Raw genomic sequence first — 144,179 nt, 5'->3', positions numbered from 1 at the left:
TTAAGATTAAGAAGAATAAGCTAAAGTTAATATTGTGTTCTTTATATATTTTGCTTTATTTAATTTTTCTAGTTAATCATTGGAATTTAAATGCGTGTTATATATAATGATTTAATTTATATTTTAAATTTCTTTGCATAGTTACATTCAGGACTTTGGTATATTATTCAAGTTAATACCCTCAATTCGTTTTAAATTCACTTTTCTTTAGATGTTACACAATAGCATTTTAGTTTTCCAGTGAACCCAGTAATCATAAAGGGAGCATTGGAAACAGCTGCCAGGTGTGTTGAATAGAAGAGTAGGACCTGAGACCCTAGAGAGTCAGAATGGAGTGTGAGAACCATGGCTTTGCTGATTTAAAGCTATGGGAAGGGGGTGCCAATGTGTTGGAAGGGAGCACGGGAATTGTGGTCCTGGGCCATCTGAATGGAACACGGCAGCCAGGGTCCCAGTGAGTCAGAGGAGGTTGTGGGATCTGAGATCCTAGCAAAGGAGAAGGGAGCACAAGAAACATAAACCAGATAAATCAGGTGCCAAGCCACCAGAATTTCTGAATAGCCAGATAGACATTACTGAAGGTTCAACTTTTGTTTAATTTAAAGAAACTTAATTGGAATCTGTCTGCTTCTGAAATCAAAGGCATGAAAAACACTTGTTAAAAAACCTCTCAGAATTTGATGGCAATGTCAGTATCCACCTCAGCCTTGCATCCTGCCAGAATTGACTCAGTAGTCAGAAAGTAGAATGAGCAATTCTGGTTGGCAGTGTTCAGCCAATCAGTGGAACCAACACGGTAGCCAGTGGAACAAAGCTAGGAAACACTTCTTACAAGAAATTTGGAACTTTCTTCCATAAACACTAATTGATGTAAGATCAATTGTGATTTGTAGATCTGAGATTGATAGATTTTTGTTTAATAAAACTTGTAAGGGATAATTGGAAAGCTGACTATATGGACTTAGGTCACTGATAAACTCTAAACACATAGAATAACAAGACAGGCTTGAGGGACTAAAGGGTGTATTTTTATTCCTACATCCCCATGTTCCTGTTTGCATTTCACAGCACAATATAAAGCGAATCTGGATCATAATCGAAATGTCAAACATGAAAATGAGTCTAGAACAGCACTTCTCAACCTGGAGTCCACCGACCCCATGTGTTATGCCAAAAAAAAGTTGGCAGCCCCTGGTCTAGAAGAAATGTTCATCCTTATGAAGTTTGAGTAAGGTGGGGAAATCTGATTCTAAATCAGAAGATCATTACAAAATTTAAAATTTGAAGATCAAAATTTTATAGGTCTAGATAAGGCCAACCTATAAAGATACTTGCTAATTTGAAAAGCTGAATATGTTCTTTCACAGATCAATTAAATACATATCACAAGAAAATACCAGCATACGGAGTACACCCTGCGAGCTCGAAAGCTGCATTCTTCAAGATGGCATGGGGCCAGCACAGAATCATAGCAGTTAGCCTAACACCTTACAGCACCAGCGAGCCAGATGTAATTCCACAGCCGTCTGTAAGGAGTTTGAACATTCTCGCTGTGACCACGTGGGTTTCTTCCTGGTGCTCCAGTTTCCTCACACATTCCAGACACGTATGGGCTATTAGGTTAATTGGTCACATGGATGTAATTGGATGACGTGGACTTGTTGGGCTGGAAAGGCCTGTTACCATGCTGTATCTCTAAAATTTAAAAAAAAGATGTAAGATATTTTAATGTAATATAAATAAGATTTGCAAACACACCAGTAACTTAACTTGAAAATACCAAGTTTTCTCTGAAATGAATTATTCTGCGAGAACAATGCATTCAAGGCTCAGTAAAAACAAGAGACTTAACCAAACAGAATCTACAGAAACAAATGATCTGTTGGATTGTGCAGACCAATAATCAATGTGTGATGAACATCCACTTTGCTGGCCAGAAAAATCTAAAAAACTTCCAGCAATGGACTATACAGGATTTCCTACCTTTTAGTCTTTAGATCGCTGTGTCATTTACAAAATTATTGCACAACAGTGACAAACACTTGTTTTGTATAATTGTAATATAGTCCATCTACTTGGTTAGGCATTTAATCCATTCTTCATCACATCTATTGGAAAACTTCGGAAGTGCTCTCTGCAAAGTATTTCCTGCTCAAGTTGCACTGGAAAATCTCCACAAACCTGGTAAATATACCTAAACTTAGGCATTGATTTTAGAAATTTCTATACAAATTCCGATAAACACCTTGCAGGTAACTTTCTGATGGCTCAGTACTGATTATGTATTCCCTCCCAAGCAGGAAATCCACAATGTAACAGGGATAAGGAATCAGGTCTAAAGAGCAAAAGTATAGAGGATTGAAATGAATATGGACCCACTGTTAGGACTCTTTCAGCTAAAGCAATTCAGCTTATCAGCAAATAGCAACAGCAATTTTCCCGCTTCTTATGCAGTGAGAATTATTCTGACGAAGGGTCTCGGCCCAAAACGTCGACAGTGTTTCTCCCTATAGATGCTGCCTGGCCTGCTGTGTTCCACCAGCATTTTGTGTGAGTTGCTTGAATTTCCAGCATCTGCAGATTTCCTCATGCTTGCGAGGATTATTCTGTTTTATCTGAGTTAATACAGCTACCCAGTGCCAACTAGAACAATCTCCTAGTTCCCATTACCTGATGAAATTCTTCTAGTTCCATTAGCTAGCCGAGCTAATTGCTTAAGTGGTCCCTTGGAGTTTTATAGGCCCAGGTAGAAAAAGGTCATTATAAAATGTACTAATATTTTAAAGACAAGCAAATTAGCAAAATGAAGAAAGAATTGAGTGCAAAACTTAACCACAAATATCCAATGTTTCTGTTGTGCTATTTTGTTATATTATTTTTCCTACTGTATGTACACATATTTTATACAACCTGTTATACCTGTGAGCTATAAGTACTGGATAAAATACACCTCTATCAGCATATTCAATTCTTGTTTCTGAATTTCACCTTTTACAGTTTGTTTTCCTCACTACTTAATTATCTGCTATACTCCAGTAATTCTACCACAAATCATTTCATGTTCTTAATGTACGGTGAGACTATGAAACTATTTGGCTGTTCCATTCGTTTCCTATAGCATGCGGCAAGTTTTGCTCCAGCCACAACTAATTTTCATAATTGCTGTTATATTCCTAAAACAACATCTACTTCTGAAATGTTTACGCTAAGAGTAATGTTTGACCTATTTCTGAAAGATCTTTTCCCCTAAAATTTAGCAACTTCATAAATTTCCCTCTGTAGCTACTGTGACCAAAGCTGTTTGAACTCTGGGACATTATTAACTATGAAGTTAATGCCTAACTTTCTGCATCAGGTAGCTCTCTGATGTAGTGACAACCTGCATTTATTTCCAGGCTTATATAGATGCTTCCTCAGGTTTTGATCCCTCTGAAGGTTTCATTAACATTTGCACTATTTATAGCTCCTAATTTACTTGTGAGACCTTGCACAGAAAGAAAAAAATGGCGGAATAACGTGTTGCTTAAAAGGAATATTTCAGTCACTGTCACAAGACACAATGTATGAGCATAACTCATAGAAGACAATCACTGTGATTGAATGCTGTAGTATCCTCATTTTCTCAAGTCCTAAATAGTATGTCACTACTGAGTGTTTATTTGTCTTTCTCCCAATCACCATATATATCAGGTACAAACAAGTGAAAATCTACAGATGCTGGAAATCCGAGCAACACACACAAAATGCTGGAGGAACTCAGCAGGCCAGGCAGCATCTATGGAAAAGGGTAAACAGCCGAAACAGTGAGTTGACATCATGAGTATTATGGAAATATGCACCAGTGACTATTTTATTAGGTCCGATACCGAATAAAGTGGCCACTGAGCGTATATTCACAGTCTTCTGCTGCTGTGGCTGTTGGCCAGAAAGAACTGCAGTCTACAAATCGGTGAACTTGAATGAATCAAGGACAGTGGAAGCAGAAAGACCAATTGCCTTTGTTCTTGACATGAGGAGGAGATGAGATGGAGGCTGCCATTTTATGAAGAGTTCTCCGTTTTGAGCTAAAGACAGCTTGGCTTGATCACTGTTTTAAAGTCAACACAATGATTCCCTGCTGAACTAGGAATCATTTCCAAATAAGAAGCTATTTGTGAGGTGTTCTTTGGCTGGATATAACATGTAGGTTTTTGACTGTTGGGGGTCTGAATCTGTTCTGCATGATCCAAGCTGTTTGCTGATTGAGAACAATGAGTCATAAATTATCGATTGTCATTTGCTGGGAAGAGGGCAACAAATGGATGTGGGCCTGGAGCAGAGATAATAAAAATATGTTAAAGGTCAGACATATAACCTGTAGCCAATGACACTGAAATGTAACATTTGAATTGGTAAGAAATGAATATAAAAGCACATGCTTCAAGTGTGCTGGCAGTTTTAATTCTGTAGGAAACCAACTATTGTGGATGGACAGGAAAACTTAGTGTTCACACAGGTGTCAGTTGTGTAAGTTCATGCGTTCTTCCATTGAGACAATAAAGATATTTATCAGTAAATACAGATCCTCTCTGTGCTTCACAGGTCATTATTACAAAGGGTGATTCCTGTAACAAGACCATCCACTTTCAACATGTTGTGCATTCAGAGATGCTCTTCCGCACACCACTGAGGTAATGTGTAGTTATTGAGTTACTGTCTCCTTCTTATCAGTTTGAACCAGTCAGGCCATTCACCTCTGACCTCTTTCATTAACAGGACATTTTCACCCTCAGAACCACCACTGAGTGGATTTTTTTTACACCATTCTCTGTAAACTCTCAGGACCATGTGCGTGAAAGTCCTTGGAGATCAGCAGTTTCTTTTCTTTTTACAATATTTTTATTCAGAAGAAAAAACAAGATTTACAGAGTGCAACACATAGATACATCTCAACATAAATTATGTACATTCATATATTGTAATAAAATTCATCAAAATGTTATAGCAGAACACATAAAGGTAAACCACTCTGTAATCAAAAATTTAAAGATAGGTCATACTTCATAAAAGAAATTTTTTATATAAAAAAAGTCAACCCCTTACCAACTACCAAAGAAAAAAGCTGATGGATGATAATGGATAATTAGAAAAAAAACCATATTCGCTTAAGAAGAGAAGATAGAAATATACATAAAAGTCTGTGCACTGTTAAGCTTTATAAATTGGAAAAGTAATTTAGGAAAGGTCCCCAGATATCATAAAAAGATTGTTTCGAATTTAATACTGAGCAGCGGATCTTCTCTAAATTTAAATAAGACATAATATCACGTAGCCATTGAAGATGTGTAGGAGGGGTAGACCTCTTCCATTTAAGCAAGATTGCTCTCCTTGCTAAAAGAGAGGTAAAAACTAAAACCTGTAGGTTAGGGGTATTTAAAGTTATATCTTCATTTGCAATAATACCAAACAAGGCAGTAAGGGGATTTGGGTCAAATTGGACCCTTAAAAAGTTGTGAGAAGGTATGAAATACTTTCCGCCAAAACTTTTCAATTTTAGGGCAAAACCAAAACATATGAATTAAAGAGGCATCAGCAGAGTTGCATTTATTACAAAGTGGAGAAACGTTCAGATAAAAACTGGACAGCTTCTGTTTAGAAATGTAAGCTCTATGAACCACTTTAAATTGTAGAAGAGAATGACGAGCACAGAAAGATGATTTATTAACCTGTTTAAGAATTTTATTCCATCTTTCATCAGAAATCTGACAATTTAGGTCATCCTCCCAAGCTTTTTTTATTTTATCTAAAAAGTCTTGTCTAGAATCAATCAACAAGTTATAGATACCGGTAATAGAACCATTAACAAAAGGTTTTAAATTTAAAAGATGGTCCAGTAAATTTTTATCAGGACCTATAGGAAAAGTAGTTAATTGGATCACACTCTTCTTTTTCAACAAATAAAACAACAGATAACATAATTGTTAAGCAAACTTTAAGGATCTGGTCTCAATTTAGAAAATTTTTTGGTTTAGCGAATTTTTCATTATCATCTCCCATTCTCCTTAATTTTTTTTTATCCCTTCCATGACTGACAAAGTCTTTAAGGATTGGTATGAACTAGGTATTAAGTGTTTTTGGGACCTGTTTAATTCAGGATCTCTTGCTTCATTTGACCAATTGTCAACTAAATTTCCACTGCCAAAAACACATTTTTACAGATACCTTCAAATTAGAGATTTCTTTCGTTTCTAATTAACTACTTTTCCTATAGGTCCTGATCAGCAGTTTCTGAGATATTCAAACCACTCCACCTGACGCCAACGATAATTCCATGTGCAAAGTCAATTAAGTCACATTTCTTCCCCATTCTGATGTTTGGTCTAAGCAATGTCTAAACCTCTCAACCATGGATGCATGCCTTTGTGCATTGAGTTGCTGCCACATGTTGGCACATTAGATATTTGCAATAATGAGCAGGTGTACAGGTGAACCTAATAAACTTCTACAAATGTACCATGGAGAGCACTCTGATTGGTTGCATTATTGTCTGGTATGGGGTGGGGGGTACTACTTCACAAGATCAAAGTAAGATGCAGAATCTTGTAAAATTAGTCAGCTCAATCATGGGTACTGGCCTCCACCGTATCCAAGACATCTTTAAGGAGTGATGCCTTAGGAAGGTGGTACCCATCATTAAGAACCCCATCATCCAGGACATTCCCTCATCACACTGTGACCATCGGGAAGGAGGTACAGAAGCCCAAAAGCACACACCCAGCAATTCAGGAACAGCTTCTTCTCCTCTGCCATCCAATTTCTAAATGGACATTGAAACCATGAACACTAACTCACTACATTTTTTATTTCTGTTTTTTTTTCATGTTTCGCATCAAAATCCAATAGTCCCAAGATATAATAAAATTTTCAATTTTCTCACTAATTTATTGCAGAATATTTTAATGACAAGCCCAGGCCACCTAAAAGTTACTCTGTTTTGGCCAAAATTAGTGTCTAATTGATATAGCCCTTAAAAAAAAACAAAGTTTAATTAAATATTGAGTAAGTATTGAGTTTTTTCAACCCCATAAAAACACCATAAGAAATATGAAAAAGGAAGACTTTATTTCTTTTTATTGACTGGTACCAGAAACAATATATTCAGGAGAAATAAATTCAGATATGGTTTTTGTGTTTGCTTTTCTTTTAGATGCATTATCCCTTTACTTTATTGCCTGAAGCATTTCCATAAGAAACATGATCGCACATGAAACTATCAATTTACATTATGTTTTACTATCCTCTGCCCTGACCTAAAGTTCTCATATATTTTTATAAAGCTGGAAATATGTTCAGTAATTGTAAGATTGACTGATCTTGTTCATATTTTAGCACCATATGAATACCTACCCTGAAGAAATTGTGTGGATCAATATATTCAAGTAAATTTGTTGAGTTCCACTGAGAATATTTCCACCAGTCACTGCCAACATTGTATTTTTAGCTTTCTGCTATTGCCATTAACCACAGTAAGTTCAGTGGCTTTCTGCAGTTCAAAAATAGTTTGTTTTTACTGTAAATACTATAATCTGGTGGCACTATATAATTAGCAGATAAGAAGAAATGGCTGGAGATGGAAACTGAACTTTGAAACTGCAGTGATGCATTTGCATTCAATCAGGAATTCCATAACGTTCATCAAACAAGAGCACACATACATGTATGAGAATGTACACAGAAAGATGGACAGAATGCCCTTGGAGACATGTGGATACTGAATTAGAATTCTGAGGACGCTGCTGCCAATCTTCTTTCAGAATTTGGTGGCCGCATTGCACTCTCCGAAGTACAGAGAGGAGGTATGAATCAAGTAGCCCTCAATGTGTCAGTGCAGAAACAGAACAGTGCAAATACCTGAAAAGTTTGGCATGGTTTCTGAGAATTGTCAACCACATGTTGTACATTCAGAGAATGCTAGCTGCTGCGATTCAGGAAGTGCCTCACGAATTTGGTTTGGCTCCCAACCCCGAGCCATCAATGCTGATAGCTTACCTCACTCGGGCAGTTCTCTCTCCTGAAACAACCAGAAGATAAAGTATCTTTCCTTGAGTAGGAAACTTTGGTGTCTCTCCTATTGCTGCACAGTAACCTCTGAAAAATGCCATATATCAGTTTGTCTATGAAGATTCTCAGTCATCCAGCTCATTATATGTCAAGCAGTAATAAATCAAAGCAACTGGACTTGCTGTGTTGTCTAGAAGACATTTCGTCACTCATCTGGTTTCATCAAACAGACAGTTTGAAAGAAGGGTAAAAGAAACCATCCTTGTCAAACTGGGAACCCATCCCTGAACTGAGTGATGTCACCACCTATCAGCTATCTACAATGCAGTCCTAACATCTCTACCCTGGTGTCTCCAAAACAGTTCACACCTCCATTCATGCAAAGCTAAGACTAATGACCCTCTCAACAGCCTCTATGACCCTTAACAACCCTCAATGTGATCGTTATACCTTTAAGCAACTCACAGAGTTTATAAGCTGGAAAACTACCCACCATGGATGAGAACTGAAGAAGCCTCTCAGATGGGTGACGAAACGTCTTCTCGACAACACATCAAGTCCAGTTGCCTTGATTTACTACTGCTCGACATACGTCAGTTGGTGCTAGAAAGTTTGGGGTGACATGACTTTGGCAAGTATAAGCAAGGATGTGAAGTTGCAGAGCTGCTTACAGAAGGTTACATACCTTCAGCCCTTAAGTACTTTGCTCGACAGATGGAAACAGGAATCCTGAGGGAGGAAGGATGAAAGAGGTCACTCCATGAACACTCTTAGGGAACTGATCCCTTTTCCCTTCCTCCAATGTTATTCCCAGAGCCCTAATTTACAGCTTCTGCTCATACAGTACATCCAGCAATTTCACCACAGAGCCTTCCATTGTCAGAGGGTATGAAATGGAGAAATGATAGTCCACTTCACCCAGAGATAAAAGGAAGTAACCACCCGAAGTAATAACAAACATGGTGTTGTGCAGCAGAGTGTTGAGGGAGAAGACAACCCCTATACATGTGAAGATAAACTCATGAGATTGAGGCACATTTGATCCCACCCCAAACCACAGTTTGTGTGAATGCTGTGTCATTTGCTACTCTGTTATAAATTAATGCCATGAAATAACAGACAGTATACTGCATATGATTAAAGGAATTACATTTATGAATCTTAACTAAAGGGTTAGTAAAGAATAACAAAAAGAAAAGAGCCCATTCTAATTAAACAGTCAAATGTGCAAAAGTTGGAGCTCATCTTGAACTTCTCTGTCACTCATATGCTGGGCCCTCGATCAATGTGAAAGAACACACCACCTTCTGAATGTCACTCACAATCCATCTCGAACAAACGGGTCTCCCACTGGATCGTACTATACAACCGGTCCTCCTCAGCGTCTTCTCTCTCTTCATCTCCTCTCGAACAAAAAAAAACCAAGCCCAACCTCATTGTCCCTCACCGAGAAAACATTCCACTAATTGGATGGCACATATTCCACATCATCTCTTATCTTCAACAATAGCCCAAACAGGCTGAAGGCAGAACAGCAGAGCTGCTAAATGAAATTTCTACAGCATAAAACTAAAGATGTGAGCCCAGGCATTGCAGATGTTTCCCTGTCAACAGCAGCAGGGAGGGGAGCTCCATTAAAAAAAAATGACTCCATCTGACTGGCAAATGTGTTTTGTTGAAGTGAAAAAATTGACCCAATCTTTTCTTATAATCTTTCTAACAATTATTAAAAATGGGCATCATCACTGCATGTGCACCTCATAGGTTAAACAACTGACAGGGGTTGGAATACCGTGTCACTGAAAATGCCCATTTGAATTTCCAGAGTTACAAAATAGAGATTGTTGAACATTCTTAAAAGTTTTTTTTTTACAGGCTTGATATCTGGCTAAATCAGATTTATGGACAGGGCTTGTCTCTAATTTATCTCTGAATCAGAAGTTTGTGTGTCCAATTGTTTCTCTAGAGATCTGAATTGATAATTGAGGTTCACACTTCGGTGCAGCTCTAAGAGACCACTACAAAGAGGCAGCGGTGACTTTTTAGAAGAAGTGTTAATCTGAGGATCAACTACCCTGGTGTAGAAGTAAAACAAAATCAGCAACACTAATCAAGGAATAGTTTCATATTACATTTCCTAATGACACAGAAGCAGACCATTCCGCTCATCAACTTGGTGCTGCCTCACAGATGAAATCCATTTTCCCTGCAATATTCTGGTCAAAATTCTTTTAGTAATAGAGTCAAAGGAAAGTACAGCTGAGAAACAGTCCCTTTGGCCCCTCTAGTTCATGCTAAGTCATTTAAACATCCTAGTCCCATTGACCTGCACCCAGACAATAGCCCTCTATGTACCTATCCAAACATCTCTTAAGCATTGAAATTGAGCTTGCATGCACCACTTGCACAGGCAGCTCATTCCACACTCCCACAATCCCCTCAGTGAATAAGTTTCCCCTCGTGTTCTTCGTAACATGGATTGGAAAACAAGTCTTATGAGGCAAGGTTAGCAGAGCTGGGACTTGTCTCTTTGGAGCGTAGAAGGATGAGAGGGGACTTGATAGAGGTCTACAAGATCATGAGAGGCATGGATAGGGTGAATAGCCAGTACCTGTTTCCCAGGGCATGAATAGCAAACACCAGAGGGCATATGAACAAAGTTAAGGGAAGGAAGTTTAGGGGAGACATCAGGGGTCAGTTTTTTACACAGAGGGTTGTGGGTGCCTGGAATGACTTGCCAGGGATGGTGGTGGAGGCTAAAACATTAGGGGTATTTAAGAGCCTCTTGGACTGGCACATGGATGAAAGAAAAATAGAGGGTTACAGGGTAGTGTGGGTTTAGTACTTTTTTTTAAGGAATATATGGATCGGCACAACATCAAGGGCCAAAGGGCCTATACTGTGCTATAGTATTCTAGTGTTCTTAACCTTTTCACCTTTCACTCTTAACCCATAACCTCTGGTTGTAGTCTCACCCAACATTAGTAGAGTAGGCCTCCTTACAGTTACCCTATATATTCCCCTCATAATTTTGTATACCTCTATCAAATCTCCCCTCAGTCTTCTATATTCCAAGGAATAAAGTGCTAACCTATTCGGTCTTTCATTATAACTCAGGTCTACCAATCCTAGCAACATCCTTGTAAATTTTCTCTGTACTCTTTCAACCTTATTTACATCCTTCCTGTAAGTAGGTGACTAAAACTTCAATAATACTCCAAATTAGGCTTCACCGACATCGTATACAACTTTAACATAACATCCCATCTCCTGTGCTCAATACTTTGATTTATGGAGTTCTATGTGCCAAAAGCTTTCTTTACAACCCTATCTACCTGTGCTGCCACATGTATTTCCAGATCCCTTTGTTCTACCACCCTCTTCAGTACCATTCACTGTGTAAGACCTACCTTGGTTGGTCCTACCAAACTACAACACCTCGCACTTGTCTGCATTAAATGCAATCTTCCATTTTTTAGCCCACTTTTCCAGTTGGTCCAGATGCCACTGAAAGTTCTGATAATCTTCCTCACTGCAAAAATAAATCCATTTAAGATCTCACCCATCACTTGCGGGTCCACGTGGATTACCATTCTGATCTTCCAGAGGTCAATTATTGTCCCTTGCAATCCTTTAACATATCTGTGGAATCACTTAGGATTCTCCTTCACATTGTCTACCTCATGACAACCACATTCCTTCTTTTAGCCCTCCTGATTCCTGTCTCAGGTTTTCCCTTGTATCTTTTATACTCCATAAGTATCTCATTTGTTCCTACCTGCTGATACCTGCTATGCACCTCCCTTTTTTTCCCCAACCAGAGCCTCAATATCTCTTGAAAAGCAAGCTTTTCTAAACCTGTTATATTTACCTTTTATTCTGACAGGCATATACAAACTTTGTACTCTTGACTTTCATTTTTGAAGGCCTCCCACTTACCGTATACGTTTGCCAGAAAACAGCCTGTCCCAATTCACACTCGTCAGATTCTTTCTGAATCTATCAAAATTGGCCTGTCTCAACCAGAGACCAGACCTATCTCTTTCCATATCTACTTTGAGACTAATGGCATTATGATCATCAGATGCAAATTGTTCCATTAAACAAACTTCTGTCACCTGCCCTGTCTCATTCCCTAATAGCAGATCAAGTATCACATATTCTCTTGATGGGACTTCTAGGAAACTTCCCTGAACACATTTGACAAACTCTTTCCAATTTAGTCCTTTTACAGTATGTTTGAAAGTTAAAGTCAGCAATCTCTTTACAAATTTGCTCCTCTAAATCCTGCAAACTGTTGGGTGATTTGTAATATAGCCTATTAATGTGGTCATGCCTTTCTTATTCTTCATTTCCACCCATAAAGCCGCACTAGATGAGTTTTCCAGTCTGTCCTGACTTTGCACTGCCGTGACATTTTCTCTGACTCATAATGCTGCTCCTCCCCTTTTAATCCCTGCTGCATCTAAACCAACGGAACCCTGGAATATTGAACTGCCATTCCTTTCCCCTCCTGCAAACATCTTAATAACAGCTCCAATATCATAATTACATATGATCTGTGCCCTGATCTCATCTATCTTTCTTCCAAAACTTCTTACATTGAAATATACACAGCTCAGAACAGTGCTCAACCTTTTGCTTCCTGACTTTGTCTGAAGTCTTAACAACATGTGTTTACAAAACCTCTCCACTATCTGTTCTGACACTCTAGTCCCCATCCCCCTGCAACTCTAGTTGGTTAATGGCTATTTTTAATGAACCTTAAACTGTATAATAATCTGTCATAGGTACTTAAACCTGAATTATTGATTCTATTTCTATTCCCATGAATGTGGCCTACTACTGTTTCTCCAGAATTTTCTGTTTTTATTATCATCAGGCCATTTATTTCATGGCTGTAATGGAAGGTTCTAATATACAGATTAGAAGTGTATTTTCCTGGTTTAGTAACTATCCCTTTAAAAATAATTTATTGAGTTTGAGATGCTTTGAGACATCCTGGAGGTGCAGAGTAAAAAAGTATTTCAATCTATTGGGAATGTGAGAATAAAGGGAGCAGGTTTTATGTTTTTCCTGCTCTGTTTTACATTCTCATGTGAAGATAATTCAGCTCATTGTGCCTGTTCTGGCTTTTTGTTAATGCAGATTTATCCTACTGACTTGCTTTCTACCCTTGCCCAAAATCATTATTCACTAAGTAGTACTTAATTTCTTCCTAAAATGGCATTCTAATGGACTGATCTGACGCAGAAGCCGACCATTGGTCTGTGGTGCTGTTCCTGTTCTTTGAGAGAGCTATCCATTAATCACACAACTCTAGCCTCCCTTCTTGTAAATGATTTAAATGTTTCCTTCTCAAGTTTCCAAAAAGAACACTTGAGGAAGTAACTCCTAAATCTAAATCTACCTCGCTTTCTGACAATGCTTCCAAATCTGAACAATCTATACTCTCTCAGCAATCAAAGTGGCCACTGACTTTTCTGTCACTGGAATCTCTCTCCTCTACTTACTTCCGGAGAGAAGGGGAGCACAGCGACTATGTATTTTATTTAGAGATACAACACGCTAACATGCCTTCTGACCCAACGAGCCCACCTGTCATGAGACCAATAACCTATTAACTCTTACATCTTTGGAAAGTGGGAGGAAACTATAGCACCCAAAGGAAACCCACACAGTCACAGACGGAACATATAAACTTCTTGCAGACAGTGCCCGAATTGAACTCAGATCACGGGCACTGTTATAACGTTATGCTAACTGCTACGCTACCTTGACGTCACTACCTTGCTTTTGGGGATCTGAATTTGAATCTATCAAAATCCAAGCACAAGAGGAAATCAGTGGGTCAGACACTTTCTTTATTTTATTTGATTTAGAGATACAGCACAGTAACTGGGCCTTTTGGCCCATGGAGTCCGCACACCGCCCAATTACTCCCATGTGACTAATTAAAGCCAAAGATATAGGAGCAGAATTAGGCCATTTGGCCCATCGCGTTACTATTAACCTGTATGTCTTTGGAATATGGGAGGAAACCCATTCAGACATTAGAAGAACTTACAAATTCTTTACAGACGGTCGCAGAACCGAAGTCAGGTCGCTGGAGCTGTAATAGCAACTCACTAATTGTTATGCCATTGTGCTGCCCAAGATTCATCTTGGTTGATAATCAATCCCGTTATACCACAATTATGTTATTGGATTATAAACTCAAGGGCATTGAGAGAATCCAAAAACGTGAATTGGAATTCCACAATAGCAGCTGGGGAAATTAAATATGGTTAATTAAGTAAACCTGAAATTAAAAAGCTGGTATCAGTAATGGTGGCAGTGAAACTTACAGATTGTCATAAAAATCCATCTGGTTCTGTAATATCCACGAGGGAAGAAGCAGTGCCATGAATACCTGCTCTGACTCTAGGTGCATCGCAGTGTGGTTGACTTTTAAATCTTCTCTGGCATCAAGTTCAAGTTTATTGTCATTCTACCAAAAACATGTATACTGCCAAGTGAGACAATGTTCCTCTGGATCAAGGTGCATAACACAGAACATATAATTCACACACATAACACATAAGGTATTATTACCACAAATAAATTAACAAGTAGTAAGATGCATATACAATACAGGTTAAAAGGTAAACAGTATAATGCTACTGACGCTTCAACCGTAATGAGACCTGCACTGTAGCAGTGAGTTCAGTAATCTTATTCCCTGGAGGAAGAAGCTGTTTCCCATCCTAACAGTTCCTGTCCTAGTGCTATGACACCTCTTGCCCTATGGTGGGGGGTCAAAGGGTTTGCTAGATGGATGGGAGTGATTGATGACCATGCTAAGGCCCTTGCGTATGCACCGCTCCTGATAAATACCTCTAGTGGATGGAAGAAAGCCCCCAGTGATCCTCTCAATCCTTGCAATTCCTGTCCAGACAGTGATGCAACTGGTCAGAACACTCTTGATGGTGATCCAGTAAAAGTTGGTTAAAATGGTGGCAGTGGGGGTGGGAGAGGGGGAGAGGAGCCTCTCTTGCCTCAGTCTCTTCAGGAACTGGAGACGCTGCTGTGCTTTCTTGCCAAAACAGGTGGTGTTGAAAGACCGGGTGAGATTGTCCATTGTGTACACTCCCAGAAACTTGGTGCTTCTAACACCCTCCATGGCAGAGACATGTATGTGCAGTGAGGAGCAGTCAGCCTGCACCTTCCAAAATGATGCGGCAAGGCAGAGGTCACAAGTAATTCTGGATGGTCAATAAGTGCTGGACTTGCCAGAAATGCCCATATCCTATTGTTGTCATTGTGATCGTTGGTGCATGGCCAAGTGCTTAAGGCGTTCGTCCAGTTATCTGAAGGTCACTAGTTTGAGCCTTGGCTGAGGCTGCGTGTGTGTCCTTGAGCAAGGCACTTAACCACACATTGCTCTGCGACGACACCGGTGCCAAGCTGTATGGGTCCTAATGCCCTTCCCTTGGACAACATCGGTGGTGTGGAGAGGGGATACTTGCAGCTTGGGCAACTGCTGGTCTTCCACAAAAAAAACCTTGCCCAGGCTTGCGCCCTGGAAACTTTCCAAGCTGCAAATCCGTGGTCTATCGAGACTAACGGAGGCCTAGACACAATTGTGATCACAGTCACCAGAGAAACACTGAAGCTGGTGATATAGAAGTCTTTGTTCATCACAACAAGCTGAAATCATTCTGGAGATGCTCTTGCTAGAGGCTCACAAACCCAAAGGTACATCACATTTATATACCCGTAAGATCAAAGGTAACAGTAGGTGATTCAATACAATTTCAACAGATACATCAACATTGTTTATTTCAGTACTTTCAGTTGACTATGTTCCTTCAAGATACATAATGGAAGCAGATTGTAATTCATAAAAGTTCTCTGAAGATCCAAACGCCATTTGGGAAAAAACTATCACAAGTATTCTAAAAATTTTAGATGACAGAGAGCCAGAAACCCAAACTTAATGTTGTCAGAGCTGTTTCTGAGTTCCCAAATATGGTAAGTACACAAAAACTATTGATCTCCTATACTGTACTTGTGACCATGTTTGATATGCTAAGACAATAAGACCATAAGATCATAAGTCATAGGAGCAGTATTAGACCATTCAGCCCATCGAGTTTGCTCTGCCATTTCATCATGGCTGATCCCAGATCCCATCCAATACCATACACGTGTCCTCTCACCATATCCCTTGATACCCTGACCAAACAGGAATCTATCAACTTCTGCTTTAAATATACCAACAGACTTGGCCTTCACCACAGTCTGTGGCAAAGCATTCCGCAGATTCACCACTCTTTGGCTAAAAAAAATTTCCTCCAATTACTTCTGTTCTAAAAGGTCACTCTCAATTTGGAGGCTGTGCCCTCTAGTTCAGGATACCCCCACCCGAGGAAACTTCCTCTAATCCACTTCATCAAATCCTTTCAACATTTGGTACGTCTCAATGAGATCCCCACCCATTCTTCTAATTTCCACTGAGTACAGGCCCAAAGCTGCCAAGTGCTCCTCATAGGTTAAACCCTTCATACCCGGAATCATCCTCATGAACCTCCTCTGGATTTTCTCCAATAACAATAAATCCTTTCTGAAATAAGGGGCCCAAAATTGTTGACAATACTCCAAGAGCGGCCTGAATAGTGTCTTTTAAAGCTTCTGCATTATCTCCTTGCTTTTATATTCTATTCCCCTTGAAATAAATGTCAACATTGTATTTGCCTTCTTTACCATAGACTCAACCTGTGAATTAACCTTCTGGGAGTCTTGCATGAGGAATCCTAAGTACCTTTGCATGTCTGATATTTGAATTTTCTTGCCATTTAGATAACAGTCTGCACTATTGTTCCTTTTACCAAAATACATTATCATGCATTTCCCAACACTGTATTCCATCTGCCACATTTTTGCCCATTCTTCCTGTTTGTCCAAGTCCTGCTGCAATTGCATTGCTTCCTCAGCACTACCTACCCATCCACCTATCTTTGAATAATCCACAAACTTTGCCACAAAGCCATCAATTCCACTATCTAAATCACTGAAAAACAATGTGAAAAGTAGTGGTCCAATACTGCCCTCTGAGGAAAAGCATTAGGCACTGGCAGCCAAGCAGAAAAGGCCTCCTTCATTCCCACACACTGCTTCCTGCCTGTCAGCCAGTCCTCTACCCATGCCAGTATCTTTCCTGTAGCACCATAGGATTTTATGTTGTTAAGCGATCTCACATGAGGCACTTTAATAAATGCCTTACGAAAACCTAAGTAAATGACATCCAGTACCTCTCGTTTGTCCACCCTGCTTGTTAGTTCCTCGAAGAATTCTAGAAGATTTGTCAGGAAAGATTTCCCTTCACAGAATCCATCCTGACTTTGACTTATTTTATCATTAGTCTCCAAGGACCCCGAAACCTCGTCCTTAATAATGGACTCCAACAATTTCCCAACCACTGAGGTTAGGCTAACTGGCCTATAATTTGCTTTTATTTGTCTTCCTCCCATCTTAAAGAGTAGAGTAACATTTGCAATTTTACAGTCTACTGCTTCTATACCAGAATAAAGTGATTCTTGAAAGATCATGACCAATGCATTTGTTATCTCTTCAGCAACCTCTCTCAGGATTCTGGGATGTAGTCTATCTGGTCCAGGTGACTTATCCACCTTAAGACCTTTCAGTTTGCCTGGCATTTTTTCCTTTGTAATAGCAATGACACTCACTCCTGCTCCCTGACACTCACAGACTTCTGGCATACAGCTTGTGTCTTCCAGAGTAAAGACTGAAGCAAAGTACTTATTAAGTTTATCTGCCGTCTCTTTGTCTCTATTACTTCCTCACCAGCATCATTTTCCAGGGCCCAGAATCAACACTAACCTCTCTTTTATTCTTCATATAACTGAAAAAACCTTTTAGTATATTGCTTCATATTATTGGCTAGTTTACCCTCATATTTTCTTTTCTTATAGCTTTTTTAGTTACCTTTTGTTGGATTTTAAAAACATCCCAATCATCCGACTTCCCACTCACTTATATGTCTTTTCCTTGACTGTTATGTAGTCCTTAACTTACCTTGTTAGCCACAGTTGCCTAGCCCTGCCATCTGAGAACTTCTTCTGTGGGACATATCTATCCTGCACCTTGTGAGCAATTCCTAGAAACTTCAGCCACCTCTGTTCTACCATCATCCCCACCAGTATCCCTCTCCAATCCACCTGGGCAAGCTCCTCTCTCATGCCTCTGTAATTCCCTTTATTCCATTGTGATACTGATACACGTGACTTATGCTTCTCCCTCTCAAATTGTAGTATGAATTCAATCATATTATGATCATTGCCTCCTAAGGGTTGATTTATGTTAAGCTGTCTAATAAAATCTGGGTTAGTACACAACACCCAGTCTAAGATAACCTTTCCCCTAGTAGACTTGAGCACAAGCTGCTCTAAAAAGCCATCTTGTAGGCATTCAACAAATTCCCTCTCTTGCGATCCACCATCAACTTGATTTTCCCAATCCCCTTGCATATTGAAGTCCTCCATTACAATTGGAGGCCTATATATGATACCCGTAATGGTTTTTTCACCCTTGCAGTTTCTTAACTCCACACACAAAGATTCGACATTCTCTGACCCTGTGTCACCTCTTCATAAAGATGTAATTCCATCTCTTACCAATAGAGCCAAGCAAGCTGCCTATGCCTGTCTTTTCAATACAAAGTATATTTTTTGATGTTGAACTCCCAACTTTGACGTTCTGCCACGATTCAGTGATGCCCACAATGTCATACTGAACGATCTCTAATTGCGACAAAATTCATCCACCATATTCCAAGTGATACACACGTTTAAGTACAACATCTTCAGTCCTGCATTCTTTGCCCTAACTGTCTGTCTGCTTTGCTAGCTTGTACAATGGGGCAAATAATTTAGCCATGTTTGATGCAATCCAATTAACACAACCCCATTGTCTTAACATTTAGCTATTGCATATGCAATCTCTTAGACTGCGGAGCAGCCTGTACTTCAATTTACACACAAAAAAAATTGAAGGCTAATTGCAAACTTCCTGGATTTCTTTACATTTACAATAAGAACTGCAGCTTTGTTCTTGTTGAAATAATATCTACTATATTCACATATTTCCAGAATACTCCCTAACACTATTAAGAAATAAAAAGCATCCTATAAACACTATGAACTCCTCAATAAAATTGCCCCTTATTCTTCTGTTGTATATGGAAAACAAACATTTCCTTACATGGCTTAATTACTTCTTTAGAACAAAGAATATTTTGAGGAAATTACAAGCAGGATAGACAACGGAGAATCAGTGGATATTGTGTACTTGGATTTTCAGAAGACCTTTGACAAGGTGCTGCACATGAGGCTGCTTAGCAAGATAAGGGCCCATGCTATTACTGGAAAGATAGTAACATGAATAGAACATTGGCTTATTGACAGAAAACGATCAATGGGAATAAAGGGAAACTTTTCTGTTGGCTGCAAATGACTAGTGGTGCTCCACGGGGGTCAGTGTTGGGCCACTTCTTCTTATGTTGTACTGTACGTCAGTGATTTGGATGATGGAATTGATTGCTTTTTGACCAAATTTATGGATAACATGAGTATAGGTGGAGGGGTCGGTAGCGTTGAGGAAGCAGAGGCTGTAGAACGACTTAGACAAGTTAGGAAAATGGGTAAAGAAGTGGCAGGTGGAATACAGTGTTGGGAAGTGCATCGTCATACATTTTGGTAGAAGGAATAAAAGTGTTGACATTTTTTAAACCGAAGAGAAAATTCAAAAATCCGAGGTGCAAGGCACTTGGGAATCCTCTTACAGGATTCCCTGAAAGTTAATCTGCAGGTTGAGTTGGTAGTGAGGAAGGCAGATGCAATGTTCACACTCATTTTGAGAGGACTAGAATATAAAAGCAAGGATGTTCTGGTAAGGCCTCATGTAGAATATTATGAGCAGTATTGGGCCCCTTATCTAAGTAAGGATGTATTGACGTTGGAGACGGTTCAATGGAGGTTCATGAAAGTAATTCCAGGAATGAAAGAATTATCATATGAGGAGCATTTGATGGCTCTGGGCCTGTTCTTGCTGTCATTTATAAGAATGAGGGGGGATGTTTTCTATAGTGGGGATTGGCTAGGACCAGAGGGCACAGCCTCAGAATAGAGGGGCATCTATTTAGAACAGAGATAATGAGAGATTTCTTTAGACAGAGGGTAGCAATTCTGTAGAATTCATTGTCACATGCAGCTGTTCATTGAGGGTATTTAAGGGGGAGGTTGATAGGTTCGGAATTAGTCAGGGCAGGAAAGGTTATGGGGAGAAAGCAGGAGAATGGGGTTGAGAAAAAAGTGGATCAGCCATGATGAAATGGCAGAGCGTACTCGATGGGTCAAATGGTCTAATTCTGCTCCTATGTTTTATGGTCTTATAGTCGAATATACAGTAACAGTACAGCACAGGAACAGAACCGTTGTCCCACAAAGAGTTTCCCATCAATGATACCAAATTAAACTGCACTTGTATATGGGCTATGTCCCACAATGCCTTGCCTATTGTCCCTGTCTAAATGCTTCTTTAATGTGTCTACAGCACAGAAACAGGCCTTTCAGCCCATCTAGTCTGTGCTCACCTGTTTCTCAGCTTAGTCTTAACGACACCAAGCCCGCATGCCTCCAAAACCATCTCATTCATATACTTGACCAAACTTCTCATAAATACTGCAATTAAACCTACATCCATCATTTCCACTGGAAGCTTGTTGCACACTCGCACCACACTCCAAGTGAAGAAGTTCTCCTCAGATTCCCTTTAATTATTTTACCTTACACCTTTAACCTATGACCTCTAGTTCTAGCCTCATTCAACCTCATGGGAAACATCCTGATTGCACTTACCCTGTCCATACCTCTCATAATTTTATTAACCTCCATCAAATCACATCTTGTTCTCCTATACTCGAGGAAATAAAGTACTAATCTATTCAACCATTCTTTATAACTCAAGTCCTCAAGTTCCAGCAACATCCTTGAAAATTTATTGATATTTTTCCTGTAGGTAGGTGCCCAGAACTGCACACAATACTCCAAACGCTCAGCACCGACTTATACAACTTCAACATAACGTCTCAACTGCTGTACTCAAAGCTCTGATTTAGAAATATAGACTAGCTGGATATGGACAATGGCAGGGTCTTTGATATACCGAAGGATCTTGGAGTGTGAGTTCATAGCTTGCCGAAAGTGCAGACAGCTGGTAAAAAGGGCATATGGCTTCATCTGTTGGCGTGCTGAATATAAAAACTGGGAAGCCATGTTGCAGCTGTGTGAAACTTTGGTTAAACCACATTCAGAGTATTGCGTGCACTTCTGGTCTCTGTATTACAGGAAAGATGTGGAGGATTTCAAGAGAGTGCCGTAGAGGTTCAGCAGAATATTACCTGGATTAGATAGTGTAAACTACACGGAGCAGTAGGCAAATATGGATTGCTTTATTTGGAGCATCGGAAACTGAGGGGAGATCTGATAGAAGAATGTATTGTATGTAAGTACGTTTGTATAATAAGAAACATAGATAAGGTAGAATGTCAGAGTCAAGTAATAGGGGACATTGCTGTGAGGTGAGGGAGGGAATTTTTAAAGGAGATTTACACAGAAATAGGGAGATGCTTGGAACATAGGGAATTGGCATAGATTTGATAAGCTAAGTGGCCTCTTCCTGTGTCATTATAAGATAAGGTACCACAGAACATAGAACAGTACAGCACAGGAACTGAACTTTCAGTCCAGAATGTTGTGTCAAATAACTATATTAGTTATCAAATGTTCATCTAAACTAATCCAATCTGCCTACATAATGTCCGTATCCTCCTTTTCTGGACATTTATGTGCCCATCTAAGATCTCTTTAATGCCTTTATGATATTTGCCTTCTCCACCACCCCAGGCAGCACTCTCCATACAAAAACTTGCCCCATACATCTCCATTGAACTTATCCCTCTCACCTTAAATGCATGCCCCCTGGTATTAGACATTTCAATCCTCAAAAAAAAGATACCAGTTGTTTTCAAATCACAAACCAGAGAAAATCTGCAGATGCTGGAAATCCGAGCAACACATACAAAATGTTGGAGGAATTCAGCAGGCCCGGCAGCATCTGTGGAAAAAGGTACAGTCAGCGTAGTACAGTCTGATCTCCCAGCGGCCACCCATTTTAATTCCACTTCCCATTCACATTCCGATATGTTAATCCATGGCCTCCTCTACCGTCATGATGAGGTCACACTCAGATTGGAAGAACACCACCTTATATTCCATCTGGGTGGCCTCCAACCTGATGGCATGAACATTGATATCTCAAACTTCCAGTAATGATTCCCACCCCACCTTCACCATTCCCCATCCCCTTTTCCCTCTTTCACTTTATCTCCTTGCCTGCCCATCTCCTCCCTCTGGTGCTCCTCCCCTCTTTCTTCCATGGCCTTCTGTTCTGTCCTATCAGACTCACCCTTGTCCAGCCCTGTATCTCTTTCACCAATCAACTTCCCAGCTCTTTACTTCATCCCTCCTCCTCCCCCTTTCACCAATCACTTTGTGTATCTCCCTCCCCTCCCCACCTTTTAAATCTACTCCTCATCTTTTTTTCTCCTGTCCTGCCGAAGGGTCTCAGCCCAAAATAATCGATTGTACTTTCTTCCATAGATGCTGCCTGGTCCACTGAGTTCCTCCAGTATTTTGTGTGTGTTGACCAGTTGTCTTCACTGCCTATTTACTTCATAATCTTATAAACCTCTATCGGATCTCCCCTCAGCCTCCCCTGCTCCAGAGACAACAACCCAAGTATGTCCAACTTCCTGTTATAGCTCAAGCTATTTAGACGTTTAGCATTCTGGTAAATTTCTTCTGCATCCTTCCCAAAGCCCTGATATCTTTCCTAGAAAGGAGCGACCAGAACTGATTGCAATACTATAGATGTGGTCTAAGCAGAGTTTTATAAAGCTGTAACATTACTTTCCAGTTGTTGAACTCAATACGTTGTTTAATAAAGGCAAGCCTTTACACACTATCAACCTGTCTAACCACTTTCAGGGAGTTATGGAGTTAAACTACAAAGTCCCTCTGTACATCAACACTGTTAAGGAGCCTGCCGCTAACTTTGCACTGTTCCTCTACATTTGATCTCTGAAACTGCTATACTTCACATTTGGTCAGGTTAAACTCCATCTGCCATTTCTACATCCATATATGCAACTGAGCTACATTCCATTGTATCCTTTACCAGTCTCCTACGCTGCCCACAACGCCAATTATCTTTGTATCATCTGCATACTTGCTAACCCATCCATTTACATTCTCATGCAGGTCATTTATATATATCATAAACAGCAGAAGTTCCAGTAAATATCCCTGTTGAACACCACTAGTCACAAATCTCCAGCCAGTAAAAGCACTATTGATCACTACCATCTGCCTTCTATGGACAAGCAAATTATGAATCTAACTGGCCAATTCACCTTGGATCCCTTGCATCTTAATCTTCTGGATGAACCTCCCATAAGGGACATTGCTAAAATCCATATTAAAATCCATGTAGACAACATCCACAGCTCTATTTTCATGAATACTCTTCCTCACCTCCTTGAAAACCTCAATCAAGTTAGTGGGATATGACTTGCCCCACACAAGCTATGTCCCTAATTTAGACTACTTACTTACTTACTTACTTACTTACTGCCAGTTATGCCTAGTGGCACATAGGGCAGCAACAGAGGTCCTCCACTCCTGTTTGTTCTGGGCTAGCTTCTGAATGGTACCCCAGTTGTAGTTCATGGTCTTCAGCTCTCCCTCGACAGTTCAACGCCAGGTATTCTTGGGTCTTCCTCTTTTCCTCTTTCCTTGTGTCAATTGTGTCAATTGCCAGTGAAGGGCTATGCGTGTGGTGTTATCAGATTCCCTTCTAAGCACATGCCCAATCCAGCCATCGCTTTCTCATGAGGAGGGTTTCAATGCTCTCTTGATGGCATTGAGCAACTAGTTCGTCATTTGAGATGATGTTAGAGATGTCTTTCCAAATGATAACAAGTGTTTACTCTCCCTAAAAATTCTTTCCAGTAACGTTCCTACCACAGAAGTGCCTCAAAAGTCTATGTTTTCCATATTTCCATTCTTGAGTAATGTAAGAACTTTAGCTACTTGCCAGTCTTTCAGGACTTCACCTGTGGCTAGAGAGGACATGAAAATATTGTTCAAGGCCCTAGCAATCTCATCTCATGCCTCTCTCAATTACGAGGAATATCCAATTAGACTCTGATGACCTATCTACCTTAACATTCTTCAATAAACCCCACAACCATTATCTTGAAATGCCCTAACAAATTAGTATAATCAACACTGATCTCCCTATCGTCTGCATCATTCCCTTTGGCAAATACACAGAACTCAATTAGGGTTTCCCCAACATCCTCCACCATCAAGCACATGTTCATTCCTTTATCCTTGGGTGGTCTTACCTGATCCCTTGTTATCCTCTTGCTCTTGATTTATGTATAAATGCCTTGGGATTCTCTTTATCGGGGACTTTTCATAGTCTCCCTTGGCTTTCCTTTTTTGAGTTCTTTTCTGCCTTCTTTACAGTCCTCAAGGGCTCTGTTTGAATTTGGTTCCTAAACCTTACATACATCTCATTTTCCTTCTTGTCTACATTTTCTAAGGTTCCATTACTTCACCATCCTTGTCCTTCCTTCTTACTGAAACATACTTGACCTGTACTCTTTGCAGTTGGTTTTCAAAACCTGTCACATGTCAGATACAAAGTTGCCCAAAAGCAGCTGTTCCCAATTGACACATGAAACTCTGTGGACACTGGAAATCCCAAGCAACACACACAAAATGCTGGAGGAACTCACCAGCTCTGGCAGCTTCTATGAAAATGAATAAGTAGTCAATGTTTTGGGCCGACACCCTTCTTCAGGACTGAAAAAGAACGGGGAAGACGCCAGAATAAATAGGTGGAGCAAGGGGAAGGAGGCTAGTTAAAAGGTGGGAAAGGTAAAGAGCTGTAGAAGAAGGAATCTAATAGGAGAGGAAAGAAGATCATAGGAGAAAGTGAAGGAAGAGGGGCCCAGTGGGAAGTGATAGGCAAGTGGGAAGAAGTGAAAGGCCAGAGTGGTGAATAAAAGAAGGGGGAGGGGAGAGAAAAAGTACTGGAAGGAGAAATCGATGTTCATGTCACCAGGTTGGAGGCTACCAGATGGAATATAAGGTGTTGCTCCTCCACCCTGAGGGTGGACTCATCTTAGCACAAGAAGAGGCCAAGAACCGATATATCAAAGCGGGAATGGGAATGGGGATTAAAATGTTTGGCCAATGGAAAGCTCTCCTTTTGGCAGATGGAGCAGAGGTGCTTGTAGAAGCAGTGCCCCAATCTACGACGGGTCTCACCAGTTTAGAGGAGTCTTCTTCCCAGATGAATGAGAATGGAAATGTTGATTGGACAGAGGAAAGTTTCAAAAGAAAGAGCACCATCTCTTTCCACCTCTGTTCCTGTTTGATAAGTTTCCATTACTTGCTATGTAGTCTGAAAAGTTTGTCTTTGGGGGAAATGTATTGTTTACTTGAATGCACCCATGCTAGTTCTATGTTTTGTGTTTTGAAATGGCTAAATAACAGATAGATTTTTATGTCGCATTCAGGTCCTATTCCCAATTCCTATAGAAAACCTGCCATATACGAATAGGGAAATCTTCTAACATTTTTATATAAATTTCTGATTGATGTTGATTAAGCATAATTTAATTTGATAAAGATCCAATTAAAACGAAGAACTAATTATTCTGAAAAATGATACCCGTAGCTGCAAATATTAGAATTTCTTCAGAAATATAGCGTCTGTACTTAAACCTAAGACTGACAAAGCAGAATAACTCTTTCAGTGATTTACAGAGCAACACATTTGTGTAATTAGCCACTAATTGCACCTAAAATGATAATGTAGAAAGGGACTATTAGTTTCTGTAGACTGCTGCATTGTGCCAAATTCATCAATGCACTTTCTTGCTAATGTATTGCTTAATGAAAGCTGGAAATATAAACAGCTGTGCACTGTACTGATGGTTTTCCTATTAGCATATTTACTTTGACAAAAAAAAGAGTTTTGATTCTGTTTGCCAAGAATCTGGAGGCAAAAATAACTTATTTTAAGCTGACTGCCATTCAGTTATGGGACATATCAGTAACATCTGATGCTGTTTTTCATATAGAATGTGAAAACCAAAATGGAAGCATTGTATGATCAATTATTCATTTACAAATTGTGGATGTCTCTGACAAAGCATTTAATGTTCATCCCAAACTGAACTTACAGGCCTTCAATGCCATTTTAGGGAGTAAGTAGGAGTCAACCACATGTAATTCAAAAAGGGTTGGAGCACAGTTTTATTTCCTGACAGACATTAAATATTAATCCAGTAGATTTGTTGACAGTATCACTGATACTAATTTTTTCATTCCAAATGTATTTAATGCTTTGAACTTAAATGTAATATCTTGAACTTTAAGGTAATACTATCATATGATTGAGCAAATGGATTGGAATCTCACGGCTTGGTCCTTGGACTCAGACATGTGAGCTTAAATCCAGTTTTTCCTGCTGGAGATTTAAATTCTTTTACATCCTGCACAATGAAGGCAAAAGAAATAAAGTAAACAATTATAAGATACTCCATCTAGTGTCATCAATGGGAAACTTTCAGATAAGAAGCATATTGCGGGCGGCTATCTTGATAATGACTTCTGTTGGCACAGTAGAATGGATTCATTGGCAAATTAAAAGTCAAAATGGTGGCTCGTAGAGGATTCGGAAATGCCTAAGCATACAGAGTCTTCGTTAATGAAGTTTTCCAGTCTGGAGAGTAATATTTAGTGGAAGCCTCAAAGTCTAGTAATAGAGCATTGCTTTTTTTTATACTTTCTTGGGCCACTGATTGAAGTCACTACTAAGAAACTACACATAGCTATCATTTTCTTGTGCCTGTGAGAAAGGCCAAAGCTTACCCTAGGCGTGCTTTGATCGAACATCAAAATCTCAGTGGCAATTAGGCCCTGACCAACTTCAGCAGAAGGCAAAGCTGCAGGCTAAAATTGGCCTTTAAGTTGTCAAATCTCACTGAGGCAGCAACAATTAAAAATGTGCTATATTGAAATACATGATTAAAGTAAACACCAATTAAAAGTATTTGATAAAATAAAGTTAATTAAAGCATATAACTTACATAGAAATAATTAGAAATATCAAACTAAAGTATTTTTAATCATTTTTAATAAATCCCATTCCACATTATCACAATCTGCATACGGAAACCCCACTGAGATCAATAGAGTCTCTGGCAGAAGTAGTTCTCCAAGAAACTGGAACCGGAGATGTTTTCCTCACACTGAACAAGATCAGGAGGAGATTTGAGAGAGTTATTCAAATCTATCTCGAATGTTTTGAATAAAATAAGCTGAAATTGTTCAAGTTGCCGGGGTCAAGGGGGTGGGGAGGGGAGGCGTTTTTCCGAGGGCACAGATGTGAGGTGGTTTGGTAAAAGAATCAAAGGTGACAGGAGAAAAATAAATTACCCAACGAGTTGTGTTTGGAAATCACTGCTAAAAAGTGTGATTGAAGTAGATTCAACAGTAACTTTCAAAAAGGAATGGATAAGCCACTGTAAAGGTGGGAAAAATACAGCACTCTGAGAAAAAAAATAGGAGTAAAATTAATTGGACATCACTTGCAAAGATCATTGAAGGCAAGAGAAGCTTAATGGCCTCCTTCTGTGCAATATTATTACACAATTCCCTGAATCTGTCTAGTTGCATATTTGCTCCCGTGTGTTTATCCAGCTTCTCGTAAATTTGACCATGCCTTTGTCTCATTTTCTTTGGCCGATAATATCATAAGTATTGTAGATAGAATGAATACTTGTTGTATAATGAATCTGTGGATTTAGGAATGATGCTGCTTTTTTGAAAATGACATAAAAACCTATTTTACAATTGTACAAGCATCACCTATTATTTGCTGAATACAGCAAAATATTGTTCCTATTCAAATTATCCCATGCATCTCACCAACTGTAACTTCTTGCTCTTTGCAAATTATTTCTTCCTTTATCAATTATGATACACAATGACAAAAATATGACCCATTTCCATATGTTCATAGTTCTGGGAGATAAATACAAGCCATTCAACTTCACTGAAATCATTGCAATATAGGCCCACGGTACACTTTAATCTCAGGCCACAGTGGGATTCTGCAATGATAAATTCTCTATTAGGTTTTTCCATATTTTAATGAACTTTAATACATTTCCAAATTAACTGAATGTAAAATGTGGGTGTTAACAAGATATGTGACTTGTTGGTTTCTGAAAAAGATTATGAGTCAGCCTCTTCCTGTGAACTCAGGGTTAATGAGTCCACGGTTATTGTGTTCTATTAATTGTGTTTTGCCTTATTGTAGTGTTTTTTTTGGTGCTGCATCACATCCAGTGTAATAATTACTTCGTTCTCCTTTACACTTGTGTACTTGATATGACATTAAGCAATCTTGAATCTTGAATTTCATTCCCCTTTATCAGTTATTTCAATCATTTTGTTCTTTACACTCGCATACTGATGAATGACAATAAGCAATCTTGAATCTTGAACTTAGTGACCATTTTCAACTACGTACTTTGCTTTCATCTGCATCTTCTTTATCTTCTGATCTTTTGAACTATATGTTTTGAGCAATATAATTTTCATGTATTCTCAAATATGGAAAGGATTTTATGACTTCTTACTACTGTTTTAGATTTGATAACATGCAGACAAAACACTCTTTTTTTGTCAATTCTTAGCCATAACTAGTTACTCTTCTTTCTGCTCTGTATCGTATAATGTGAACAAAGAGATAGAACAAATCAACTTTACATTTAGTAAAAGGTGAGATTTCTCTAATGTCTGTACACTGCCATCTATTGTCTATAACCTGCTGCTCTTTTTTTCAGTGAATTTCCACTGTAAAACAAAACTTAGTTATGAAGTTCCTGATTGTCAGCAAGAACAATTTATGGAAAAGGGTGATTGTCAGAGTGATTTGCATTCAAAGCCAGTAATAAAGAGAAGTACACGTGAGTTGACGTAAAGGGTTAAAGCTATGTGAAGTTGTTAGGAGGATAGAGGTCATGTTCGAGCATAGTATTTTGTAGTGATCTACATCATACAATCTTTGATAGTTTTTTGTAATATTTAATGCTTATATTGCTTTTATTTACATTATTTTGGTTAAGCAGTTTGCTGAGTATTAATAAATGTTTTAAAGATTTCAGTGTTGCGTGCTCGGTGGGTCTTGGCTAGTTTAACCTACAGGATGGATTCAGGCAGAATTCAGAATATGTACGTGTTAACTATCTGTCTAAAGAGGTTGTGTGGGCTGTGAGTGAGATTGTTATGTTCCACTGTTATGTTTTCTTGCTCCCAAAACTCATCGAAAGACAAGAAGTGAGCCAGGAGATGCAGATACATTTTGCTTTTAGTGAGGTGCACACTTATGACACGGTGGTGTAATGACATATGCCATTCATGTACTTTTACATATAACCCATAATGTATTATGTAAACAACAGAGAAATCAATATACCATGCATCACAACTATATACCAGTATACTATATAATACAACTACCATACAGACATTCATAGCATAGTAAGCTTTAAATTGTCCTTCTAGGCCTAAAGATTTCATTGCTGTGGAGGATTTCTTACTCTTGTGAGGTCATGTCTTTTCTGACCAGGGTGCTGGGGTGGCGGGGGGGAGGTCACTCTGCCTGACAGGTGAGACTTGTGGCTGTAAAACAATCTCAGGTTCTGGGGGCTCCTCGGTGTCGGCTGTACGAGTTGACTTTGGAACTGCAGGAAGGGGTTCTGCCAGCTCTGAATTCCTTTCTTCTGGATGTGTTGATGTCCCAAACAGTGCATGGCTCGATCTGCTGATCTATCCCAGGCCACCAGACAAAGTTTCAAGCCAATACTTCCATTTTGACCATGCCTAGATGACAGGCATGTGGCTCCTAAAACATTTTAGTTCTCAGCATGGATGATGCAACAACTGTCAATCCCCACATTAGACAACCTCTGTCAAGAGCAGATTCATCCCAGTTCTGGTAAAAATGGGGGGAAAATGAAGTTTTTGCTACATATTCTGGAAGTTTAGAAAAAACAATTCTTCAAGTGGCATCTTCCAAATAGGCACTCGTTTCAGTTTTTCTACATCTCCTACTTATTCTTTTTATTTTAATTTTGTTTTTGAAACAGTTGGAGCCCATGTCTTACAGTCTGTAGTTCAATCGAGTGAGCTAGCACTCTGCCGTCCCCGAGAAAACTCCAGGAAAGAAATGCGAGCACAAGCTACCACGAGGAGAAGCTCAGAGATGAGATGAGGGGCCATAATCGACTACATTTCTCACTGATTAAAGCATCAAAGAAGATTGAAACATCAAGGCAAATGTGGAGGAGAGCGTGCAGATTTTGGAAAGGCCGTTGGTTCGTGTCTCTGCCCTCAGAGAAGCTGTTGGCTTGAATCTCTTCCCACAGAGAGGCTGGTTCCTGTCACTACCCTCAGAGAGGCTGCGAAGTCCTGGTGCTCTTGGAGATGTTTTCATATTTCTGAAATTTATGGATTGGACTGTAGTTCATATTGGCCTCCTTCAGTTTTTAATTTTATGCTTTTTTCATGTCCTCACCCATTCTTTCTTGTTGCCGATTGGCGCGCTGAGGGTTGGGTGATCTGTTAGGGTTTGTGTGAGTGAGTTTGGGGTTTGCGAGTTTTTCTTTTCATGCAGAGGGAAGGATATCTTTCTTTCAACTACTTCTATGATTTTCTGTATTTTATGGCTATCTGGAGAAGACAAATCTCAGAGCTGTATTCTGCCTATGTACTTTGATAACAAAATGAACATTTGAACATTCCAGCCATTTTGAGTGGCCATGTAGACCTGATACAGTGTGGGTCATTTCTGCTTTCCCTTTGGGTCATCTCTGCATTTGATTTACATTAAGGAAAATACATCAAAAGGAGTGTCCTCTTTTGTAAATTTTTCAGCTATTTCCTTTTCCAAGGGTAAATGGGGCAATCCATCAGGATTTCAATGATTAGTTGTCCTCTTAAATTGGATCTTGTAATTGTGTCCTCCAAGAAATACACTCCACCTCCGCATTCATGCTGCTGCTGTTGATGGAACAACCTCCTGTAGATTGAAAATGGACACTAATGGTTGATGATCAGTAATGGGGGTAAACACTCTCCCATACAAGTACTAGTTGAAATATTTTACACACCAAACCAGACTCAAGGCCTCCCTGCCAATCTGTGTGTAACTTTTCTCTGCAGTGGTAAGGGAGCGTGATGCAAAGGCTACGACAGGTTCATTTCCATCACTCATAACATGTGACGTAAATGCATCTAAGCCATAAGGCAAGGCGTTACAGGTATGTTTCATTGGATGATATGGCTCATGCTGTGTGAGTACAGTATCTAATGTCACCACTCCCTTTGCCTTTTGGAAAGTCACCACATGCTGTTTTGTCCATTGCCATTTCTTCTCAATCTGCAGTGAAGTGTTCAATGAGTGGAACACTTTAAACAGGTTTGGCAGGAACTTAAGACCATAAGATATAGGAGCAGAAGTAGGCCATTTGGCCCATGAAGTCTGCTCCACCACTCAATCATGGGCTGATCCAATTCTTCCAGTCATCCCCATTCCCCTGCTTTCACCTCATACCCTTTGATGACCTGGCTAATCAAATAACCTATATATCTCTGCCTTAAATACACCCAATGACTTGGTCTCCACAGGCACTCGTGGCAACTAATTCCACAGATTTACCACCCTCTGACTAAAGTAATTTCTCCGCATCTCAGTTCTAAAAGGACGTCCTTCAATCCTAATGTGGTGCCCTCTTGTCCTAGAATCCCCTACCATGGGAAATAACTTTGCCATATCTAATCTGTTCAGGCCTTTGTAACAGTAAATGACAAATCCCAAAAAGGACTACAACTGTGAAATGTCTTTGGCCAAGGGACACCCACCACTGGTTGAATATCTTTAGCACACTTGTGTAATCCCTGTACCTCAATGGTGTGACCACAGTAAGTACTGTTTCGTTGAAAGAATTCACACATATTGCATTATGCTCTGAGCCCATAATCTTCTAAACGTTTTAACACTGTCTTAAGATTTTGGAGATGTTCCTTGTCATTATTACTTGCAACAATGATGTCATCCACGTAACTCTGAGTGCCTGGACAGCCTTGCAGCACCTGGTCCATTACTTTCTACCTGGGTGCAGGTTCAGATGTTACTCCAAAAAGAAACCTATTATGGCAAAAAAGCCCTTTGTGAGTGTTTAGAGTAAAAAAAAAACATTTTGAACTCTTCTTTCATCTCCATCTATGGGTAGGCCTCAGCTAAGTCCAATTTGCAGAAGTGTTTTCCTGGGCCTGGGCAGAGGGTATTGATCTACTTTCAGTACTGGGTTGATGGTGACCTTAAAATCACCACAGCTCCTGAGTGGCTCATTTTTCTTGGCTACTGGGACCACTGGTGTTGCCCATGGACGTCACTCAACCTTGGAAAGAATTCCTCCAGCCTCCATGAAATATAGCTCACTGACTACTTTATGGGCCTTGTAAAACTTGAGTGTGGCATTTTGATTTAACACTATTTTACCCTTGATATGTTTAAGTTTTACAATGCCATCCTTGAACACTGCTGTGCTATCATCTAGTACCTTTCTTAATTTTCTTTCGGTTCACTCTATTACAGGGGATGTGGCGTGCAAATTGTAGCTGGATTTCCAATCACGTTGTAGTTGTCTCAGCCAATCACAGCCCCACAATGCTGGCTCTCCTGTTTTTACCAAATACAAGCCCATTGTGGCTTGTTGGATGTTGTATTTCACTGTAACAAATGCCATTCCTACAGGAATTATCTTTTCTCCAGTATAAGTTCTTAGTTGGGTATCTGCAGGCTTCAGTTCAGTATTATTGAAATGCCATTCAAACTCATGTTGTGAAATAACTGAAACAGCCAATTCAGAGTCCAATTCAATTTCAATTAATTTGCTGTTCACTTCTGGGATAAGTCAAATTGCTTGTTTCTTGTCAGTTCTCACATTGTAAGTCTCAGGGCTAACCAGTGCTGTGTCATTCTCATCATTATCAGATGTTTCATCAACAACATGCGGATTAGTGCCCTTTTAGAAATGGTTACTTCTTATCTTTTTCTCTTCCCTGTGCAGTCCATTTATTTTTGTCTGCCCAACATGCTCTTTGTATGTGTCCAACTTCGTTGCATTTTCTGCAAGTTTTGCCTTTAGATCTGCATTGTTATGGTGTGCGTGAGCTCCTGCAACAACAATAATACAGTTTGTTTGGCCAGGCCTGTTTCTGTTTAAATTTTACAATTTTATTCAAGCTCACGTTCATTCCTGACTGCACCTTAGTTGCATCTCTGGCTGTAGTTTCCATTGATACAGTGATTTCAACTATTATTTTAAATGTAAGTTGTGTTTCAGTTAGGAGTCATTTTTTGAATACTTTCTTGTGAGATTCCACAAACTAAACAATCTCTCAGTGCTTCATAAAGCCCATTACTGAACTGCCAATGCTCAAACAATCTCTTCAATTCAGCCACATTGGTCTGAAATAGACTCCTTTTCCTTTTAATTCCAGTTATGAAACCTAAAGCATTCTGCAATCAACAATGTTTTTGGTTCTAAATGTGACTGTGATACTTTCATGATATCAATAAAGCTCATTTCAGCTGGTTTGGTTGGAGAAGTCAAGCTTCTAAGCAAACTGTAAGCACCTCTACCTAATGCATTCAGCAAAACTGTCACTCACTTTACATTGACTATTTTGTTTGCTTTAAAATACTGCTCAATCCAATTATGTGTGGTGCAATTGACCGTGTCTATCTTTTCAATGTAGCCAGCCACTTCTGTTTTTTCTTTTTTTATTTATTATTATTATCACCTGGTACTCACTGTTAATGAATTCCAGCCATTTTTTTTTTTGCCTTTTTCTCTCTCTCACTTTTGGAAAGAAAGTGTGTTACGCTAATTTTTAAAACTCAAACATCTCACAGTGCTTCAACAGGTAGGTAATCATCTCAGGTTCATTTTAAAACTTACTCATTGCCACTGTTATATTTTGTAAATCCTGAAACTAATCAAACAAAAAACAAAGGAGGTGGGAGATGTGTCTCATTTTTACTTTAGTGAGGTGCACACTTATGACGTGATGGCATAATGACATATGCCATTCATGTACTTTTACGTATAACCCATAATGTATTATGTAAACAACCAAGAATTTTAATCAAACAATACATTTACAATATTACTCAAATATTAAATGCACAACAGCTACACATTCATAAATTAATGAACCAAATCTGATGGCAAAGCTAGTTTATTTCTTTTAGATTAATTCATTAACATTTGAAGAATAACTTCTCATAATATGAAAATGAAAACAGAAATTATCATGACCTCAACAGGTCAAACAGCATCTACAGAAAGATAAATAGATGTAATGTTTCACACTGAACTCTTCATCACAAATCTTGATGGTCTTTGATGAGAAACATAAACTCTGTTTCTTTTTCACAGATGCTACCTGCCCTGTTGCACGTTTACAGCATTTTCTGCGTTGAATTCAAGTTTTCAGCTTCTGCAGTTCTTGATGTTCATGTCAATGTGAATGGTCTGGCAGCCCATCATGCTGATATGCTAAAACTGTTCACTAAACATGGGCAATTTTTTTTCTAAAATCCAGCCACATATCTGGCATTAAATGGAATTCTTCTTAAGGAGATTTACTTCCAATCTGTCTAATGTTATTCTGTTGCCAGCAAGGAAATTTGCTGTTTGCTCTGCTAGTGTCTGGTGGAATGCATAATAAGCACATAAACTAAGGCGGAGGTAACAACTGTGTGACCTTTATTGAACCCAGCAATCCTCAGATAAATAGTAGTATCAGGAACAATAATATATTTGGTAATAATGGTACACTCAGTTCTTCAAGATAATCTTAGACTCGTTTACACCACAGACCCAGGGCCCTCGCCTGTTTGAAGATGCCAGTTAAGCTATTTCTCCAGTCTTTGGGGAAGCCCTTCAGAAATAAACATTTTCTGCTTGCAAAGTAAATACTGAGCATTCAATTCAACCCAATATGTGCACTTCAGAGTATGCTTCAATAGTCTTCAACAGTTTCAGCTGAATTAGTTTACAGGAATAAAAACACTCAGTGCGGTTTGTTGCTTTTAAGTCAAACTTCTCCCTTGAAACTATATGTCACTTAAGAAATATATGAACACCTTTGATCACCAATATATTCCAAAACAACACTGACACATAACATACCCCTCCCCAGTGGAATATTGTTGCATATCCCAAAACAAAGTGGATTTTATGGGAGAAAGAATCAGTGAGGCCTTTTCAAATCAATTTCTTACCTTGAACTTATTAGTCTATCACTTTATCACGCAATCTGATTTCTTCTCTCATCAATTGGATTAATATGATGAATGGCTGGAAGGTCCCTGTATTGACAGTCAATGTCAATGATATATTTTACTTATATTAAAAAGAAAATGACTGTACTAATTGAAAGCAATGCAGGCAAATAAAAATAAAACTATCAGATCAAGTTACTGGTGGTTCTGGACTTGGTTCCGTAAGCAGATTCAACGACAATCTCATAAACTCCTGTCAGAATTGATTTTTTAAAATACTGAACATCATTCTTGGCAGCATCTATGAACATTTGTCTCTGTAACCAATTGCTGAATTACACAGCAGCATTAAAGTTACAGAAGAGCCCAAAACCTATATAATGCTCATTCATACAACACTGTGCGAAGCAGCTAGGATGCCTAAGACATTGAAACAGTACTCTACATCCTTCTTAAAGGCAATTAAAGACAATAACTAAGGACAATCATTAAAATTGAATCTTTATTATTGACAATTTAAGCTTAGAATATTTGAAAACAGTAATATTCTCACATCCAACAATATCAGGGGTATTTCCAGAAAAAACCAATAAAAGGATAATTTTCCCATTGTTACTGATTTAGCAGCTCAACCTTCCAGAGAATCAGAAAGGAATTTGCATCATTTTATACAGGTTTTTTTTCCAAGTCCATTGAGCATTCTGGCAGCTAGAAGGGCAGGATATCAGCATCTCAGAAGCTCTTGAAGAGATTCTGCAGACTTAAGAGCAGCAGATTCTTTTTTTTTTACTTTTAGGAGACTTATTTTCTTAAGCTTAACTAAAAGAATATTTAATTCTGTCCTTTCAGATTTTTTATCAATGGAGCTCTCTGAGGAAAGTACCAATTCTGTAAAAAAAAATCCTCCAATTAGAGCTAACTTATGATTGGAGACATGAATTTTGAGTCTCCTTCCACTGTTGCTGCCTGACCTCTATTCTGTTTCTACTGCCATAGGTAAATTCAGTGGACTGTTCATTCTCAGCACAAATTACAGCAATAGAGCAAACTGTGCTGACAACAGGAAAATTGATATGCAAAGTCTGCAATAAAAGCAGCATTGAATGGAACGAAAGCAATGACAAGTAAAAAAAAGTCAGAACTATAACATATTATTCATTAAATTAAAACTGCAGAACAAATGCATACCTCAAATTATAAGTACTGCTTTACATGTACATTTCTGAATAAAATGGCTGACAGGCTCTTGGTGCCCATTTCGTAATGGCAACAGGAAACCCCCAAGTTGTTCACTAAGTCAAGAGCTGTGCTGCAAAACAGGGGATTTCAGACATGAAGTAAGTTAAGAAAATACTTGAAATTTCTCCACAGCTGAAAATGCATATGATCCAACACTGTCTTGTCAAAATGTTTGGATTAGGCCCAAGTACAGAGAGCGAGAGAGAAAGAGACACTCACTGAAGCGGGTCAACAATGCAGTGACTTTAATGAGAACTGTTGCAGAACTTAAAGGAATAGAAAAACAATAAACACTAGGCCAACAGGGCTATTAGCTAAAACTCTCAAATGGAAATTTAAATGACAACACTGTGGCTGGAAGCAGTAACTAAATACTAAGTGAATGCCGCTCTTTTATAGTGTCAGTCGAAATGGTAGTCCTCTTTCCTGGACAAGTACGAGGGTAAGCAAGCAGCGTAAATGTTGCAGTGTTTTTGGTCAAGTCTCGGCAAGACTAGAATGAAATGAAGGGAGTTAAATGCCACCATAATGAAACAGTAAATAGCTGGAACATGCATACCCATGTTCTGCAGCCCGTTTGCACAGGCACGTAGACTCTGTAGCAAAGTCTTTGGTTGTGACATGTTTAGGGAAACAGTATTTGTTTTGTGCATTTCCATTTACTGCGAACGTCTCACACAGCACTATTCTTTCATACACAGTGGCCAATGTCTTGTGTGCAATACTTAGACTCTGCCCTCATGGTTATGTACAAAGGTTTTTCCTCTGCTAGTTCTGTCTCTGATCTGCCATAATTCCAAGGATTTGACCACGATGCCACCATCTAGAAAGTAGGAAACAAAAGCAATTGTACCTATGGAGAGAGAACAGGAAAACAAGGAACGACAAGCTAGTTAGCCTGACAACCATTGTTGGGAAAATGTTGGAGTCCATTACCTTGGAAGTTATACAATGCTACTTCAGGAAAACCTAGTCAGTACTTTTGTGCCTGAAATCATACAAAAGGAGCCAAAGATTATCAGGGACATCAAAGGTAATCAAATTTGCAAATGTATTAGATCTTTTTTGGGGATCTCTCCATCAGAGGTATATACAGCAAATATAAATTTTCAAAATAATACTTGACAATGTGTCCAACAAAGTAATGCTGCCAAAGGAGAGAAGTTATGAGGCTAGGGGCAAGAACTAGAATGGAGATGGAAATACTTGCCTTGGCTGCATGCATCACTTACTGTACGTGAGTGCATGCTTGGATGAAAAGCCTTTCTTAGAATGAAGGGTTGAGAAATTTGAATGTGCCTACTGTGGAGAGGGGGTCACAAGGAGGATTTGTTTCCCTCAGCCAGAGAATCTAAAAGCAACAGGTATGATCTCCAAATTCAAGATTCAAGTTTATGTTCATTGAAACATGCAGTGAGATGTGGCATTTGCATTAACAACTAATGACCAATACACACGTGTGTGTGCTGGGGGCAATCTGCAAGTTTCACATACATTCTGGCACTGACATAGCATATGCACATTGTCTACTAAAGCAACTATGCTTTCCTTTATTCCTCCTGATTTCTTTAAGTTTTCCCTTGCATTTCTTACACTCCATAAGCACCTCATTTGTTCCTATCTGCCTATACCTGCAATAAACCTCCTTTTATTTTATTAATCAGGGCCTCAATGTCTCAAAGGTTCACTGCACCCTGTTATCTTTACCTTCTATTCTGACAGGCACATATAAGTTTTGTACTCTCAAGGCCTCCGTCGTACCAAGTACACTTTTGCCAGAAAACACAGTGACCCAATCCACAATTGCCAGGTCATCTCTGATGCCATCGAAATTGGCCTTTCTCCAAGTTAGAATCTCAACCTGTGGATCAGACCTGTCTTTTTCTATATTTACTTTGAAACTAATGGCACTGTGATCACTAGGTGCAAAGTGTTCCCTTACACAAAAACCTCTGTCACCTGACATGTCTCATTCACTAATAGCGGATTAAATATCGCACACTCTCTTGTTGGGACTTCAATGAAAACTCCCCTGAACACATTTGACAAATTCTATCCCAATAAGTCACAGTCAATATGTGGAAAGTTAAAATCACCTACAATAACAACCTTATGTTTTTTGCAATAGTAATGTTTCTCGCAAGAGTCTGCGATCTCTCTACAAATTTGTTCCTCTAAATCCTTCAGACTGTTAGGTGGTCTATAATATAGCCCTATTAAGGTGGTCATATCTTTCTTATTACTTATTTCCAACCGTAACGCCTCTCTTAGACGAGTTCTCCGTTCTGTCCTGACTGAGCACTGCCATGACATTTTCCTTAACTAGTAACGCCACCTCTCCTCCTTTAATACCTGCCACTCTGTCATGTCTGAAGCAACGGAAACCCAGAATATTGAGCTGCCAGTCCAGACCCTCCTGCAACCAAGTCTCACTAATGGCTACAACACCATGATTCCAGTTGTTGATCCATGCTGTGGGTTTATCTGCCTTTCCCCCGATACTTCTTGCATTGAAATATACACAGTTTAGGACATGCTCAACCTTGTGATTCCTAACTGTGAATGTGGTCTCTAGTTTAAACAACTCCTCCTACCCAGCTGGGCAGCACTAGCAAATTTTTCCACTAAGGATATTTGTCCCCTTCCAGTTCAGGTGCAAACCATTTTTTTCTATACAGGTTCCACCTTTCCTGGAAGAGAACCCAATGAGCCAAAAACCTTATGCCCTCCCTCCTACACCAACTCCTTAGCCATGTGTTAATCTGTAAAATCGTCCTATTTCTGGCCACGCTAGCACTCTTAAACTTTGGAATTTATAACTCAACTACCATTTCAGAGATTGGAACAAAGTTTCTAGATAATTCAAATTTCATGGCATTGTTTAGATCAGGCATTTTACATAAGCATTAGATAGATTTGACCCTTACGTCATGTAGCATTTTGATATCAAGCCAAAGATGTTAATTTAATCATTGATGATTAATCAAGTCTGCACTTATGAGTGTTATTGCATAGAGAAGCTAAACAGATTCAGTGAGCAATCTCAGGTCATTGGCATTCAAATTTAAAATTGGGAAGTAATACCTTCTTCCTTCATTATTTAATTTGAGTCAAAGCAATATTAGGTCCAAGCAGAGAGTGCCTTCACATCATTGTTAATGCTTGACAATGTCTGTCACCTCAGTCATATAAAGTAACTTGAGGATGCAATTCAATGCTCTATTTCTCCTTCTGGGAAAGGAATGTAGTGTCACTGTGAGATAATGTATCAAGCAGAGGGTGGAAAACTATCAACATAGTTTCTTTAAATGTTTATAAAGCACTGGTGAGGCCTCACTTGGACTATTCTGAGCAGTTTTGGGTCCCTTGTCGAAGAAAGGATAAGCTGACATTGGAGACGGTTCGAAGGAAGTTCACAAAAATGATTCTGGAAAGGCTTGTCATAAGAGGAGCATTTGATGGCTCTGTGCCTCTACTCCCTGGAATTCAGAAGAATGAGGGGTGACTTCATTGAAACATATCAAATGTTGAAATGCCTCAATAGATTGGATGAGGAGAGGATGTTCTCTATGGTGAGACCAGAGGACACAGCCTCAGAATAGAGGGACGCCCTTATGGAATGGAGATAGGGAGGAATTTCTTTAGCCAAAGAGTGGTGAATCTGTGGAATTTGTTGCCAATTGTGGCTGTAGAGACCAAGTCACTGGGTATATTTAAGGCAGAGGTTGATAGTTTAGTTCTTGATTAGTCAGGGCATGAGTGGAAAAGGCAGGAGACTGAGCTGAGAGGAAAAATGGATCATCCATGATGAAATGGTGGAGGAGACTTGACAGGCCAACTGGTCTAATTCTGCTCCTGTACATTATGGTCTTAAATTACCATAGAATCAAGCTTCTCCTTTATAGTTTTGTATCCAATCCTGCTATTGCTGTTTTCCCCTAATTGCCTTGCCTGTGTCCTTTGTTTTAAAGAAAACATTCCATTATTTCTGCTGCAAGATCTCAAAACGCAGGTGAAAGTTCAAGGCTGCATGACCTACATAACAGCCAATAATTTACTGATATATCAAAGGTTAATGACTGAATGTTGTCAGTTAGGAATGGAAAGTGACATTATACATTGAAATAGATCTGTAGAAATAATGAGTTTCAAAACTGCTTGTGCATTTTAATGCCTGTCAGATTTTAGAAAGCACTTACTGCTTTTCCATTCATATATACATTTACCATTTAGTTATATATTCAACAATATATGAGCTACCATTAGTCAATAAATGAAACACTTTGACCTGCAAAGTTAAACCTTCTGGAGATTATCATTCATATAACATGGCCTCAATAATTAAAACTTTTTAACGTCCCTAAAATAAGATAGATAGAAAGCTGAAGCTTCTTTCATTTTAACTATTTTCTGGCAAAATAAAAAGATTACATTATGTTGATGTTGCTTAGGACCTATAAATATTGTTCAGCATCAAAAACTGATGCTAAAGCTGAGAATAAAACAAATTCAAATTTCTGCCGATGATCATTGCTTAGGAAACCTCCTCTTCTGAGATATTTGTGGAAGAAAGGAAATACTGAAGGAAGAAAACCAAGTCACAATTGTTTACATCAAATGTAGACTACTTGCACTTGTGCATATACACATGAAGGTGTGGTTTCCTAAGAAACCCACCTTCCTCTATTTTGTTGGTTATGTGGTTTATATAATTCTAATGTTCCATGTGTAGGTGTTTGTATGAAACATTCGATCAGCAATTCTCTGGATAAAAAGTATGGGAATGTAGAGAGTGGTAGCTGCGTGGAATGAGCTTCCAGTAGAAGAGGTAGAGGCAGGTTAGGTATTGTCATTTAAAGTAAAAGTGGATAGGTATATGGACAGGAAAGGAATGGAAGGTTATGGGCTGAGTGCGGGCCAGTGGGACTCAGTGAGTGTAAGCATCAGAACGGACTAATAGGGCAGAGATGGCCTGTTCCCGTGCTGTAATTGTTAATATGTTTATATGGTTATATGCTGATTTGGGTATCCTTTGTTTACAAGCAATGGCACCATGTTAGGTCAACACAATGGCATCTAGACAATAAACAATAGACAGTAGGTGCAGGAGTAGGCCATTCGGCCCTTCTAGCCAGCACCACCATTCACTGTGATCATGGCTGATCATACACAATCAGTACCCCGCTCCTGCCCTCTCCCCATAACCCTTGACCCCGCTATCTATAAGAGCTCTATCTAGCTCTCTCTTGAATGCATCCAGAGACTTGGCCTCCACTACCTTCTGGGGCAGAGCATTCCACATATCCACCACTCTCTGGGTGAAAAAGTTTTTCCGCATCTCTGTTCTAAATGGCCTACCCCTTATTCTTAAACTGTGGCCTCTAGTTCTGGACTCACCCATCAGTGAGAACATGCTTCCTGCCTCCAGCGTGTCCAATCCCTTAATAATCTTATATGGTTCAATTAGATCCCCTCTCATCCTTCTAAATTCCAGTGTATACAAGCCCAGTCGCTCCAATCATTCAACATATGACAGTCCCGCCATTCCGGGAATTAACCTTGTGAACCTACGCAGCACTCCCTCAATAGCAAGAATGTCCTTCCTCAAATTTGGAGACCAAAACTGCACACAATACTCCAGGTGGGGTCTCACCAGGGCCCTGTACAGCTGCAGAAGGACCTCTTTACTCCTATACTCAATTCCTCTTGTTATAAAGGCCAGCAAGCCATTAGCTTTCTTCACTGCCTACTGTACCTGCATGCTTGCTTTCATTGACTGATGTACACGAACACCTAGATCTCTTTGTACTTCCCCTTTTCCTAACTTGACTCCATTTAGATAGTAATCTGCCTTCCTGTTCTTGCCACCAAAGTGGATAACCTCACATTTATCCACATTAAACTACATCTGCCATACATTTTCAGAAGGCATTTGATAAGGTCCCACATAGGAGATTGGTGGGTAAAATCAAAGCTCATGGCATCGGGGGGAAGGCATTGACATGGATAGAAAACTGGTTGGCAGATAGAAAGCAAAGAGTAGCGGTGAATGGGTGTTTCTCGGAATGGCAGGTGGTGACTAGTGGGGTGCCACAGGGCTCGGTATTGGGACCACAGCTGTTTACAATTTACGTCAACGATTTGGATGAAGGCATTGAAAATAAGATCAGCAAATTTGCTGATGATACTAAGCTGGGTGGCAGTGTGACATGTGATGAGGATGTTAGGAGAATTCAGGGTGACTTGGATAGGCTGGGTGAGTGGGCAGATACTAGGCAGATGACGTTTAATGTGAATAAGTGTGAGGTTATCCACTTTGAGAGTAAGAACAGGAAGGCAGATTATTATCTGAACGGTGTAGAGTTAGGTAAGGGAGAAATACGAAGAGATCTAGGAGTCCTTGTTCATCAGTCACTGAAGGTGAATGAGCAAGTGCAGCAGGCAGTGAAGAAGGCTAATGGAATGTTGGCCTTTATTACAAAGGGAATCGAATACAAGAGCAAGGAAATCCTCTTGCATTTGTACAGAGCCCTGGTGAGACCACACCTGGAGTATTGTGTACAGTTTTGGTCTCCAGGGTTAAGGAAGGACATCCTGGCTGTAGAGGAAGTGCAGCGTAGATTCACGAGGTTAATTCCTGGGATGTCTGGACTGTCTTACGCAGAGAGGTTAGAGAGACTGGGCTTGTACACGCTGGAGTTAAGGAGATTGAGAGGGATTCTGATTGAAACATATAAGATTATTAAGGGATTGGACAAGATAGAGGCAGGAAATATGTTCCAGATGCTGGGAGAGTCCAGTACCAGAGGGCATGGTTTGAGAATAAGAGGTAGGTCATTTAGGACAGAGTTAAGGAAAAACTTCTTCTCCCAGAGAGTTGTGGGGGTCTGGAATGCACTGCCTCAGAAGGTAGTGGAGGCCAATTCTCTGGATGCTTTCAAGAAGGAGCTAGATAGGTATCTTATGGATAGGGGAATCAAGGGATATGGGGACAAGGCAGGAACCGGGTATTGATAGTAGATGATCAGCCATGATCTCAAAATGGCAGTGCAGGCTCGAAGGGCCGAATGGTCTACTTCTGCACCTATTGTCTATTGTCTATTTGCCCACTCACCCAACCTGTCCAAGTCACCCTGCATTCTCATAACATCCTCCTGACATTTCACACTGCCACCCAGCTTTGTGTCATCGGCAAATTTGCTCATGTTACTTTTAATCCCTTCATCTAAATCATTAATGTATATTGTAAACAGCTGCAGTCCCAGCACTGAACCTTGCGGTACCCGACTGGTCACTGCCTGCCATTCCGAAAGGGACCCGTTAATCACTACTCTTTAGAAACATAGAAACATAGAATATAGGTGCAGGAGTAGGCCATTCGGCCCTTCGAGCCTGCACTGCCATTCAGTATGATCATGGCTGATCATCCAACTCAGAACCCTGTACCTGCCTTCTCTCCATACCCCCTGATCCCTTTAGCCACAAGGGCCTGTTTCCTGTCAGCCAGCCAATTTTCAATCCATGTCAGTACTCTGCCCCCAATACCATGTGCCCTAATTTTGCCCACTAATCTCCTATGTGGGACTTCATCAAAAGCTTTCTGGAAGTCCAGGTACACTACATCCACTGGCTCTCCCTTGTCCATTTTCATAGCTACATCCTCAACAAACTCCAGAAGATTAGTCAAGCATGATTTTCCCTTCATAAATCCATGCTGACTTGGACTGATCCTTCTACTGCTATACAAATGTGTCGTAATCTCCTCTTTTATAATTGACTCCAGTATCTTTCCCACCACTGATGTCAGGCTAACCAGTCTATAATTCCCTGTTTTCTCTTTCCCTCCTTTCTTGAAAAGTGGGACAACATTAGCCACCCTCCAATCAGCAGGAACTGTTCCTGAATCTATAGAACATTGGAAAATGATTACCAATGCGTCCACGATTTCTAGAGCCACCTCTTTAAGTACCCTGGGATGCAGACCATCAGGTCCCGGGGACTTATCAGTCTTCAGACTCAACAGCCTATCCAACACCATTTCTTGCCTAATATAAATTTCCTTCAGTTCATCCTTTACCCTAGTTCCTTTGGCCACTATTACATCTGGGAGATTGTTTGTGTCTTCCCTAGTGAAGACAGATCCAAAGTACCTGTTCAACTCATCTGCCATTTCCTTGTTCCCCATAATAAATTTACCCATTTCTGTCTTCAATGGCCCAATTTTGGTCTTAACTATTTTTTTGCTATTCACATACCTAAAGAAGCTTTTACTATCCTCCTTTATATTCGTACCTCATTTTTTCTTGGCGTGTTGCCTTTTTTGTTATCTTCTGTTGCTCTTTAAAAGCTTCCCAGTCCTCCGGTTTCCCACTCATCTTTGCTATGTTATACTTCTTCTCTTTTATTTTATTTTTTATTAAATTTTTCATTACAATCTGATTTAGTAGGGTACAGAAACAGTTGACAATCAACCATTCACTTCTACAACAGGGATAATGAGGATTGGAAGAATAAATGGGTAACTAATTTGAGTCATGTAATTATTACAGTGTCAGTCTCTTCCTGCATAATGACATTTATCAAAATCAGCTAAAATCAGCTGGAGGAATTTAGCAAGTCAAGCAGCATCTGGGGTGGGGGGGGGGTGGGAAGGGAATATTGATGCTTCAGGTTGAAACTTTAACATATACTAGTCGGAAGGTGAATTTCTACTGTTAAATTTTCTGAGTGACACAAAAATCACCCAGAAATTATTGATAATGGGTTATATTCTGAATAATATTTTATTTTCCAGTACAAAACTGAAAAATACATGAGCAATTGAATTTCCAGGCAACAGTAACATCAGTAAGAAATTTTTACTTGATTCAGTGTAGATTTGGTGCTGATTTATTTAGACCTGACCACACTGCTATTGTACATTGCCTACACTGAGTTGAATATTCAAGAAAATGCTTTTTCTTGTTATTTGACCTTGTTACAGGCAGAACAATTGACAGACAAGGGCAGTTTCATTCCTCTTGGATTCCAGTAAAATACATTGTAGATGTTATTGAATAAATACAAATAAAAATATTCAAACTGCAGGGCAAAAACTATTGACTAATTTCATTAAAGCCGATTTACAACACAGTGGTCTTCCCGCAAGATGACTAAAAGTGACTTAAACATAGTGAGAGATATCACCAGACAAAAATCAGTGACATAGTCAACTGAACAAAGGAAACATGAGAATCACAATGAGCCACCGTATTTATTACAATAAATAAATAACTTGAAGCTTTTTGCCTCAGCAGCTATCAATTCCATAAAAAAGCAAGCATTAGAACTTCTTCAGGAGAAATGCTCAGCATAATACAAATTTTTAGGCTGCCTAACTTTAAAAGTAAGCCAATAGCAGACAACACAAAGATCATTATTGATAATGTGCATAATGCTAGAGACAATGATTTTTGCTTTGGTCCTGTCTTTATCATTTATAACTCTGGACTGTTCCCATGTTTACAGCAAGGTTCAGCAAAATACAGAAAATTGATAATATGATAAGGGAACATTATACTGGTCATTTTCTTAGAAAATAAATTTCTGCAGAGAAATGATGCGCACCTTTTAAACTAATAAATAAAATGCCTTTATAAATTCCAATTATATACAGATAAGTTCCATTTTAAAAATTGTAGAGTTCCAATTTACCAAAGTATTAATTCTTCATGGTTAAGAAGCAATTTTTCAATCTGTATTAAAATATATCAATTCTCCAAAATATTAGTGTTGGTTGTACTTAGAGTCTTATATAAAGCTGCTGATATAAAAAATTCTAATCATTTTTGCATAAATATATTCTTTTTGTAAAAGGCAATTTGTATTTTTATAAGATCTTAAACTTGCAAATGCCCTTTGTCCTTTTGATGCAAATTGGTTGATAATGGATGAACGTGATAAAGATGTAAATTCATCAATTTTTCCACTTTTCTGTTGGAAATATTCCATGGATAATTATAATCCATGTGTAAAATTGTTTGGAAACATTATTTTTATGGCTTAAGTGGTAAATGTTCTGTTACGGAGAGCACCAGGCAGATTATACTTTTCTATTACAATTGAAATTTGACTTTTATCAAGCACTGACTACCTACTCTTGTGTGCTTTCAGCGGGCTGGTGAAGCTTGTAATTAAAAAGACAGCCTGTAATTACATATTTATTTTTCAAGTTGTTTTCCACACGCACAGTTGATGAGATGAAAATGCAGTTAAAAGCCTTTGTAGCATTTCACATAAAAAAAATACAAAGAGAAGAAGTGGAATATAATTTGAAGGTATATGTGGAAAAATAAGGGAGTGTGACCATTTGGAGAGTTCTTTGTATGAATCATGGAGTCATAGAATAAAACAACATAAACAGGCCTTTTGGCCCAACAAGAAAATGCTGGCCAGGAAATGCCCATTTTACACTAATTCTACACTAAACACATTTAATTCTCTGCATAGTCCAATGAATACCCTCAGACTCTACAAACCACCTACATTTTAGAGGCGATTTTCAATAGGAACTAAGCTACCAGCACTGACATCTTTTAGGATTTGGGAGGAAGCAGGAGGACTTGGTGGGGCAGGGAATCCTTGCAGACACATAACGATGCTGCAGGTCAGGTTGGTGGATCTACACCAGCTGTGTGTCAGTGCTGTCCCACTGCTCAATGCCTGAAATAGCATGGCTTCTTTTTTATGTCATATCATTCTGTGATTCAGGTACTAAGATTAAAAATCCAGCCATTTCTATTTTGATTGCATGCACTATTAACTTTTTCCAGTTATGATTACCAGTATGTTAACCCAAAACTAAAATAACAAACCTATTTTATTTGATTAATTTATATAGGCTGGATGGAGAGTGAGGTGTCTCCCAGTGGAGGTTGGTTGTAGGGGATTCGCAGCCTGTTCCTTAGCCAGAGAGAGCCTACAGCAATTTGGTCATCGAGGGAGAGAGGAAGAGGAGAGCCAACCGCAGTACCACCGATGCGGCAGAGAGGGCCTCAAGGTGGCTGTGGCTCAAAAGAGGGGAGCCAAGGAGTCATGTGTAGCTAGCCATCTGGACACAAGCTGGGGTCTGATCAGCCCCGGCTGGGTCATCTGGAGAAGGGTGTATGATGTTGAAAGACCCGAAACACCCGATGATTCTAGGTACATCACTGATGATGTGTCCAGAAGCATCAGTAGATGTATGCACACAGCATATTCAAACAAAAAATCACTGCCAATAAGGTAATCAAAACTGAACTCCATACGTGTCTGCATTGGGCTGTGTGTGGAACACAAATATATATGACTCTATGATGTAGCCCTTTGGCCCACCTTCTCTGTGCTGAATTATTAATCTGCCTAGCCTCATCAACCTACACCTGGACTATAGCTCTCCATACCCCTCCTATCCATGTACGTAAAAATTTTTTCCCTTAAATGTTGACATCAAATCTGCATCCACCACTTCCGCTGGTAGCTCATTACACACTCTCGCCACTCTCTGAGTGAAGAAGTTCTGCCTCATGTCCCCCTAAAACATTTCATCTTTTACTCATAACCCATGACCTCTAGTTTTGGTCTCACCCAGCCTCAACGGAAAAAGCCTGCTTGCATTAACCCTATCTATACCCTATGATTTTGTATACCTTTATCAAATCTCCCCTTATTCTTCGATGCTCTAGGGAATAAAATCCTAACCTATTCAACGTTTCCCTATAACTCAAGTCCTTAAATCCTGGCAAAATCCTTGAATTCTGCACTTCTTCAACTTTGTTTAAATCTTTCCTGTAGGTAGGTGACCAAAACTGCACACAATACTCCAAATTTGGCCTCACCAATGTCTTATACAACTTCAATATAACATCCTAATTCCTGTACTCAGTACTTTGATTTATGAAGGCCAATGTGTTAAAAGCTTTCTTTATGACCCTATCTATCACTGATGCCTCTTAGAAGGAATTAAGGATCAGTATTCCCAGATTGCTCTGTTCTACCGCATTCCTCAGTGCCCTACCACTCCCCAATTAATCCTACCCCAGTCTGTCCTCCCAAAGTGCAACACTTCATATTGGAGTGCATTAAATTCCATCTCCCATTTTTCTGTCCATTTATCCAGCAAGTCCAGATTCCACTGCAAGCTTTGCTAGTCTTCTTTGCTGTCCACTACACCTCAATCTTTGTGTCAGCTATAAATTTGCAGATCCAGTTTACCACATTATCATCCAGATCGTTGATAGAGATGACAAACAACAATGAACCTCTGAATGCATGCCTTTATTTGATAGGTAGTTGTACAGACACAACACTAGTATTAGTAACTGCTGGTGGAGTATAATCAATTGGGTGAAAGACACTCTCTAGTCTACCTGAAACTTGCTGGTCTTCCAACACATCAACATATCTGCAGAGGAATGCTGCCGACTGGCACATGCCAGGCTCCAGGAGTACATGCTGAACAGGAGTACACTGAAGCTTGTTTAGCCGGCGTACAGGTTCTGTATAGGAAACATCACCATATAGGCTCCTTCTGCTACTCACATGGAGCAGCAGAGTTGGGTGGGGAGGCCCCTCCAACATTGAAGTGGTGTATCTCTCTGGGGGCCACATGAATGGCAACAGTGCTATGGTTCTAAAAAACAAACTCATATTACTGAATGTTTCAACAATGAATGTAAGATTACACTGTGCATTCATCAGATAAGAAATCCAAAACTGCACAGAAAACTCAAGATACTGTCTCACCAAGGCATTGTACAATTGGAATAAGACATCTTTCCTCCTATATTTGAATTCTCTTGCAAAGAACAACATATCATTTGCCTTCTTAATCACCTACTGCACTTGCATGTTTACTTCCTTCAAATGGAGGTCAGGAGACCCTTTCCTCATAAATTCCTGTTCAGACAGGAATTTGCCTCTAATCTGCCCTTCAGCTTTGCCTCTAAGGTAAATAGTTTCACATTTACCACATCATACTGCATCTACTATGCATTTGACCACTCAGTCAACCAAATAACATTGGAACATCATGGTACCTTCCTCATAGATGTCACTCAGTTTGTGACAACTGTACACCTAGAGAAACTCCTTTTAACTCTGCCAACTGAAATATATGATTATGTATCATATTATAATTAGTATACATGAAAATTTGGCATGACATCTAAAACTTTGCAAACTTCTATAGATGTGTGGTGGATAGTATATTGACTGGTTGCATCACAGCCTGGATGGAAACACCAATGCCCTTGAATGGAAAGTCCTACAAAAGTAGCAGATACAGCCCAGTCCATCATGGGTAAAGCCTTTGCATCCATTGAGCAAATCTACACAGAGCACTGTGGCAGGAAAGCAGCATCTATCATCACGGACCCCTACCACCCAGGTCATGCTCTCTTCTTGCTGCTGCCATCAGGAAGAAGGTACAGGAGCCTCAGGACTCACAACATCAGGTTCAGTAACAGTTATTACCCCTCTACAAACATCATCTTGAACCAGTAGGGATAATTTCATTTGACTTCACTTGCCCTACCACTGAAATGTTCCCTCAACCTATGGACTCACTTTCAAGGACTCTTCAGCTCTGTTCTTGATACGTATTGTTTATTTATTTAATTGTTATTATTTTTTCTCTTTTCTCTTTGCACAGTTTGTTGTCTTTTGCTCATTGGTTGTTTATCCACCCTGTTGGGTGTGGTTTTTCATTGATTCTATTATGATGCTTGGATTTACTGAACATGCACATAAGAAAACAAATCTTAGGGTTGTACACAGTGACAAATATGCACTTCGATAATAAATTTACTTTGAACTATAATGAATCACTAGGATCTAAGCACTAAACCTTGTGGTGCCCAATAAGTCATTTCTTGTTACTCAGAAAGGATTAATTTATTCCTACTCTTTGTTTCCTATCTGCCAACCAGTCCTCTGTCCATTTAGGTATATTATCCCTAAACCCATGTGCTTTAATTTGTACACTAATCTCTTTTGTTGGATTTGTTAAAAACATTCAGTAAGTCCAAATACACAATATCCACTGGTTCTTTCCATTTATTTCATTACCTATATCCTCAAAAAATTCAAGTAAAATTTTCAAGTATTATTTTCCTTTGCAAATCCCTACCAACTTTGACGAACCCTGTCATTGTTTTCCATATGCTCTACTCTTAACATGTTTTATAATGGACTTTAGTATCTTATCTGCTACAGATGTCAGGTTAACTGATCTACAATTGAGACACAAGAGACTGTCAGTGCCACATTCTGGAGCAAAACAACTAATCTATGAACTAGTTATCTTTGTTCTACACTCTCAGTCCTGATGCATGGTCTTTGGCTGAAATGTGGCATCCTTTAGATGCTACAGATGCTGCTTAACCTGGTAAGTTCTTCCAGCAGTTTATTTCTCTGTCTACAATTCTCTATTTTCCTCTATTCATGCAGGAATATCCTTTCAGACCCAACTTTCAAAGCACCAGGTCCCCACTTAAGTTATTCATAATTATCAAATGCCAGCTCAGTTCCCAGCTCAGAAAAACAGTAATTCCTAATCTGATTCCCCACCCAACTTTCTCTTTGAATATTTTGCACATTGTGCATTTAGACAGCAAAGTAACATAAATTTTTTTACTCCTCATGTATGTGAAGGATGTAAGTAATAAAGTCAATTCAATTCAATTCAATTATTCAATCAGCTTCAATTATTTAACCACAGCCTAATTTCAGGTGTGGCACAGGTACCAATTTTAAGGTCAATGCACCTAAGAGAATCTCCAGGTCTTTGCACTAAAAAAAAACATTACTTACAACTATCAGTGATGCACATAGTATGAAAAATTAGCTACATATTACTGTCATGAAGTAAAACAAGCATCTGCTAAGATATTACATTTCATGTTATTTAACGCGACCAAGTATTCTGAATGTTCATAACAATAATGCCTCCTTGTGTAACTGGATCCTCAATTTCCTCACTTGCAGACCCCTGTCAGTTTGGATTGGCAACTCTGAATCTCCTCCACAATTACACCAGTTACACCACAAAGCTGTATGCTTAGACCCCTGTTCTACTTGCTTTATATTTATGACGATGAGGCTAAAGGCTGATTTATACTTGTGCGCCACATCTACGCCATAGGTACCGCATACCCTACACTGTACCTACGCTGTACCCTACGCCGTATGGTGTTGTGCACCTCCCCAAAAAACTCACTCACGCGTCACGGCAACGCAGACCGCGACAACTGTCATTGGTCCGCTTGGTAGCATTGCATTTCCTCCTACGCATTTCCAGTTGCTTCTTCTCCACCATGTCTGTACACCGATGTGAAATAAATGAACCAAATCATCAAATCTACCTGCCGACATGCGCAAATGTTTGAAATGCATTTTCTCGTCCATGTCTCTCACGAAGAAACTCAACACAGTGGCATAGAAACCCCACCGCCAACTAGCGTTTTGGCGCACACCAACACATGCTCGATATGGCGTAGACCAACACAGAAGTGAAAACCAGGGCTATGGCATAGGCTGCAGTGTAGCCCGATCAGACAAGTATAAATCAGCATTAAGTACAGCTCCAATGCCATAATTAAGTTTGCTGCCGACATATAGGAGGGAGTATTTAAGAGGGAGATTGAGAATCTAGTTGAATGGTTCCACAACAACAACCTTTCACTCAATGTCAGCAAAACCAAAGAACTGATTATTTACTATGGGTTAAAGAAACTGGAGGGACATGAGCCAGTCCCCATCAGGGGGTTAGAGGTGGAGAGAGTCAGCAACCTTAAATTCTTCAGCATTATCATTTCAGAGGATCTGTCCAGGATTCAGCATGTAACTACTGTTACAAAGAAGGCATGACAGCACCTCCACTTTCTTAGAAGTTGGCAAAGATTCAGCATGTCAGCTAAAGCCTTGACAAACTTCTATAGGTGTGCAGTGGAGAGTATATTGACTGATTGCATCACAGCCTAGTATGGAAACGCCAATACCTTTGAACAGGAAAAGCCTACAAAACGTGATGGATACAGCCCAGTCCAGCTCAGATAAAGCCCTCCCCACCACTGAGTACATCTACAAGGAATGCTGTCACAGGAAAGCAGCATCTATCATCAAAGACCCTTACCAGCCAGGTCAAGTTCTCTTCTCACTGCTGAAAGGAGTGAAAGGAGGTACAGGAGTCTCAACTGTCACCTCACTAAGTTTGAGAACAGCTATACCCCTCAGCCATCAGGCTTTTAAACCAGAGGGGATAACTTCAATCACCCCAACACTGAACTGATTCCACAACCTTTGGTCTCACTTTTAAGGACTCTACAACTCGTGTTCTCAATATTTGTTGATTTTTTTTCCTTCTTGTAAGGTTTGTTGTTTTTTGCACTTTGGTTGTTTGCCCACCTCTGTTGTGTGCGATTTTTCATTGATTCTATTGTATTTCTTTCTTTATGGTGAATGCCCACAATAAAATGAATCTTAAGGGGGTTTATGGTGATATGTACTTAGATAATAAAGTTACCTTCAACTAATAATCTCCAATTATATAACATTTTGAATGTAGTAAAATGTCCTAAGATGACAAAATTTTGTTCAAAAAAGTAGGCTTTGCTTTGAAGAAGAGGAAAAACTCAGAGTCATAGACATGGAGAAACAGAAAGGCCATTCAGCCCATCTGGTCTATGCTAACCTGTTGTCTGCCTAGTCCCATTGACCCATGCCTGATTCATAGCCCTCCCTACCCTTCCCTTCCATGTACTTAAGCAAACTTCTGAAAAAGATGGAACTGTTTACAAAAGAAATTCTTATGCTCAGATTCTAGGTAAATGAAGGCACAGTTGCTAATGAATGTGAATAAAACTAGTACATGACCTAACAAAGTCAGATAGATTCTGTATATAATTGGCAAGAAGTCAGATTAGAGATTAGATATCTCAAAGGTTTAGATTTAGAAGCAGTAGGTGGATTGTGTTTCATTGATATCAATAAACAAATCCGCATTAATTTATTGCCATGACTGACTTAATTAATTTTGCTAGGTTATGTACTAGTTTGGTTGGTGTAACAGTTAGGTTGAAATACATAGGTCAGTTCAAAGGTAAATGAACTTGATCATAGAATTGAATAATAATTCTCTAAATAATTCTTTCAATATAAAAGCTGACAATAAGAAAACATATTCTTTGATTAATATTGGTTACAGTAATTATAAATCTGAGTTTAATTTCAAGTTCAGCTGCAAAGCCTGTTTATCTATTTTATTAAAATTTCTTATTCACTATGTTTTGGACTAAGCTCATAATCTATGCTATGTACTAAACAGAATTTTTAATATGTTTTATGTTTTTGGCAAAATGATAAGCTGTTCATTGGAGTAACTAATTGTGTAATCAGTCCAGGACAACAAAGCCACTATCTATTGGTCAGCCTGTATTGAATTAACATTTACATAGATTTGTTTTAAGTGCCGTGTCTAATTGGTAGGACTAGTTCAACAGAGATATTGTTCAATGTTTTGTGGATTTTGGCAATGGGCCCCATTTGTCACAATTTCTGTTTATACAATTCACAAAGCAGCTAGCACTGATGCTATTGGTAATACTGCCCTGCAGATGGTGCAGTGGAGTTGCGTGAAGCACAGTAACATGCATGCAATATAATGCACAGTGGTGCTAGAATGTTTGAGAACCCTGCAGAATTTTCTCTATTTCTGCATAAATATGACCTAAAATATGATCAGATCTTCACGTAAATCCTGAAACTAGATAAAGCGAAACCAATTAAATAAATAACACAAAAAACATTATACTTGTTCATTCATTTATTGAGAAAAATGATCCAATGTTACATGTATTTTTTGGAAAAAGTATGTGATCCTTTGCTTTCTGTAACTGGTGTGACCCCCTTGTACAGTAATAACTTCAACCAAACATTTCTGATAACCGTTGATCAGTCCTGCACATCGGCCAGGAGAAATTTTGGGCCATTCCTCCTCACAAAACTGCTTCAACTCTGGGATGTTGGTAGGCTTCCTTGCATGAACTGCTTGCTTCAGGGCCTTCCACAACATTTGTATAGGATTATGGTCAGGGCTTTGACTCAGCCATTCCAGAATATGTATTTTCTTATTTTTAAACCATTCTGTTGTTGATTTACTCTTGTCTTTTGGATCATTGTCTTGTTGCATTATCCAATTTCTATGAAGCTTCAGGTGACATACCTCTACCCTGACATTCTCCTGTAAAATGTCTTGGTACAATTTTGAAATCATGATGCTCCTTCCACCATGCTTCACAGTTGGGATGAGGTTTCCAGTGTTGGTGTGAAGTGCCCTTTTCCCTCCAAACATATCAATGTGCATTTCTACCAAAAAGGTCAACTTTTGACCCATCTGTCCACAGAACATTGTCCCACAAACATTGTAGAATATCCAGGTGATCTTTTGCAAATATGAGATGTGCAGCAATATTTTTGTTTTGGAGAGCAGTGGTTTCCTTCATGGAGTCCTTCCATGAACACCATTCTTGTTCAGTGTTTCTCTTATAGTGGACACATGAACAGAGAATTTACCAAGTTCTAGAGATTTCTGCAGGTCTTTTGCTATAATCCTTGGGTTTTTTTCCACCTCCTTCAGCATTGCACGTTGTGCTCTTGGTGTGATCTTTGCAGGATGCCCACTCCTAGGGAGTAGCAACAGTACTGCGTTTCCTCCAATTGTGGTCAATTTCCCTTACTGTGGACTGATGAACACTTAGGTCTTTAGAAATGTTTTTGTAGGTTTTTCCAGTTTGATGCATCTCTACAACTCTTCTTCTCATGTCCTCTGAAAATTGTTTTGATCCAGGCATGGTGCACATAAACAGATCTTTCTTGAGAAGAGCAGGCTCTCTCAGTAACCTGACTTTGAGAGTCTTTTTTATAGGGCAGGACTCCTCTACAACCCTCACCTCCAATCTCATCTCATTGACTGGAACACATAACTCCAAATAGCTTTTGTAGAAGGCATTACCCAAGAGGATCACATGCTTTTTCCAACAAATTCATGTAACATTGGATCATTTTTCTCAGTAAATAAATGAACAAGTATAATATTTCTGTGTTATTTATTTGTTTTCCCTTTATCCAGATTTAGGACTTAGGAGAAGATCTGATCATATTTTAAGTCATACTTATGCAGAAGTAGGGAAAATTCTACAGGGTTCACAAATTTTCGAGCACCATTGTATACTTCAGAACATAAACATCTCGTAAGTAATAATGTCAAATTTATTTACTTTAATTTCAATAAAAACCTATTTTTATATCATGAAAGAATCATGAAAATGTTGTCAATTTGAACCATTTCAAAACATGCAACAATTCTCATCCTGGTGTGGAATAATTTAATGGTGAAATACTGAAGATGTCCATTATTAATCTAATATGTCTAGGATGTCTCTGAGCGGCTGCAGGACATTCTGGAATGGGAGGGTGAACAGCCAGTGGTCGTGGTGCACATAGGTACCAACGATATAGGTAAAAAATGGGATGAGGTCCTACAAGGTGAATTTAGGGAGTTAGGAGATAAACTAAAAAGTAAGACCACAAAGGTAATAATCTCTGGATTACTACCAGTGCCACATGCTAGTCAGAGTAGAAATAGGAGGATATTTCAGTTGAATACGTGGCTTGAAAAATGGTGCAAGGGGGAGGGATTCAAATTTCTGGGGCAGTGAAACCAGTTCTGGGGGAGGTGGGACCAGTATAAACAGGACGGTCAGCACCTGCACTGGACTGGAACCAATGTCCTAGGAGGAGCGTTTGCTACTGCTGTTCAGGAGGCTTTAAACTAAGGTGGCAGGGGGATGGGAACAAGTGCAGAGAGACAGAGGGGTGTAAAATGAGGGTAGACGCAAAAAGTAGTAAGGTGAAAAGTAAAAGTGGCAGGCAGGCAAATCCAGGGCGAAAAGCAAAAAGAGCCACTTTTCAACATAATTGTATAAGGGCTAAGAGTGTTGTAAAAACAAGCCTGAAGGCTTTGTGTGTCAATGCGAGGAGCATTCGTAACCAGGTGGATGAATTGAATGTGCAGATAGTTATTAATGAATATGATATAGTTGGGATCACAGAGACATGGCTCCAGGGTGACCAAGGATGGGAGCTCAACATCCAGGGATATTCAATATTCAGGAGGGATAGACAGGAAAGAAAAGGAGGTGGGGTAGCATTGCTGTTTAGAGAGGAGATTAACGCAATAGAAAGGAAGGACATTAGCCTGGAGGATGTGGAATCGATATGGGTAGAGCTGCATAACACTAAGGGGCAGAAAACGCTGGTGGGAGTTGTGTACAGGCCACCTAACAGTAGTAGTGAGGTTGGGGATGGCATTAAACAGGAAATTAGAAATGCGTGCAATAAAGGAACAGTAGTTATGATGGCTGACTTCAATCTACATATAGATTGGGTGAACCAAATTGGTAAGGGTGCTGAGGAAGAGGATTTCTTGGAATGTATGCAGGATGGTTTTCTGAACCAACATGTCGAAGAACCAACTAGACAGCAGGCCATTCTAGATTGGGTATTGAGCAACGAGGAAGGGTTAGTTAGCAATCTTGTCGTGCGAGGCCCCTTGGGTAAGAGTGATCATAATATGGTGGAATTCTTCATTAAGATGGACATAGTTAATTCAGAAACAAAGGTTCTGAACTTAAAGAAGGGTAACTTTAAAGGTATGAGACATGAATTAGCTAAGATAGACTGGCAAATGATAGTTAAAGGGTTGACGGTGGATATGCAATGGCAAGCATTTAAAGATCGCATGGATGAACTACAACAATTGTTCATCCCAGTTTGGCAAAAGAATAAACCAGGGGAGGTAGTGCACCCGTGGCTGACAAGGGAAATTAGGGACAGTATCAAGGCCAAAGAAGAAACATATAAATTAGCAAAATAAAGCGGCACACCTGAGGACTGGGAGAAATTCAGAGACCAGCAGAGGAGGACAAAGGGCTTAATTAGGAAAGGGAAAAAAGATTATGAGAGAAAGCTGGCAGGGAACATAAAAACTGACTGTAAAAGCTTTTATAGATACGTGAAAAGAAAAAGATTGGTCAAGACAAATGTAGGTCCTTTACAGTCAGAAACAGGTGAATTGATCAGAGGGAACAAAGACATGGCAGACCAATTGAATAACTACTTTGGTTCTGTCTTCACTAAGGAGGACATAAATAATCTTCCGGAAATAGTAAGGGACCGAGGGTCTAGTGAGATGGAGGAACTGAGGGAAATACATGTTAGTAGGGAAGTGGTGTTAGGTAAATTGAAGGGATTAAAGGCAGATAAATCCCCAAGGCCTGATGGTCTGCATCCCAGAGTGCTTAAGAAAGTAGCCCAAGAAATTGTGGATGCATTAGTGATAATTTTTCAAAACTCCTTAGATTCTGGATAAGTTCCTGAGGATTGGAGGGTGGCTAATGTAACCCCACTTTTTAAAAAAGGAGGGAGAGAGAAACCGGGGAATTATAAACCGGTTAGTCTGACATCGGTGGTGGGGAAAATGCTAGAGTCGGTTATCAAAGATGTGATAACAGCACATTTGGAAAGAGGTGAAATCATCAGACAAAATCAGCATGGATTTGTGAAAGGAAAATCATGTCTGACGAATCTTATAGAATTTTTTGAAGATGTAACTAGTAGAGTGGATAGGGGAGAGCCAGTGGATGTGGTATATTTAGATTTTCAAAAGGCTTTTGACAAGGTCCCACACAGGAGATTAGTGTGCAAACTTAAAGCACACGGTATTGGGGGTATGGTATTCATGTGGATAGAGAATTGGTTGGCAGACAGGAAGCAAAGAGTGGGAGTAAACGGGACCTTTTCAGAATGGCAGGCAGTGACTAGTGGGGTACCCCAAGGCTCAGTGCTGGAACCCCAGTTGTTTACAATATATATTAATGATTTAGACGAGGGAATTAAATGCAGCATCACCAAGTTTGCAGATGACACGAAGCTGGGCGGCAGTGTTAGCTGTGTGGAGGATGCTAAGAGGATGCAGGGTGACTTGGATAGGTTAGGTGAGTGGGAAAATTCATGGCAGATGCAATTTAATGTGGATAAATGTGAGGTTATCCACTTTGGTTGCAAGAACAGGAAAACAGATTATTATCTGAACGGTGGCCGATTAGGAAAAGGGGAGATGCAACGAGACCTGGGTGTCATTGTACACCAGTCATTGAAGGTGGGCATGCAGGTACAGCAGGCGATGAAAAAGGCAAATGGTATGTTGGCATTCATAGCAAAAGGATTTGAGTACAGGAGCAAGGAGGTTCTACTGCAGTTGTACAAGGCCTTGGTGAGACCGCACCTAGAATATTGTGTGCAGTTTTGGTCCCCTAATCTGAGGAAAGACATTCTTGCCATGGAGGGAGTACAGAGAAGGTTCACCAGATTGATTCCTGGGATGGCAGGACTTTCATATGAAGAAAGACTGGATCGACTAGACTTATACTCACTGGAATTTAGAAGATTGAGGGGGGATCTTATTGAAACATATAAAATTCTAAAGGGATTGGACAGGCTAGATGCAGGAAGATTGTTTCTGATGTTGGGGAAGTCCAGAACGAGGGGTCACAGTTTAAGGATAAAGGGGAAGCCTTTTAGGACCGAGATGAGGAAAAACTTCTTCACACAGAGAGTGGTGAATCTGTGGAATTCTCTGCCACAGGAAACAGTTGAGGCCGGTTCATTGGCTATATTTAAGAGGAAGTTAGATATGGCCCTTGTGGCTAAAGGTATGGAGAGAAAGCAGGTACAGGGTTCTGAGTTGGATGATCAGCCATGATCATACTGAATGGCGGTGCAGGCTCAAAGGGCCGAATGGCCTACTCCTGCACCTATTTTCTATGTTTCTATTAAACTAATTTTAATAGAGTCCGTTATTAAGGACTCCCATCACCCAAGGACATGCCTTCTTCTCATTGTTACTGTTAGGAAGGAGGCACAGAATCCTGAAGGAAGATGGTCAGCAATTCAGGAACAGCTTCTTTCCCTCTGCCATATGATTCCTAAATGAACGTTGAATTCATAAGTACTACTTCACATTTTTATATGCATATTATTTCTGTTTTGCACTATTTTTAATTTAACTATTTAATATACATATACCTACTGTAATCAATTTTTTTTCTATATGATCACATATTGCATTTTTACTGCTGCTGCTAATTTAACAAATTCCACAACACATGCTGATGATATTAAACCTGATTCTGTTAGGTAGATAAACACTTTATTGATCCCAATGGAAATTATAGTGTCACAGTAGCATTAGAAGTGCACAGATATACAAATATTAGAAGAGTAGTAAGAATTTTTTTTGTTATATAAGTGATGGTGGTATTGCTATGATTCTGCTGAATTGTGAAAAAAAGAACACAAAATGGTGGAAAGATTCAGTAGGTCCATCAACATCAGTGGAGAGGGAGGGAGAGCTAATGTTTCAGGATGATATTTTGACAAGAGTTTATTGATCTGAAATGTGGCTACCTTGCTTTATTCCACAACAGTTGTTGCTCAAACTGCTGCTTTTTAAAAGCACGTTTTGTTTAAACTTTGGGATAATTTACATCAATCAGGGTGTTCTCTGCCCTGAAAATCCTGATTGTCAAGTTTATATACCAAGTGTGCTATTGTGCTTCATTCTGAAACTAAAGTTCTTGAGTTATTAAATTACAAAGTTAAAGTTCATAATACTCCCCAGCTGTCAATAGATGTACTGTGGAGAGCATTCTGAATGGGGAGTGAGTGACTCACCACATGGTATGGAGGCACCAATACAGAAGATGGAGAAAGCTGCACAGGGCTGTAGACTCAGCCAGCTCCATCATGGGCACTGGTCTCCCCAACATCAATGACACCTTCAAAAGGCAATGCTTTAGGAAGCGGGCATTCATCATTGAGGACTGGCACCGCCTTCTCATTACTACATCGGAGACAAGGCTCCGGAACTGAAAATGTGCACTCAACCTTTTAGAAAGAGCTTTGAGATTTCGGAATGGTCGAGGAACCCATGAGCACGACCTCACTATTTTGCTCTCTATTTTTAATATTTATTTTCTAAATATTTCTCATTGTAACTAATAGTAATATTAGATGTATTGCATACAAAAACACAAAACAACAAATTTCATGGAATTACATGCGTGAACTTGAAGGCATTTTGAAAAATATACTTTATATAATTTGATAATTGAGCTCTGACCAATGAGCAATCTGGATATCCAGTTTGAGAGGAGGAGATTTCACTCAGGTCCACTGTCCAAGCAGAAGAAATCAGCGGATCACAACAGCATAACTGAGTTCTGATCAGCGACCAATTGGCATATGGGATTGATTAGCCAAAGCAAATTTAAGGCAAGCAGGGATAGGCATTGTAGCTATCATCTGAGTGAAAAGCATCTAAGTGGTGATCTTGAGGCCTTAGCCTCAAATAGGCTGACAAATGGCAGATGGAATTTAATGCAGGCAAGTGTGAGGTTTTGCACTTCGATAGGACCAACACCTTCAAAAGGCAATGCATCAGGAAGGGGGCAATCATCATTGAGGACCATCAATGATGTGTAGGTGGTACACAGTGAACGGCAGGGCACTGAGGAGTCTGTTAGAACAAAGGGATCTGGAAATATAGCTCCATTATTTATTGAAAGTGATGTCAGAGGTAGATAGGGTTATTAAGAAAGCTTGTAGCATATTGACCTTCATAAATCAATGTTCTGAGTACAGGAGATGGCATGAGCTGGGGTGTTATGTTGAAGTTGTATAAAACAGCAGGGAGGCCTAATTAAGAGTATTGTGTGCAGTCTTGGTCACTTAACTATGGGAAAGATGTAAACAAGGTTGAAAAAATACAGAGAAAATTTACACAGATGTTGTCAGGTCTGGAGGTCCTGAGTTATAAGGAAAGATTGAATAGGTTAGGACTGAATGCTTTAGAACATAGATGATTGAGAGAAGATTTGATAGAGGTATACAAAATTATGATGGGTATTGATAGGGTAAATGCAAGCAGGCTCTTTCCACTGAGCTTGAGTGGGACTACAATCAGAGGTCATGGGTTAAAAGTGAAAGGTGAGAAGTTTAAGGGTAATATGAGGGGAAACTTCTTCACTCATAGGGTTGTGAGAGTGTGAAATAAGCTGACAGCACAAGTGGTGCAAGCAAGCTTGATATCAATACTTAAGAGAAGTTTGGATAGGTACATGGATGATAGGGATATGGAGGGTTATGGTCCCCGATCAGGTCGATGGGAGAAGGCAGTTTAAATGTTTCAGCATGGACTAGATGGGCCAAAGGGCCTGTTCCTGTGCTGTATTTTTGTATGGCTGAATTAAAGTGAAAATGCAAATAGTCATTTTGATAAAAACTCCTAACTGTTATTCACCCGCCAATATTTTATCACTTATTCCTGGGAACTTAAATAATAAATAAAACCAAGTCAAGAAATGCTCACTTCTGCAGATTTTACATATTCATTAATTTGGTATTTTAAAAAACTGTATATAAAGAAAGGGGGGAGGAGGTAGGGGAGGAGGAGGAGAGGGTGGGAGGAGGGCGAGAGGGCAGGGGAGAAGGGGAAGGAGAGGGAGAGGGAGAGGGAGGGAAAGAGAGAGAGAAAATTTACGCATATATTTTTCATTAGTGGCTTGTGCCTGCAAGATGTAACGGCAGCAGTAATTCTTTTTATTGCCAATAAAACCACAGATGGCAAATGCACCATTTGATTATTTGTAACTCATGACATTCTGCAACTACCTTACATGAATAAAAGAAAATTTCTATGTGTGGAACAACTTCAATTTATGATTATGTTTTCCACTGTTAAGTTTTGGTTTAATTTAATAACATGGAGAGGGCGAAGTGGAAAAATTACAACAGGAGCTTTATGACCTGTTTCTGTGCTGTAATACTCAATGATTATGTGGTTTTTATATTACAGTGTTAATATGAAATGTTGACACAAAGGCAGTCTCTATTTTGTATTGCAAAGCTAGGTTCTGAAGTCACAATGATCCAATGTAATTGAAACCCAGGAGCATATTGTACCATCCAAACACAAATAAAAAAACATAAATTGTCTATGTTCACTGCAAGAAAAATAGTAACATTTAAGCTCAGTAGATGAGTTACATTTGAAAAAGTCTAACCTGTATAAAGTCTGATCAGTATTTTCATCTGCATCACCAGTTACTTTGCAGGTCATTCTGTCATCAAGGCACCAAGCAAACAAGTGCTGATTGAACTCAATGGCAAAAGAGTTAGACCATAAGACATAGGAGCAGAATTAGGCCTTCTGGCCCATCGAGTCTGCTCCATCGTTTCATCATGGCTGATATATTTGTCCTCTCAACCCCATTCTGCAGCTTTCTCCCTGTAGCTTTTCACACCTTGAATTATCAAGAATCTATCAGGCTCCACTTTAAATATACCCAATGAACTGACCTCCATAGCTACCTGTGGTAATGACTTCCACAGATTCACCATTTTCTGGCTAAAGATATCCATCCTCACCTCTACTCCAAATGGATGTCCCTCTATTCTGAGATTGTACCCTTTGGTCCTAGAGTTCCCCACTATAGGAAGCATCCGCTGCACATGCATTATACCTAGACCTTTCAACACTCAAGAGGTTTCAATGACATTCCCCCTGCCCCCATTCTTCTAAATTACAGTGAGTACTGCCTAGAACCATCCAACGCTCCTCATATGATAACCCTTTCATTCTCATGAACCTCCTCTAGATCCTCTTCAACGTCAGCACATCCTTTCTTAGATAAGAGGTCCAAAACTGCTCACAATACTCTAACTGAGACTCAGCAGTGCTTTATAAAGCCTCAGCATTACATCCTTTTTTTTATATTCCTCTTGTTCCTCTCTGTGCTTTGTGGCAGCAACCTTGCCGAATCTTTAGCATTTGTCTGTTTTTTTTTAATGAGGCCAAGTTGCCAAGTTGACTCTCAACCTAGCATGGATGGAGAGTGAGCAAGGAGCTGGCCAGATTCAAACCAGATTTGAATTCTGGTATGGATGCCACTACATCACCGGCTGCCTTTTTATATTTTCATCCTCTCAAAATGAATTTAACATTGCATTCACATTCCTTACCACAGACTCATCCTGCAAGTTAACCTTTAGGGAATCCTGCACAAGGACTCCCAAGTTCCTTTACACCTTGGATTTTTGAATTTCTGCTTGTTTATAAAATAGTCTAAACTTTTATTCTTTCTGCCAAAGTGTATGACCATACCCTTCCCAACACTGTATTCCATCTGCCTCTTCTTTGCCCATTCACCTAGTCACCGGCAGCTAACCAGAAAAGGCGCCCTTTACTCCCGCTCTTTGCCTCCTGCCAGTCAGCCAATGTTCGACCCATGCTAGTATACAACAGCAAGGGCTCTTACTTTGCTAAGCAACCTCATGTGCAGCACCTTGATGAAGGCTTTCTGAAAATCCAAGTACACAACATCACCAATTCTTATTTGTATATCTTGCTTATTATTTCCTCAATGAATTCCAACGGACTTGTCAGGCAAGATTTTCCCTTAAGGAAACCTTTGGCCTATTTTATCATGTGCCTCCAAGTACCCCAAAAACTCATATTTAACAATCAACTCCAACATCTTCCCAATCACTGAGGTCAGGCTAACTGGCCTACAATTTCCTTTCTTCTGCCTCCCTACCTTCTTGAAGAGTGGAGTGACATTTGCAATTTTCCAGTGCACTAGAACCATGCCAGAATATAGTGAATCTTGAAACATGGAAACATAGAAAATAGGTGCAGGAGTAGGCCATTTGGCCCTTCGAGCCTGCACCGCCATTCAGTATGACCATGGCTGATCATCCAACTCAGAACCCTGTACCTGCTTTCTCTCCATACCTTTAGCTACAAGGGCCATATCTAACTTCCTCTTAAATATAGCCAATGAACTGGCCTCAACTGTTTCCTGTGGCAGAGAATTCCACAGATTCACCACTCTCTGTGTGAAGAAGTTTTTCCTCATCTTGGTCCTAAAAGGCTTCCCCTTTATCCTTAAACTGTGACCCCTCGTTCTGGACTCCCCCAACATCGGAAACAATCTTCCTGCATCTAGCCTGTCCAATCCCTTTAGAATTTTATACGTTTCAATAAGATCCCCCCTCAATCTTCTAAATTCTAGTGAGTATAAGCCTAGTCGATCCAGTCTTTCTTCATATGAAAGTCCTGCCATCCCAGGAATCAATCTGGTGAACCTTCTCTGTACTCCCTCTATGGCAAGAATGTCTTTCCTCAGATTAGGGGACCAAAACTGCACACAATACTCTAGGTGTGGTCTCACCAAGGCCTTGTACAACTGCAGTAGAACCTCCCTGCTCCTGTACTCAAATCCTTTTGCTATGAATGCCAACATACCATTTGCCTTTTTCACTGCCTGCTGTACCTACATGCCCACCTTCAATGACTGATGTACAATGACACCCAGGTCTGGTTGCACCTCCCCTTTTCCTAATCGGCCACCATTCAGACAATAATCTGTTTTCCTGTTCTTGCAACCAAAGTGGATAACCTCACATTTATCCACATTAAATTGCATCTGCCATGAATTTTCCCACTCACCTAACCTATCCAAGTCACCCTGCATCCTCTTAGCATCCTCCTCACAGCTAACACCGCCGCCCAGCTTCATGTCATCCGCAAACTTGGAGATGCTGCATTTAATTCCCTCGTCTAAATCATTAATATATATTGTAAACAACTGGGGTCCCAGCAATGAGCCTTGCGGTACCCCACTAGTCACTGCCTGCCATTCTGAAAAGGTCCCGTTTACTCCTACTCTTTGCTTCCTGTCTACCAACCAATTCTCTATCCACATGAATACCATACCCCCAATACCGTGTGCTTTAAGTTTGCACACTAATCTCCTGTGTGGGACCTTGTCAAAAGCCTTTTGAAAATCTAAATATACCACATCCACTGGCTCTCCCCTATCCACTCTACTAGTTACATCTTCAAAAAATTCTATAAGATTCGTCAGACGTCAGATTCGAAAGATCATTACTCAATCTCTTCAGTTACCTCTTTCAGAACCCTGGAGTGCAGACCATCTGGTCCAGGTGACTCACCTACCTTCAGACCTTTCAGCTTCCCAAGCACCCTCTTCCTACTCATAGCAATTGCACTCGTTTCTGCGCTCTGACACTTCCAAATTTCCAACAAATTGTTGGCGTCTTCCACAGTGAAAACTAATGCAAAATTCTTATTCAGTTCATCCTCCATTTTCTTCTCCTCCATTACTACCTCTCCAGCATCATTTCCCAGTGGTCTGGTATCTATTCTTGCTTCTCTTTTACTCTTTATATATCTTTTAAAAACTTTTGTTAACCTCTTTGATATTATTGGCTAGCTTTCGTTCACATTTCATTTTTCCCTCCTTATGGCATTTTTAGTTGCCTTTGGTTGGTTTTTGTAAGCTTCACAATCCTCGAACTTCCCACTAATTTTTTGTCTATTATATGCCCACTATTTTGTTTTATTTTGTTGGATTTAACATTCCTTGTCATCCATGGTTGTGTCATCCTGCTCCGAGATTACCTCTTCTTTGGGATGTTTCTATCCTGCATCTTCCAAACTGCTCGCAGAAAGTCCAGCTATTACTGCTCTGTTGTCATCACTACTCGTGTCCCCTTCCAATCAACTTTGGCCTGTTACTCTCTCATGTCTCTATAATTCTCTTTACTACACTGTAATACTGATACATCTAACTTTAACTTCTCCCTCTCATATTGCAGGGTGACATTGATTATATTATGATCACTGCCTCCTATTGATTCCTTTACCTTAGGCTCCTAATCAACTCTGGTTCATAATACCACACCAAATTCAGAATTTCCTTTCCCTTAGTGGATTCAACTACAAGCTGCTCTAAAAATCCATCTTGTAGACGTTCTACAAATTTTCTCTCTTGGGATCCAGCACCAACCCAATTTTTCCAATCTACTTGTATATTGAAATCCCCCATGAGTTTCATAACATTGCCCTTTTGATATGCCTTTTCTATCTCTTGTTGTAATTTATCACCCACGTCCTGGCTACTGTTCAGAGGCCTGTATTTAATTCCCACATGGTGTTTTTCACCCTTGCAGTGTCTTAACTCTACCCACAAGGATTCTACAACTTCTGATCCTGCGTCACCTCTTTTGTGATTTTTGAGGACTCCTGTTGAGGTGGTGACTAAAGCTACAAGGAGATTGAAGCTGGTAGCTGCAATTATTCAGAATGATAAGCAACCATTCTCTTTGAGGCACTCTCCATTGCATCTTTCCAAACTGGAAGTATGTATAGTTTTTATACTCTTTAAGAACAAAAATAACAGCTAATTCAATGGAATTTCAATAGCTCCAATAATATTGTTCACTTCAATATTTTGATGAATGGTATGGCAAATATGCCTGTGTGGTAAGTGATGAATTCGATTAGATTAGATTAGATTCAACTTTATTGTCATTGTGCTGAGTACAGATACAAAGCCAATGAAATGCAGTTAGCAATGCAAATGCAAAGAATAGTGTTATTTACAAATTAACTGCGAATAAAAAGTAAGTGCTATAGCACACAAATATAAAAGTACTGAGACAGTACAATATGGGTGCAATACTGCTTAGCGCTGTGATGTGAGGTTCAGCAGGGTCACAGCCTCAGGGAAGAAGCTCTTCCTGTGCCTGCTGGTGTGGGAGTGGAGGCTCCTGTAGTGCCTACCGGATGGGAGGAGAATAAAAGGTCCATGATGCCAAATATGCCCATGTGGCAAGTGATAAGTCAGGTCTGGAACTTCCTTTGATCTCTAAAACAATGAGGTGAAATAACTTAACTGAAAATGTCTAATACTTGGTTTGATGTAGGCTGATTAATGTAGTCCCATTGCCATACATTGTCTAATGTATTCAAGAATATCTCGTCAGATTGAAAACAAAATCTGTTGAGTGTCCTCTAGCTGTGAGCCAGCTCCATTTGTTTTCAAAGCTGTTCTTTCAATTTCAAAACTGATCACTGCTTGTAGCTTAATCAGTTTTTTTAAAGAACTGGTACTTGTCTCTATTAATGCCCCGGCATTCCGAATAATCCCTGAAGCTTTTCCTCTGTCTATCAATCCCTGAAAGCACTCAGTAAACTGTGCAGTGACAAAGCAATCATTAAAAATGTACACGAAAGCTCATGCGGGGGAAAAAAGAGGCAATATCAAGGCAGCTAAAAGCCAGGCAAATTGCCATATAGCCTAAATAATGTTACCTTGAAATTAACTTTTGCTGTGTTTGTATCAAGGAAAATTTACATCTTTAATAAATTCTGCAGAGATCGGTATACTGTGGAAAATTTCACAGATCCTCTGCTGCACATATGTGCGGATATGAGGAATTAACAGCTTGTTAATCAACGTTGTTTAAAAGGCATTTACTCGCACAGGTTATCTTACAGTTTTTACAGGAAAAAAGCCAAAAATTATGTAAGAATACACCATGTATTTGCCTGTACCCTTTGGCATTTAGAAGAGGCCTTATTTTAAATCAGCTTTTTATCAAGTTCTAAATATTTCTGCTGATCTAACGAAGCCAGGCTTACAGTTACATATTAATATAATACATTTCCTCTGAAGTGCAATTAAATAAATTGAAAATCTGGCCTGTAACATAGAGAAGTCTGATATTCACTTATTACAATTACTTGTAAATTTTCAACTATTTTTACCCAACATTATTAAAAAAACGTTATAAAATCATCCCACATCCAGTACATTCCAAAAATTATATTGAATCAAATGGTCTATGCAAAAGCCATTCTCAATTTCCAATGAATTACGTATTAATGAAAGACGAAGTAACAGAACATTCTGGAAGCACAATTGCCACATTAACATTTATTTCTCTCACTTCAGAGAAATGGCAGTTGCTTAAAGCACTCATCATTTCATACAATAGTGATCAGCTGAATCAAATGCAAGTATATTTATTACACATACAGTGCTTTGAAAAAGTATTCAGCCCCCACAACTTATTTCACATTTTACTATCTCATTTTCTAAATTTAAGATATACTGAAGTATGAATTTTGGAGCTAATCTAAAATATTGTGCATTGTGTCAAATCAAATGAAAAATTCCAAAACCTATCAACCATTTACTAAAAATTAAAAAGCAAAATTGTGAGGCTGAAGATGTATTTATCCCCTATGAAATAACTACACTGACTTTCCTCATGAGCAATACTGTACAGTATATTACCTTATCAACTCACCAAATTTGTTGACATAGAAAATTGGTGGATCACCTGAATAAATGACCCCTCTCTCTGTAAGGTCTGACATCTGCAACAGACCAAACGAAAAATGAAGACAAAAGAGCATTCAAGACAAGTTAGGGAAATGGTTAATAGAGAAGCATAAATCCAGGGAGGGGTGTAAGACCACAGCAAAGGCACTGAACATACCTTGGACTCAATGCAGTCCATCGTGAAAAAGTGTAAAAAAATGTAAAAAATATGAAACCACAGCTACACTGCCTAGGTCAGGCCACCCCTCTAAACTCTGTCACCAGAACAGAAAGGCACTTGTAAGAGAGCCTACTGTAATGCCAACAGTCACTCTGAGTAAGCTGCCGAAATCAGAGCTGACAAATTTTAAGATTTTTTGGAGCATCTTTCAGTCCTATGCAGTAGTCGCTTCTCCCCCCCGCCCACCCTCCCCCAGACCAGAAGTGATGCAGCCTTGTCAGAATGCTCTCCATGGTATTTCTAAATAAGTTTCCCAGTATTTTAGTTGACAAACCGAATCTCCTCAAGCTCCTAATGTAATATAGCTGTTGTCTTGCCTTCCTTATAGTTGCATTGATATGTTGGGACCAGGTTCGATCCTCAGAGATCTTGACACCCAGGAACTTGAAATTGCTCACTCACTCCACTTCTGATCCCTCTGAGGACTGGTTTGTGTTCCTTCATCTTAGCCTTCCTGAAGTCCACATCAATTCTTTCACCTTACTGATAATTTGCAGCGACGCCACTTAACCAGCTGGTATATCTCGCTCCTCTACGCCCTCTCATCTCCATCTGAGATTCTGCCAACAATGATCAGCAAATTTATAGACAGCATTTGAGGTATGACTAGACACACAGTCTTGGGTGCAGACAGAGTAGAGCAGTGGGCTAAGCACACATCCCTGAGGTGCACCAGTATTAATTGTCATCGAGGGAGAGGTATTATTGCCAGTCCACACAGATTGTGATCTTCCAGTTAGGACATTGAGGATCCAATTGCAGAGGGTGGTACAGAGGCCCAGGTTCTATAGCTTATCAATTAGGTTTGTGGGAATAATGTTGTCAAACACTGAGCTATAGTCAACGAACAGTATCCTGACTAGGTGTTTGTATTGTCCAGGTAATCTAAGGCCGTGCGAAGAGCCATTGAGATTGCATCTGCCATAGATCTATTGTGGCAATAGGCAAATTGCAGTGGGTCCCGGTCCTTGCTGAGGCAAGAATTCATTCTAGCCATGACCAACCAAATCATTTCATCACTGTAGATGTGACTGCTACTGGGCGGATAGTCACTAAGGCAGCTCACAATACGCTTCTTAGACACTAGTATAATTGTTCCTTTTTGAGGCAGGTGGGTACTTCCAGACACAGCAGTGAGAGGTTGAAAATGCCCTTGAGTACTCCTGCCGGTTGGTTGGCACAAGTTTTCAGAGCCTTACTATGTACTCCATCACGGCCTGCTGTCTTGAGAGGGTTCACCCATTCACCCTCCTTAAAGACAGACTAACATTGGCCTCTAACACAGAAATCACAGGGTCACCAGATGTAGCAGGGAGCTTCACAACTGTAGTTATATTCTCCCTTTCAAAGTGGGCCTAGAAGGCACTGAGCTCATCTGATAGTGAAGCATCGCTGCCATTCATGCTGTTGGGTTTCTTGCTCCATCACATTGTGCAAAGCTACAAGAGACTTATCCAGAAAGACTACTGGCTGTAATTACCGCAGGAGGTAGTTCAACTGATTACTGAGCAAAGTGGGTGAATACTATTGGACTACTAACATTACAGTTTTTAGAATTTTTAGTTTTTCATGCTTACAATTTTCTGTTTATTGGGCTCTACTGTGGGGAAAAAAGGAGCATGTGATTCACAAATAAAAATTCTCTGTTAAATTGATCAAAATCCAATACTCATTCATGTGAAGGAAGGGTTGGGGGCTGAATACCTTCTCAAGGCACTGATGTACGATTGCATTCCTGATATTGGCAGCAATTTGAATTGGGTAGACCAGCATATTAAATCCAATGAAATTAATTTGTCACTGCAGAGGAATCTGTTTAGGATCAGTATTGAATTGAATTGTCTTTATTTCTTACAGCCTTAAAATACATGAGGAACAAAAACCTTTATGTTTCGTCTCTGTCTAAATGTACAATGTGCAATCATAGTGATTTATAATAATTTATAATAAATAGAACAGTCAGTGTAACATAGAAATACGCTCAAATCAGGGTAAGTTAATCAGTCTGATGGCCTGGTGGAAGAAGCTGTCAACACCCGAGGGGAAAATCAATGGAGAACTAACAGACAGGAAAACCGTGAGCTCCAATGTTGTGCATTAGACTGTTTCATGAGAATAGGCCCTTTTTCTTATTTATTTCTTTACTAACCTATAGTCAAATTAGGAATTATAAAGCTCTATCGTTTAATTGCATATTGTGTAGCTTGTTATTTTGTGGTACTGATTTGTAACAGGGAACATTACACAGCATCCACTCAAACAAGATTTCTCAAGTTAGGCCAGGCTGGAGGTTGTCTTCCCTAGATTAAGCTGCTGGCCGAACCTAAGGGTTACAATTGTGGGGGTATCGTTTGAGTATTGATTTTGTTGGATGCTGTGTGATTTCCCTGAGCATTGAACTAGTGGGGTAAATATTCGTACTCTGGATGAATTGTTAATTCGCCTGTTAAGTACTGTTAAAGTTGCGATTGTGGGCGGAGGTTTGATAAAATGGCTGGCACAGCTCTCATTTTAATGCAGACCAGCGCCAACGTAGCTGTGGCTGGGGTCAGAGATTTCAAAGACAGGGATCTTCCAGTTCAAATGAATGCCCCAGGGCATATCGCGAGCCCCTGCACCCTTCCGGCAGGTCATGGAGAAGACGATGGGGGATATGAACTTGCTTGAGGTATTGGTGTATCTGGGTGACCTCACAGTGTTTGGATTCACCTTGGAAGAACATGAAGTGAGGCTACTGAAGGTGCTGGGCCACCTGAAAGCTGAAGGGTTAAAACTTTCCCTGGACAGGTGTCAGTTCTGCAAAATGTCTGTTTGCAATGTTGGGCACATTGTCTCATGAGATGGAGCAACTACAGATCTGGCTAAGATAGCGGCAGTGACCACTTAGCCTAGACTGTGAGTACTCTGCGCTCATTCATCGGGTTCTGTGGTTACTATCACAGGTTCATGAAGGGCTACGCGGAAGTGAGTCACCTGTTGAACCAGCTTCTGTGCAGTTACCCTCCCTTGGGGAAGAAAGGGAGGTGGAAAAAGGACAGGAGGGTGGAGAGTATCTTTGCCCGTCGGAGCCCTTTGGACCGAGGTGGGATGTAAACTGTGAGAAGGCCTTTCAGTCGCTGAAGGAGCTGCTGACCCAGACGCCGATGCTGGCTTTTGCGGACCCCAGATTGCCATATGTACTGCACATGGATGCCAGCCGAGAGGGTTTAGGGGGCATCCTGTATCAGAATCAGGGCATCAGGTTGAGACCTGTTGTGTTTGTCATCTGGAGTCTGTTGCCCTCCGAGAAAAACTACCCCATGCACAAGTTGGAATTTCTGGTGTTGAAATGGGTAGTGGTGGATAAACTGAGTGACTACCTCTACAGGGCCAAGTTTGAGGTGCGGACAGACAATAACCCCCTAACTTGGCGAAACTGGATGCCACAGGCCATCGGTGGTTGGCGATGTTGTCTAAACTATGATTTCAGCCTGAAGTGCAGGCCAGGGAGCAGGAACATTGATACTGATTCTTCGTCTCGACAAGCGCATGAGGAACTGGTCAGGGATGAGGAGTGGGAGAGCGTTCCTGCCCCGGAGTGAAGGCCATGTGTCAGTTTGCCATCACCGTGAAGGCAGAGGGAAAGGAGGGGCAGGATCGATCGGGGGCTTCTGATGACGCCTTCCATAAGTTTACTGTAACCTGACTGCTCTGAAGAGAAATCAGCTGCCGGAATTGAGCTCGGGGGAAATGGCAGCTGCTCAGCATTGCCAGCTGGTTCTGCCCGAGAAGTATCGGAGAATTGCGTTGAAGTCACTTCATGATGATTCTGGACATTTGGGATTGGAAAAGACCTATGGATTGCTCAGAGAGCGGTTTTACTGGCTCCGAATGAAGTCGGAGGTCGAAGAATATTGCAGGTCATGCATTCGATGCATACGGCGGAAGACACTGCCTACGCGGGCAGCTCCTTTGTCCCACTTGCAGAATGTGGGGCCCCTGGACCTGGTGTGTATGGATTTTCTGTCCATAGAATCCAATGCCAGCAACATGGCAAATGTCTTAGTCATCACAGACCACTACACCAGATAAGCGCAGGCTTTTCCTACCAAGGACCAGAGGGTGTCCACGGTGGCCAAAGTGTTATGGGAGAAGTATTTCATTTATTATGGCTTCCCCAGGTGGATACATAGGGATCAGGGATGGGATTTTGAGAGCAGACTCATTCGTGAGTTAGGGCATGCTTGGAGTTGAGAAGTCGAGAAACACACCCTATCATCTACAGGGTGATCCCCAGCCCGAGAGCTTTAATCGGACCTTGTTAGACATGCTCAAGACCTTGGAGATCAGCAAGAAGAGCAGGTGGAGTCAACATATTGTACATATGGTATGCATATGCAGGTTACAACTGTACCTGAAATGAAGCTACCAGGTACCCACCATAAGATCTGATGTTTGGGCACAAGGTGAGGTTGCCCACTGACGTTTGTTTTGGGGCTGACAGGGGCGACTTACCACCAAAGACTTAACTGAAGTATGTGTCTGATATGAGAAGAGAGCTGAAAAGGGCTTATGAATTAGCTGGGGTTGGGGTCACAGCTGCCAAGCAGAATCAAGGAAATAAGAGGAAGTATGATCAAAAGGTAAGGTTCTCCCAACTCCTGCCGGGAGACCGAGTCCTCATAAGGAATTTGGGGCTACCAGGGAAGCACAAGTTGGCTGACCGTTGGGCGGTTACGCCTTATGTGGTGGAGAGTCAGATGCCAAACCTGCCAATTTTCCGGGTGAAACCAGAGAATGGAAATGGGGCTGTCTAGATTCTTCATTGGGACCACCCGCTGCCCCCGGGACAAGAGGTGCAGGTAGACACAGAGCTCGACCTGGAGCTGACACCTAGTAAGAAGGCTCTGCAGAAATGTGGGGCGACAGCGGGGCCAACGGCAGGAGAAGTTAAGCGGCCGCCAACCCTGAGAGGGATACTGATTCGGAGGATGAAGACCTGGATGTGTGGTATATGCCGCCTTTTGCTAACTCCCCATTGAGGAAGAGACTCCCAGCCCTACTCCTGTAGAGTCAGGTGAAATTGGAGGGGCTATCTGTGGACAGCCTGGGTTGCAGCGGGACCCTGCAAGGGATAAAGTAGGGCTTGGCCAGGGGACAGAGGGGTCCGAGTTGTCGGTGGGCATGAGTGATAGGACAGGGGAGGCCTCACCAGGTAGACCAGAAGTATCCCCAGTAGTGTTGGAACCTGAAGAGTTAGGTGAGGGGGGAACAGAGGTCTCAGAGAATTAGGAGTCCACCAGATAGGCTGGCCTATGTAGCACCAGGGGAGCAGAATGTGGCCCCTACTGTTTTGGGGAGCTATGTCACTGCCTTTTACACCTGAGTTGGACTTTGTGCTTTGCAGGAAGGGTTGGCGAATTATCTCAATATCATGAGAACATGACTAAATTTGGTGGGGAGAGAGTGTAACACGCTGTAATGTTTCATGCTAATGTATGCTTTCTCTGTAGCAGCAGTATTTGGATTATGACTAGAGATAACGGGAACTTTGGAATGTGCGGGGGCCAATGAGGGGAGATATTTTTCTTATGTGCCCAAGCGAAGGTTTCACGGTCTTTTGCTTGGCGGAAAAAGGAGAGAGAAGATGCCAGAATGGGGAAGTTGTAGTCTGCAGGACAGAGTGGACTTGGAATGGGGTCAGGAGTTGATGCTGGAGGGGAAAATCGATGGAGAACGGACAGGCAGGAAAACTGTGAGCTCCAACATTGCACATTAGTTTGTTTCATGAGAATGGGCCTTTTTTCTGTTTTGTTTCTTTACTAACCTATAGTCAAATTAAGAATTATAAAGCTCGATCATTTAATTGCATATTGTGTACTGTTTGTTATTTTGCAGTACTGATTTGTAATGGGAACATATCACGCAGCATCCAGCCAAACTTTTTCGTGTGGCCGGCCAGAGGCTGTCTTCCCCTAGATTAAACCGCTAGCTGAACCTAAGGGTTACACACATAAATATCTTTCTTCTCCAGATATGTAAGGACAGTTTGTAGACCAGTGGCTACTGTGTCATCTGTCGATCAGTTGTGTCAGTAGGCGAATTGTAGGGGGTCCAGTGTGAGTGGTAGCAAGCTGCAGATGTAGGCCTTGACCAGCATCTCAAAGCATTTGCTTACTATTGAGGTGAGTACGACAGGACACTAGTTGTTCAGGCATGTTACCTTGGTCTTTTTGGTACACGGACATTGGTGGATAATTTGAAGCAGGAGGGCACTCTACACTGGGAGAGGGAGAGATTAAAAATCTCTGTAAACGCACCTGCCAGTTGTGCTGTGCACGTCCTTAGTACTCGTCCTGGGATGCCGTCCAGTCCTGCAACCTTGCGACTGTCCACTCGCTGGAAACGTCTGTGTACCTCAGAGATGACCAGGTTGCAGGTTATAGCAGTGACCTCAGATGCTCAGACATCCAATCAAGCGTAATAGCAATTGAGCTCATCTAGGAGAGAGGCCGTGATGTTGGCCGCACCACTACGTTTGGTTTTTAAGTCTGCGATGGTATGCAACCCTCACCACAAGTCACGTGTGCTATTCGTAGTGCAGGAGTGATTAGCTCTACCTGGAATCAAGGTATGAAGGAATTAAACCTAAATATAGCTTTTATTCAATTTTAAATGATTTTTAAAATTTACAATAACCAGCTAACCTACTAACCGGTACGTCTTTGGAATGTGGGTGGAACCCCACACATTCACAGGGAGGACATACGTAAAACCCTTTATAGATGATTCCGGATTTGAACACCAAACTGTGACACTCCAAGCTGTAATAACGTCATGCTAACTCCTATGCGACCATGGTGCCCTTTTGAAAGGGCTTAATAATCCTTCATTCATTCATGCATTCAATTGGAATTGAGCACCCCAGTACTATCTGCCACAAGCGGGACTCCTGCAGGGCCAAACATCTCAATTCTGATTCCCATTCCCATTCTGATGTTCTGATCCATGGCCTCCTCTTAAGCCAAGGTGAGGCCACCCTCAGAGTGGAGAAACAACACCTTATACTCCATTTGGACACCTTCCAACTTGATAGCATGAATATTGATTTCTCCCTCAGGTGAACACATTTCCAAATCTCCCCCCCCCCCCTTTCTCTATTCCCTACTCTGACTTTCCTCTTCTTCTCACTGGCCTATTACTTCCCCTAGCATCTCCTCCTCCTTCCCTTACCTGTCTACTCTCCTCTCCTATCGGATTCTTTCTTCTCAAGCCCTTGACCTTTACCACCCATCTGGCTTCACCTATCACCTTCCAGCTAGGCTCTTTCCCCTTCCCTCCACTGTTTCATTCAGGCATCATTCCCCTTCTCTTTTCAGTCCTGATGAAGAGTCTTGGCCAGAAATGTTGACTCTTTTCCACAGATGCTTCCTGACAATGTTCCCTTGAAGGTGTGTACATGAACACAATCTTTTGCTACTAGCGCACAAAGGAATTTAAACTGCGCACGAAAGGTTGTCACCCTCTACCTCGTTGGCATGTTAAGTATATTTCACGATCGTACACAATCACATTTCCTTTTCCAGTTTCTGATACATATGGTGTTGACAACTTGAAGCTTGTGATGATTTGTCTGCAAATTTTGGAACTAGTTTATTTATACTGTTTTTATTGAAGAAATTATTCAGTGAGCACATGTTATCATTGGGCAAAAAAATTGCACATGATTTTTGTGCACACTTGTCATTTCAAATTAGAGGGTACATTGCTGCCTGATTTTGTGTCTTTTGAGTTGGATATCAAATTTATGAAAGCAGACTTCTATATCAGTACAACAGATATGAAACATAGAACATAGAAAACCTACAGCACAATACAGGCCCTTCGGCCCACAATGATGTGTCGAACATGCCCTTACCTTAGAAATAACTTAGGGTTATGCATAGCCCTCTATCTTTCCAAGCTCCATGTACCTATCCAGAAGTCTCTTAAGAGACCCTATCATATTCACCTCCACCACCGTCGCTGGCAGCCCATTCTGTGCCCTCACCACTCTCTGCGTAAAAAACTTACCTCTGACATCTCCTCTGTATGCTTCAATTGTTCAAAGACAAAATAGAGCAGATCCTGGAAGCCTGATTGATCAAGTCATTGATCTGAAACATAAATCAGTTTTTCTCGCTACAGATGCTATCCAACCTGCTGAAATATAAGTACTTCTATTACAATTAATAAAGCAAGCCCTCTCTCACAATTCTCTTTCAGGGCCTGTGGAAACTTTGGATGTTTCTTTCAAGTTACATTTACAATGCCAACGAAGAGCCTATGAAGTCAATGCAAATGATATTGTATAAAAACAGAATGTTAGGAGAACTCAGCAGATCAAGTAACATTTATGGAAGTAAAATATGTAATCATATTTCAGGTTAAAACCCTGCATAAGGACTGAGGGGGAATAGGAGAGATTGCAAGTATATAGCAATACAAAGGAGGGGTAGGATTGAGGCTGACAGGTGATAGGTGGAATAAGATGGGGTGTGATGGGTGGATGTAACCAAATGGGGGAAGAGGATGGGAGGGATGAGTTCAGGAAGAAACTAGGTGAATAGGTGATAGGTGTGTGGGAGGGAAACACTGGGAGTATGGACAATCTGAAAGTGCAAATTTCAAATTTGACTCATGCCATTGGATTGTAAGCTACCCAAGTGATATATGAGATACTATTCTTCCAGTTTGCTTTGACCTGCACAGTTCTTCCAGCTTTGTTCCTTTTTCCTAGCTTCCAGCATCTGCCGTCTCTTTTGTATTCATTTGAAATTACATTTGAATTACAGCAACAAGACATACATGTAATGTCATATAAAATGGAAAGAACAAATGTAGAGGGTTTATCTCAAAATGTCAGGACTACTTCTCAGACAAGGAAACATTAATAGATAAGGGTATCCTTGGAAACAAAATGATTCAAAATCACACAGTGACTAACGGTGAGCAGAGCATTAAACACAATGATGTGATAAAAGCCTCTGGCAAAATTCTACCAAAGAATGAGATCAGCATATGGCCAACTGCCACAGCTGTATTTTAAGTACACTTAATAAGTAATGAATACAAAAACAAACAGGGTCAAGTATGTCTCTAAGCTGTTACAAAAAATTTTCGATGTGGAGGGCAAACATGCAGTGCTTGTTGTACATGTTGATACAAAGAACAAGGGATGATGTCCTGTGGAATGAGTAGAGGAAATTAGGCAAGACAGTGAAATGTAGAACTGTGAGGGCAGTGATCTCCAGATTGACCTCGGGGCCACATGCTAGTGAGTCCAGGAATAAGAAGATCGGCCAGATGAATGCATGGCAGAATAGCTGGTGCAGGGGACAGAGATTAGGGTTCTTGGATCATTGGGATCTCTTTTGAGATACAAGCAAGCTGTTCAAGAGGAGGGGACCAATATCCTAGTTGTGTAATTTTCCTTTGCCACTGGCGAAGGTTTAAACAAGATTGGTGGGGTATGGTACACAGAGTGAAGTCAGTCAGAAGACAGGGGTACGTGCAACAACTAATGTTCGTAAGCTTAGTGATCAGGATAGATGTGCTTACAGCTAAAGACCAAATGGGACCACTACTTTAAAATGCATTCATTTCAATGCATGTAGCTTGACAGGTAAAGCAGATGAATTCAGGGTGTGGATTGAGTCTGGGATAACAGAAACATGATTGAACAGGACTGGCAGCTGAATGTTCCAAATTCCAGGTAAGAGAGGTGGGGTGTGGCCATTTTAATAAGAGATGGCATAGCAGCAATGCATAGGGAAGATACTCTTCAGGGATCATCTAACAGGGCTCTTTGGATAGAACTTAAAAATAAGAAGCGATTGATACCTTGGTGTGTAGGCCTCCGTTAGTCTTGGAAAGTTTCCAGGGCGCAAGCCTGGGCAAGGTTTTTTTTAAATGGAAGACCAGCAGTTGCCCAAGCTAAAAGTATCCCCTCTCCACACCACCAATGTTGTCCAAGGGAAGGGCATTAGGACCCATACAGCTTGGCACCAGTGTCGTCGCTGAGCAATGTGTGGTTAAGTGCCTTGCTCAAGGACACACACGCAGCCTCAGCCAAGGCTCGAACTAGCAACCTTCAGATCACTAGACAAACACCTTAACCACTTGGCCACGCACCAACACATACCTTGGTAAAACAATACAGTATAACAGACTTCCCCAAGAGTCAGCAAGATATTGAGGAAAAGCTGCATCGAGAAATTGCACATATTTCTAAGAATAGTAGGGTAGTGCTGGGGTGGGGGTAACTTCAATTTTCCTGGTATTCACTGGGCCACCCAGAGTGCAAATGGCCTGGATAGGGTGGAATTTATGCGGTACATTTAAGATGCTTCCTCACTCAATGTATAGAGGAATCTACTCAGGAAGGAGCAATACTGGACCTCCTCTCAGGGAATGAGGTGGGCCCAGTAACTGGGTTGTAGGTGGAGAACACTTTGGATCCAGTGACCACAATCCTATTGGCTTTAAAATAATTATGGAAAACAATAGAACAGGTCCTGAACTGAAGCAGAGCCAACTTTAAGGGAATTAGGCAGGATCCAGCTGGAGTTGACTGGGGAACTCGACACAAAAGCAAAGGAACAGTTGGCAAGTGGAAGAGTCCAGAGGTAGCTTGTTCCTGTTAGGGTGAATATAGAAATAACAAGTGGAGTGATAACAAGAGATATCAAAGCTCTGGTGAGGATAAAGAAAAAAGTGTGGGTACAAATGAATCTCTTGACGAATATTTAAAAAGTTTAAAAGCTGGCTTAAGACAAAGATCAGGAGCATATAAGGAGGGTATAAAGTGGATTGGGCAGGGAGGGTTAAAGATAATCCCAAGAGGTTCTTCAGTTATAACAGTAAAAAGATAAATAGGGAGAAACTCTTAAACACCATCAGGTCCACCTATGTGTGGAGCTACAGGAGATGTCTGAGATTTTTAATGTTTATTTCTTTTTGGTGTTTACTAAGGAGAGTATCATTGATGCCAAACAAATGGTGGTAAAAATAATGAGGGTTTGGAACATATGCACATCACAAGAAAGGGTATACTTAGGGTGGACAAATCCCCACAGCTTGACTAAGTGCACCACAGGACCTTATTGCAGACCTGGGAAGAAATCTTGTAGAGATTATCTTGTAGAGATAATTGCTTCATTACGAGCCTCTGGTGAAGTCCCAAAAGACTGAAGGGTAGCTAATGTTGCTCCACTATTCAAGAAGGGTAGCAAGGACAGGCCAAGGAACTACAGGCTGATGAGCTTGATGTCAATTGTAGGGAAGTTGCTGAAGGGAATTCTGAGGGACAGGATCTACCGTCACTTGGATAGTTAAGGCCTAATCAAGAATAGTCAGTCTGATTTTATTCATGGAGGTAATGTCTGTCAAATTTTTTGGAGGTTTTCAAAGAGATTACTGACACAATAGATGAAGGTAGGATCGGGGATGTCTATGTGGACTTTAATAAGGCTTTTTATAGTGTCCCATATGGCAGGCTGATCTGGAAGATGAGGTTGCATAAGATTCAGGAGCTAGCACAGTGTACTCAGATACATCACTCCATGCTTATCTGAGATATCTTAACCAGTTAGAGAGAAGGGCTAAGGAACAGCAAATGGATTAAAGCTTAGATAAGCATGAGGTGATGTAATTTGCACATTCAAATCAGGTCAGACCCTATACAATGAATGGCAATGACAAGTGTGGAACAGAAGAACCTGGGAGGACAAGTGCACAGTGTGTTGAAAGTTCCATAAGTAGACTGAGTGGTGAAGAAGACACTTAATTATCCGCATTCATCAGTCAGGGCATCTAGTTTAGGAGTAGGAACATTATGCTGCAATTACATTGTGTAAGTCAGTGAGACCACACTTTAAGTGTCATGTACAGTTTTTATCACCCTGTTATGGGAAAGAACTTGTCAAGCTGGAGTGGATGCAGACTGGACTTCAGTGCCTGAGTTACAGAGAGGTTGGCCATGTTGGATCTTTTTTCCTTGGAGTAGGACTATGAGAGGTGACCTCAAAGAAGTTTATAATGTCATGGATAGGGTGGCTGGTCAGTCTTTACCCCAGGGTTGAGGAATTCCAAAATAGAGGGCACACATGCAAGAGGGGAGAGATTTACGGGTGATTTGAGAGGTGACTTCTTCATACGGAGTACCTGGAATGACCTGCCAGAGAAGTGGTTGAGGTGGTACAATTGCATTTGGATAGGTACATGGAAGAAAGTGTTTGGAGGATTACGGGCTGAATGCAGGCAACTGCTGTAGTCAGCATGAATCAGTTGGGTCAAATTGCCTGTTCTCATGCTGTATTACTCTATAATTCCATGAACAAAACCAACGAGAACCTCTAACAAATATGGACCTGAAATGTTAACTGTTTCTCTTTCATGGACCTGTTGAGTATAGCCAGCATTTTCTTTTATTATTTCAGATTCCCACATCTGTAGGTATGTTTATTTTTGTTTTACTGGTTTGTCCACATCTGGGGTACTGTGTTCAATTGTGGGTGCTATACTTGTGGTGAACTACATATACCTGTCTGGACTGCTCCTGTGGCTCCTCCCACAGACCCCTGTATAAAGGCGATTGAGGCCTGGGTCCGGGCTCATTTCTCCAGGATGTAGTGTTGTTCATTCTTCCAGTCAATAAAAGCCGATATCTCGCTTCTTACGTCTCAGAGTGAGTTATTGATGGTGCATCAATACTTTAGGAAAGGTGTGAGGGCTTTAAAATAGGTTCATATGGGCTTTGATTGAAATGATTCTAGGAATGAGATAGAGTAGATTTGGAGAGGATGTTTCATATGGTGGGGAAGTCTATGACCAGAGCACGTAGCCTGAAAAATGAAAGACATCCATTCAGAATGGAGATGGAGGAATTTCTTTAGCTAAAGTGGTGAATCTGTGGAATCCATTTCCACAGGCAATGGGTCATTGGGTATAGGGTAATTAAGGCAGAAGATTGGGGCTGAGGGGGAAATGGATAGGCTATGATTAAATGGCAGAGCAGACTCAATAGGCCATACAGCCTAATTCTGCTCCTCTATCTTTTGATCTTGTGGTGGACTTGAGAAACTAGTTATTCTCCTTCTAAGCAGTGGACGTCTGGAGCTAAGACCCTTTATCAGAACTTGAAACAAAGGGGGCAGTAATCAGAATAAGAAGAAAGTTGGGTGGGTGAGGGGGATGAATTAAGAAGCTGGGAGGTGATCAGTAAAAGAGGTAAAGGGCTGAAGGAATTTAAAACAAGAGGACAATGGACCACGGAAGAAAAGGAAGCAGGAGGACCAGAGGGAGGTGATGGACAAGTGAGAGAAATGAAGGGGTAACCAGAATGGGGAATAGATAAAGAGAGAAGGGGGAAAGGGAAGTAATTATCAGAGGTTAAGAGAAATCGATGTTCAATGACTGTCAATGCCACTTCCAGTCCCTCTCCCTTACTCACTGACAACACTACTTTTCAAATGTCTGCCTGTCTCCACCTTGAATATATTTAATAACTCTACTCCAGAGTTCTCTCCAAAGTTATGCAATTCTTTGAAAGGAAACTTCATCTTGATCTCAAATAGATTACCTTACCAATGCCCCTCTAGGGGAACTATCTCGAGCATCCACTCTGTCAATTCCTCGCGGAATCCCATACTTCAGTAATATATCCTTCAAAATGATGGGCAAGGAGTGAGAAAGGGTAGAAAATGGAGAGAATGCAAGAGAGGGAAAGTGGCAAATTCTTGCCCATCGCTTTTGCCCCTTCCTCTCAGTTTTACTCCCTTTGAGCCCTCATCCCTATTCCCTTTCACCCTGACCCATTCCCTTCTCTCTCCTTTGCTTTTCTCTTCTTCATGACCTCCCATTCTTAAACCTTTCCCTAATGTTTCACAGAATTATTGAATGCCTTCTGGAAATCTAAAGAGGAGAGTAGGCAGAGGTGGAGTGAGGAGAGGTAGGTAAGGGATGGGATATAAGCTTTATATTAAGAAGAGGTGTGGAAGTGAAATGATGGAGGGACAGAAAGAAAGCGATAGAGAGAGGTAGTAGAAGTATTTTGTCCCTTTGAGGGCTTGTTCGTCGTATTCTCTCTGGTCACTGGTTTGGGGCGACACCTTCACATTGTTGTCTCTTTCATCCATGCCATTACCTTCTTCTCTAATTCCCATTTCCTACCTTTCTCTTAAATTATTTCTCAAAAGCAAAGCACTTTACCTTTGCAGTATTCTAAAATATTGTTATCCTACAATTGTTTCACAATGTATCAAATTAAATTTATATTTAGTTTTTTTTGGAGAATAGTACAATTACTCAAACACTTGATTATCTCAAGTTGTAAGTGTAATGTTAGGTTATGTTGTAATGTTACAATGTGATTGGTAACCAACAATCAACATCATGTTATTGCTGTCAGCATTAAGCACTGTACTGCTGAGGGAGTGCATGTCTTTCTTTCTCTCCCCCCCCCCCCCCCAAATTCAGGTTAAAATATGGTTTTCCTTTACTTTCTAGGATGAAGACCAACATTGATTACACATACTGGTGAATAATCACATTCATGACCTGCTGTAGCCCTCCACATGAAAGTACTGCCACAATGTTCCAGAATTTACACTCAGCAATGACGAAGGAAACGTTACCATGTAGCTGGTACAATGTTTTCAGTATAAGGGCTGTTCTGGAGCTGTGAGCATTCGAAGGGGCCTGTTGGCTATTTTTCAAAACTGATGATATGGTCAATATGTTGTTGGTAAAAGAATTACTTGGTTAGTAGCTTTCATTCTTGTAGAGATATTTTGTACCTCACAGTACAAGTCTTGATCAAGGGAGGTCACAGTGTTTTACAGTTCTAATTCATGTTTTCAAACTTAGCTTCAAATTCAAAATTAATTTATTATCAAAGTACATATATGTTACCATATACAAACCTGAGATACATTTTCTTGTGGATATACCCAGTAAATCTACAAGATAATAACCATAACAGAATCACTGAACAATTGCTCAAATAGTCATTCAACCAGAATGCATAAGACAACAGACTGTATAAATACAAAAGAAATAATAAATAAATAAGCAAGCAAGCAATAAAGATCAACAACATGAGATGAAGAATCCTTGAAAGTTAGTGCTTCGTTGTGGGAATATTTCAATGATGGGATAGTGAAGTTGAGTGAAGTTATCCCCTTTGGTTCAAGAGCCTGATGGTTGAGGGGTAATAACTGTTGCTGAAGCTGGTGGTGTGAGTCCTGAGGCTCCTGTACCTTCTTCCTAATGGCAGCAGTGAAAAGAGATGTATGTCCTGGCTGGTGGGGGTCCCTGATGATAGATGATAGCGTTTCATGTATATGTGCTCAGTGGCCGGGAGGACTTTACCCATGATGTACCATGCCAAATCCACTGCTTTTTGTAGGATTTTCCATTGAGCTTTTCGTAGCAGGCAGTGATACAGTCAGAAATATATTGTCCACTATAGATCTATTGAAGTTTGTCGAAGTTTTAGATGTCATGCCAAATCTGCACAAACTCCTAAGGAATTAAAGGCGCTGTCATGCTTTCTTACACTTACATGCTGGGCTCAGGACAGATCCCTCAAAATAATAACACCTAGGATTTTAAAGTTGCTAACCCTCTCCACCTCTGATTATCCTATGAGTTGCTAGTTTTCCTCTCCTGAATTCTTATGATCAGCTCCTTGGTCTTGCTGACATTGAGTAAGAGGTCATAGTTATGGCACTACTCAGCGAGATTTTCAGTCTCCCTCCAATATGCTAACCTATCACCTCCTTCGATTCAGCCTACAACAGTGGTGTACTCAGCAAACCTGAATATGGCATTGGAGCTAAGCTTAGCCATGAGTCATGTGTAGAGCCAGTCGAACAGAGAACTAAGCTCACAGCTTTGTGGTATACCTGTGCTGATGGAGATTATGGAGGAGATGTATTACCAATCCAAACCACTGAGGAAATCCAGGAACTATAAGAAGATATTGAGGCCAAGGTCTTGGAGCTTATGACTAATTTTGCGGGGATGATAGTAGTGAATGCTGAGCTGTGGTTGATAAAGAGCATCCTGATGTATGCATTTATTGATCAAATGTTCACAAAAAGATTGCAAATTGTAAATGATCTAAGTGACAGACTACTAGTTATGTTCTGCATCACAGCATCACTCAACTTTGTACCCAAATACATCAGTTCACAGTAGCCAACAGGTGGAGGAGCACGCTGTCTGATGCTCCAGATTCCAGCATCTGCATTCTCCTGAAACCAGTCATCCAAACGTCCCACAGCCTTCTCAAACTCAAAGCTGAGTTTGTTGCCATTTGCCCAAGTTCAAGTAAACAGGGAAGCAATGAAAAACTTACTACAGCAACATAACATCAAACAACTAGTATTACAAGAAAAATATTAATTATACTCAATTTCTACAAGAAAGAACACAATCATTTTTTTAGAACTGGTCCTTTGTCCTGTGATCTTGTGACCTTTTAACCTACTCTAAGACCAATCTAACCCTTCCTTCTAAAATAGCTCTATCATTCATGTACCCATCTTAAGAGTCTCTTAAGTATCCCTAATGTATCTGCCTAAACCACAACCCCTTGAGAACATTCCATGCAACAGATGGGTCTCAGACCAAAATATTGACTGTTCTCTTTTCCATAGATGTCGCCTGGTCTGCTGAGTTCCTCCAGCATTTTGTGTGTTGCTTGGATTTCCAGCACCTGCAGATGATCTCTTATGAGAACATTCCATACACTTATCACTCTCCGTATAAAACCTGCCCCTCACATCCACTGTATACATTCTTCCAATCACTTTAAACATCCTCTCTCGCATTAGCCATTGGCACCCTGGCAAAAGTATGCTGATTCCCCACTCTGTCATCAGCTTATACAAATAAAGTCCATTGTACTGCAACGTGGTCACAGTGTTGCTATACTGAGACAGAGATTAGAGTGTCTTGCAGAGTTTCTCCAGCATTTTGTGTGTGTTGCTCAAGATCTCCGCTATCTGCAGAATCTCTTGTGTTAGTGATTCGGGCTGGGCAAGTTGATGTATGAACCCAACGGTGAATGGGGAGCAGCTGCTCTTGAACCTGAGAATTGGACCGACCTCAGGCTCCTGTACCTCCTGTCCAATGGCAGCTGAAAGAAAATGACATGGGGAGGATGGTGGGGATATTTGATGGCTGACATGGGGAGGATGGTGGGGATATTTGATGGCTGACATGGGGAGGATGGTGGGGATATTTGATGGCAGATGTTGCACTCTCTAAGTACTGCCAAGGGTGGGTAGGGATGTGCCCGTGGTGTCCCCTACGTTACTGCGTTTTCGGATTCCCGTCTCCTGCCTGTGCGCGCTCCCCGACACAAACCGTGACGCGGCCCCTTTAAGGAGCTCGGCAGCGCGCACAGGGCGACGTCACTGAATCATGTCGACGGGCGGTGTCCGCCATCTTGGCGGGTTGCTGACAGTCCGCCGGCGCTGATCGATGTTTCCCTCCTCGCCATCGTCTTCCAAGCCAAATCGCCGGGAAGCACCCGCCCACCCAGCCGGCGGGAGCATCTGACGGCCATGGCGGGTAAGAACGGGTGCATGTCGAAGTCTCCGGTTTCCCCACTCTCTCCCCCTCGCCAGGCCTGCCGTCCCTGACAGCGTGTGTTTTTGCCTTTGCCAGGGATCGGAGTCGGCAGTAACAACGACCTGCAGTGGTGCTTCTCCCAGGTGAAAGGCGCCGTCGACGAGGACGTGGCGGAAGGTGAGTCTGCTTGTTAAAGAGGTCAGGCCTTACCTCTGGGGCGGGGTTGTCGCGCCGGGTGCCAGGCCTGTCATACCCACCGGGTTCCGCGGAACCCATTCCCGGAGGTGGCATAGACTCGCCCGCCCGCCCGTATCCATCCCGCCTTCCTCTTTCGCCAGTTGGTTAATTTTGAGCGGCAGCCGGAATAAAAGGTTCCCGGTGGTGGGAGTGACGTAAATGGTGTGCGCCTGCCTGGCGTGGGGACTGGGTGAAGGCATGTGACGCGCTCCAGACAATGTGCGATCGCACCTTTACCGATTAAAGGGATAAAGGCCCAAGATAGGAACATTAAAATTCCTTTTTTGTGTGTGGGGGGGGGGGGGGGGCGAGCTGAATGAAAGGGTATTAAAAGGTTCAATGTATTGTTGGAGTTGATCATAGTCGTTATATGGCATTTCTGCCACCTTTCGTCAAATCACTGGTTATGGCACAGAAAGATGCAATTTGACCCATCTGTTCCGGAATTCTGATACAGGGTGTCCTCAGTGCCTTTTCTCTAACGCATGCTGCTCAGCCCACTGAATACCTCCAGCTGACAGGATTTTCCAATTTTTTTTTATGCCATGGAGCCTTATTAACCAAGGGGTCAGTGGATTGCAGGTTGGGTACTCCAGTTTGCATATATAGTTTCCTCATGAACGCCACAAATGCAATCTGCCTCCTTCATCTCTGCAGACAGTGCATTCCAGTATCCAAAGAGCATTGGAAGATCTGACTGAATGAACGCAGTGCTCATTTGAGTTTGGTGAACAATTAACTCTGATGCTGGTGTTCAGAGAACCATAGTGGAAGAATTTAAAAAGAAATATGTTACTATATCTGATTGAGTTGTGGGTTAAAATACCACAATACTAAAGCTTCAATTTATATATCATGTTTTCTTTTTATGCTAAATAGTTCAACATTAAAATTGTAATGTCTACCTGTTGGATAAGAAAGCTCTAAAGTATAAAAACTTAAGATTTTAGAGAAAAGTTAAGGATTTACTTCAGTGTAAATGTTGATAACTTATTATCTTGCATGGATTATGAACTATTTAAGGATAATATTATGCATTGTCATCCAAAATAGTGAACCAGTTTAATTTGTTTTTTTTTATTAATATCACCCATGTTGCCTCATCTAAATGGAGCTCATTATTCCCTGTGTATTTCAATCCACATCATGTGAATTCAACATTGGTTGCAGTATCAATAGAATATTAGTGAGATGAAATAATTATTCTAGTTCACTAATAAATTTGTGAGGTGGTGGAATAATTTGTATTTGTGAAATAGAGCTGTGGCACAGAATCATTGTAGTTGAAGAGCTTGAGTTCTTAATATAATCTAGAAGAAATAAAGACAACCTTTTTTTATACTGAATCCTTGATTATGAAAGATGGAACCTTGAGGATTTTGCTGAACACAATTATGTTGTAAAATGATTCTTTATAAGAATTAACAAACTTAGACGAATGTTAGAAAATAGTAGTTCATTTCTTGTATTCAGATCATGGTTAGCCATGGAACTAGTTTCATTAATTTGTATCTGTCTCCTTACATGTTGTCTTCATTAACTTAATATCTGATTTACATTTATAATGTACTTGTCTGGTTCAGTGACTGTACTTCTATTGCACGTTTTAATATCCATTGTATTGTGGGAAACCTGTTGATCGAATTGATAAAACAAAAGCCATTTGAGTATTTTGGAACATGATTGGCTCTTTTGCATCTTGTCAGATAATAAAATCATATGACTTTTAAGAAGCATAATGGTCTCCCTGTAATATGGTACTGGATGGAGAAATGTGAAGAAAAGTCATACTAGAATTGGATATAAATAGAGGAAGATAAACTAGGTTGAGCATTAACTTATGGAAATTCAATTCCATTCAAATAAAATGACTTGATTTGCACTGTTAGATGGATATTTTAAGTGAATAGTAACTTACATTTTTATATCACGATTTGCCTGAGGGATGTTTGTGTATTCATTATTGTATTCTGGAGCATATTTCCAGCATTGTAGTCTGTTATTTGCCCACAATTTATTATCTTCAACAATGACTCAGCAATTATCGTCATTTCAGTGAGTTTTACTATGCTACTTCATTTTGTGGCACGTGTAAAGTTTTTTGATAAATATGATTGCAATACTATCGAGATAGAAAGTATTACATAGAAACATAGAAAATAGGTGCAGGAGTAGGCCATTTGGCCCTTTGAGCCTGCACTGCCATTCAGTATGATCATGGCTGATCATCCAACTCAGAACCCTGTAGCTGCTTTCTCTCCATACCCCCTGATCCCTTTAGCCACAAGGGCCATATCTAACTTTGATCCATTAAAGTTAATCTGTTACACAAGATTCTGCAGCTGCTGGAAATCGAGCAAAGTCCACAAAATGCTGGAGGATTTCAGCAAGTCAGGCAGCATCTATGGAGGGAATAGTCAGTTGATGTTTCAGGCCGAGACCCTTTATCAGGACTGGAAAGGAAAGAGGCAGAAACCAGAATTTTGGGTGGCACAGTAGCATAGTGGTTAGCTCAGCCCTTTACCATATCAGTGACCTGGGTTCAATTCTGGCCGCTGCCTGTAAAAGGAGTTTATGTGTCCTGCCTGTGATTGCATTGGTTTCCTCCAGGTGCTCTGGTTTCCTCCCATAGTCCAAGGCCGTACCAATTGGTAGGTTAATTGGTCATTGTAAATTGTCCAGTGACTAGGCTAGGATTAAATAAGGGGATTGCTAGGCAGCATGGTTCAAAGGGCTGGAAAGGCCTATTCCATCTCAATAAGTAAATAAGGTGGGAGGGAGTGGAAGGAGTAAAAGCTTGTAGGTGATAAATTAATCTGCCGTTTAGTTTAAAATGGCAAAATAACAGATCAATCCTAGTCAGCTTTGATTAAGTGGCATTGCTGCATCCTTGATAAGAGTGTTGATCGTCATTTTTTCCAAATTGAAATTAATGAATTTTACCAGAATGATGAAGGTTAAATGGTTAATTGGTATTTATCTTATTGCTGTTTTGTTTTGCCTGGTGAAAACTACTAGTATTATAATATAAAAGCAAAATGCTGAGACTTTTAGAAATGCTCAGAAGGTTGCACTGCATATTTGGGAAGAGAAACAGTTGATGTTTCAGGTCAGTGGCCTTTTGCTAAAGTTAAAAGATCATGTTTGGTTTGAAAAATGGAATAGAGGGAAAATGACAAAAGCAGCAGAATAAAATGAAGTGATGAACGAATGAGGGACTTGAGGGGGATGGATGTAAATGTAAGTAGCTGACTCATTATCTGAAACTTGAATCTGGTATTATGTTTGAGTATATGCACCGTGCGTTCAAAAGATGAGATGCTATGTTTGAATCTGATAATTACGTTGATATCCAGAAGGTTGTTATGTAGAAATTTAGTAATATAATGGTTTATCACTGTAAAATGAAATAACAGTTTCAATTGTCACTTTGGAAATTCAGCTAGCAGCTTCCAGTTTTATACCTTTGACATACTTTCTGTGCCAGAATTTCATCTTTTCTCTATGAACTGCAGTTTTTCAGGCATTGCAGGGATATTGGAATCCATTACTCAGTGAATAACCATTTTTGAACACATTGGGAATAAATAAGACTTTCCACCACAGTTCTAGATTGGGACCTCATGACCCCTAGTCATTTCCATCATTATCCCTAAACCTCATTCTCTCTCATAATCTCTGTGACCTCTGTAATCCTTCTAACCATCTGACCCCAAGATTTTACTCAATCCCTGATATCCACTTTTCCCCACTAGTTACTTGATTTATTTCATGCATGAAATATTTCTTTTGCCATAATTTCTACTGCACCACTACCACTGACATCAACTTGGGTGCCAAATGGTCTATTACCACAATTCAATCCAGCTCCCCATACCTGATTTTACTGTCAAGTCTTGAAAGTGAAATGTCTCAGTTGCTATTTGTGGTGTGTGAGTTGAGTCAAAGAAGCCAATGATGGCCTGCCACACTACAAGTCCATCAAACCCAGTTGTGCACACTAGAATTAGTAGTTCTGATGCATAACCACACATCTAGCTTGCCTCTCTGGCCCTGAAATTGCCTTCATCTTGGCATGGTCAATGATGCTTATTCCACTTTTTATTCGCCATGCAGTCCAATTCATCCTCTGATGTGTACAAATTCACTGGATGTTTTCTAGTGACCTAGTTTACATTTATAAATCATATTGTTGGTTTGTTGCATTTTTGAACTACTGTCATCTATACCAATGGGGTATTTATTTTATTTAGAGATACAGCATGATAACAGGCCCTTTGGGTCTAATGAGCATGTGTTGCCTACTTACACCCATGTGAGCAATTGACCTACTATCCTGTATATCTTTTGGAATGTGGGAAGAAACAGGAGCATCTGGGGAAGCCCACATGGTCACAGGGACAATGTGGATCACTGCACTGTAATCACATTATGCTCACCACTGAGATACCATGCCACACCCCCCCACCCCACCTTGCTTTCACAGATCTGATTTTTGCAATCTATCACTGAATTGTTCCCCTTTTTTTAAATGCACTTTGACCACACTTTTGATTTTTCTTCAAATCTTCATTGACTGTTTTTGTTTACATCTTAAAAGTTTGTTAAATGAATTATTAAACTGAAAAATGATAAGTTCATTTTAAATAGGAAGGAATTGAATTTGTACCTCAGGCAGAAGAGCATGAACTCCCAGAGGGGACATTCTCACACTGCAGTATCATGTTTGAAAGCTATCATTCCATCCCTTTCCTTTTAACAACAAACTCTGTGATTAAAGTTCACAAATTGGCATATTTCAAATTTGTTGGATATAGTTTGCTGTTGAAATGCCCGAGTTAACTTGCTGTTATCTAACACGGAGTTGTTACGACCTCTGTGTGCATTTCACTAAAGTGTAAAAGCCTATATTTTCCATTCAGGATTATTTGGCAATAATTAGATGCTAATTAGGAATGCAGACTCTCTGTACTCCATAAGTAACATGGCAGTTTTCATATTGTTGCATTCAGATTTATAATGCCACTGTATGGAGGTAGAGAAAGAATGACCTTAAAATGAGCCTGTCTGTTACCTGAGAAATTTTTGATGCAGGTAAATGTGGTTCAAAGGGTCCACAAAAGGTTCATGAGAATTATACCGGGAAGGAAAGGGTAAGCTGATAAGGAGCATTTGATAGCTCAAGGCCTGTATTCACCGGAGTTTTGAAGAAATAGAGGAGGGGTGTCTCACTGAGACCTAGCGAATATTGAAAGTCCTAGTTAGAGTGGATATTGAGGGGATGTTTGCAATAGTGAGTAAGTGTAGGACCAGAGGGGAGAGCCTCAAATAGAAGGACATCCCTTTAGAATAGAAATGAGGAATTTCTTTAGCTAGAAGGTGGTGAATCTATGGAATTCATTGCTCCAGACAGCTGTAGAGGCCAAATCATTGGCTATATTTAAAGTGGAGGTTGACACGTTTTTGATAAGTAAGGGTGTCAAAAGTTACAGGCAGAAGTCAGGAGAATGGGGTTGAGGAGGATAATAAATCAGCCATGCTAGAATGGCAAATCATACTCAATGGGTTGAATGGCCTAATTCTGCTCCGAAGTCTTATTGGTTAGTATTGGTTCTTTGTGGTGGGCCTAAGAGAGAGTTCCTGTGCTCCACAACTCTGACTCTGTATCCCTAGCAGCATTGACAGTGCTGGCAAGTATCTTGTATATCTTGTGGCAAGTGGCTTGTCTTCTATCGTCACAAAGACTTTCCACAATCTACGTTGCCCAAGTGGGGAATGTGATAAAATGCTTTCCTCCTGCCTGGATAAATGCACATTCAAAAACATATTTAAAAACTTGGCATCATCCAAGTAAAAGCATTATGATTAATTGGCATCTTAAACATTCACTCCTTCCACTACATTTACAGTGTAGTTTAATGTACATCTTTTGCAGACTGGTTTGCAGCTACTTACTAAGGCTATTTTGATACACTTCCCAAGCCTGAGACCTTCACAATTGAGAAGGACAAAGACATAAGATACACAGAATACTACCACCTGGTAATACTCATCTAGATTACACCACATATTGATGAAAAATACAATTTTTCTGGTATATTTATATACATTATTCATATTTTGTATATAGAATATGAACAAATATTCATCTCTTTGAAGTTTTCATTTTTTTTTGTTTTACAACATTGAATCACAATGGATTTAATTTGCTTTTTGACACTGATCGACAGAAAAAGACTTTCATGTCAAAGTGAGAACAGCTCACTACAAAATGACCTAAATTAATAACAAATTTAAAACAAAATAATTGATTGCATTAAGTATTCACCTCATTTAATATGACACACCAAATCAACACAGGTGCAGCCAATTGGTTGCAGAAGTCACATCATTAATTAAACGGAGATCTGTTTTTTGGAGACCTGTATGCAGTCAAGTGTTTCAAGTGATTGTCGTAAATATACATCTGTATCTGGAAGGTTCAGTTGCTAGTGAGCCAGTATTCTGGCAAAAAAACTACATAATGAAGACAAAACATACTGCTTATGAAAGAACGAATAAAGGGAAAATGGAAACGAAAAATAAAAATAACTCTGGGGTACCCCGCCTCTATCCAGACATACTGACCAATTTCCCCAAGCGATACTGATGATGATTGGGAATGAGTAGGGTGACATAATAATCCCGCTGTACTATCCACAGCTGTACGGCGCCTGTTTTACTACAGTCAGGTTCCCTACCCCCATATGGTTCTTGGCCTAGTGCCTCAATCACCAACTTGACAGTCATTGCATCACCACTGACTGATGTAGTTCCTCCAGAATGGTTGGGAAGCCCAGTACCCACGTGCAGTCAGACTGGACCCCTGAAGAAGTGCCATTGGTTTTATCTACAGGCTCAGTATCCATTGCCCATGAGGACGTATCCTAACTCAGAAGCTGGAGTGGTGGAACAAGCACCTGTGCAAATCCATAAGCCCTGGACCCCTTCCGAACTCTGTGATATACTGAATGCCGCCCCTGACATAAAGGTCGACCCCCAAGGGTTCTGTAATTATTTAAGAACTATCCTGACTATTCATTCCGCTAACTCCTGAAATTTGTTCCCTCTGGCTATGGCCACCCTTACTCCTACTGATCAGACACGATTCACCACTCGGCTCAGACATGGCAACTGCGACCAACAAGAGAGCAGAAATTAAATGGGATGCTGCTTCCTGGCTTCCCTTGTACCCCACATGTGAATGCACACTTCCCTCCCATGGCAAAAGTGAGGAATCTCACAACTGGAGCACTTCTGGATGATAGCTTTCCCCTCCTATGGGGCGGCCCACAATTCAAAGGGGTGGTTCGAGTCCCCCAGAATAGTCAATCAAGATGAGAGGTTTGAGTCCCCTGGAATAGTAAATCAAGATGGGCGGTTCGAGTCTCCCGGAATAGTAAGCCAAGACTTACTATTCCCACTATAGTGGGAGGCCACTAAGAGACCCATGACAACTCGGATGTGCAAAACTGTTAGAGACCTATCCACACAGATTCAAGGCTGTAATTGCTGCCAAAGGTGCGTCTACTAAATACTGACTTGAAGGGGTGAATACTTAAGTAATCAATTATTTTGTACTTTATAATTAATTTAGATCACTTTGTAGTAAGTTGTTTTCACTTTGACACGAAAGAGTCTTTATCTGTTCATCAGTGTCAAAAAAGTCAAGTTAAATCCACTGTGATTCAATGTTGTAAAACAGTAAAATATGAAAACTTCCAAGGGGGGGGGGGTGAATACTTTTTATAGGCACTGTAATTTTATTTACCTCAGGGAATACAAACCCAGACTGTTCAACCACTTCCTGTCATTAGAGTACTTCAATCCAAGTCACATCCTGATGAATCTCTTCTGCACTCCTCCAGCACAGTCACATCCTTTCTATAGTGTAGCAGTCACAATTTTCCAAATGCAGATTAACCAGCACATTGTAAGGTTGCAATATGATGTCCCAGATTTTTTTTTTCTGTAGTTGAACTTTTTTGAACCCAGAATAAGGCTGTATGTATACAAAGAAAGTTAAAATGCTGTTTGATAATTCTTATATGTATTCATTGAAAGTTTTACTTGAAGAAATGGCCTTTCCCAAAAGCCTGGATTTGGTTTTGATATTTTTGCGTAAGACCATTGGTTTTGATAATTTTAGGCTAATTTTACAATCAAAACATATACAGTGCAACTCTTTCAAGATGTTTCAGTCAAATTAAACCTGATCAAATACACTTCTTCTCAGGCTAACATTTACTTAGTGGTTTTTCAAATTTATTTGAAGGTAGTTTGCATATTTCTGAAATAATATTTACGTATGAGGTCAAATTGGCATCTTGGTTATAGCTTCTTTTTGTCTTTGTATTTCTCAGACCTGGTAATGATTAATTGAAATATTCATGTCAACAAAAATGCCTCATTTTCACAGACAATATGAAAAAATTCATTGCTGTTGATTTGTGAAAAACATTGCACTCTTAATAAAAAGTGAATTGCATTCAGACAAAAACTTTTTTAAAGAGAAAAAATAGATAAAGAGATTGAGGAAGTAGAAATGATGGAAGAGTAATGGGGAAAAATATGAAATTAGCTTCATATTTTGGCCCTGCAATGTTTAAACCATGCGTAGTCTGCACTTGCTACGTACTTTATCCTCAATGTCTTGACTTTAGTGTTGCCCTTTCCACACCAGTGACAACTGTATGCCAACATTTCATAAACATTTCAGTTTTGTCAGTTTGCTGATTGATAAATCTAGCTATTATTGCTTTTTTCTCTCTCATTATTAGCTGTATTGTGGTCTGACTTATCCAGAATTGTGAGCTTTGTTTTTTATCACCTATCTTGTTTTTTTGTATAGGTAACTTAAAACTGTTTATTCTTTTAAACAGATTTTCTTTAGTAGAGTAGTGGTTAGCATAATGCTTTTACAGTGCTAGTGACCAAGGTTCAATTCAGCCACTATCTGTAAGGACATTCTCATCTTGACCGTGTAGGTTTCCTCCAGGTGCTCCAGTTTCCTCCTACATTTCAAAGATGCATGATTTGATTAATTGGTCACATCAATGTAGTTGGGCATGCACGGTCTCATTGGGCCTGAAGGGCCTGTAACTGAGATTTATCTTTAAATAAAATAGATATTTTAGTTAAAAATGCAGCTTCAGCCACTCAAACTTATCTCAGACTCTAACCTATTCACCAAGCTCTTTTCTGATCTTTCCTGGCTTTTCATTGGGGAAATATGCATTGCATTACTCTGTATTTTTCCAGAAGGATTATAAATGATAAATGTTGCATGATGTGTTGATTCTTTGGATGAAGTGCACTTATAATTCTGGTTGGATTCTTTATTAGTTCTGTTTTGGGACAATCATAACTAACCAGTTAATCTGTCCATGGAGTATAAAAACTTAATGGCTTCAGGATAGAAACAGTCAGTTGCTTGAAATTCAAGCGCTGAGGGAATTCTTTAAATAATAAAGAACCTCTGAGAATTAGATCAAAAGTTGGAATTCTGCTATTACATTTACAAGTGCTAGTAAATGTAATACAGAGACAAGTATGTGATTTTGCTTTAGTAGTTTTCAGAGGTTCTCTAACGCAAAGCATGCATACAGTGTGGTGTTTCTGTTTAGTATAATTATTTGCTTATTGTGTCAAAGATATTAATCAAAGAATTATGACTTTGACCTTGGCTAGCATAATGTAATTGGAATTTTTACAGCCTTTTTTTTTAGTAAAAATGGACATTCTTCTGTGCATTTTTACTCACAGATTATGCAGCCCTGTTGAACTCAGCACCTTCATACAGGGGCCAAGGTGAGACTTTGGCAGCACGGTAGCATTGCACTTAGTGTAACAACATTACAGTATCAGCAATCCAGGTTCTATTCTGCTGCTGTCCGTAAGGAGGTTATTCAGTACGTTCTACCCATGACAATGTGGGTTTCTTCCGGGTGCTCTAGTTTTCTCCCACATTACAAATTCACGTGAAATAGTAGGTTAATTGGTCATATGGGTGTAATTGGCCAGCGCCGGCTTGTTCAGTTGGTAGGGTCTGTACCGTGCTATATCTTTAAATAAGAAAAATAAAATAAATAAACTCTACTCTCCTTGATCTGGGATCTCTAGTGTTAATTGCAGCTAATTTACATCAGCCTTGGTAATTCCTGTAAGATCAGTACAACCTTTGAACTAAACCCAGTAAAGCTCCTGGTTTGTATGGCTTGGCTACTAACAAACTTTTATAGGTGTGTAGTGGAGAGTATGTTGACTGGCTACCTCATGGCTTACTGAGGAAACACCAATGCCTTTTTTTTAAACTTTTTTTATTGTTTTCAAATAGTTACAGAATAAATGTGTATGAGAAAAAAAAATGTTACCCAGCCCCCCTCCCCTTAACCCCTCCCCCCTAACATCCCTATTAAAAAAAAGAATAGAAATCCTACAAAAGGTAATGGATTCAGCCTAGTACATCACAATAAAGCCCTCCCAACCATTGAGTACATCTACATGAAACACTGTTATGGAAAGCAGCATCCATCATCAGGGATACCACCATCCAGGTCATGCTCCCTTCTCGCTGCTGCCAACAGGTAGAATATACAAGAGATTCAGGATTCATACCAGCAGGTTCAGGAACAGATACAATCGCTCAACCATCAGGCTCTTGAATAAAAGGAATAACTACTCTCATTTGTCCTTCATTGAAATGTTCTACAACCAATGATCTCACTTTAAGGATTCTTTATCTCATTATCTCAAGTTCTCACTATTGCTATTTATTTATATTTGCACTTGCATAGTTTGTTTTGCACTCTAGGTAAATCTTCCATTGATCTGTTACTATTCTGTAGATTTGCTGAATATGCCCACAAGAAAATGAATCTCAGGGTTGTATTTGATGATATATATGTGCTTTAATAATAAAATTAACTTTGAATTTTACTCAGACAAAATGTTTAGGCATTGGGAGAGCTGACAACATTTGTTTTTATTTATTTAGCCAGAATCAGGAGATACAAGTTCATGAAGGTTTTGTGAATACAGGTGGAAGAGGCTTTGTGCCATTACAATTTATGTCACTTAATTCATGCTAATGTGACAATGTGGTGACAGCTGTGTAAATTTATGAGAAGAATTTTTCAAGAGGAAGAAAACCAGACTTGGTGAAAGAATCAAAAGCAGCTTTTCACAATCTAAGCTGGCTACTTTTAACAGGAAAGTAAAGACTAGAGGAAAATTACATACAATTCAATAGTTCCTTACAAATTATGTGCTTCTTATTCATTTTACTTGCAGCATTGCAGTACATGTTTGATAGTGGCTTGATGCTGTAAGCCACCAGATTTAAATTCATCTAAGTACTCTTGTAGTGCATTTGAATCAGTTCTGAAATGTGAAACAAGATTATGGAGGAAAAACAGTACATTTCAAAATGATAGGGAGTTTTCTTTAAGTTTTCCCTTCTTTACATGATATATGCATTGAGCTGAATTGAAATCGTACATTTGCAAATTGCACCATCTAATCATTATTGAATAATTAAAGCTAGTTCTATCATAATTTATTTGAATATAGATATTTCACAATGCTGAATTATAATATGAAATATTGTAGCTTATGTACAAAATAAAATACTGTATTTGTTGAGAATCTGAAGAGTGTATATATATATATATATATATGTCTTTTTAGTCCATGCTCTATGTTTTGCCATTATTAGATGATTGTTACTTCTGAATATCAGATTCAGTAATAACTCATAAAATATTTTAACAAGTAATTATTTTGTGCATGGTTTCTTACTACTTGTAGGATTTAACTTTAAAACTTATCATACAGTAAAATTCTGATAAAGCACTAGCTTCAGGAAGGCACGGAGCGACCACTCCCCGCTGAACATCGACGGTTCCTCGGTAGAGATCATTAAGAGCACCAAATTTCTTGGTGTTCACCTGGTGGAGAATCTCACCTGGTCCCTCAACACCAGCTCCATAGCAAAGAAAGCCCAGCAGCGTCTCTACTTTCTACGAAGACTGAGGAAAGTCCATCTCCCACCCCCCCATCCTCATCACATTCTACAGTGGTTGTATTGAGAGCATCCTGAGCAGAAATTGCACCATCTCGGATCACAAGACCCTGCAGCAGATAGTGAGGTCAGCTGAGAAGATCATCGGGGTCTCTCTTCCCGCCATTACAGACATTTACACTACACGCTGCATCCGCAAAGCAAGCAGCATTATGAAGGACCCCACGCACGCCTCATACAAACTTTTCTCCCTCCTGCTATCTGGGAAAAGGCACCGAAGCATTCGGGCTCTCGCGACCAGACAATGTAACAGTTTCTTCCACCAAGCTATCAGACTCCTCAATACCCAGAGCCTGGACTGAAACCAACTTACTGCCCTCTACTGTGTCTGTTGTCTTGTCTATTATTTATTATAATGCCTGCACAGTTTTGTGCATTTTATGCAGTCCTGGGTAGTCTAGTGTAGTTTTTTTCTGTGTTTTTATGTAGTTCAGTGTAGTTTTTGTACTGTTTCATGGAGCACTATGGTCCTGAAAAGCGTCTTGTTTTTACTGTGTACTGTACCAGCAGTTATGGTCAAAATGAGAATAAAAAGTGACTTGACTGACTGTTCAGAACTCTTGATGTTTGGCATCTGGTTTGCCCTTCTGACTTTCTAGGACCCTAGTTTGCAAACTCCCTTCTGAGTTGCTGGCTCCCATGTTCTCTTTTAACTGAACAGTGTCTCTTTTCTCATGCAGAGTAGGCCATAGGAGAAAGGGAAGGAGATGGGGATGCAGGAGAAGTGATAGGCAAGTGAGAAGAAGTGAATGGGCACAGTAGGGAATAGAGAAAGGAGGGAATATCATCCAATAGTCCAAAAAATCCTGTAACAATGTCCCAAACATGCCAGATTATCTGTACTGCATATATAAATTCAGTACTGTTTATCTGGAGTTTCCTTACTTTAGTTCTTTGGGTGCAAACAGGGTACTCCTGTTTTTATGGAGAGTTTTTTCATGTGAAATTCTAATCTTGGTGAATAATAAGATTTGGATTTGGAGGGGGATAGAATAATACAACACAGTACTGGCCCTTCGGCTCACAATGTTGTACCAATACTTAAACCCTGCCTCCCATATAAACCCCCACCTTAAATTCCTCCATATACCTGTCTAGTAGTCTCTTAAATTTATGGTTTGAATTATCAAATTGCAGCATGATAAAACACTCTTCACTTACTGTGGGTGAGGACAGCTTCAGGAAGCTCGACGCCATACAGGACATGCAGTCTGCTTGGTAGGCATAATCATTTATTTACACCACTCCCAACCAACAGTAGCAGCAGTTTGTACCATCTACTGCATGGCAGCAATTCATCAGGACTCCTTATATGGTACCTTCCAAACTCGTGACCTCTACCAGCTAAAAGGAAAAGGGAGAAAATACAGAGGCACACCACCATCCAGAGGTTGCCCTCCCAGTTACATTCCATTCTGACTTGAAAATATATCGTGGTAACTTTACTGTCACGTGATAAAAAATCTTGTAGCTCAGTGAGAGCATTGTTGGCATACACACACCTTAAGGACTGCAGTGGTTCAGGATGGCAGCTCACCACCATCTTCTCAAGGGCAAAGAGGGTGGGAAATCAAGTGCTTGCTCAGCCTGTGAAGCGCACATCCCTGCAACTAATCTTTGTAAACTGCTTACTGGTAAATAAACCTATTTGATAGTGTAACCTTTTGCAGAAGTGTCTGTTTGATTTGTCATCTCTGGAGGCAACGTGTCCTTTGTATTGTTCTTATTAACTCTCAGTTCTTGATGATATCTGCTCCTTCAACTGTGACATATTGCACATTTCTAATTGGCTGGTGAGATGCTAAGTTCTCTATTCCTTTGCTGAATCTTTAACACCACTCCATCCAAGTTTGAAAGCATCTTTATTTTCTCCAGTTTCATAACAAACTTGCTTAGTAATGCTTCTGTTAAGTGTGTCTATTCATACTACAGTAAAAGCTCATGTAACTACCGTAGATTCCGGACTACAGAGCGCACCTGATTAAAAGCCGCTGGCTCTAATTTTAGAAAGAAAATCAATTTTTTACTTGTACAGGCCGCACCGGATTTTCAGCCGCAGGTGTCCCACGTTGTAATATAAGATATTTACACAGAAAGATATTACACGTGAGGATTTTTTAACTTTTAATTAAATCCATATGGTAACATAAACAAATACATATTGCAAATGCTTTTTTTCGAACCGTGCCTGTAACGTGGCTACTTTTAAATATACGTTGCGTATACTTTTTTACTGAACAACATTCCAATATCTCCTAACGACTGGTAAAAAATATATATACTGCAGCCTACCAGGAAAAGTTATTGATCGCCTTTAACTTAAAAGCAGCGTTCGCTCAGATCCAATGCCGCTCGCCCCCCTCCTTCCCGTTTATCGCAAACTGGCATTTTTCCCACAAGACGCGGCGAAACCGGGTGTGACGTCATAGCATCCCGCGATGTAGTACAGAAAACAAATATAGTTAAAACACTTCTAACTTTAACTAGAAAATGAATTACTAAGCAAAAATATTACGAAATAACTGCCATAAAGGCAGCACAATGCTTTTCTTCGAGTGTTTTCCATGTTGATGAGGGTGAGTACAAATGACTGATTTACAATAATTTAATTGTGAAAGTGCGCTTGATTTATCGTACAATTTCATTGGACCTCTGTGAACTACTCATCAATTTTATTGGTCTACTGTTACGAGGCAAAATGTTTTTGGCGGCATGAAAAAAATCATGTATTAGCCGCACCGTATTAAAGGCCGCAGAGTTCAAAGCTGTTCAAAATGTGGGGAAAAAGTAGCGGCTTATAATCCGACATCTACGGTATATACAGTGGCATGCAAAAGTTTGGGCACCCCCGGTCAAAATTTCTGTTACTGTGAGTAGCTAAGCAAGTAAAAGATAACCTGATTTCCAAAAGCAATAAAGGCATGATGACACATTTCTTTAATATTTTAAGCATGATTACTTTTTTTATTTCCATCTTTTACAGTTTCAAAATAACAAAAAAGGAAAAGGGCCCAAAGCAAAAGTTTGGGCACCCTGCATGGTCAGTACTTAGTAACACCCCCTTTGGCAAACGTCACAGCTTGTAAATACTTTCTGTAGCCAGCTAAGAGACTTTCTATTCTTGTTTGGGGGATTTTTGCCCATTCTTCCTTGCAAAAGGCTTCTAGTTCTGTGAGATTCTTGGGCCATCTTACATGCACTGCTCTTTTGAGGTCTATCCACAGATTTTCAATAATGTTTATGTGGGCCATGGCAAAACCTTCAGCTTGTGCCTCTTGAGGTAGTCATTGTGGATTTTGAGGTGTGTTTAGGATTATTATCCTGTTGTAGAAGCTATCCTCTTTTCATCTTCAGCTTTTTTACAGATGGTGTGATGTTTGCTTCCAGAATTTGCTGGTATTTAATTGAATTCATTCTTCCCTCTACCAGTGGAATGTTCCCCATGGCACTGGCTACAACACAAACCCAAAGCATGATCGATCCAGCCCCGTGCTTAACAGTTGGAGAGGTGTTCTTTTCATGAAATTCTGCACCCTTTTTTCTCCAAACATACCTTTGATCATTGCAGCCAAGAAGTTCTATTTTAACTTCATTAGGCCACGAGACTTGTTTCTAAAATGCATCAGGCTTGTTTAGATGTTCCTTTGCAAACTTCTGACGGTGAATTTTGTGGTGAGGATGCAGACAAGGTTTTCTTCTGATGACTCTTCCATGAAGGTTATATTTGTGCAGGTGTTGCTGCACAGTAGAACAGTACACCACCACTCCAGAGTCTACTAAATCTTCCTGAAGGTCTTTTGTAGTCAAACGGGGGTTTGATTTGCCTTTCTGGCAATCGTACGAGCAGTTCTCTCAGAAAGTTTTCTTGGTCTTCCAGACCTCAACTTGACCTCCACCATTCCTGTTAACTGCCGTTTCATAATTACATTACAAACTGAGGAAACGGCTACCTGAAAATGCTTTGCTATCTTATAGCCTTCTCCTGCTTTGTGGGCATCATTTATTTTAATTTTCAGAGTCCTAGGCAGCTGCTTAGAGGAGCCCATAGCTGCTGATTGTTGGGACAAGGTTTGAGGAGTCAGGGTATTTATAAAGCTTTGAAATTTGCATCACCTGGCCTTTCCTAACGATGACTATGAACAAGCCATAGCCCTAACAAGCTAATTAAGGTCTGAGACCTTGGCAAAAGTTATTTGAGAGCTCAAATCTCTTGGGGTGCCCAAACTTTTGCATGGTGCTCCTTTCCTTTTTTTCACTCTAAAGTTGTACAAAACAAAAATAATACACCAATCTTGCTTAAAATGTTGAAAACAATGTTTCATCTTTAACTTTGTGACTTTTGGAGTTCAGTTCATCTTCTACTCACTTAACTATTCATAGTAACAGAAATTTTGACCAGGGTGCCCAAACTTTTGCATGCACTGTATCGTAATGGTATTCACTCTGTAGTCATGGAAGCATCATTTTAAATCTAGAAACATTAAACCTATTGCTCATTCACAGCAAAGTACTCCAGTTTATACAAGAACCTTTAATAACCTTGCTTAATATGGGAAAGTAAACTGACTTTGAATGAAGCCTGAACTGTAACATTTACATAAATGATTATTTATACAATATCATGGAAAGCACATTCAGCTTAAACTTTCTTTCAGAAGCCAATATATTTGCATGAACTTAACTCTGTTGTATCACTTGTGCTTCCTTGGTCAATGTGCTCCACTTCTAACATAAACATACAGCTAGCAAATAAGTAATTATTCTTAAATGGTCTAAGCTGGTGTCTCTGTGACAGTAATGGTGTGTTGGAAGTACTCGGCAGATCAGGTAGCATCTGTAGAGAGGAAAACTGAAATAATATATATGGCTGACTTTATTAGAACAGGCTAGATATACAGACAAGGCTGGTTTTCTGAAATTGTTGAATTCATTGGTAAATGCTGATGGATGAAGTGTGCCTTGGCAGAACTTAGGAGCTTACATTGGAACAGTGGGAAGCCATCTATGAGAGGTTGTAGTTGGGATGGAGAATTAAAAGGATAATGTGACTGGAAGCACAGGGACTGAATGAACTAATCTTGCAAAGTGGTCACTCAGTCTGTGTTTGGTTTGACCCCTGTATAGGAGATCACATCATCAGCACCACTTGTTTTACACAGGTTGAAAAAATACAAGTAATTTGCTGTTGCAGCTAGTAGACTTGCTTGGGTACCAGCAAGCTGGGAATGAACAAAACAAAAAGTCTGGTGTTACATCTGATGTGGTTGCATGGGAAAGTACCTTGAGAAAGGGAGTAGTTGGTGAAGATGGAAGAGCCAAGCAGCGAATTGCATAAGTGATATAGGGAGATAGCTGTGAAAGGGGGTGGATTGGGTGTTAGTTACTTATGTATCCTCTGAAATGGAGATGAAGAAGTCAGTGGAAAGGGAAGAGTCAAATGCAGGTCAGAGGAAAGTGTAAGATGGAAATTGGCAATAAAATTAATGACATTTCAACTGATTATTAAGATCCCCATCATACACCCCTCTAGCCAATGATACTGGAGGAAAGTAATGGCTAACACTATGGTAAATTAGTGCATTCGCAATGCAGATGCCAGTGCATCTGACCTTCAGCTCCACCAGAGAACATTAGCATCAACTTCAGGAAAAAGCTCAGTTACACTGAGCTGAAGTACTAGATTTTAGCATGATGCCAGCCAAATCTTATGGAAAAAGTTAAAAGACTTTAAAATATAGTTTCAGTAAAATATAAACATTTTTGTTATTTTTAATTGTCAAATCTTTAATTTTTAAAATTTGGTTTCAGCTGTTTTTTAAATGTCTCTTATTAGGCATTTACGAACAACTTAAAAGGTCATGCTAGCAAAAGTTACTGAATGACCAACAGTGCAGTCCTGGGCAGGTTCCCAGTAACTACTTGGGTGTATAAGATAATGAGAGGCATTAATCATGTGGGATAGTCAGAGGCTTTTTCCCAGTGCTGAAATGGCTAGCACGAGAGGGCATAGTTTTAAGGTGTTTGAAAGTACGGTAGGTACAGAGGAGATATCAGGGGTAAGTTTTTTTTACGCAGAGAGTGGTGAGTGCATGGAATGGGCTGCCGGCGGTGGTGGTGGAGGCGGTAACGATAGCATGTTTTAAGAGACTCCTAGATCGGTACATGGAGCTTAGAAAAATAGAGGGCTATGGGTAAGCCTAAGTAGTACTAAAGTAAGGACATGTTTGGCACAGCTTTGTGGGCCAAAGGGCTTGTTTTGTGCTGTAGATTTTCTATGTCTTGCTTACTGGCAGAGGGGTATTCAACTTTATTGCACCCACAGAGTCTGCAAACGGTTAGAGCAGCAAGGTAAACATAATGTAGCCTATTGTAAATAAGGAAATGACAGATGTAATGATTTGTATTTGTATTTAAATATGAGAAGGAGAACAGCATCCTGAATATTGTGAGGAAATTTACATTGAATCAGACTCGAGGGCTTTCCAAAATAAACAGAAGATAAATAACTTATTAAATGAAGACAGATACAACATCAAATGGTTTGCATATCAGTTTTAAAGGATGTAGGGAAAACAATTACATAGTTCTACTTTAAGAATAATTCCTTACAATATCCAGATTGCAGGTGTCGCTGACGTTTTTGGGGAATGGAACAGAGAAACGAGAGAGATCAACTGAACATAAAGATAGGCAAAATTGTAATCAATGTAAATAAAGCATTAAATTATTAAAGGTGATGCAAAGGATCAAAAATATCTAAAATATATTTTTATTTTGTTAATTCTGAAATTATTCATTTCTGATATAAAAAGGTTAGAACTGAGTACTTGCTCAGTGATAAAGTTGGAAGATTTGGGTGTTCAGAGAGACTAGGATAGATTTGATTTTGGTATTTGGTCTAACTACATCAACAAAGTGACTGATATACATCGTAGAGATGATTATTTACTGTATATCTATAGTACAGTGGTTCAAGTAGCTGGAATTTGTGCTAAAGCTGTAGAGAGTCCTTGTTTGATTGACCACATCAGGAGTACACTGTACTGTACAGTTCTGGAGACATACATTAGGAAGGATAAATTAAGGAATACATCAGATCATACCTGGACTCTTAAGATTAAATGAAAAGGAAAAGTTACACCAGGTATAAATGTGATCCCATTTGGATTAAAGTTTTCAAGGTGTTAAATGTAAACATAAAATCACAAGAAGGAGAAATGATGATTGAGAAGTTTTTAGTACTAAAATAAGAGGGGCTTTTCAGGAGTGAATTTCAGAGCTTGCTGATGGCAGAGATTGAAATGGGGATTGTTATTAAGCCAGTAATTAAATTTAAATCATAGAATTTTTCTCAACCAGAATTATTTGATAACTGAGGCAAAGGGCCAAGAGAACTAGACCACTGATCAACCACGATCTCACTGAAAGGCAGAGCAGACTTCAGCTAAAAAGCAGTTCCTGTGCCTGTCTTACTATGGTGTTTCTGTTTGAGTTAGAAGATAAGAAAGAATGCAAGTTACAAACATATTTCAAAAAATAATGACTAAAAATAAGATCTGAGTGTAATACATGTTAACATAAAGTTTTTTTGATTTACCTTTTTTATGCCTTTATAAAGAATTACTTTCCAATCATCATAGAAACCATTAAACATTTTTCAATTTTTTTTGTTTCTCCAATAATAGTTTGTTTCCATTTCAGCCGGTTACTCTTTTGTGCAGAATTTAATTGTGTTAATGTTAGTTGCTCCATTAATGTTTCACGTACATGCATTTTAATTTAATATATGTTGTAATAATTCTGTCCTGTGACAGTGGTCACAGGTTGTCTTGGGCCTTCACCGCAGTTTTTGATTTTTACTGCAGCCCCGCTGAAGTCTCAGATCTTCCCTTCCTCGAAGAGTATCCCTGCTCAGATGCCCTCAATACTCCCCAAGTGGTTGCTGAAGTCTTAACCATTTTGGAAGAAGAAAAACAGAAATTCAGAGAATAAAATTGACAGATTTTCATGATCTTAAGCAAGTTTTGTAAATGGTAGGTAATTAGTATTACAAATACTTGTGAGGCTTATACATTTCAGTATAAATAAGAAGTCTAATATTGCTAGTCCCATAATTGTTTTGCTTCAATAAATTTTAAATATCAGAGTAGTTGGTGAACTTTATTCAGAATAACTTGATATCAGAAATCACATTCAAGAACCACCTAAGATTGGTGCCATAGATCTGTATCTTTAGAATATCACACATTCTTGTCAGAAACATAACGTTTTCTAATGCCTATTATGCCAGAAATTACAGTGGCACCAATAGAAATATTTATAATAAAACCTATGTAAACGTTGTGCTTTTACACTTGAGGTACCTGAATCACTCAAGATTTAGTGTAAGAAAGTTTTATTCCTTACTCTTTTTAAAATTCCCAATACTGAAAACAAAGCTTTTAGGCATAGTTTTGTAGATTGTATGTGCCATATCTGCTTAGAAATTGGATTTAATCTATTTTTGGTGTTCCAAGGAGCCTTTAACTCCAACACCAAATTCATCACAGAAGCAATTGAAATGTTTTCATTTGGAGGGATTAAAAGTGATTGCTTTGGTTTATACCTTTTCAAGAAGCATTAAGACTTAACTTGAATATTTACATTAGAGCAGTACAGTAGCATAGTGCTTTACAATACCAGCAACCTGGGTTCAATTCCCATCTCTGCCTGTAAAGAGTTTGCACGTTCTCCCCATGACAACATGAGCTTCCTCCCACAGTCCAAAGACCTACTGGTTGATAGGTTAATTGGTCATTGTAAATTTTCCCATGATTAGGCTAGAGTTAAATTGGGGGACTGCGGAATGCAGCTGAAAGGGCTGGAAAGGCCTATTCCGCACTATATCTCAATAAAATAAATAAATACATTTAGCAGTAGTAGCTTGAGCATACACCTACTGTCTAATTTAGCTTACACCATAGATCTTTGCAGCAACCACAAAGACTGTATGTAGGTGGAAAAGTGGGTGCAGTAGAATTTGGTGGATAAACATTCTTTTTCTCCTAAAGACATTAAGACAAGCCAGTGATTGACCTAATTAAGCTTCATTTCATTGAAGTTTGTTAGTAAACATTTTTAGCTATATGTAATTTATTGGTGAACAACATATTAAAACAATTGTAGATTATAGTTAGTTTTTTTGTTTCAGTGAAAATGCATTTTTACTCAGTCCCATTTTCATCTGAATCAATTTTAAGACTTCTTTCTATTCATGAATCTTCAGAAATTGAAGATGTATTTTGAAGTAGTTAAAGAAAAATGTGTGAATAGAGATTAATTCAGCAAACTTGCTAATAACTATTAAAATAGTTTCATTTTCTAAGTGGCATATTCTTGGTATGAGGGAAGTGTTCATTTTCACTTCCTTCCTTTTCACTTTCTAATATTGAATAGAATGTAAAGTGCATCTTATTGAGTCCAGCATTACTTAAAAGATAACTCTAGGAACAAAAAAATGATAGGATCTGAAAATGCACTTGTACTGTGTGTGATTGCTTTTGTTTTTACATTGGTTTAGATATCCAGCATTTGCACCATTTGCTTTTTTATATTTTATATTTTTACCTGCATATTTCATATCTCTTCATGACAGAGCAGGCCATTTAGTCTATAGTCCTTGTGGTTCTCAGAGCACTCCTATCAACTAGTAGCCTATTCTCTCTCATATGTCCATTAACTTCTCTCTTCCCCCTTGATTCTCCCACTGGCCACTGATACTCGAGGTAATTTGCAGTGATCAGTTAACCTAAGAATCAGCACATCTTTGGGACATGGAAAGAAACCAGAGCACCAGAGGAAATCTATGAGATCACAAGTACAATGTGCGGATAAAGCTAAACAGTAGTGACAGTGGCAGAATTGAACCTGGGTCATTGTGATATGTCTTCTGTCAAAAATTCCTCAAAGGATCTTAGAAATCATCCCATGTAGCAGTATTTTACACCATGGTGTCTAACAGTTTAAGAATTAAGTTTGCACCATAGATAGTGACGAAGCAAATTTCTGGTCCAAAGCTCCATGCCAGAATGAAAGTGGAAACATCAGTCTTTGTCTTTGCTTTCATTTTACCTTCATTATTCCCATACCAGCCTCTCTGTTGGAGTGTATTTCCTTCAATTTTTCCTATAATTTACAATTTTCCTACAATTTTTCGAATTCCCTGCTGATGTCTTACTAGGTTTTGTTCTCAGTTATTATTTAAGGCACCTCCTAGCAATTTTACTTAATATACATTATTCTGAAGTTTTCAGTATTAAAATCTTTTTAAACTCATGCAACCCAGTTACTTCATCCTCATTGCATTCCTAATCACTCACAGAAATCTTTACCAACTATAGCTGGCTCATTCATATTGGATCTACCTAGTATGTGGTATAGACAATATAACAGGTGCAGCATTTTACTTTTAGTGTTTGTTCAAAAAAGGTTTCTTTCAATTCATATGTAAGATTTATGGAAAAATATGTCAGTTTTAAGATTTCTGTCAATACTAAGATAACGTGAATCATTAGTGTTGGTGATTCAAAATCATTTTCCCAAAGCAGGTATGTCGCTGGTTAGTTGGGAACAAGTTAGCTTCAGTAATCTAATCTACTGCTCCAGGTGCAGACACTAATGACCCTTTGATGTTCCAGCATCACAGTGTATGTTGCCTGCATTTATTGAGATTACTTCCTCGTGATTAACATGACTATCAAACAAATTAAATCTGTATTTTTATTTTTGAAAAAAATAGAAGCCTGAGGGAAGTGACGTGAGTAAACACAGCTGCTTCTGCCCAAAATAAATGACCCTTATGGCAAAGTTACAATTCAAAGCTAGACCCTTAAAGAAGGGTTGAAAAAGAGGTTTAGGAAAAGTATTCCAGAGTTTGGAACTTTGGTAATCATTAGAAGAGTAACTGAAATGCTCAAAAGAACAGGACTGAAGATGTCTAGATGTAGAACTTAGAACATAAACTTCATCTTCCTACACTGTTCCAATATCCCTTGATTCCTGTCTGAGAGCTGATGATTAGATTTGGGAAGGAGGAGAGTATGGCAGCGTTGAAAACAAAAGCTCAGAAAATATAAATCAATGATATAACTAAAATACAGTCGGCCCTCCTTATCCGCGAATTCCGCATGCGCGGATTCAACCAACCGCAGATCGGGAAAACCCAGAAGTTCTCTCTCCTGCACTCATTGTTTGAGCATGTACAGACTATTTTTACTTGTCATTATTCCCTAAACAATACAGTATAACAACTATTTACATAGCATTTACATTGTATCAGGTATTATAAGTAATCTAGAAATGACTTAACCCGGGGACTGCCTGTACTTTTATGAATGAGTTCCACTCCTGAGTCCGTCTTTAAGTGGGATTTGAAGTCGGAACAGGTACATCCGGTATTATTTAGCGTCAGTTAGTCAAACGTTTTTCTTAGTATATAGTCCATATTTTACCTTTCTATGCATATAAAACACTTAAGAAACATACGTATTTCAATAATTCATTCACTGCGTTGCTTAGTAATAATTGTAGCTTTCATCGGGGCAGGGCCTTTCACATGCTCCATTAAAATTGTTCCGATCGTTGACCGACTTTAGCCTAACAGTTTTCCAGTGACCGATGGCATTTCACTTCTTTCCGATCGCTTTATTACTTCCACCTTATTTTCAATCATGATCGTGATTATTTTCGTGAACAGAAACACTGCAGATTCAGAGCTGCACCACCGGGGTCCTAATGTCCACTGCATTGAGACAGGTTAAATGAGGGACTTGAGCATCCGTGTTTTTTGGTATCCGTGGGGGGGGGGGGGGGTCTCGGAACCAATACCCCGCGGATAAAGAGGGCCGACTGTAAATTAATATATAACTCAGCTAGAAACCACTGGAAGTCAACAAACCGTTGTTAAGCCAGAGTGACTTCTGTTCATTGAGCCATAAAAATTGATGAATGGCGAGAAGAAAGGTGGTAATGATGGACTAGATCAAGCATTGTTTAGTATAACAAGTATGATATAATATGGAAGACCAATCAAGAGTTCTTTAGGTTAGTGAAGTCTAGAACAAACATGTGAATAAGGGTAACAGCAGATTAATTGAGGTATTTAAAATCTCAGAAATGAAAGGAAGTGCTCTTGATGACAACATAGATATACAGATGTGGTCACAGTTAATGTGGAGTCAAAAATAATGCCAATTATTTATTGTTTGGTACAGGTAATGCAGGTATCAATAGCAGAGTGGCTTCAGGAACAGGAGGGAGGCTTGTAGCAGTGAGAGTTAACACTAGCTTTGGTCTTATGAAAATTTAGATGGATGAGTTTTCTTAAGTACCTAGTGTTGGGCTGAGCTTAAATACCTTGAATGGGGTCGATAGAGGCATTAGTAAGGTAGGTTTTCATGTGGAAACTAATGTGATCTCATATGATGAAATTGAAGGTGATCATTAACATGAGAGATAAAAGAGTTCCAGGATAGGTCCTGGGCAGACATGAAACTATGGAAGCTTTTTAGTTTTTCTGTCCTTGCTTAATTTTATATATTCACTGCTGAGTACCATATAATGCATTTTCTTTTTTTTAAACATATCTGCAGTATTGAACATGCTTAGATCAATTCATTCACTTAAAGAGAAAATACATGGTATTCCTAAAAAGGCACCAGAAATATTTATGTAGGAACATGAGAGTAACCATTACTGGTGATGTGCTATTAATAGCTAAGAATTAGAATTAAAATGTTGTTTTGTATTGTGGATGTAAATTTTGCAGATTTAAATTGTAAATACAGCTATAAACACTACTAAAAATCTTACAAACGGTAAGATTCAGATAATTTAACATTTGTTCACTTGTAAAATGAACTTGTCAAGTCATTGTAGTTGGCTGTGGGATAATTTAATGAGCATGTGACTTCAGCTGTTTGAGATTTCCTCAACGAACATGCTGCAGTATCTCAGAAAGATGAAAATGGATAATGCTTAGTTTCACTTGAGTGGCTGCTTTATTGATTGTAACAGTAGAGTCCACACTGTCATGCTGCTGGGTTGAACTGTAAAAGCAGTGTTTCATTGTAAATCGTTAGCTTACCAGAAGCAAAGATTTTTTATGTTTTCAGATTATTAACAAATTGCTATGAGCTACTAGTAATTTACTCAATACAGAATTTTGTTTTGCTTCAAAAGAGAATCAAAAACAGTATGTTATGGTGACAGTTGCATTGATTTTTCTATTTTAAATTGTTGGCAATGAACTGGACAGCTCTGTTCAGTGCAATGGCCCCTGTCTTAGCAGCATCTTGGGAATAGCGTATGGGGCCTGCACTGTAATGCTGTAAATGCCGAGTCCACCCTTTTCATGCCTGTTCTTTCTGATCTAAAACATTTACCTGTTCTATGCAATGCAGGCATCTAGAAAATCTATAACAAAAGAAAATCTTATTAGAGACGAGGGTATTCACCCATTTGGACTGTGGAGGTGTCAAATGAGGAAGTTAAAGCTGCATTTGCATACTGCAGAAGATGAAATGCTTTCCTTGCAATTTCTCTCAAGTGTTTAAGACTTCTACCTCTGGTACTAATTCACTGATGTCAACATCATCCTTTGATCAAGGTACGGAATATAACCAAAGGATTCCAAACTGTATTCTAGGATTTTAAATATTCAGAATTTTCTGTTAAGATTTTTTGTTGCTGACCTTCATTCCCATGGGTTCTGCAGTAAACTGTTTTTCTGCATTCATGTTTTAAAGTAGTTGCACCTTAAAGGGAAATTTTGCAGAAAATCTCATTCATATGAATTTTTAAAACCAACCTCCTAATAGATTCTCCTTTCTATGTTCAAAATCTTTAAGGATTTCAGTTGCATGGTTGCTTTTTTTAAGCATGAAATAGTAGAATGCCAAAAAGGTGTTGTCATTTGTAAATCTTCTTTTAATCTTGCACCAATTTCTTTACTAATGCATGAAATTTTCTTTTGTAATACTGGTATATACTATACACAAATTAACTAGTTTTTTAGCATGACAAAATATTTATACTTATTCTTCTATGTGCAGTGACTCAATTAATTGTCTTGCAAGTTTGGTGGTTTATTCCACTTGCTGAAAGCTACAGTTTTTCACCTTGTTTCCATCAATTGTCACTATAATACCCTTTCCAGGAATGCATATTATGAGTAGGTAACAATATCATTTGGAGATTAGAAATGCAGCAGCAATATATCTGTGAAGAAAATAGTGTGGTCACACCTTTGCAATGCCAATTATACTGTTTAGGGTTTGAAATGTATTATTGCCATATTGAAAATGTGTACAAGTGACTTCCATTTGTTTGTTGAAAGTTTGTTAAAAGTGTCCAAAGGAGTTGAAAAGACATCTAGAAAAATATTTTTAAAATAGCGGGTCTCTCTACAGAGTGTCTTAATGCTCCTTAATATGTTTCTTAAAATTACATCAAAGTCACGGTGTTGAAGTACACAGATTCTACTTGACTGCAAAGTTCTGAACAAGTTTATTAAACATTGTTAACTTTCACATTTATAGGGATGCTCGGTGCTGAAGAAAGCTGAATATTTTGGCAAAAGCAGCAATAGTAAAATGCAGCTGAGCAAGTCATTGAGTGCATTGAGTATAGGACATGGATTATTCACAGAATTCTACCACACCTAAGCTAGTTTTGCTCCTCGGGAGAGCTGAAGGCTGCACATGGATGTTTCATGCCAATGGGTTAATGTATCTGGGATTTATCACTTATTGAATGTCATCTTGCATTGCAGTTTTATTAAAAATTCAAATGTCTGAAATACTATCCATTGATGCTGCCTAACCAGCTGATCAGTTCTGGCAATATCCATTATCCAGTGTTCACCAGGATTTAACTTTTGTGTCAGCATGCATAAGATTTGCTTTTAGCAGTCGGTTACTCATAATATTATTAAAACTTACTTAACTTTCAGTTAAGTACCTATGTTACACTTTAAAACAACCAGGAGTAGTTTTTTAAGAAAAAACAGGAATCTATATGGTGATGGTGGCACCATTGAATGTCAGGGTATGTGGTTAGAGTCTCACTTATCTGAGATGGTTATTTGGGACTTTTGTTGTGAGACTATTATTTGCCATTTAACAACTAATAGTTCGGCACTGTCTGTATCTTGAATCTTACATGGCAGCTTTGTTTGCTAAAAGTTGTGAATAAAATTAACAAAATCTCCACTTCTGACCTTGTAAGAGTTAAGTTTATTAATGTAGGGTGACACACAAAATGCTGGAGGAACTCAGTAGGTCAAGTTCGAGGTATGGAGAGAAGTAAATAGTTGCCAATTTGTGAGGAGACCCTTCATCAAGACTTGTGCCTTATTGATCAGGTTTGGAAGGAGGCCACTGCATAGCACATTGCACTGAGGAGCTTATGCAGTGATACTTTGGAGCTGGAATAATTTATAGAAACATAGAAAACCTACAGCACAATACATGCCCTACGGCCCATAAAGTTGTGCCGAACATGCCCCTACCTTAGAAATTATTAGGCTTACCCATAGCCCTCTATTTTTCTAAGCTCCATGTACCATCTCCAATAGCCACAAATGTGATATTTTTGTGCAAGGTATTACTTCAAAATATTGGAGTGTTCTCCCTTTGTCGCCTGTTTGTTTCAGTTTTACCTAGACAATTTGATGCCACACTTGTTCAAGGGCAGCCTTTCTCACCTCATTTTTGGAACTCAGTTCTTTGGTGCATAGTTGGTCCAAGATTGTTATCATTTGGAGCAAGGCTGCCCTAATCGTGGTAACATTGTGTAGGTTACTGGTGAATAAGTATTACTCTGTAGCACTCTCAACGTCAATTTCATCACTTTTATTGTTGAGTGTGGATTGATGAGTAACAATTAGGCAGATAGGATTTGTCCTGCTTTTTTTTTATGAATGGGACTTACCTAGGCTATTTTCAGTGTTGGGTAGATTTCATTATTGTAGTTATTAGAACACCTGACTTGAGATGCAGCTAGTTTTAAACCAAGTTTTTAATATTACAGCCAGGGTGTTCCCTGATGTCAGCTTTAGCTGTATCCAGTACTTTCAGCTGTTTCTTGATATCATATGGAGTGAATAAAGCCTGCTGTATGATGGTGGAGATCTTTGGAGGAAGCAGAAATAGAAAAAGGATTTAAGCAGAGATGGTTCACCTATTTGACATTTCTGGCTGAAACAGAAGCTTCAGCTTTTACTCTGCGCTCACACATTGGGACCCTCCATTGTTGACTCCTTCTCTTGTGGTACTGCAGAGCTTCAATCTGATCCGTTAGATGTGAGTTTGCTCAGATCCCTCTGTCGCATGCGGTTTGGCACATATGTAGCCTGTACTGCAGCTTCAGTAGGGTGACAGCTCATCTGTTTTAGGTTTGTTTGGTGTAGCTCCTGATGCGCCTTTCCACACTCGTTAGGTTTAACGTTAGAGAGGAGAGATTTAATAGGGACATGAAGGACAACTTTTTCATCTAAAGGGTGGCCTGTATGTGGTCTCCAGAGGAAATGGTTGGGGTGGGTCTGTTAATAACAGTTAAGAGACACTTGAACATGTACATAACTAGGAAAGATATAGAAGGATATGGGCCAAATGTAGGCACATGGGACTAGTTTAGATGAGCATCTTGGTTGGCATGCACCAAAGCACCAAAGGGCTGAAGGGTCTGTGTCCATGCTGTATGACTGATCAAATCGTCCCTGTTTCCTGATGGAGAAATCCAGAGTCTCTTCACAATTGCTAATTACTCTAGGCTTCAGGGCAGTCCAAATGCTACAGTTTCTACTGGTTTGGAGTCAGCAAATTACATGTGAGGTGAAAGCTAAGAAAAGCTTGCTTAAGAGTCATAGAAAAATGCAGCGCAGAAACCGGCCCTTCAACCCATCTAGTCCATGCTGGAGCCATTTAAACGGTCTACTGCCATCAGCCTGCACTGGGACCAGAGCCCTCCATACCCCTACCATCCATGTACCTATCAAACCTGTTCTTAAACGTTGAAATCTGGCTCACGTGTACCACTTGCACTAGTAGCTGGTTTCACACTCTCACTTCTCTCAGACTGAAGAAGTTTCCCTTCATGTTCCCCTTAAACTTGGTACCTTTCATCCTTAACCAATGACCTCTAGTAATAATTTTAAATTCAAAGTATAGTCATTGCAGCCTAGGGTGCAATGCAATTATTTCAGCATTTAATTCAGTCCCTAAACAAATTTAATCATTCTCAGAATTGAAAAAAACATGTCACTTTTAGGGTGTGTGGTTAAGTTTACTGTGGATGGAGAGATGGGGTAACATTGCTGCTGATGTTAATGGGGTGTTGTGGTCCAAAAAAATCAAGATTTTATTACTTTACTCTAAACTCCCAGAATGTAGTACCAACTGCAATTTATTATAAGATGACTATTTGATTTTTTCAAAGATATTTTCAATATTTTGAGATCATTTATGGTTAAGATTGCTAGAAATAAAATATATTTTTGGTCTGAACCTAGACAATTATGTCAGTGTTGTTTTACGTTATTTGTAATTCCTTTGGAAGGCTTCACATATTGATAAATGAATGGCCAGTAGTTCATCTGAGTCCAGAAATAATTCAACACATAAAGCTGATTTCAAGATTTTGCACAAAGCTATTTCTCTCTCTCTCTGTTTTGCTTTAACTGCATAAATAGGAATTTATTTGGAACTGTGTTTCCAGGACTGTATTAGAAAATTTACAGTAGAGAGGCAAACTGTGCTGAGCGCTGCTGGCAGCTGGTCACTTGTAAATTCTAACAGATGGGAACTGAGAAGAATTGTTCATTTGGGATGCACCTATATTATTTTGCATAAGACAGAAGGACCATTTTTCTTGTGCATCCTTTTATATTGGTTTATATTTCTATTTATTGACTGTTCATTTTTAACTAACTCTGATGGTTTGGTCCAGAAGTAAAGTCAGATCATTAGATTTTATAGTAAAGGTGAATATAGTAGTCAATCTGAACAAAATAAGATCAGTTATCTTGATATTTTCGATCAGCTTGATGGATAAATATGTTTTTCAAAGCTGAAATGTCTCTGCTGGAGCATCATTACTTTTATTGGAATCTATTCATTTGATATGTTAGTGATCAAAATCACAAGAATAAACTTACAGACTGAAGAAGATATTTTCAGTGCTAATTATTTTTTATTTTCTGCCTTTACAGCGGATATAATTTCAACTGTTGAATTTAACTACTCTGGAGACCTACTAGCAACTGGGGATAAAGGTGGCAGAGTTGTTATATTTCAACGGGAGCAAGAGGTAGGTAATGAATTTGAATACAGCGGCATACAAAATTTAATCTTCCTCCACTATTGCTAAGTATTTATCTCAATAATTCCATGCATACAAGAACAAGACATGGCAGAAAAAATGGTAATGCTATCATTAGACATTTCTATTGTGCAGTAGAAATGCTCTTGCTAGACTAGTTTAATGTTTTTCTTAACTAAGTTAGTGTACCATCCAAGCCCTGACTTAACCACATTTGAAAACTGAATATCTGTTCGTTCATCTTTGCGGTTACTTTGAGTAATATATTTGACTGTTCCTGTGCCTGTTTTGATTACCTTATAAATTTGCATGTTTAACCCTTTTCTGTTAATTTTCTTAACAGTAACCCTTTTCATGTAGGTTGCTTTATATCTCATTGACCTGTATTTTATTGATCCTGACTTTAAATAAATCTTCCTGGAAAGATCTCACAATTTGAGTGACAATCCCTTGCATTCAGCAAAAATGATATCAGCAAGCTGAGGGCAGTTGTGTGGAAGAATTCTCAGTCAGAAAAACAGAGAGTAAAAGTTAGAATTTATAACAAATATTATAATCATTTTACTGAATGCAAAATAAAGGTCTGAGGTAAAGGTCAAAGGTGAATATAAAATTGAAAAATAGCTAATATCACTGCAGTATAATTCTTAAAATATTCTTAATGTTTTATGTTAAATGTTTCATATCTTCGAGATTTTGTCTGTTTACTAATTTTTGACAAATACATTAAGTTTGCAAAACAATGCACTAGGTAGAAGGGAAATTCTGCATTTCTCATTTGATTCCATATGTGAGCTTTCAGGAGCTGTTTCAGTTATCATAACAAAAGTGAATGTTGATAGTTTTGCCACCATTACATCTAGTCAGGTAGTTTTGCTGGTATAAATTCTATTTAAAATTGCATTAAAGGATCTTGAGGCTGGTAAGATATTTCTGTGATTAAAGCCTAAATGGGAATTAGGAATACAGTGGATTTCAGTAAAATGCGACACATCGGGACCAGTACATTTTGGCCCAATTAAGTGACTGCCCCGATTAGCTGAAATTTCATGGAAACCATTAAACAGGTATAAAAAAGACAAACAACCATTTAACTGAGTTCCAATTTATGTATTTAAATGAAATACAGGGCACATTAGACACTGCCAATATTACTGGTGGTTGTCTGTTGTATCTGACGATGACAGGAGAGCTGTGCAGGAGAATTTTTAAAGTGGAAAAACTGTTGCACTGGAGCAGTTCCACTCTCCCGACCTCAGGTCCAGGTCCTTTGGAGTGAGTAGATGTCACAACTGGGGTCTTCCCTGTTTCCATTGGATGACCATGACTACTTGTATGCCTCATCATGCCCTGTGCTCTCCACTTAATGCTGCAGAACTGCCATCCTGACCGTTGGATCTCACTGTAGATTTCATTGGCCCAATCCACCAGAGGTGACTTTGCATGCTAGGACAGGCGTGTCCCTAACTCACCAGGATATGAGACCTGCTGGCTACCCTCACCTGGTTTAGCCAGCCTGTCAAAGCAGTGCATTGGGGTGTGGCCACTGTCACGTGCAAACAGCTACTTAAGTCACAGGTGAGAGCTAAGTGTCTAATGGGGAACAAAAGTAACATTCAAGATTATTGTTGACACCTTCAATTTCAAAGTTCCTAACTTGTTGCAGTAATAAAATCACTTAACTTTCACGGTTGTTTTTCCTGGTTGATTCTAATATTTCCAAGTCTGAATGCTTGAAACTGTGATGAACAAAACAGTACTGAATTGTCTTGCTGTTTATTTCTCGCCAACTATCAGTGACAAAAATCACTTTTTTTTTAACACACACACACACAACTGACACTATTTAAAAACGGTCACTCTGAACATAGCAGAGCCATAGTAGCATAGTGGTTAGGGCGTTCTGGAGTTTGGTATTCAATTCCAGTGCTGTTCTGTGAGGAGTCTAAACGTTCTTCCTGGGGAATGTGTGGGTTTTCCCTGGGAGCTCCAGTTTTCTTCCTCAGTCCAAAGACGTACAGGGTGGGTTAATTGGTCATTGTAAATTGTTCCTTGATTAGGGCAGGATTAATCAGGGTTGTGGGGTTGCTAGGGTGGTGTGGTTTGAAGGGCCAGAAGGACCTGCTCTGTAGGACAGGGTTTCTCAACCGGGGTTCCGTGGAACTCTAGTATTTTGTGAAAGGTTGCGAGAGGTTCCGTGAGAGAATGTGATTTTAAAAACACATTGTTTTTTGAACTTCGTTTGATGCTAGCACTCGCAGTGGTGGGCATTGGCTGAGCAGCCCCGTTAGCAATCTCGTTAGAGGTTTCTCAGAGCAGTATGGCAGTACGCAGTAGGGTCGTGTTTATTTGCTTGAGTCCATTCTCAGTTTTTGCTGTGAGATGGGGAGGCCGTTGATGATTGGTGAGTGCTGAATTGCACGGAAGGGAGGATAGTAGGCTGATGATGAGCACTATTATACGGAGGGAAGGACGGTAAGCTGATGGTGAATATTGTATTGCACAGAGGGGAGAACAATAGGCTGATGAGAGTTGTATTACATGGAGGGAAGGACAGTAAGCTGATGGTGAACACTGTATTGCATGGAGGGGAGAACAGTAGGCTGATGATTAGATTAGATTGTGAGGACACTCAATCCTCGTTTATTGTCATTTAGTAATGCATGCATTAAGAAATGATACAATGTTCCTCTAGTATGATATCACAAAAACACAAGACAGACTAAGACTAACTTACAAAAACCATATAATTATAACATATAGTTACAACAGTGCAAATCAATGCCGTAATTTGATAAGGGCAGACCATGGACATGGTAATGAAAAGTCTCAAAGTCCTCGATAGCCCATCATCTCACGTAGACGGTAGAAGGAAGAAGAACTCTTCCTGCCATGAACTTCCAGCACCGCAAAGCTTCCCGATGCAGCCTCCGGAAGCATCCGACCACAGCCAACTCTTGAGTCCGTCCGAAAAAAGTCGCGCCTCCGACCAACCCTCCGACACCAAGCACCGAGCACCATCTCTGCCGAGCGCTTCGACCCCGGCCGCCAAGCAACAGGCAAAGCCGAGGATTTGGGGCCTTCCTGTCCCGAGATTTTCCTATCACACAGTAGCAGCAGCAGCAAAACAGGCATGTCAGAAGTTTCACCAGATGTTCCTCTGTGCTTCTCACATCCGTCCGCATCACATCAGGATTGTGCACGGCCCCTACTTACAGATCTAGTTACAGATAACAGATATTCATTCCTGGAGTAGCCGCGCACGCTGCCATCGCACCGCCATTTCCTCGCATGAGCGCTGTATTACATGGCAGGAAGGACGGTAGCCTGATAGTGGACACTGTTATTGCACAGAGGGGAGGATGGTAGGCTGATGAGCGTGAAGTGCGTTTTCCAAGCATTGAATGAACTCTCCCAACTTGAGTTTTGATGTTATCCTCTTCCTCCCAAATTACCTCCCCCAACTTCCCATTCCGTCACCAACTGAATTATGGGAGTGAACAAATTCTACCGATGGAGTAGAGAACTGGAGGGAAATTTTTGATTCTAAAGGCGGTCCAGTGTGGCAATTTTTGAAGAGGAGGTGTCAGACGGAAGAGAGGGATTCTAGACCTGGACCTACAGACAACTCTAATAAATTTAATGATGCAAGAGTTACAATCTTCTGTCATTTCACAGAGCTAGTGCAACAATGGATACAAAAAAGTCTATTTTGTTATACAAAACTGTAAATGTTTTATTTACATAACAAATACACAAAGTATAAACATTATTTACAAGATATTGAATAAATTCAAATTAAAGTATGATTACTATACTACTGTCTGTAAAACAGCCAATACTCTGGGAGGCCCATCCCTCCCAGAAAACACTCTGTACTGAGTGGGACTGTATGCTCCCTCTCCTTGGGCATGAATATATCCTTGGAGAGCAGCAGGCAGTCAGCCCTGGCAAAACCCTCGACTTTCTGCCGCCTAGACCTGCGAATGCAATCTTGGCCAGGCCCAGAAGCACGCCCACCAGTAGATCATCCTCGCAACCCGCTCTCTTCCGTACTGGGTGCCCAGATCTGAGGAGCACAGGACTGAAGTGCAACCAGAACCAGAGCAACAGCCCCTTCAGATGCTCAAACAGGTGCTGCAACCTCTCACACTCCATATAAGTGTGGTACACTGACTCTTCCTGGCCACAAAATAGACAGATGGACGGGGTGTCAGTGAACCTGCTTAAAAACCAGTGGCACGGTACTGCCCTCTGCAACACCTTCCACCCTGGGTCCCCATGTCCAGGGGATGGACCCTACATAAAGAGATTTCCACTGGGGACCTCCTCTGCTGCCAGATGGTAAAACAGACTCAACAGCTCTTGGTAGAAGTGAGGCAGTTCCCTCAAATCAGTGCAGCTGATGCTGCCAGCTAAAAGCCGTGTGCCCTCGTGGAAGCAGTGCCCCCGGCAGAGAGGCTGCATTGCCAGCACATGTCATTTTGGGGGTGGTCGCTATACAGGTGTCTCCATAGGATCCTGAGGAGGAGAGCTGCCAGCTGGGTATGCACATACACCAATGACTGAGCACCCTGTACAATTGGAAGACTCAGGACCGCAGCAGAGAGCCAATGCCTCCTGATGCACCAGAAGAAGTCCACCAGCCTCTTCTGGGTCCTGGAGACAAGTAGTGGGCGGGACTGAAGTTATCAGTCAGTACCATATGTTTTCAATAAAAGCTACTTATCAATGAGTTCTACATTTCGCTTTGACCGAGGGAACAAGGTCATCCTCAAAGCGTGTCTCCCACGTGGTGAACTGCCTCTCTCACTTTCCACCTCCAATGTTTGTGCCACCCTGAGCAGGGTGAATATACGGAAGGCAGCTGGTCCGGATGGAATACCTGGCCGTGTGCTCAGTCTCTGCAGAGCAGTTGGCCGGGGACTTCATGGACATTTTCAATCTGTCCCTGGCCCAGGCAGTTGTCCCCACAAGCTTCAAGATCGCCACCATCGTGCCAGTGCCGAAGCATTCCACTGCCGCGGGCCTGAATGACTTCCGCCCAGTTGCACTCACCCCCATCATTGCAAAGTGCTTTGTGAGTCTGGTTCTATCACATCTGAAATCCTGTCTGCCCACTACCCTGCACCCCCATCAATTTTCCTATCGCACCAACAGATCAACAGAGGACGCCATCTCCACGGCAATTCACTCTGCCCTGACCCACCTGGACAGCCCCAACTCTTACGTCAGAATGCTGTTCATTAACTTTAGTTCTGCCAGTTTGGTATCAGGTCATCCCTCTGCAATTGGACCTTGGACTTTCTGACTTAACAAACCCCAATCTGTTAAGTTAGACAACCTCTCCTCCTCCATTCTCATCCTGAATCTCGGCGTTCCTCAAGGCTGTGTGCTGAGCCTTCTTCTGTACTCCCTTTTCACCTATGACTGTTCCTGTACGTGGTTCTAACTCCATAGTCAAGTTCACCACGATGATTGGCCTGATCAGAGAGGATGACGAGACAGCCTACAGAGACGAAGTCCAGCACCTGGCCGCATTGTGTGCTGACAACAACCTGGCCCTTAACACCCAGAAGACCAAGGAGATCATTGTGGACTTCAGGCATGCTAGGAGCTACACTCATGTCCCCATCTACATTAACAGAGCCGTAGTAGAGCATGTATCAAGCTTCAAATTCCTTGGTGTCCACATTTCTGAGGATCTCACCTGGTCGCTGAACTCCTCCATACTGACCAAAAAGGTGCAACAGAGCCTTTATTTCCTGCGGAACATCAAGAAAGCTCACCTCTGTCCCAGGATACTGATGGACTTTTACCGCTGTACCATTGAGAGCATACTCACCAACTGCATCTCAGTGTGGTATGGCAATTGTCCTGTATTGGACTGCAAAGCACTCCAGTGGGTGGTGAAAACTGTCCAGCGGATTATCGGCACCCAATTTCCCACCATTGAGAGCATCTACCATAAACGCTGCCTGGGCAGGACAAAAAGCATTATCAAGGATGCATCTCACCCTAACCATGGACTTTTTACTCTCCTCCCATCCAGAAGGCGCTACAGGAGCTCCGCTCCCACACCAGCACGCTCAGAAAGAGCTTCTTCCCTGAGGCTGTGACCCTTCTGAACCTCACATTACAGCGCTAAGCAGTATTGCACCCATATTGTACTGTCTCAGTACTTTAATATTTGTATGCTGTAGCACTTCTTATTCGCAGTTACTTTGTAAATAACACTATTCTTTTGCACTTCTGGTTAGATGCTAATTGCATTTCATTGGCTTTGTATCTGTACTCGGCACAATGACAATAAAGTTGAATCTAATCTACATGGACCGGTGATCCAGTTTGTGCCTAGCCTGTGGCAAACATCTTACAAATGTAGCAATGCCTCCAGCAAAATTGAAAAGACACAACCACAGATCACAGCTGTATGACAAGTTAAAGTGCTGATGATTTTAAATAACTATTGGAATCTCAAAACAAATAGATTAAAGTTTTTGAAAGTAAAGTCACAGTCAGTAAAAAGTTTCAGGAACCAAATTGTTTAATAGCTTTAAGATCAGTTCATTCGAGAATGCTTTTTTAAAAAACTGCAAAAACCTGGACAAAGAGCACACCAATCTCCTGCTAAATACAGAATTCTGGTGGCTTAGCAGAGGAAGAGTTCTCAACAGGGTGTTTGGGCTGAAAGGTGAATTGCATGAGTAATTTCAAGAAAATATTAGGCCAGATTTTGCTAAGTGTTTTGAAGATGAAGATTGGTTGCAGAAATTAGCCTTAACAGACATTTTTCATCATATGAACCAGTTGAACAAGTCTCTACAAGACCTTGGAGAAAATGTTTTGACTTCAGGTGACAAGGTTCTTATAAAAGAAAACTGAATCTTTGGAAAATCATGCTACAAAAAGAAATCTTGAAATGTTTTCACTGCTGCTTGGGCTTGAGAGTGAGGAAGGATATCAGATGGCCTCAAATGTTATTGAAAGCTACCTGGAAGGAACTGCAGAACAAAATTGAACAGTACTTTTTCCATCCTTTTAACACAACTATATGACTGGGTGAGGGACTCTTTCTCTGAATCTTCTGCTCAGCTTGCGAACTTAACTTTGAGAGAAGAGGAAGAGCTTTGTGAGCTGCACTCTGATCATGCACTGAAGATGAGACTTACCAGCCTGCTCCGGACAAGTTCCAGATTTCTGTGAAAGAACAATATCCTGCCATTCATAGGAAAGCAATGAACATTTTGCTACAGTTTTCAACTTCTTACATGTATGGACAAGCTTTTTCTTGTTAAACAAGCATGAAAAGCAAGGATAGAAATTGTCTCATTTCAGTTGAAGGTGAAATACGTGAGTTTTTATCTCAAGTTTGACCCAGAATTGAGAACTTTATTATGTTTGCCTTATGAATTTTTAAAATTTATGAAGGAGAAAGGAAGTGTAATTTCAAGAAAGGTAAGTTAAGCTTAACTATCTATTTCGTTTCAAGAAAGGTTGGCTAAAAATTCATTCTCTACTCAAAAGAGCAATTATTTTTGGATTATTATATCTACATCTTACTAATCACACTAACGTACCGTGAGTTCTAGATATAATAATTTTTATGCAGTTGTTCCCTGAGACCTGAAAATTATTTCAAGGGTTGCTCCAGGGCAATAAGGTTGAGAAAGGCTGCTGTAGGGTATCACTAAATAAATAAAATTAATGGTATTGTGTCTAAATGCCACATGATGTGCACATGACTAACTCTAATTAAAGAGAATGTTCAATAATCTCTTGTCCAATTATGTGGCATATTACCCCAAGTAAATGCAGGGAATTCCGGCTATTTGCTCATTAAGAGTTGTCCCAAATAAATGGTTGCCCCGTTAACCGATGACCCAATTAACTGCAATCCACTGTATTGTAATATCAAGGGTGACGTCAGGCCAATGATGTTAGGTAATGAATCCTAAAAAAAAGAAAGGTAACAATCTTGAAGCAGAGGTGAAGGAGTGAAAGGCAAGAGGTTTAGATTTGTTGAGGGCTTAATGCCAATGAAATGCCACTTTCTTGCAATTTTCAGTTTATTGAAATGGAAATTCTAAATTGCAAAACTAATGTTGGACTGCATGGTTGTGTCTTGCGTGAGTGTTTGTGAATATTATTTGTCTTTGTTTTAGCTTAAGGTTTAAAATACAGTACTATGAAAAAGTCTTAGGCATCCTAGATTTTTTAAAATATGGTTTCAGGTGGTATTTCCTCCACAGAGCTCTGATCTCAACATCATCAAAGCTATGTAGAAGCAACCAAGACAGCTAAAATTTGCAGAAGAACTGTGGCAAGTTCTCCAAGATGCTTGGAACAACCAACCAGCAGTTTTAAAGGCAAAGGGTGTCACACCAAATATTGATTTTTTTTTAAACTGTTTACTACTCTTTACAGTAAGCTTTTGATATTTAGAAACTCTTCATTACAGTATTTTGAAAGCATCTTTGCTTTACAGATTTTTTTACATGTGCCTAAGACTTTTACACAGTACTGTATTCTTTATTTTATTGAATGTAAATTGTGTATGACAAATTGAAGACATATTAAACCCAAGACACTATATGATCCTGCTGTGCAATTTCAATTTCATGTTAGATCTAAAAAGTTGCAAATGAAGCACAAAAGGAGGGAAGAATGTATGGGAGGAGATCAAAGGATAATGGAGAGATTTCTGCCATTACTATGTTGCTTATCAAGATGTATTAAGGATGTCAATACAAGTTAATATATTAATATTCAATATAACCTCCTGTTTGTTTTGCAGAGTAAAAGCAGACCTCACCATAGAGGCGAATACAATGTTTACAGTACATTTCAGAGTCATGAACCAGAGTTTGATTATCTGAAAAGTCTAGAAATTGAGGAAAAAATTAATAAAATCAGGTGGTTACCCCAACAGAATGCTGCTCATTTCTTGCTATCTACAAATGGTGAGATTTAGATTCTCATTATCTATTTGTAACTATCTTTCTATTGAAATCAAAAAGTGTGTTATAAATAAATTCAAAAGATTTGATTCTTGGTTTTGATATTCTAGATGTTGTGAATGGTTTCTTTGATAGTTACTTGCTGAATGAATTCAGTCAAACTTAAGAGTGACACCAGTGGCAGTATATTTAAAATGCCTATTTGGTATTGAACAAAACCCAGAGCCTGTTGTGTGTAGGAAACTTCAGCTGTTATACCAAGTATTACAGAGATGTTATTATTGAATCTTAGGGTGCCATGGGTTGAAATAGGTGAAGCTGGGCAGAATATTTTGCTGTTCATTGTAATCCAGTGATCTTGCCAAGAAAAATGTGTGTTTGAATTGCAGGTGACAATGTGAGCAAGACTAGCTAGTATGCTAGTAACTCGCCACCAGTCACTGCCTATGCCCATTTGAAGAGGTTATTTGGACAATGCTGCTGGGTTGTTAACGTCTCTGGATTCTGTGTTCTAAAATTTCAGTTGCATATATTTTATGCTATTGAAGATCACTTTTTTTTCCCCTCGGAGTGAACTGTGTTAAACCTTTTTAGGTCATTTTGCACTACTCCATAAATTCATCTGGGCACTTAAGTTTTTGAATCCTAACACAACTCTATATCAGGTACACAGGTGATGTTACTCTCCCACTGAAATATTCCTCTTAGAGCTATGCAGAGAACTGGGACTTCATTATCCTAGGAATGCCTATTGTTGAACATCCCTAAGAAGACCTTGTCTTCCTAGTGATTTAAGGGTGCCAGGTTAACCTTTAAATCCTCAAGTTTTCTTTCCATTACTGCAGTAATATATTTATATCTCTCACTTTCTTCATTCTCTCTCCACAGATCAGCTGCTTCCAAGTTCATTTCTCATATAGGCCCTTTCATCACTCTGCTGGTATTCAAATTTGATTTTTCCTTCCCTCCCCAATCCCTCCCAATTTTTAATTTTGAAAAATATGCAGTCGGCTCACAACCTTATAGCAGTTTGGAGGCTGTGAATGCTGGCAGTCATTATTGAAACTGGCCATTAATGCAGCTCTTGGCCTCATGCAACCTTTACCAAACTTTTCAGGCCATTTGGCCCATTGAGTCTGCTCCACCGTTTCATCATGGCTGATCCATTTTTCCTCTCAGCCCCAATCTCCTGCCTTTTCCCTTCATGCCCTGACCAATCAAGAATCTATCAACTTCTGCCTTAAATATACATAAGACTTGGCCTCCACAGCTGCCTGTGGCAAACAATTCCACAAATTTGCCACACTCTGGCTAAAGAAATTCCTCCTCATCTTCACTCTAAGATGATGCCCCTCTCTTCTGAGGCTATGTCCCTTAGTCTTCAACTCTCCCATCACAGCAAACATCTTCTCCACATCCACTCTACCAAGGCCTTTCACCCTTCGATGGGTTTCAGTTAGATCACTCCTCATTCTTCTGAAATCTAGTGCCCAGAGGCATCAAACGCTCTCTGTATGACAAGCGATTCAATCCTGGAATCATTTTTATGAACCTCCTTTGAACCTCTCCAGTTTCAGCACATCTTTTCTAAGATAAGGGGCCCAAAACTGCTCACAGTACCTCAAGTGAGGCTTCACAGTGCTTTATCAAGTCTCCACATTACATCCTTGTGTTTATGTTCTAGTCCTCTTGAATTGAATGCTAGCAATGCATTTGCCTTCCTCACCACAGATTCAATCTGCAAATTAACTTTTAGGGAATCCAGCACAAGGACTCCCAAATCCCTTTGCACCTCAAATTTTTGTATTTTCTCTCCATTTAGAAAATAGTAAACCCTAAAATTGAGGGGCATCCTTTTAGAACAGAGGTAAGGAGAAATTCTTTCAGCCAGACAGTAGTCAATCTGTGGAATGCTCTGCTACAGGCAGTTGTGGAGGCCAAGTCCATGGGTGTATTTAAAGCAAAAATGGAAGTATCCTGATTATAGACAATAGGTGCAGAAGTAGACCATTCGGCCCTTCGAGCCTGCACCGCCATTTTGAGATCATGGCTGATCATCTACTATCTATACCCAGTTCCTGCCTTGTCCCCATATCCCTTGATTCCCCTATCCATAAGATACCTATCTAGCTCCTTCTTGAAAGCATCCAGAAAATTGGCCTCCACTACCTTCCGAGGCAGTGCATTCCAGACCCCCACAACTCTCTGGGAGAAGAAGTTTTTCCTTAACTCTGTCCTAAATGACCTACCCCTTATTCTCAAACCATGCCCTCTGGTACTGGACTCTCCCAGCATCTGGAACATATTTCCTGCCTCTATCTTGTCCAATCCCTTAATAATCTTATATGTTTCAATCAGATCCCATCTCAATCTCCTTAATTCCAGCGTGTACAAGCCCAGTCTCTCTAACCTCTCTGCGTAAGACAGTCCAGACATCCCAGGAATTAACCTCGTGAATCTACGCTGCACTTCCTCTACAGCCAGGATGTCCTTCCTTAACCCTGGAGACCAAAACTGTACACAATACTCCAGGTGTGGTCTCACCAGGGCTCTGTACAAATGCAAGAGGATTTCCTTGCTCTTGTACTCAATTCCCTTTGTAATAAAGGTCAACATTCCATTAGCCTTCTTCACTGCCTGCTGCACTTGCTCATTCACCTTCAGTGACTGATGAACAAGGACTCCTAGATCTCTTTGTATTTCTCCCTTACCTAACTCTACACCGTTCAGATAATAATCTGCCTTCCTGTTCTTACTCCCAAGTGGATAACCTCACACTTATTCACATTAAACGTCAGGGTTTGACGTGATTGGTCAGGGTATCAAAGATTATGGTGAGCAGAGAGATGTATGGAGTTGATTGGGATCTGGGATTAGCCATGATGGAATGGCAGAGCAGACTCAGTGGACTGAATGGCCTAATTCTGTTCCTATGTCTTTTGCTCTTAAGGTCTTCTTCCAAAGTGCATGACCGTACACTTTCCAACAATGTATTCTATCTGTCTCTTCTTTGCCCATACTCTTAATCTATTTGTCTTTCTGTGGCCTCTCTATTTTCAGAAAACTACCTGCCCCTCCACCTTTCTTCATATCCTCTGCAAACTTTGCAACAAAGCCATCAATTCTATCATCCAAATCATTGACGTATAACGTAAAAAGAATCAGTCCCATGCAGACCCTGTGGAGCACCACAGGTCACTGGTAGCCAACCAGAAAAGGCTCCCTTCATTCCCACTCCTTCCCTCCTGCCAATCAGCCAATGCTTTATCCATGCTAGAAGCTTTCATGTAGTACCTTGTTAAGCAGCCTCGTGTATGGCACCTTGACAAAGGCATTCTGAAAATCCAAATATACAACGTCAACCAATTCTCCTTTGTCTATCCCACTTGTTAGTTCTTCAAAGAATTCCAACAGATTTGTCAGGCAAGATTTTCCCTTGAGGAATCCATGCTGACTATGGCCTATTTTATCATGTGCCTCCCAGTACCCTGAGACCTCATAATTAATAATCGACTCAACATCTTTCAAGCCACTGATGTCAGACTAACTGGCTTATAATTTCCTTTTTTCTGCCTCTCTCCCTTCTTGAGGAGTGGTTTTGATCCCATGGACTGGCTAGCCATCTTCCTAAAGATGGTTTTCTTTTAAGGTCCCAAACATTTTTTTTCTACTTTCACTGGATGTACAAAACATTGCTTCTTCATTTCATATAAGCTTGAAACTTATAAAATGAAATAGAGCACTGTATTGTTTGTACATTCAGTTCAACTTCCTGCAGTCTAGCCACTACATTTGAATGTCTGCCTGTCATTGTGGCTTCTCTGTCAGTACAAATTCCATTGTAGCAGCCATATAACAGTTCATGCCTGAGTATCTATTCTTGCAGAATTTGAAACAGTCTAGCAACAAATGTAAGTTATGGCTATTCTTCATGCAAAGTAAATCTCCAACGAAGGTCCCGTCCTACCAGAGTCCACAAATCATATGAACCACAGCTTTATGAATACCAAACCAGTCACCGAGCTGTTGTTGCTAACTGGCCTGAATGTTTTCACTTCCTGAATAAATTGTGTTTTAGTGTTTTCTTCAACATGGTAATTCAGTTTGAGACAGTAGTGTTTGTCAAAGGGCTGCTGCAAGTTTTCTCAACTTTAAAGATTGACCAACAGGCTTAATAACTGAATTATAATTTTATGATTATAATAGCTGAATTACCTATTATAAATTATGATTTCCATTTGCAATGTGTTGGGTCAGGAGATGTGATATATTTAGCATACAGGCTTTCCTGTGTAAAGAACAAGTTCCTTTTTTTTTAACAGACATCTATAAATCGATTTTATACATGTTGGAAAATACATAGAAATAACTCAAATGTAATGAAGAGTATCAAAAGTACACAATATTGATATGACAGAACAATTACAAAAAGACATGAGAGGGGACTAGTTCTACCATCTGTAATATATGTCTGTTTGACTTTTGAACTTAATATTATGGAGCTCATTTATATGTAGAGATGTCCGTAAGTTGGCCATTTGTAACCCAAAGACGGTCTGTAACTTCATTTATCAGCATTGATCAGCATGAATCATTTAGTAGTTCGTATGTAGTTACCACTTCATCTGACTTCATGGAAGAATTCTGCTGACTTTTCTTTTAGAATTGGGTGTTTGGTTTCAAGGCAACAAATCAGTTTGGAAGCTTTTATAACATTATTGCTCACAATGACACCTCATACAGCATACTGAGGTTAAGGGCATTCCACTTCCCTGTTTTTTTCTTTGATTAGTCCATCACGTCTCATCTCTGTTAAGTTTTATCGGAATTTTACTTATTCCAAACAAATGATCCAACAATAACTGCTTTGACAGAATTATTTTTGGACACATTAAAATCTTTGTTTAATCTTTATGCTGCTGTAATTTCAGTTGAAAACCACATGCAAACATAGTTTTAAATAAAAGACTAAATAAATAAAAGGAGTTGGAGTTGAAGTGGGTCAGAACATAAACTTCATGAAATTCTGCTCCATTCTGAAATCTTAAGTCTGTACTATTTTTCCCTAAATTTATATGTATATAATATGTGTCTCTTTTTTGTTTCTCATCATGTGAATTGGCATGGCTCTGTGGATCAGTTATTGAGAAACATTGGTCTTGTTCACCCTTTTGGGTATTCTATAATTTTTAGGGTAGTGCTTTGCATGGACAAAGGCAAAAATAAATTAGTATAATGTGCATGTACACAGATAAATATAAGAATGTGTTATTCCATTGTCAAATGGAATCCATCATGCTTTATTTTTGTTATTTTCATGTTAATTTTGACTAAATTTATTATTTTAGTTAGATATTCAGCGGATTAAAAACGCCAAGTTGAAATGTCAAAAATATTGAATAAATGAAAATTGGATCCTTTGAAATGTGAAATTTGCGTATTGAAAAGAAAGAAATTGTCCCCTATGTTTCTAATCCTCCAGAACATCCCAAAGTGAATTTTCTTTTTAAAGTTTAGTCACTATTAAAACAGGGAATATGGAGGGCAAATTTCACAGATTTCTGAGTGGGTGTGTTGTTTCATGCTCACTTGGGTGTAGTTTTGTGCTGTTACCATGTCCATCAATAACCTTATAGCTAGCAAACAAGAATTTTCAGAATCTATTCACATTCCAAAGGAAAAAAATCATATAATGGCATATTATTTCTGCAGATATTTCTGTCATGATTGAAGTCTTTTTGATCCTGAGAATCTCGCATTGAACAACAAAGATGAAATTCTCAATTGATTCAAATCTAGATGTACTTGAAGTAAATCATTCGAAAGAATATAAACTTTGAGGTTTAACTTGTAACTTTCAGATAAAACTATAAAATTGTGGAAGATAAGTGAAAGGGACAAACGAGCAGAAGGCTATAATTTGAAGGAAGAAGATGGAAGATTTAGGGATCCTATCAGAATAACCACTTTACGGGTATGCGATGCTGATATGATTGGTTTGAGAAATAATCATCAATTTATTTGGGTTGTGTCATTCGTGACGATGTTGCTGTGCTCACACAAAGATTGTGCAGATCTAGATTTAACCCCACTTAGTACGAAAAACCTGCAGGTACTTCTCTCACAAATAGACATTAGATCACATTTGTGTTTACCACAGCTGATTTGATAAGTTAAATTATTGAAGTTGTTTCTTTCTAGAACCTGGCCTATATGATAAATAATCGGAAGGTTGTTTAAATATGTCAATCCTATATGCCAAAAGTCTGATTAGACCAATAATTGGAATCAATCATCAGTGTTACTGCTGGTTGAATACTACATTCAAATTGTGTTTTCTAAAAAAGAATGTTTTATGCATTAGTACTGTTAAGCTATAACTTAATTTAAAGCTGAGTTTAATTTAAATGAGAATTCTCATTATTGTTGCACAGCAGACATAGTCAGGAAAACCAAATTAACTAAGTTCTCAAATAGAGATATAATCAGGGTATATTTGGGTTATTATTAAGGCTGGTAGTTGTGAAACTAATGGGGATATTATACAGTTATATCAATCCTCCCTCTCCCTCACAGACTGAATTAAATTTTAATAGCAGGTTAAGCATGTTGTATTTGTTTCATTTGAAAATAAATGTAGGTAGCTGATGAGAGTAGTTTGACTGCTTTTAGGAATATGCAGCCCACGTGGGATTGCTCAGCAATTCTTTCTGCCCAGTACATTTAGCTATTGTCTGGGATGCTATATAATGGACCACCATCCAAGGCATGCACTGTGAATTTTATCTAAATATTGTTTCAGATTTTGTTTTATAGTTTGCCAATCTTAAATTCAAGTCCTCTAACTCAAAGCAATATTTATTGACTATAACAATAAAATCTAATAGAGTTACTCATTGCAATTTTTTTGTAATGAATTGCATATAGTATTTTCTTATGGCATTCTAGAAAATTAATCTGGAATATAGTAGTTCAATAGAAAACTCAACCCAAGGAACTTGATACATAATTTTTGGGTGTATAGCAGATTCCAACTTAAGTGAGAAAGTGAGTAAATGTTATAATTTTCTGTTTGAAAATGATTTTGTTTTTAACTTGACAGGTGCCAGTACTAAAACCTATGGACTTGATGGTAGAAGCAAGTCCCCGAAGAATATTTTCAAATGCACATACTTATCACATTAACTCAATTTCAGTAAATAGTGACTATGAAACCTACCTTTCATCAGATGATCTTAGAATTAACCTGTGGCATTTAGAAATTACAGATAGAAGTTTTAGTATCCTTTCTCAATGTTCCTATTATAGTATATTGTGATATCTGATTTAGTAATATCTGTTTCTATCAAATATTCTTTCATCCAAACCAGCATTTAAAATGTTTTCTGTGATTGAATATAACTAGCATTGTTGTTGTCACAATCTGTGACATTTTGCAATTTCTCATTTGTATACTTTCCATTCCTCGTTAGATGCAAGGCTTTAGCTGATGAGGATTAGTAAACAATTATGCAACTGTGGCTTCGACAACAGCTTCAGTTTGAGTATTTTCTCCTTTAATAAACTGTTTTGGGGGCAAATGAGATTTGTAAAAATTGCTTGAAAGTTTCACTGCAAATAAAATGTGCATACTGTACTACTGTTGATGTCATTTGAGGAAGTTTTACACTGGAGAAAATTTACTAAGATGGAAAACCATATAAAAATCTCAGATGAATTTCTTGAGGAACACGAAGGCTTTTCAACAGGTTAGTTTCAACTACACATCACTTTTTTGGATATGGTTAAATAGATTACTGGCCAATCATGTTCATATTGCCATAAATATTCAGAAAAGTCATAGTCCAGAAAATTATTTTTTTATGGGTTTCCCCCAATAACTGTTTGAACCTTCTCCTGTGAGAATACAAAAGCAAACCTTTTAATTTTATTAGGTTATTTTGGTAACATTGGGCTTAAAGGTTAGATCCCCTTAACTGAAATAGTGAATTAAAGTATAATTCCTTTCAAATATATCTGACCATTTTGCAGTTTTTTTAAAAAACTTATTCCTTTCCCATCTCCCTTGTCTTTTGTTAGAAATTTGTATTTTATATTTATCATAAACTGTATAGATTTTCATGTGAAATATGTTCATGTAATTGTTTCCTTGTTTAGTTATAAAGTTTTTCTTAACAACTTGCTAAAGATATTGTAGATATTAAACCTGCCAACATGGAAGAGCTGACAGAAGTAATTACAGCAGCAGAATGTCATCCTCATCAGTGCAATGTGTTTGCCTATAGTAGTAGTAAAGGTACTATAAGACTTTGTGATATGCGTGCTGGTGCCCTGTGTGACAAGCATTCAAAATGTAAGTATGCACTACTCACTTACAAGAAGTTGCATGAATTACGTTCCCCTACTGTAATATCTGAATTTGTTTTAAGTTGTAAAATCAACTGGGCTTTTTTTTTTACAAATAATTAAGATTTGGTTCTTTAATGATTACAAAATATAATGATTATGCAGATATTTAATACAAGTTTTTAAAAAATTCTAGTTGGATCCCAATTTTGTACTCATAGGGAGAGGAGTAAAGAGAAGGAAATGTGCACTTCCAAAGTCCCATCTACCAAAATGTGGCCTACCACTAAATGCTGACTCTGTTCCTGATATCTCGCTCTTTCTTTTGTTTTTTGAATGTAACTGATATTCTTATTTGGAAATCTACATTTACTTCTGTAGGATGTAAGAATGACAGTTTAAAGAGGCTATTGATGACAGGTTATGATATCTACAATCTATCAAGATATTCTAACTTAGCCTCATCTATCAGCTATCCCATATCTGGTTTGTAAAACACAACATGCTTAATTCTGACTTGCAATATGACAGTCTTGTGCATATGTTGTACATGTGGAGACTTTATTGTTTTGGAGATGGCTACACACCCTCATGGGAAGATTTCAACTTGATCATACTTTGTAAGTTGTACAACTCACAGAAGTAGCTTATGTGTGAGAATGAACACAGAATTGTGAACATAATTCTGGTACACCTGACTTTTTTAATTAAGGAAGAAGATAGCAAAATGAGCTGCTAACAGATTAACTGTTAGCAAATCTGAATTGTAGATTTATAGCAAAGGCTACTGATTTCTGCCAGATCCTAGCAAAGTATTGTTACAGCCAAGTATATTCAGTTATCTGGATCATAATTAATATGTCACGGAGATCTTTAATCAACCATTCAGATATTACTCACAGAAACCTATTCTGCAGTTGATTGCTATGCAGATATCTCTTATTTCATTGCATATGACAGATATTTACAAGGCAGGTAAGGAAACTAAGTTGTTGGAGACAGATGGAAGTCAGGGAAACCAGAAGAAGATTTCCATTCATAGGCAAAATCGTCAAAGAAGTAATTAAGTATTTAGGATGAGGATGGGGCTTTTCTTTCCAGGACGAAGGAGATGTCTTCCTTTTTTAAGTAAAGGGGCTTCCCTTCGTCCACCATGCTCTCAGGATGAGGCTTTTCTTTCCAGGACGAAGGAGATGTCTTCCTTTTTTAAGCGAAGGGGCTTCCCTTCGTCCACCATCAACTCTGCTCTCAAACGCATCTCTCCCATTTCCCGCACATCTGCCCTCATCCCATCCACCTGCCACCCCACTCGGGATAGGGTTCCCCTTGTCCTTACCTACCACCCCACCAGCCTCCAGGTCCAACGTATAATTCTCTGTAACTTCCGCCACCTCCAACGGGATCCCACTACCAAACACATTTTTCCCTCCCCCCCCCCCCCCCCTTTCTGCTTTTCGCAGGGATCCCTTGTCTACTCATCCCCCCCATCCCTTCCCACCGATCTCCCTCCTGGCACTTATCCTTGTAAACGGAACAAGTGCTACACCTGCCCTTACACTTCCTCCCTCACCACCATTCAGGGCCCCAGACAGTCCTTCCAGGTGAGGCGACACTTCGCCTGTGAGTCGGCTGGTGTGGTATACTGCGTCCGGTGCTCCTGGTGTGGCCTTTTATATATTGGTGAGACCTGACGCAGACTGGGAGACCGTTTCGCTGAACACCTACACTCGGTCCGCCAGAAAAAGCAGGATCTCCCAGTGGCCACACATTTTAATTCCACGTCCCATTCCCATTCTGATATGTCTATCCATGGCCTCCTCTATTGTCAAAATGAATCCAAACTCAGGTTGGAGGAACAACACCTTATATACCGGCTGGGTAGCCTCCAACCTGATGGCATGAACATTGACTTCTCTAACTTCCGTTAATGCCCCTCCCCCCCTTCTTACCCATCCCTGACATATTTAGTTGTTTGCCAGTTCTCCATCTCCCTCTGGTGCTCCGCCCCTCCTTTCTTTCTCCTGAGGCCTCCCGTCCCATGATCCTTACCCTTCTCCAGCTCTGTATCACTTTCGCCAATCACCTTTCCAGCTCTTAGCTTCATCCCACCCCCTCCGGTCTACTCCTATCATTTTGCATTTCCCCCTCCCCCCTCTACTTTCAAATCTCTTACTATCTTTCCTTTTGGTTAGTCCTGACGAAGGGTCTCGGCCCGAAACGTCGACATCGCTTCTCCCTATAGATGCTGCCTAGCCTGCTGTGTTCTACCAGCATTTTGTGTGTTGTTGTTTGAATTTCCACCATCTGCAGATTTTCTCGTGTTTGCTAAGTATTTACTTAATTCTTAGGTCTCATAAGCAGGCTTTCACTGATGAAACTTTCAATAATATATCCTTGATATTCAGTGGTCTTCTGTCTTAAATATTAATCATTATGACCTAAACAGCATTTGCCAAAACAGCATCTTGAGTCCATTATTTATCTTTCTCCCTTTAGATTAAAGCTGAATATCAATATGGGCACAACTGCCTAATATTTTGGGTGTATCTGACACCATGCCTGCTTTTCCTGATCTTTGTACTCTTGAATCTAATCTTTTAACATACTCTTGTGGTTTCCATCTGTTGTTGATTGCATCGTTAGTTGGAAGTGTTATTTTTGCTCTTTTGAGCCGCTATAATCACATCTGTTAGGAACCTACCTAGTCGTGGACTCTTTCTAATGCACGCACGGTTGATGAAATGGGATTGGAGATGAGCTGACAAGGGTAATTAGCCAAAGAAATTTTTTGTTCATTGGTACCATTTGCAGTTGTACATCTGTGGGATTGGCATTGAACAAACTTCAGGAAACCTCTGTGAGATCTATGTGAATGACAGTGATCTATGTGTTTTAAAATCTGAGAACTTGGGTGTTTTATGAGAACTAAGTTTGCTGCAGCTATCACTCTTTTGGAATGTAACCTCAGTTGAAAAAGATGTGCAAAATAGCTGAGGTCTATATCAGAGCAGATACTTGAAACTGTTTCCCCTTGCTGAAAAATCTGGGAGTTAAGTTTATGGTCTCAGCACAAAGAGTCACCAGTTTATTCCTGAGAATTGGAGATTTATGAACCTTTGAAATTTTCAGATAACTGTGCAGGCTCAACCATTGAGAATATTCCCAGTGACATTCAATAGAGTTTTGAACACTAAAGGGATATGGGATATTGTGGGGAAAATGGCAATGAGGTTGAAAATCATGATGACCTTATCAAATAAAGAAGCTGATTGAGGAAGTTTGCTGTGCTGTCCAATCCCAATTTATTTTGAAAAGCAAGTTTGTTCAGCAATGAGTATCTTTTCCAAGTCAGGGATTGTGGGTACCTGGAGGAAAACTGTAGGTGCTGGTGTTTGTACACAACTACTGCCCTCACCTTCATCGCTGTAGAGGTCCCAGAGTTTGGGAAATGCTGTTTGGCTATCCATGTAGTACCATATTTTGGAGGTAATGCACAGTTGTGTCCTAAAGGTAGAGGGAATAAATGTTTAGGCTTTTGAGTGGAGGGCCAATCAAGCAGAATACTTTCCCTTGGATGGTGTGGAGCTGCTTGAACTTTGTAGCTGCATTCATCCAAGTAAATGGAGAGTATTCCCCCATGAAGTGGGGGAGTTTGGAGGTGAATCACTTGCTGCAGAATATCCAAACTCTGACTTGCTCTTGTAGCAATAATATTTATTCTTTTTTTTCATTTATTGAGATACAGTGTGGAATAGGCCCTTTCAGCACTTGGAGCTGTGCTGTCCAGGAACCCCCGATTTAACCCTAGCCTAGTCATGGGACAGTTTACACTGACCAACTAACCTACTAACCAGTTAGTCTTTGGACTGTGGGAGGAAACTATAGCACCCAGAGGAAACCCATGTGGTCACAGGGAGAATGTACAACCTCCTTACAGATAGTGGCAGGAAATGAACCTGGGTCGCTGTACTGTAAAGTGTTGTGTTAACCACTACGCTACTGAGCTACATTTTTATGATACAAGTAATTTATTAAGTAATCAGATAGAGATGTCTAACCTTTATTAATATTCTACTTCTAGTCTTTGAAGAACCAGAAGATCCGAGTAGTAGATCATTTTTCTCTGAAATCATCTCCTCAATTTCTGATGTAAAGTTCAGCCATAATGGTCGGTACATGATGACAAGAGACTATTTATCTGTTAAGGTTTGGGACGTTAATATGGAAACTAGACCAGTAGAGACATACCAGGTGAGTACTTTAGACTGTTGATAATGCTTTTTCTTTATTTTTCTCTCTCTGTAACAACAATTTGTGATCATTGATTTGTGCTTTGTTTTAATGCTCTTTGTTCCAGGTGCACGAATACCTGCGGAGCAAATTATGTTCTTTGTATGAAAATGACTGTATCTTTGACAAATTTGAGTGTTGCTGGAATGGTTCAGACAGGTAATACAGTGTTTATTGACATGTTTCTGTTTATTGCCAATTTAGTTGTTATCTTGTATCTGAATAGTATTGCATATTCCATTTCCTAGATTTTTATTGTAAAAACTATACTGACACTTCAGTGGAGTGTTGAAATGCTTTGTTACCCAAACATCCTTATCTCTGAACTATTAAATTCAGACGCCGTTATGGTTCTGGCATGTATTGTGTATATTCAATGAAAAATAGTGTTTTCTAGGTGACCTTTGCCCTTTATCACAAGTAACTAATGAATGCTACTTATTCACTTGCTACTTGCCCATGCAGAAAATAGATCTGCATGTGTGAAAGGTTAAATCAGCAATTCCTTCACCGAACTGTAACATAATCTGAACTTTTCATAATTTTTGTATCAGTTTATTGTGTATTATAGAAATCAACTTTGTGACATGGTGCAAGATTGCAGTGTATTGTTGTGGTTCTTCATCCGCTCACCTGTATTGCAGCTTGTAACTTATATCCTAAACTTTCATAGTCTCCAACAAGTACTTTTTCTCGTTCATTCTATCTTAGTACATTTGTGGACATGATTCTATAAATCTATATCCAATCTATAAATTGTAATTTTCATTAGATGTTCCATTCTAGTGTATAAAAACCTCTTTTAAACTGTGTCCTTAACATTTTTTCCTATCCATTTTATCTCTGCAAGAAAGCTGTCACTTTCACCGTCTTATCATGCATTTCTGAAATTTGATAAAGCAGTATCCTTTTCACGCTCTATATGGACAAAAATGTATTTAGAAACAATTCTTCCTTCTGTTGCTAAGCATTGCTATTTGAATTACTTTAGTGCTGTGTTTGAAGTTGAGGTTAAATTATAGTTACCTTTTCCATTGATTGTATGCCAGGATAGAATTCATTTATACTTGAGGGATTGGAATACCTTATTTTCATATCCTTTTGTATTGTGTAAATATTCCTGATTAGTTTTGGGTTTACTAATCGAGTGAAAACAGCAAAAACAAGTATCATACAAGTGCTTCTAGTTTTCAAATTATACCTTTGGGTGAGAGTGCATTTGATGCTGGTGGAAGTAGAGCCTAGCCACATTGTGAAGTTCAAGTTCCACCCGATTTAAATTATAAGGGTCGTATTTTCACTAATCAAATAAAACAGCACTGATCTGAATTAGCACTGAAGTGATTCTCAACCTACAGTTAGGAAAAGAAAATAAATAAGTGAAGAATTACATACTATATATGTCAAATGGTGGTATTTGTAATTGGGGCTTATTGAATTGCTAATGATGTTCCTGGCTGTGTTTCATTCATCAGGTGCTGTTTGATCTTATAATTTGTTGAGGGAAATTTGGTAATGCCGTATCTTTTTATAATGCCATCAATAATTGTTATAACACCAACATCAGGTGTAGGTTAAGATCTGCAGTCACTTTTTCTGAATGTCATGTACTTATAACAATATCTTTGTTGTGACATTAGTTTACTGTTTTTTTTATAAACAGTGCAATCATGACTGGCTCATACAACAACTTCTTCCGAATGTTTGATAGAAATACCAAACGTGACATCACACTTGAAGCATCTCGAGAAAGCAGTAAACCACGTGCCATCTTGAAACCGCGTAAAGTTTGCACAGGTGGAAAAAGGAAGAAAGATGAAATTAGTGTTGATAGTTTGGACTTCAACAAGAAGATTCTGCATACAGCTTGGCATCCGAAAGAGAACATCATAGCTGTAGCTGCAACTAATAATTTGTATATATTCCAGGACAAAGTAAATTAAAATTGACTTGTTTTAGGACAAGACATTCTCACATGGTTCAGTCTCGCCATTCTCTTTAAGGAAAAAGACCTGGTTTTCCAAAATTAATCTATTTGATGCATTAATCTTCTGGTATAGCTACAGAAGTAACATTTACCTAATTGTTCATTCATTCTTGTGATGTATTTCCACCGTCAGTTAGGACGTTACTTGATCTCTAGATGTGAGAAGCTGACCAGAAGCAAACTGGAAAGACAATGTGGATGCAAGAATATCTCCAATTATGATTTAACCAAGTCTGAGCTTTCCTGATAGAAGACCAACAAGGCACAGTTTAATGTCTGTGTAATCTATTCTTCCTGTATATTTTAGGCCTTTTGAACAAGACTTGTGCTCGATTATGCCTGTAAAACATTCCTCCTCTGGCCTCGCTATTTTTGGCTTAAGTGTCCTGCGTATGAATGTTTTAATGGGTTTTGAGCAGGATCAGCAGATGTCTTATCCCTCGTAACATTTGCTCACCAACTACCTATCACCACACCAATTAGTGTAAAAAAAAAGCTCTTAATAAATTAACATAAACCGGAAAGAATGTGTTTTTAAATCTGAAATTATGGATGTAGATTTGTGATTTTTCTTTTGCAATGTGTTCTGGAAATGATTGTTTGGAGTAACTATTTAATATTGGTTACATTACACTTTCTGAGCAGAGCAGAATAAATGGCATTATAGTATGACACTAGAAATTTCATTTGTATCATGTTTCACAAGCCAATAGCTGAAAAATCTAACTAAATATTGTGATGAAAGAAGTATATATTTTTATAGTCTTCAGGAAATCATTCAAATGCTTTTTGTTTCTTTTATCTAGATAACCAACTCAATCAGAACTGGAAAAGTTAAGCAATTTATCTTGCATTTCCTACAAAGGAAAGTATATAAAAGTGCTTCCCTGAGTTTTGATATTGCTGGAAATTGGTAGTTAACCTGTACCTTATCCTGCATCTAAATTACAGATTCATTGCATTGTGCTAATAGCATATATGTTTATCTCTTTCAGTAAAAGAATACTGGCTAATATTATATTTATTCTGTATCCCATGCTTGCTTCTACTTTCTGTTTATCCTTTTGATTCATTTCCCCTTATTGTGTGCACAGAAATACACACAAACATGAATTTTAAAGCACATTTCAGTAAGGGAAACTTAAATGTTTATTGCCTTCAATTCTCCCTCTACAGTAAACCATATCTGTAAATAAATAAAGTTTGCATAGCTTGCGTTGGTGCAAAGTTGTAAATCTCCTGTATATAAGGTTACGTTTATACAATGCAGTCACTTTCTATCCCATAAATACTAGCTGTGACTTCGTGGATACCACTCTGGGCACTGAATTGTAGGTGGTTGGTTTAAATTTCACTCAAGAAACTCATGCCTAAATATTTAGTTAAGCATTCCATTGTAGCACTTGCTGAGTTGCAGAAAAGCCCATGACATAATTTCAAAGATCTGATGAATTTCCTTTGATGGTCTGGATTTTAATATAAATAAAATAATATTTGATCACGTCACTGTGCCGCTTGCAAGAGCTTCCTTTGAGCAAATCGGTTACCACATCTCGTATAAAAGCGGTTATACTTCAAAATGAAGGTGTAGGTTACTGTAAATTGCTTTAGGTTATCCCAAAAGGTACCATATAAGTGTGAGCCTTTGTCACTTGATTTTTCTTCTCCTTACTCCTAAACCCCAAGTCTACCTGTGCAGAGGCAGCTTGTGCAGGGATAGCTTTACTAATGACTACTTGGGAAGATGATTAATTTCAACTTTGATCAAGCATTTTAAAGCTTCTTTTGAAATATTTTTCAATGTGTGGAACACTTCAGTGTCCAAAATAAATAGCTTGCTGAGCCTTTTGGTATAAGTAATAATGCATGAAACTGGAAGGGTGGTTATGATAAATTACAATGTTATTGAAAGCAATAATAATTTCAAAGGTTCCTGTTGTATTTTGTATAAGGTGCACAAAAAAAACTATAAAATCAATGTTGTAATGATCTTACTGTCTATAGATTGAAATTTATAATATGTCCTTGCAGCTTCCAATGTGTTCTAACAATGTGAAAATGCTTTGAAAATACAAGTAAGAACATTGTATTGCAGATGTAAATGAGCTGTAATGCTATATTCATTTTAAATTGTGCTTTGTTTTAGCACATTTAAGCATTAGGGTTGACCTGGTGCCAAATCATTTTCAAGTGTGCTTTTCTAAAAAAGAAAGTATATTGCATGTGCCTTTTTATTTCTCTTTTTAATATATGCACATAATTATTTAATACACTTTATGTAAAACCTGTTTTAGATTTTAAGTTGTACATGGTAAATGATGAAGTTCTAAGTAAATGGATCCTTTATAAAGCTGTACACCGCAAGATTTGTGGGACTAATTAGTTTGTGGAATCAAGTGGAATTAAAAAATAGCAATCTTATGATGTAAAATCACTTTTGTTCCTGAATGTTGTCTGGACTTCAGCTTTCTTTTCAGTATATATGACCAAATTTCTCATGCTGGTACCACCAATTCATATGATTTAATTTAACTTTATTACTTGCTAAATAAAGCCATTTATTTTGGTCTATTTCTTTATACACAATATATCAATTTCAAGATGTGGAAGCCAGGCAAATTTTATATAGAGCTGTGGTTAGTTCATGCACCTAATATTTCATAGTTTATTAGGAAAATAGAAATAGAAGTATTCAGCTTTTTAAATTCATTTTTTTCTATTCTAGTTCATTTATGTTTCTATTTAAGGATCTTTTAAAACGACTTTCTAGTTGGTATGCTACCATATTAAATGACAGCCACATTGTTTTGATCATACTTTGGAGCAATATTACCCTTGGTTTCAATTAAGAAAAAGTTATTTTTTT

At 39.5% G+C, this 144,179-nt stretch overlaps 1 protein-coding gene across 3 annotated transcripts; it reads left to right on the top strand.

The window, feature by feature from the left end:
* The first annotated feature begins 86,859 nt into the window (after positions 1 to 86,859).
* On the top strand, positions 86,860 to 143,744 carry ppp2r2d (protein phosphatase 2, regulatory subunit B, delta). 3 transcript variants are annotated; one of them, XM_073027555.1, is made up of 12 exons: positions 86,860 to 87,015; positions 87,112 to 87,192; positions 107,239 to 107,406; positions 112,813 to 113,018; positions 117,621 to 117,718; positions 126,528 to 126,693; positions 132,552 to 132,664; positions 133,793 to 133,970; positions 134,879 to 135,043; positions 139,118 to 139,287; positions 139,394 to 139,485; positions 140,990 to 143,744. In XM_073027555.1, exons 4-12 carry the CDS (start codon positions 112,928 to 112,930, stop codon positions 141,267 to 141,269), a joined length of 1,353 nt encoding a protein of 450 aa, XP_072883656.1. In that variant the 5' UTR covers positions 86,860 to 87,015; positions 87,112 to 87,192; positions 107,239 to 107,406; positions 112,813 to 112,927; the 3' UTR covers positions 141,270 to 143,744. The 3 variants fall into 3 exon arrangements, with proteins under 3 accessions (XP_072883656.1, XP_072883657.1, XP_072883658.1); XM_073027556.1 differs by lacking the exons at positions 107,239 to 107,406; positions 112,813 to 113,018; XM_073027557.1 differs by lacking the exons at positions 86,860 to 87,015; positions 87,112 to 87,192; positions 107,239 to 107,406; positions 132,552 to 132,664 and having other exon boundaries at positions 112,831 to 113,018.
* The last annotated feature ends 435 nt before the right edge of the window (positions 143,745 to 144,179 follow it).

The sequence above is a fragment of the Hemitrygon akajei genome, chromosome 23, assembly GCF_048418815.1.
Source record: "Hemitrygon akajei chromosome 23, sHemAka1.3, whole genome shotgun sequence".
NCBI lineage: Eukaryota > Metazoa > Chordata > Chondrichthyes > Myliobatiformes > Dasyatidae > Hemitrygon > Hemitrygon akajei.
The sequence above is the reverse complement of the archived record's forward strand: the minus strand, read 5'-3'. Positions and strand labels throughout refer to the sequence as shown.

Coding starts and splice junctions, on each gene's coding strand:
- ppp2r2d (XM_073027555.1), top strand. CDS start 112,928: ATGAAATGCTTTCCTTGCAATTTCTCTCAAGTGTTTAAGACTTCTACC. Junction 132,665..133,792: donor TCAGAATAACCACTTTACGG/GTATGCGATGCT, acceptor TTAACTTGACAG/GTGCCAGTACTAAAACCTAT. Junction 133,971..134,878: donor AATTACAGATAGAAGTTTTA/GTATCCTTTCTC, acceptor AACTTGCTAAAG/ATATTGTAGATATTAAACCT.